General features: G+C 34.2%; 2 protein-coding genes and 1 long non-coding RNA gene across 6 annotated transcripts; 1 reads left to right on the top strand and 2 right to left on the bottom strand.

The window, feature by feature from the left end:
• Positions 1–32,808: 32,808 nt before the first annotated feature.
• Positions 32,809–107,296, bottom strand: LOC724281 (probable serine/threonine-protein kinase mps1). Of its 3 annotated transcripts, none has more exons than XR_001706460.2 (3): positions 105,177–107,296; positions 33,642–34,631; positions 32,809–33,597 (listed from the first exon to the last, which is right to left on the bottom strand). XR_001706460.2 is itself a non-coding variant. In XM_016917914.2 (2 exons), the coding sequence occupies exons 1-2, from the start codon at positions 106,438–106,440 to the stop codon at positions 34,267–34,269; spliced, it is 1,629 nt and encodes a 542-aa protein (XP_016773403.2). In that variant the 5' UTR covers positions 106,441–107,296; the 3' UTR covers positions 32,809–34,266. The 3 variants fall into 3 exon arrangements, 1 of the variants encoding a protein (XP_016773403.2); XR_001706459.2 differs by having other exon boundaries at positions 32,809–33,577; XM_016917914.2 differs by having other exon boundaries at positions 32,809–34,631.
• On the bottom strand, positions 36,326–38,964 carry LOC100576257. Of its 2 annotated transcripts, none has more exons than XR_411947.3 (4): positions 37,858–38,964; positions 37,623–37,782; positions 37,384–37,515; positions 36,326–37,180 (listed from the first exon to the last, which is right to left on the bottom strand). It is a non-coding gene; the product is annotated as an uncharacterized LOC100576257 (long non-coding RNA). The 2 variants fall into 2 exon arrangements; XR_120579.4 differs by having other exon boundaries at positions 36,329–37,180; positions 37,329–37,515; positions 37,858–38,963.
• Positions 67,358–68,680, top strand: LOC724236 (chymotrypsin-like protease CTRL-1). Its single transcript, XM_001120029.5, has 4 exons — positions 67,358–67,686; positions 67,750–68,100; positions 68,163–68,392; positions 68,467–68,680. Exons 1-4 carry the CDS (start codon positions 67,530–67,532, stop codon positions 68,629–68,631), a joined length of 903 nt encoding a protein of 300 aa, XP_001120029.4. The 5' UTR covers positions 67,358–67,529; the 3' UTR covers positions 68,632–68,680.
• Positions 107,297–144,179: the final 36,883 nt, after the last annotated feature.

Here is a 144,179-nt window from a genome sequence, read left to right as displayed (position 1 = left end):
CAAATGTAGAAGTTTGTTTATCTGAACATCAATCAATCAAGAATCGTTTATCAAAATGAATTTATTCCTCAATTAATTCGAATATATATTCTATGTAACGTATAATTATACAGTTTTACTTTTTAATTACAATTTTTAAAAATTTTATGAAATTCACAATGCGAAAATCACCCTATTATCAAATTAATAATCAAACTGATTCGTAAGTGTTAATATTGATTTACGAAATCAATTCGTAAAGATACGTTCACAAACTGGAAAAAATTTATTTATTTATTTTGAATTATAGAAGATTCTATAAGTAAAAACAATTTATAAAAAAGAAAAATAAATTTTTTGAACACCCTGTAATTTCATCATCGTAAGAAAATTCACAATTTTTAATTATAATATCTCATTTATCCATAAACCTTTTCTCCAATTAATTGCACGAAAGAGAGAAAATCTTGTTTCTTTCTTAAACAATTCGGATTTCGATAATTTTTCAACTCGAAAATGAACAGAACGAAAATCGAGATTCGATTTTCGAAGAGTTTTACATGAGAAAAATGTGGGAAGAGAATTTATTTGGTTAGCTATCATCAATTTCGCACGAGCCATTTCATTGTGGGGAACAAAAAATTCCATTTTTTTTTTTTTTTGCAGAGACGAGAACATCACCTCTTACAATAGCCACGAAACGGGAATTTAAAAGTATAATCGGACTCTGCGATATACTTTTCATTCAATCCCGCTCGACCCCTTTTTGTTCAAATATGTATCTTTCCGTCAATCAAAATGGCCAAAAGACTAAAAAGACTAAAAAAAAAAAAAAATTTTACGGAAAATTGAATGGAAATTTAACCCTTTGGGATGCTAGTTGTAAATAACCAGTTGGCATGGCATGTTATAGATTTATTTTTATAGATCTTTTTTTTTGGGATGAGTTTGAAAAAATTCATCATGAATATTTATGTGTTGTATAGGAATATGTGTTGTATAAGAATATAATAATAAAAAAATTATATATAAGAAGGTTATAGGATTGAAGATTATGAATAACAAAGTTAAACTTATAATCTGATGACAAAAATGTATAATGTTTTAATAGTCTGTTTTTTTTTTTAATTTAAGATTTTAAGGTAAACAAATCTTATCTAATTGTGATTAAATATTTAGATTTCATCCAGATAAAAACACATTAAAACATAAAATATAAACGTATAATAGGTAATTGATGAAATTTCATATTTCTTATTATTTTTATTATTATTCTTTATAAAAAGTTTTTGATCGAACGATTTGATCAACAATATACTAAATTCATTAAAAATAATGATAATTTTCGAAACAATAAAATATAAATATAGATATTAAACAGGAGAATACTAAATCGATGTGATAAGAATCTCGATTAAGATTGATTTAAATTTAAAAAATTTTTTTTAATATACAAAAAAAATTAAATAAATAATTAAATATACATATAGTTAAAAATTTTAACACGAATACATATAAAAACAATTATAAATAACAAAAAAATAATTTCTTTTAATCATGATTTTGTTTTCATATTAATTTAACATTCCTATGTACTTGATACTCATATTATCAGGAGTAAATACATATTATACAAAAAATTCAGATACTTTACTTGACAGACAGAGAATCATATTAATGCAATTCATATATAAAATATTTTATAAAATTCATATCTAAAAGTTAAAAAAAAAATTTCCTTTTTATATTTTTATATCCTATGATTTTAATATTGTATGATAGTACATATCAAATTACAAAATTACTTCCACTTTCAATTAGTAAACCACTATTGCATAATTCTCATCCCTTCGATCACTCTTTCAAAAATTCGTAAAAATGAGACGTTAAAGCGTTCCTTCCCTAAGCGTTCCACGAAGGATTAAATAAGAATCTCTCTTTAACGAGAACAATTAAAAGAATCCGGAGATTTAAGGAATCTCTATTTCCCGTTCATACTTCATAGAAGAATAGGTTAACTTGTCACTGCTCGTTCCTGTCGTTTCAAAAAGGAATCGCAGTCCCCTTTAACCTCTTCAATAGTCCGTGTGACACTCCGGTTCCTAGGTTTCCTTGGCAACCATCCCGATTGGAACGCGTGTCAGAAGACTGCGCGTAAGAGAGATGAAAAAAAGGAAGAAGGCAGAAAGAGAGAGAGGGAGGCCGCGGCCGGAGAGACGAGAAGTGGCGGCAGAAAATCTCAAACTTCGAACCGGCAATTCCGTCCGCCTTATGAGCACGCCGCGTGCCTGAATAAAAATCAGCCTGACCTCCGTTCAACTTCAACTCTCGTGTCAAGAGATTGCACGGACGCGTTACCTTGTTATCGTGCCTTGGAATACGAACGCAATTTTCATAACTGCACTTCGATTTTTCTTTTTTCCCTTTTTTTTTTTTTTTCACGTTGTTAAAGTGAATCATAGTAACGTCGAAGTGGTAACGAGAAATATCGAAATTAATTTAAAATTAATTTTTGATCAATTATTTTTAGAATAATTTATAACAATTTTGTGATAACATTTCATTAAATTGAATATTAATAATTGTCTTTCCTTGTTATTTATTAATTTTACGAGATAAAATATTCGTTTCAAAAAAATTTACTTTTTCAGGATTTTTGTCTCATTTTTTTAAGAATAATTGTTTAAAATTATATATAAATATAAAGGAATATTGCATATGAAATTCTTAATTGAGTAATTTTAGATTAAAATATGTAGAAATGATACTGGCTACAAGAATTTTAAATATTTATATTTCTTTTTCTTAAATATTTTTTTGAATATATTCTTTTATTTTTATTTTTATGCTATTATCAATTATAATATTTTTTTCCTTATTTTGTACAAATATTCTAAATATTAAAAAACATTTACTGAAAAACGGAAATTAAATTATTGTTTTATCAAAGAAGATAATATTTAACTTTCAAATAATTTTTCTCATCTTGAAAAATCTCTTGACCAAATTCAAATTTAATAAATACATGTTTAAAAAAGAATTTCATTCCTACATTTCACCTTATATCCATCTTATTAAATATCCAATAAACACTTGATTTATAAATAATATAGAAAAATATAAAATACTATATTAAATAACATTACGAGATAAAAATACAATTAAACTTCTCAATCATCCTCAATCATTATTTACCGGGAAAATGACAAAATAATCATCTTCAAACGTCAGAGAATGGAGAGAAAGAGAGAAAGAGAGAGAGAGAGAATTTCACGTAACGAGACATTCTAAATTCGCGGTCGAATCGAGGATGGGAGAGGAAGAATCGGTCAAAGAGTGCACGGATCATCGAGCGTGGAACGATGCTTCTCGCTCCGGTTGCACGGAGCGAAGGAGCCGGGTGAGGAACTACGGAGGAAACTACGTTCCCTCCGGCTTTTCCGGCATTTCAAAGAAGCAATTTACCGATTTTTCGTGGCGAAGCGACGTCGAGGAAAATTGGCGCACGACCGGCCAATCAACAGCGTTTCATGCAGCTCCGCGGCTCACGAGTTTCAGAAAATTCTTTCGCTCGATTTTTCGCCCTCCTCTCCCCCACCTCTTCCTCTCCCCCTGACACAGCAGCCTCGAAAGCGTCCACTTCGTTGGAATTAAGTCATGATTTCGAAGAGGAAATAATATTATAAATTTAAACTTTACGAGTTTCGTGTGCTTTTTTTTTTTCTTTTTACATTGCTTCGCGTAACTTTGATTTTTCTTTTTATCGTAAGGACAAAGATATACCCGTTACAAAAAGAATATCTTTCTTTTACGATTCTTTGGAGCTATAAATTGAAATTAATCACAATTTTTATTTCCCGTGTTAATATAAGGAATATATAGAAATGTTATTATCGTCGTATTAGCGTCTTTCTCGAAGAGAGTTATATGAAATTGTACTATTTTATTCTTGAGATTTTCAAGATGACTTGAATTTGTTTCAAGACAATATTGCCACACGATAACCTTCAAACTCATATATAAGGAATGAGACAAATGAGATTAAATTGATTAAGACCAAATTAATGTAAACAGATGAAATTCAGAGGTCAATCATTCATCATCTTTTTGCTAATATATATATATACACCTATTACATGTAATTTTATATAAATCCGTAAACTTGTTGAACATGATCAATCCTTTCCATTACACGTTATTACGACTACATATATATATATATAGGAAGAGCAGCGAAAGAACGGGGTCAGAGGTATCAATCGGCCATTGGCGGAGTGGCGGGGCAACCTCGATCACGGCTACTTTATAAAAACCGTTCGCCAATAGGTCTGGGTTAGGTGGCCGCCTATAAATAAGTTTCAAATTACTCTCGCGAGGGCTCGCGTTAAACGGGTGCCGGTGTTTTAGCAGCCATTTTGGAAAAATAAACGACACGGCCGCGTAGGAAACAGATGACTCGGGTTGCGGATGCCAGCCTCGCCGTTGGAGTGACAGCCGCCGCTCACTCGATTGTTTTTCAGTTTACGTTAACGTTTCGTTTTCCTTTCGATACGGTCGTTGAACGAGAGCCACCGCCGTGCTCGCCCTTTTATTGCCTGCGGGTTATATCGGGCTCCTCCACGCCCCGCTTTCGGCCGAATTATTTGATTTTATGAGAGATTCCCCGCTCATACGTGCGCGTACAACTCGGTCAAGAGAGCGAAAGGAGCGAAAGGCTGGTGGATGGTTTGAGTTTCTTTTTTTTTTTGCCGACCTTTACCCGCCTCGGCCACGGCGACAAAGAGGAATTAAGCGGGAAACGAGAGAGTCGCTGACAGCCAACTTAATTTCTCCTCGAAACGTTCGTTCGCGTTTATTTTGGACGTTTGTTGGCCTGATTGAAGCAAATTAAATCCGTTGGAATCGGGGAGAAGTTTTTTTTGGGGAGGGAAGTGTGATAATTGTAACGTTATTTTTGTTTATAACGTTATGATTTTGCTGGTTATAATTTCATTGATGGATTAAACGAGGATAATTTAAAATGAGTCGATAAGCTTTCGTTTAAAACTGCGATTAATTTATATATATATTAATGATTTTATAATAAATTTATATTTTGTTTTGTTAAATTAATTATAATAAATTAATTTTAATCGTGGAAAATAAAAGGAGTGAATATGATCTGAGTATATAATAATGGATTAAAAATAAGAATTCACAGGATTAATAATTTTAAATATTAAATGTTATTTATGCAGTTAGATGAAAAATTATAAAAGAATTAAGAAATAAAGATTAGAAAATTAAGAAAAGAATATTAAAGAAATGCGTATTATATGAAATGATATTTAATGTTGCAATTTTATTCCACAAATATTATTAATGTAAAACGTTTCATAAATATTGAAAATAATAATAAAGATGCCTTAGATGAAAATGAAAAAAATATGTATCGACTGTGAATAACATGTGTTGGAAAATCATAGACACAAACGAGCTACAAAATAAACTTACCATCTAATGGAATTCCGCGTCCTGAAATACCGATCGTGGTAAGAAATCAAGATAAGAAATACCAAATTTCATAAAAAATTAAAGTGTTCTGGCATAAATATATAAATATAACATAAAACTATATTGCATAATATAAGCTTCTTCCATTGATTTTTTAGTTTAATCGTAAAACAAAACTTTAAAAAAAAAAATCAAATGATCAAAATTAAAAGAATTCAATTGTTTTTTTACTGTACAATCTACGAATATAATATAATTTCTATTATACACCAAAGAAAATACAAGTTAAATAATAAAATCATTCAAGCCATTATTAATTAAAAAAAAAAAATCATTAAAATAGCAAAAATAAATTATTGATATAGCAATATTAATTCTAAACGCGAGATTTAAATTACTTCGCAAACTTTAATTCAAACCATAATTTATTTGTCCCAACACTAATAAAAAAACTGTAATTTGCTCATGATGACTGGACGATAAACCGACAAGTTCATCGGCAAACAAATAAACTAGTATTAGCATTAGTACACAAGTACTAACCGTAGTGATAAAGCAACAACAAGAATGATTTCCTATTCTTTGAATCTAAAAAAAAAAAAAAAAATCCAAGAAAAACTATTAAGTAAATACTCTATAAATTTCTATAATAATTTACCGGATTTCTTCAATTTATAAGTTTTTTTTTTCTTCTTTGAATGCAATGCCTATTAAAATTTAAATTTATCGATCGATTTAAAATTCGCAAAAAAAGTAATAAAAAAAAAAAAAAAAGACTAAATCACATAGCTAAATAACCAATAAAATGCACATCTTCGATATTTTTGATCGATCATCGTTTCGATTACAGAATCAGAGCGATAAATTCTGTTTGTTTTCGAGATCCATTTCGCAATCATGATCACAAAAAAAAAAAATGAAAAATCGATGAATAAAGTCAAAACGAATAGCATTTTGCCAACATTATTCTTGATTTTTAAAATTATATTTCTAGTAAGAGGTTGTCATATGAAAACACGCCTATCTGACTAGAAATTATGACAACCTGCCCGTCCAGTTCTACCTACTTATGATTAACAGATATAACATAAAATATATTACCTAATTCTAAAACTAAGGAATAGTAAAAGAGAAACACACCAATATACTCATTCCACGATTCTTATACATAATATACGAGTACATAGTGAATACGTTTTGTGATAGAAATCGTATAAATAATTATACATGTATTCAGATGTTCTATATATTCACGTTACAAACATTTCGAACTTTTATCAAAACATTAATTCGAATGAAAATATATGTTTTATTTTTTTAAAATCGACTAACGATAACTTGCGATTATTATATGAAATGTGAAAAAATTTATATCTTAATTTTAATCGTGAATATTCATATGAGATAACATTATTCGGATACATAATAAGATTAATAATACTGTTATTTATAATTTGTAATATTTTACAGCGAATATAATATCGTGAATTATAAATTGTAATATAATATTGAATGAAATAATAATCGCGATTCAATTTCATAGCTAAATCACGTACATGTGAACAGTATGTACAAATAAAAAATTATTGTAACAATTTATGAATCTTATAATATGATACATAAATAATAAATCGAAATAAGATCAATCGAAATAAATAAATATATATTCTATAACTTAATCCATGGTTTTATTATATTTTAAAGTGAATTTAGGTTAGTTATGATGAAAAATTTGACGTTAAAAATGTCGATAAGGTAGGAAATTTAAATAACCAACAGTCGTTACAGGCGTACATTCACAGAATAGCCGGTAGATGTCGAAATAATTCCTATAACCTATTTTACCCTTTCACCCTACTACTAGAACGAATCGTAATGGCCCATAAATCCTGGCTTTTTTTCGTAGGCACCGCGCCTTTTTTCTTATTTTCGACGAAGCGAGTGTGAATAATCGAAGAATTATCTCTCCAACTCGCAATTAGGCCACCACGGAAGAATTCTTTTTCTCGGAGATATCGTCTCGGAACCGTTTCTCCCTTTCGAGTCGATCATTCGCGTAATAACTCGTGTACACTTATGAATTATTCACCGTCCTTTTTTTTCGTCTATTTACCTACCATGACCGACCGTATATATAATAAAATATAGACGTTAAATTTAAGATTAAATCTCTTCGATAATTATTCGTTTTCGTTACATATCATTTTTCTCTTTCACCTCCTCAATTTCCAACTTTTTTTAAAAAAAAAAAAGCAAATATATATTCAAGAACAATATATTCGGGAAGGGCGAAATATAATTTCACGCAATTACAATTACGTTACGTGATTATCAATGATGCATGAAATAATCGATCATCAAGATCGATCTCGTCACAGCGTTCAAGAAAAAAGAGGAAAGAAGAAGCTGGCAGATTCCTCGAGCAATTACTCGGTTTCGTTAAGCGGTCACGAGATGTAAAATCTGGTGAGGCTTAATCCGAGGCCCAGAATAGGAAGTGGTTCATCGATAGCTCGCACCTTCGGTCGCACAACCCGCTAATTTTCCTAATAGATTAAGCATCGGAAGAGGTTGTCATTTGGCTGGCACGCTAAGTGAGCCGAGGCAGCGTGCACCATTGTTTCACAAACAAAAGACGGCCGCTTTGCGAGTCATGGCGGCGTTCTTTGAACGCCCCTCGACCAATCGCCGGCCGCTTTTAGCGGGCGCCAAGTACAAAAGAAACCGGCCGGGGATGATTGAGATTTTCTATGTGAACCAAGTCGGTGATTTCTATGCGAGAAGCACCGTGTTCGCCGCTTCACGCGATAGAATCGGCTGGGAAATACCGCGACAGATTGGAAATAATTGCGGGGGAATAAAAGAGAGAAATGGCACGGAGATTGATGAACTGTTGGAAAAGTGATGAAAAAGGACCACCTGAAGGATCGTCCATGTTGTCGCGAAAAAGAGATAAATACAATTGAAACACCTCACTTCGTGCCGAAGAAATACAAAATTATCGCGTTCAAAGCGTGAACGCGACTTTTTCGAAGAATTAATTAAATATGAACCGATCGACGACTCTATTCACTTATAACTGCAATAATATAAAACAACTAGAGCCACGAAATGGAGTTGGAGAAAAAAATCAATCGAATAAAATTTGGTTTTGTTCAAAGAAAAATGTAAAAATATAATATAAAAATAAAAATTATAATTTATAAAATTCTGAAAAAAAAAAAATTTAGAAAGATAGATCGTTGGTAATCTTTTAAAAAAGTTTCAGGATTCAGCCGCGTCATCGACGGTTCCTTTGGTTTTGCCAGTTTTTCTAACTCGCCCACCATCGACCTTAAAGGAGGTCCTGGAGATCGCTAATTGATTAATCATCCTCCTCCTTCTCTCTCCATCCTCCACCTATTTCCATCCCTCCTTCCCTTTCTTTCCCTTTTTCTTCATCTCGCTCCGCACCCGACTCGTCTTGTCCTTGAACAAAGATCGAGGACGATCGAGCAAAAAGATATTCTTGAAGGGATTCGCTCGAATTCGGTCACCGATATTTCCACGAGGAAAAAAAAATATCCACCTTTTCTCGCCCATATCTCACAGAAATGAATATCTCTCGATCGATGACCAAGACATACGTTGAAGAATTGAATTTTCATCATCGAAACTTATTACGGCCATCGGCAACGAAGACCGATTTGCATTTAAAATCGACGCGAAATGAGGGCTGCTCTGCAATTAACTCGATAAGATTTACAACTTCATGTGGTGTCTCTCTTTATGGATCTACCTCCAACCCAGAAATCTCACCGATCTCGTCGAAACGAATCACGTGCGGCCACTTGTTCTCGAGAAATTGGACCACCGAATTCGAGAATTTCCCCGAAGAGTCGTGATTTATCCTTAACGAATACAGATCGAAAGAAGGGAGAAAAGGGGAGGAAAGGATATTTCGAAAGTGCGGAAACAGCGCCGGCTCGAGATATTAAGAGGCTTCGAATTTACGCGCGCATAAATTTCACTCCACCTTCCAGTTGGAGAAGAACCATTCCGCGTAACTTTCTGTGTGTGTGCGTGTGGCTACCGTAAGTTCTTTTTTTGAAATTCAGTTATCTTCTGGCGATGGATTTAACATTTTTGAATATTTGTTTACGAAAATAAAAAAATAAAAGTACTGTTATTACTTTTTGCTATTTCCGTTATCCTCGCATTTTCTAGAACTTTTAGAGATTCTTTTCTGTAATATTCGCGAATAATCGATGGATTGAGAGAGAAAAATTTCCTTTGTCCCCGAGAAACGATCGTTGACACGCTTGATCCCTGTTCAATGGTTTTGAGGTAACATGGCGGTAACAGCTTCAAGAGCTAATTAAATCAAAGGTTGCCGCCGCTGCCCGGTAATAAAAGTAAGAACACGTCTAGGGATATGCATTATAGATGGACGCAGCAATCAAATAAAAAGCTTTCAGAACGGAGATAGACACAATGGGCTGTTCGATGTTTCTCGTGGCAGCCGGCTCTGCCGAGCTGTCGTAAAAACACGGATTCTTTTTAATTAACGTTAAAAGGGAAATCTTGAAGTCGTGAGTGGGGAAATTTTTAAAATTCAATGTTGAATTCGTCGCATTGTACTTATTGTTTTTATCTTTTTTAAAAAAAGGAGACAACTTGGCGCTTTCGAAACTTGATACAACACGATTCTAAGGATAACTCGAATAACTCAATTTCACAAAATATGCAGAAACAATGTCGCTGAAAGGAAGGTTTAACAGAGATTCTCGGTTTATTGCATCAAAGATTATCACGATATTCTTCATTTTGCTGTTATTCGTCTTCTTAAGATATCTTTTCGTTATCCGTTTCGTTCTTTTTCCTAAGGCTAAGATAAGGTTTTGCGATTAATTTTATTCGACTGGGTTAGTTTTATTCTTATTTTAGCCAACCTTAGAGAAGGATTGAAAAACAAAGTTGATGAAACAAAAGGAAGATGGACGAGGTGTAACAATTTGTCACGATATGTGTCACAGGCGACAAGGGTGCGATATTCAGCAAGGCAAAAACGAAAGAATCTGCTAACGACTTTGGAGAACGAGCTCTAATGGTGAAACATTCGTAAGCTTTAAACTTCTGATAAGTACAAAAAACAGACTAATTTTGTGGCGGATAAAACATCCTTAAAACTAACATCTTTAACTCGTCTTAAACTCGTCTAAAATTTTTCGTTTACTGTTTTTATTTTAATTTGTTTCAAAATAAGAAATAAAACAACTGTCATGAAATATCGTGACCTTTTTTTTTTTCCTGAAAGGAAAGATCATATACGTGAGAAAAAAGAAGACACAATTTGTCCCCCGTATTTTTTTCCTGGGAAAAAAGAAGGCATCGAAAAATCCATCAAGCAAAAAGATTTTCTCTCTCTATGTAATTTTAAATTGTTGTGTTATATTTTGAAATAATTAAAGATAATAAAATTTCTTTTTTCTCAATGTATTGCTGATTAAACTTAAAATTCATATTGGACAATTTACGAGTCAAATTATTTAAATTGAAATTTAGTTTAAATCACAGACGATTTTGATTAATCAATTTGCTTCGATCAAAAAATTATTTGATGTAAATTGTCGTTAGACTAGAAAATATGTTTATAAATTGTATAATATTATTTTCAAAATTTCCAGATAACGATTCAAAGAATTTAATAATTTTTGGCCACGTTGGCCGTTCATCCCGAATATAATCATACAGAAGATCGTACCTGGAGAGCTATGAGTTTGGCTTTTCGCAGAAACAGCCTGTGCACAACTTCCAGAATTCCTGTCTCGACAATTTCCGCAGAACGTCGCATGGGGAGCCGCCGTTGCCAGTCACACGAGTCGTTCTTCCTCCCTAAACGACAGATAAAACCGTAATCCTGAATGCAAAACATTTAAATATCCGTCTTTGAAGGATTTTATCAAAAAAAATAATAATAATAATAATAAAAAGATTTCGGAAAATTATAGGATTTTAAAGCGAAAGAAGAATAGGATAATAAGAGGATGAAATGAACGGTGATTTCGTAAAATTTCGAAGGCTCCATTCAAAAAGTTCAGAAATCGGCGTGTTCATGCAAAATAGCGGTGTAGACCGGTGCGAAAGTATCGATGAGGAGAGGGCCGGGTCAATAGACGATAATTAACCGAGCTACCGAAAAGAAGCTGATTACACAAATGTTGTTCGTCCGTTCGTTGTTTCTGAAGAAAAAGGACGCCACCGAGGGATATTTCGACGAAATTATTGTACGACGCCTTTCTTATCGATGCCGACAGAGAACGTCAAATTTTTTTTTTTGCGCCTTCTATTCGCTAAATGTGTAAATAATACCTCAGTTGTTGGATCTATGTCAATATATATATATATATATATATTTCTTTTCGTTTGGATAATAAAAGACGTTAGTACGAACCTAAATTTAGAATTTTGAAAATGGAATATTCCAACTACGAATATTTTTTTTTCCTGTCTAATCTAATCTTTATTCCGAGGAAATATTTTTTTGCTAGTCGAAAAATAAAAGCATCGGAATTTATGGAAGCGTGTAAGCAGAAGAGAAGAGAAAGAGCACGATGTCAAAGGTCAATGTGGACGCGGAAAAGGGCGAGACGAGAGGGCGAGGGAAAAAAGAATAGGAGAGGAGGCGAATAAAGACACACGAAGGCGAGGAGAGGAGATAAGGAGGAAAAAGAGGATGCCACTCGCGGACTTACGAGCCCTCAACTGGCTGCGGCCCCGGATTAATGATCGAAGAAAGGAGCCGCCTAAACGATCCGTGTCCTCGGGTGTTAGGCTCTCCTTTTGAGCCAGGATTCATCGGGGGGGTTCCCTCGTTACCGACTGCCAAATTCAAACTGCGTTCCCATCATTGATGAAATTAACTCTCGTATCCTCGCGAATTTGAATTAATTTTTACGATCGAAAATTAAATATTAAATATCGTTAGTTAAATATAATAGTGTTCTTTGTAATATTTCTCTGCTAATTTTTGTTTTGCAAAAATTATTCTTTTCGGCTTGATTATCTTTCAAATTCAATGCATTATATTATTTCTCAAATTAAGAAGATTTAAGAATATCCTGTAATTAAACAAAGCCAACTCTCTTGATTCGATCCTGTGAGGGGATAAATTATTCGTTTTTCACAATTTGAGCGGCCATAAATTTCTTTCTTGCTGCAATTAACCAACAAATGTGAAATAATAAGACGTATAATCTTTCATCAAATCAATTCTAATTCTCATTGCAAGTCGAATAATAAATTATTCAACTTATCGATAGAAATGAAAAATAAAAAAAAAAGAAAATTCAGAATTTTTAAAATCGTGATATTTAACTTTATATCCGTCTCGAAACGCATAAATCATCAATCGTTACGACACATAGAATCGAAGGGATACGTACGAACGATGCGAGCAAGCATAAAAGTGGCCACTTTCGAACGGTACAGGTGTATTTACACGCATACATTCGACGATTAACCAAACGAGACAAGAGTCTCCCGTATCGAACACTATCTACCTAATATCGAAACATCGCCGAGCGATTTCGTCCGTCGTGTTCGTCTCTCACCTTCATTCATCTCCCTTATCCATATACTCCACTTCAGCTCGCCATCTTTGTCTCGATACCAACAAGACAGCCCGGTGTCATCTCTATCCTGCCAATTCCTCGCCCGTATCTATCCATCCTCGTTCCACCAATAATCCAAGCGCATGCGTATTACGTCCAACTCGTTCTCTTCCCCCACTCTAATCATCCCCCACCATCAACAGTCCGACACTCTCCGTCCTGTGCGCACTCGCGTCTCGCGCATGGCGCGTGTAATTTTCACGTAGCTCCCTCTTCGTCTTTCATTTCCGTCTCTCTCCGCATCGAACCGTCCCGTATATATCCGTTCTCGTTCAACAGCAACGGCAGCCGGACGAGTGAGTCGGCGCGATCATTTGCACTCTCTCGCGCTCGTGTCGGCGCGGATGAAGGAGAGCGGCATCCTTTGAAGTCCAGTTGGGAGCCAATTACACGAGTCACACAGGGCCGCACGCACCGCGTCTCTACCGCACCGAAAATATTATTGCGCCCGCGCCTCATAGATCGATTAAAACCGAAAATTATGATTGTAGCCGCGCGGAACGAAAGCTGGAAAAAGGGGGCCGACGGGCGGCTCTCTACGCGCCTGTGGAGGGGATTAAGCGCTTAAATTAATTAACGATCGAGCTGCTCCGGGACCGGCCACGGAAGCAGATGGACGTCGGAATCGATTCGTGGATTATTATTCGTCCGAACATTCTTCGACATGGCACAACGTCCGGTTGTTTTCTACTGTGTTTTATCGGTTCATAATGAGATCCTACCAAATATCCTACAATAATGTAGAATAAGAACGACGGAACGAAGCACTGTTGTACTTCATTGGTTAATTGCACTTCGTGATATTTTTATTCTGGCAACGGGTTTCAACCGGTACCGATTAATTTTCCGCCGATTCTCCAGTGAAAAGAACCACTTGCTTTGTCATGCGGCTAATAACATCGCAGTTAATCGATTATCAAGTTACGTCAACTTTACACGTTTTATCGACGAGTAAACGAATTAACTACGCATAACAATAACTTTTTGATCGGTTAATACCATTGATACCACCTTTTGTCCGACGATCGATTAATCTTTCTCTCAACGAGAGAATTGAAATTGAAGAAATGCCTATCTCCTCTTATGCGAACAATAACGATAAGTCGATTAATAATACGATATTGTTCTCGAAACCGCGATCCTTTAATCGTTAAAAATTATAAGAAGTTTCTCTAATTCTAAGAGAAAGCTTGAGATATCGTATTGTGTTGAATCAATTAACAATCACATTCCATTCCTTTCGTTTCGTTCAAAGAACCATTTGCTTCGCATTACAAATTTAATTGCCTATCTCGATTAATAAATCCAATTAATTATCAATCCAATCTTAAACAAAGAACGCAGTTTTCTCGACTAATTAGGCCATGTAATCTATACGCTATATTTCCGATTACACGAAAAATCGACGCAACGATCGAGTTAAAATTTCTTTTACACTCGGAAGAAGAAACCGAAGATTTGCATTTTACGACATGCATTTTCACGCAAACGTTTTTTTTTTTTTTTTTTTTCATCCTCCGATGAATAATGATGATTTTAGCTAGGCGAGAATTCTCTGAGGAAAACACGATCGACGACGATGTAAACACGAATTAATTATACGATATATAACGCGAACGGAAATAAAATCAGAGATCAAGAAGGGTGCACCCTCCCGCGTCGGTTTGCGCACTCTCCCTGATTCATTTGCCCGCGTCATGCAATTTTGTGATTCGTCCTTCGAGCGCATTCTTGCGTTCCTCCTGCTACCGCTTTCCTGCGAAAAGAACATTCAATGTTTACGCGCTTCAACCTCTCGATTTCATAAATACGACGATTAAAAATTTTTTTTTCCTTTTAAAGAGCAACGATCTTTGACCCTTAGCTTTTTTCGATACACGAATCGTGACGTTTACAGTCGTTAATTATTATATGCAAGAAATTGTAATACTTTTTTATTGTTAGTGTAATGCAAGAATTTTCTGATATCTTATTTGTTCTTCTTATTTCAAAATAAAATGAAAATAAAAATTATCGCTTTTCATTCGTTGGAATAATGATAAAACTTAAATTTTGTAGTTTTTCAATTATTGTAGAATTTTATAATTGAATTTTCAAATGTTTCTTGTAAAAATTTTATTTTTTTTAAAATTGAGATTTTTTTATGTCATATTGTAAACAAATAAACAATATACGTTATATGCTTGGCGTTTAAGTATCTATTTATTTGTATAGCAATTCTATAATATTAAAATAAATTAAATAAAATTAAATTTGAAAATCTATCAATCTATCTTCCTTCATATTTTATTGGATAAATGGTTTACTTGACATTTAGTGATAATTTGAAAATATATAATATATTTTTTAATTTCACTCGTGTTAAGATTTTTAAAAAATTGATTGTCAACTATTTTTCAAATTGTTAAAGAATGGAAAGAAAAATTAATCAAAATATAATGAAATTTTTGTCGGATTTATCGAACACTATAAACTTTCGGTAATAAATTTTTATTTTACTATCTATTTCTAATTTTTCATAATAAAAACTTAATATTTTTTTATCTTTAACACTTTGGAAATATAATAAAATCTTTTATTAATTTCCGATTAACCACTATTTCTTAACCATTTTTAATATATATCTATTTAACTTCAACAAATTCAATAAGTTGTTATAATTATATATATATACAGAACCTAATTTATAGGATGATCCGTTCACTCTAATCAATGATTCATATATTTTCATATTTCTCTTTCAAGATTTTTTCAAAAACTTGTACCTCTCGCAATTACCAAATTACAAAAAACTCTCGTTTGAAAATTTTTCCCTCAAAGGGTGAATATTATTAATTAAGTTTTACTGTCCCACAGATTTGACAACCAAATTCCATCACCTTTGACGAGTACAGATTAACGAAGCTTCCGTAGCAAAAGGCCATCGTTTATGTTTCTCCGCTCGCGAAACCATTGACGACGCTGCGTTCACACATCCGATGGCACGCTCTAATTTTGAATTATATACGTTCGTGGAAGGGATGTTTCACGGTAAGCCAGCGTTTGGCACGGATAGACCGCCAACCAGACACATAACCGCGATGATCGCAATGAACGACAAATATTCATCGGGCTCGTATTTCAATTAGCTTTTATATAGCGAATAGCAGCCGCGTTTCGCGGTCCAATCTATAATTGCTTGCTTGTTCCCCGATCTAGAAAGTAGCTCGTGTCACGAAACCAATAATTCAGAAACTAACTTGCTTTAACTACAATCATGAGATTTTATTTATACTTGCTCCAATGTATTCCACGACTCGTTCCATTAATTACTTTTGTTTTTATTATCAAATTTAATATACGTATATTGTTTATATTACTCGTACTATACTAAATTATTATCCCTATTAAATCAGAAAATTTAATATCGACAATTATTTCGTATCTATATCAAAGAAAATTGATAAGAGATATGGAAAGAAATTTCCAATCATTCTCCTTCCTCGTTAATAATTATTATAAAACAGCTTAACTGTGATACAACGAACGATACAATATTTCGATTCTTGATAAATAATCTCTGCATCTCGCGAAAAATTGTAGACTTCAAGCTTTGACAGCAACACCCTTCGAACCAGGACCACGCAAAGGGGGTTGCGTGGGACCAAATGTCAAATAAATCCACAAATACGGTGGGTGGCACGGATGTGATCTCGCAGCCACGGTTCATCGATATACGACGTAAACTCTTTCTTCCCCCCATTTCACTACCTCTCACCCCTCTCATTCTCTGTCTATCGTGGGTCAGCTCCGCTCCTTTTCCTCTCATGGGCCTCGTGGTCCCGGCAAGGACCACCCACCCAACCTATACTTAGCGAGGTGTCGGCAAATTGAGCTATAGATGCCGAGGGTAATGCAACAGAGGGGTGTCCGGTTAGGTTGGGGTGGGGGGTGTACAGCGTGGGCCCCGAGCATCATCGATACCATCCGGCGTGAGGTTATTAGGACCTTGACGGCTTGGTCTCGGGGCCTACACGCTGCCACCACTAATTTCTTACGGCACCTGGCCCGTTCTTCTTTTACCGCAAAAGCCCCGCTCGTTCTTTTCACGGGATTTTTCGATGCGATTGGTAGACCCTTCAACACCGACACTTGTCCTTACCGCCGATGGAAAGCTTTTCTTCCCTGTAATCGATCCGCCTTACTTTCTTTTTTTTCTTTTCAAAGAGGGAAAAAATCTCGTACGATTCGTGTTGAATATATTCACCGATAAGTGAACAGGTTTTTAAATGGTAAATCGAAGATTGATGATAGAAGGATTCTAAAAGATAGTTCGATTTACGTAATCGATAATGTTTTTAAAAATAAATTTGCACATTGATCAAGCATTGTGAAAAATCATTTATGGTTTTGAAAATTAGAAGGGATCCTTTTACTTTTTTAAGTATTTTATCACGATAAAAAGAATAAATCTAAACTTTAGATTTATTAAGATTAATTATAAACTCATTCTTCAAAAAAGAAAAAAAACTCGAAGAACGACACGCGATTAGCGATCTCTTAGCTTTTCCAGCATCGTCGAGTGGTTTGTCGATGCTGTTTGTATGATAATAGCGAAGGTGTGGAGAGATGACAGGCACTCGGGGTGATATCGAGAAACAACCTGGTGTCTTCTTCGCACGGCGCATGGTAACTCAAGCAAGGAGGCTGGACTTAAAAGTACCAACATCTCGAGAAAGGGAATGCACACGATACCGTGCACGGACGAGCACTGGAGGGGGAAGGGTGAAGAGGACGAAGGAGGGAGAAAGAGAGACATAAAGCTACGAGTGGAAGGAGTGGGCGAAGGAAGAGAGAGAGAGAGAAAGAGAGGAGGGAGGGAGGGAGGGAGGGGAGAAAAGCGGTCCTTTTGATGGAGCCTTTGTCGGGTCTCGCGGCGCTCGGCGATTTGCAACTAAAATCGCCCCGTTCGCTTCGCAATCCTCACCCGTGATTTGCTGCGAATTTATTAATGCGACCGTCGGTGTGTGGCACTGCTCTTTCGTTACACCACAGTATAGGGGGTCGAAGTTGCTGGACAATTCTCCGGAAATATTAGAAGTACGAGCATCCAAATAATTTTTCCACGCATCTCATCCACGCGAGAAAGATCGATAATCGGACGGAAGTTAATCGTTGAGGCTGAGTCACGCGACAAGTGTAAAGCGATCTAGTAATCACAAACGTACGTAATTCCTGTCTACTACTACTTGTCACTCGCGAATTTCCACGGGGTCCGTTGAAAGAAAAGTTAAGCAGAAGGACTATTCCCCGCTCCCGAGACACGATGTTGCCGGCATATCTCTCGCGGACCCCGCAGAGATTGCATGTCCCGAGCGTTACACGCGCGTCCCAACGCGCACACAGAGGCAGGAAAGAACGTGTACATGAGCGTCGAACCACATTGCCGAACACGAGCGTGGAAATATGAATAATATAGTGGCGAGGGACACGAGAGAAGGAGCGAGAGGCAGAACGAGAAGGAGAGGGAGGAGGAGAAGAAGGCGAAAGAAGAAGAAGAAGAAGAAGAAGGACGAGGGAAAAGGTGGAGGCTGGTAGGCAGAGGCGAAGAGAAGGAAGAGAAGAGCGGCAAAGGAGCGCGGGTAGAGACCACCCCGTGGCTTGTCGGCTCGTTTGATCTTCTCCCACCCCGGCCATCCTCCTCTACTCCCTTCCATTCCCTGCTCCACACCTTCCTCTACCTCTCGCCAACCCCTATCGTTCCTTCTCTCTTTCCTTCCCGGTTTGCTCGTGCTCCAAGTTGGCCGCTACGATTTCGATATCGTGGCCTCTCTCTCTATCTCTCTCTCTCTCTCTCCCTCCCTCCCTCCCTCCTCACGGTCTCTTCTTCACCGCGGTGATTTCTCCCTCCGACAACAGGCCTCTTCTGTCCTTCCTCGCTCCGTGGTCTCTCACCTGCGGAGAAGAGGCGTCCGGCACGTCAGAATCACACCTTCTACGACTACCCGCTCACTAATAATCCGAACCCCCGTGTGCCGTGATGCCGTGTTCCCGTGGAATCCTCCAAGCCAGCCACCTTTTGTCTCCTCCGTCGATCCCAAAAACTCCCGACCATCCATCCATTTGTAGAAAGAATTTCGCGTAAAAGAATACGATTGAAACGTTTCAATTGACCAGAGACATTCTACTACACGTTCTCTGCTAATTACTTCCTCGTTTATTGCGCGCGGGGAAGAAGCGAGGAGAGGAGGGGAGGAAAAAAGGAATGGAGGAAGGAAGGGAAGGAGGGAATCGAATCCGCTTTGCCATTAGGTATCATTTTTCAATGCTAATTGGGCTGACCGTTGGAATACCACCAACCACGCTTCAAGATATCGGAATACGATAGAGGAAAGGAGGAAAGGAGCGAGGCGAAATCCTCTTGGAGGGAAATCCGTGGCACGAATATCGGATATCGTTCTGCGGAGCGTTGTAGCCTGGGCGTTAGTCGAACGCGCTACTTAATTATCCCGCGGCCTCTAATCTACCTGCGCCGACACACACGCCACGCTATGCAACCTAGTGTAGACGTAGCCACGGCCGAACCTAGTGTACCACTAGGAACTAAATCTCCGGTTAACCGTTTCAACGAATCCACGTTCGAACTGTCGTTTAGATTATGACATTTTCTGACGATATAGCCGTGTCGTCGACCTCCACCAATTTTTATCCCCCTTTAAATATCATGGAAGAATTCATTTAGACGGGAATATTTATATTTTTAGATTTTTAGATTAGTCTTATCAATTGGCAATGACCTGGACACTTCATTCAGGAGAGCGAAGAAGAGTTAAGCGATCTACGAATTAAATTATGTTCTTCTCAGATGAATTTAAAATATATCGTTTAAAGATTCTTTTTCTTGTGTCATCGATGGTCTTTGAGATATTGGCAAGAAACCAATAGTTATCAGTGTTTAGGAGATACTGTAATATTTCTGCAAATCGATTATATTTAAAATTTTGGTTAATAATTAATATATTATTATTTAGGAAAAAATATATTTGTAAAAATTTAGATTCGTTGAATTTGCTTGAAAAAAGTAAGAAGAGTAAATTGTGAAATCAATTTATTTTAATTTCACTAAAATATCAATGATAAATATTCAATATTAATGTATTATTTTTGTATTTATTTATGAAATAAAATATTCATTTTATTAAAAAATATTATTGATCTTTGTCTTGTTTTGTGAAAATGAAAATTAAAGAATATTTTTTTTGCACAACAATTGTTTAAAATTATATATATATAATGAAGACATTCCATTTGTAAGCGATCAATAATCTAAGAACGACATTATTCCATTAAATTCTATTCATGACTCCTATTTACAATCTCTTTTTATCATACTGCACATTTTTTATGCCGTTTTATGCTTTTATACATAAGTATAAAAGAAAAATGAAATCCCTTATTTTCAATAGTCGCTTGAATAATTTTTCAAAATAACAACAGGCAGTAAGAAACGTAAAAATTACTAGTATTATCTCATTATTATAAAGTTAATATGAAATTAATAAAAATCTTTATGAATTTTTAAATATTATACACGGTCATTATAAACAAGTTATTTTAAGTAGATTTCTTGATTTGATTCTTATATAAACGCATTTTTATCTAACTAAAACTAATTTATAGAAAGATAAAATAAATGATTTCATCATAAATCTTAGGTTGATAGATGTTTTATTAACTTTATCTATTAATAAAAAGTCGATTAAGATGCAGCTATCTGTCTACTAAAACAAAAAAATGTATTCTGTATTGTCTAAAGATTCAGAATCTTTCAATTATCTTATACTCATCTTTTTATTTTATGCATGTAATCTATTTAAGTATATGATACTTTATGTAAATGAATGTACACATATGAATGGAATATAGTACATACACATATACATATTATATAATCAATCTCAATTATCCAAAAATCCAGACTAATATCCAAATATAGAGAAATTTTTACTTTACTTTATGAAATTAAAGAAATTAATAAAGAGAGCATTTGTCAAAATATAGAAAAATCTATTACAATAGAAGAGAATGTAGTTTCAATTCTAGATTAAAATTATAATGACAAAAATATTGTTATTAATATTTAAAAGTTTAATACTAAAGTAGTAGAAAAATGCAAGAAAATAATATTAAAGATGTATCTTTTCACTAATTCTAGTCAATTTCATATATTAAAAATTTGTGCAATTTGACAGTTAGAAAACCATTATCTAAATTTTATCGAATATTCATCAAAATTCCTCAAAAGAATTCATCAGACAAAAGTCCAACATGTTTCATCCAAAATGTTTCATCATCTAACACTTTCATTATCCTAACCCTATCTTATCTATTAATTCAAATAATCAAAGTTTCCCTGCACAAAAAAAAATTGATTAAAAATTCCATAATAAAATACACATTTCAAGATCATTGAAATCGGTCAAAATCCAATCTATCGACAAATTCACAGGCTAAGCGAGTCAATAGGATCGAGGAAAGAGACACATTAGGAGGCCGCGAAACGCCACCGATAAATTTCTCTGGAAACTGGAATGCTCGGGACCACCTCCACGCTTACGAGTTGCAACACTTCTGGCCGCGCTGATCGGACAAACTGCCGGCCGCATGGTGATCTATAGTGATGTCCCGGCCTCGCTCGGTACAATAACCGAGGTGAGAGCGAGAGTATAGGGGATCCAGAGGTCTGTAATCAGCAGCCAAGCCGCTGGCAGACCCTGCCGCCTGGTCCTGGGCCTCCTTACCATTAACCTATCCGGTACCCGTTCCGTTCCGTCAACCTGACGTCATCGTGATCCCTGATCATTCTATACGCGCGTATGCTCGTTGCGTGAAACTATAGATCACTGCCTTACTGGTTTTTATACATTTAAGTTTATAATGGTGTCAAACTGGAGCGATATGCGAGCAATATTCTTTGTATTAAAAATAATCAAATAAAAGAATTTTGGATATTGGAATAGAAGTTTAAAATAGATTTTACGCATTAGGAAAATTACAAATTGTAAAAGATAATGAAAATTTTTCAAAATAGATCTCCTTCTTATATTTTATTTATTATTAATATTTCATTGATCATTTGAATTTGAAGAAATTTTCTAATATAGATTTGATTTGAAATTTGTTATAATAGATTGATTTAAATCATTAATATCATATTGCAAAAAAAGAAATATATAAATTCAAGAAGTAATAATAAGTAATTTAATAATAATTCTGGAAAGTATATTGTTTTTTAAAAAATTGATATTGCTAGATGATCTTGCTAGCACATTATATTTTAATAGCATGCTTAATTGATGATGCATGTATAAATCTGTTAAATCTGAATTGAGTTAGATTCGTCATTTTGTGAATAAAAAATATATAATGAATCTGATATATCAAATTATAGCCAAATTGATTGATTTCATTATACTTGATATCCAAAAATATGTTATTGATATTAAACAAATAGATTTTGCAGAACGTATTTTTCATTTCGATTTATTTAATTTTAAATTTTTTACTTATATATAAACATCTGAATGATAAACTTACATAAAAATAACACAAAACATTAAAGACAATATTTCATATATTAATATTAACACAGAGAATTATTCTAACAATATTTGAAAACTCAAATTATAACATATAGATTGATAAGTTTTTGAGTTAATTAATAACATTTAATAATTTCGGTTCATATGTATTTCTTAATACACAATAACGAATCTAACTTATTATTAAATATTGTCTATATAAGTAAATATTGCCTTAATTCAATTAAATTTAAAGTTGCAACAGACAAAATATCAAATTATTCGTGAGATCTTTGCAAGAAAGAAATGTTAGAAACCAAAAATGTTTTCTGCAAATAGCATACTTACCTCGTTATCGTACGCTTCATTTTGAGGACAATGGAAAATAGGTTGTCGAATCAAGCTGTATAAACAAAAAAATATTGATTTAGTACTTGACTTAGTATTAGGTTATAAATAGTTTATATAAATTAGATGAAACGAGACAGTGTGATAATGTAAAACTATCTAAAAATAATAAATATTTTTCAAAATATAAATTGTTTAAATTAGTAAATTAATAAATTATTTATTGTCATGTTTATTCCTTGAATTTGTATTTTTTTTGCAATATATGTAAATATAATTTACATAATATATAAATATATATAATATATATATATTTCAATATCTGAATTTTAATACTATGTCACTAATTTCTCAGAAATAAATGAATTTTTACATGAAATCTTTTGATTTATTTTTTAAATATATATTAGCATGCACGAATAAAATTAAATTGGAACAATTTAGAAAATTAAACTGAAAAATATTACTATATTATTATGAGATTAAGTAAATGAAATAAAATTCATGGAATCAATGCCTCTCTCCTCGATAGAAAGTATAGGAAAAGTAGCCGTTGATTCGCCTCGTCTGTTTTTCTGCAAGTAGCGTACTTACCGCGTTATCGTACGCTTCATTTTGAGGACAATGGAAAATAGGTTGTCGAACCAAGCTATATTTTACCTTATATTCAGTATATGTCTCATTTATCCTACGTTGCCGTAATTAACGGTCATTGAAAACTCGTTCGGACAGACTGGTTACCTGGAATGATCGAACGGGTAATCAAAATGGTTGATTGACAGGTCTGATTTTGACGTTTACAAGCTGTCAAGCGAATGAAATCGACGTCAGAGTTCCGTCAAACTAACTTTGTCATTTATTATGGCTACCGGTTTTCTCTGTCATTATCTTGTGGCATGAACTGTCGACGATTTCGAGTATTGATACACATTTTCTAATATCGATATGCACGGAATCGCACGGTTAACCGGTGAGCGTAACGAACGAGAAACCGTTGGACAGATCTAGTTAGCATTCACAGAGTATCGAAGCTGACTCTAACGGTGTCCAATGCATGCATTAAATGGTTTAATTTGCAAGCAGCCGAGCTACGAGTTCCAATATTAATGATACACAGGAAATTGCACGGTACACGACTAACCGGCGGCGACTCACAGGTTAGAAAACAAACGTGGCCGTTTCGACACCATAGCGCGGCGCTGCGATCGCCAATCTCGAAGGCGGACACTGTCGACTAGAACCGTATACCGAATATCGAGACTAATCCTCGCGAACCGTTCATTTAACTGTCAAACGATGATTAATCGATTGTATGAATATGGTTGACCCTGCGAAACTAGTCGACCTGTTAAATCATTCGCTCCATTAACGATACACAACCGATACCATGTTATCATTCATATCCGTTTCGACTTCACATTTCCAATGTTTTCTTACTTTTCCATGTAATTATGGAGGTATTTTAGAAGGTATTTTACTTTATTTTTTTCTCTCGAGGAAATTGATCTCTATATCTATAATCGATTTACATTGGAAATAAAAGTAACACGAAATGAAAAATAATTCGAAATAATACAATAAATATAATATAATAAAATTAATATAAAGTTTAGATTATATCATGAGAAATGATATTTGGAATATATATGTCATGTTCTAATATAACCTATATTCTACAGATATAGATATACAATATATATCTATTTTATGCTATCGTTTAAACATTTTTTATTTATTTATTTTTTTTTGCACAAAATTAAAATCAAATCTTTTATAAATTTTGTAACGAACGTTTATTGATATAGATATAGAGAAATTAATTTATTTAAAAATAATAAAAATAATTATTTGACAAATCAAATAATTGATTATGATTTATATCTTTTTAAAATCTTGTCGCTATTTTTTATATATATTATTATTATATTATAATTATAAATAAATTTAACATTTATTTATTATCGATTTTTTAGAGTTTTATTTGAAACTACTTATTGTTTTTAACTTTTGAATAATAATGAAGAAAATAACTTTATTTTAAAGTAATTTTAAAATAACTTTTCGTTAATTTCGTCGAAAATTGTCATATAAATAGTCTCTACGTTTAAATATATGCATTTTTTTCTAATTTTTTATTATCAATTTGAATATTTATCACATAGTTTCGAGTGAGATGATCTTGAAGATAAAATAGCTCTATTTTACAGAGGCTCTGAAATGTTTTGATTTTCAAATCTTTTTAATAATATATATACCATACTATACCATACTATATACCATACTATACTACTGTACTATATTGTTTTGTATTATATTGTATTACAGAGATACATTAACCATATTTCTGTTTATTTTTAATAGAGATGAATTAGAGATGGAGCTTAAATATAGAAATTTGCTTACTCTTCAAATATAATGCGTATTATATTTTGGACATTTTATATTTTTTTCATATACATTTTACAAATTTTCATATTCAAATCTTCCCTAAATACCCGAGTATCTGCAATTTATACATCATTGTTTTAAACAATTCTTCGAAATATATTTCCACGATTCTTCGAACATTCGGATCATGATACTTCACGCAACGATTGTCGATTTCTCAGGCATCCTTCCTCTCGAAAGACTTTCCAAGAATACATCATGTATTACGTATCTTCTCTGTTGTCGAGCAATTATGTGATTTTCTTTGGAAAAAAAACTTTTGCGAGGTGTTGCTCGCAATTGACTGTTATGTTTCAACCGAATCTTGCAGATCGCGCGTTACTTTTCGCGTGGATCACACGCAGTACCGAGAGTTCGTTAGCGGACTGTTGAATATCATGGCTTTTTAGCCTGCAGGTGTCATTAGGGCGAGGACGGACGGACGAACGGACGAACGCTGATTGGTCTCGGCCAATCGCCTTCGGGGACACCGGCTCATCAGCTGTCCCATTCGCGCCAAACACGAACCGTTCGTGTTACTTACATCTATAACCAACTTCGTGTCCGTGTCGAGAGTCCTCCACTTCTCTTCCTTCGCATTTTTTTCATCTTGTTTCGCGATATTCCGCGGCAGAAGAAAAAATTTATCGTTAAGATTATCGTTTAATAGCATCAATGTAACAATTTTTCACACATGCATATAACAATACATGAGATATAATTATTATTCGTTTTGCAAAAATATCGAAATTTATAATTTTAATTCATATACTTTCTTTCTTTATTTTTTATATTACATTTATATCGTAGGAAAGTGAATATTTGTGAATTAACGTAATATGATATTCAATAAATCCATTTATCACTAATGTAACATCGATAAAAATCTAGTAGTCAATGCAAATACAAAGAGCATGCAATCGTTGCATGATCAGGCAAAACGTTCAGATCAAAGAAGGTGTATCGATATTATTATTATCGTTATAAATAAATAATAAAGTACGTGTAATAATATAAATATGTTTGTCTTGGTTAAATACTTTGCTATTAAATGGACAAGTATTAACTATTAGATGATTTTCAATTTGTTTATCATAACAATGATTTTTAATTTAATTTTGGTTTTTTTGTTTTTTTAATTACGATGACATTAAATATTGCTTCTGTCTTATTGATTGTACCAATTGATATCTATTGTGTGACTGTTCATAAAAGACTTATAAAAGAACTGGAAAAAATATATTTTTGAATAAAAATTAAAATTTTTATTTTTTGAATGTTAAAGTTGAGAATTACTCAGAGAAAAAAATTATTATAACAATAATAATTCTACTAATAATAGTTTTTCTCATCGATTATGATTTCGTCGATATAATTTCTTTAATTTTTTTACCTCTAATTTTAAAATTTAACTTTTTCAATTTTCTTTTTTGCTTATATGTATGTATAGGATGATTTTCATTTTTCTACTATCTTTTTTCTTCCCTTTATCACCCTTCTAAGATTATATTAATTTTAAAGAACATTTTTAATTCATATTTCTAAAAGAAAAACTTGTGCAACTTTCTTATTAATTGAATAATATTTCTTGTTGTAACGACTAAAAAATTCGCTGAACAGATATATTATGTTCGAATTATTTCCATCAATATCCAAACTATTATTCCGAGAAGAAAACAGTGAAGTATTTAATCTTGCTATCATCCGCGCTCACAATCACCTGAATAACAACACCCGATCTTTATTTATCCTTTTGACAAATGGCAATAATTCTCTATATTCAGTAGCCATTTTGTATCATAAAATATCATCCCGTACATGAAAGTGTTAAGGAGCTAAGATTTTAACCTCATCCATCGTGAGTAGATTGAAAAAAAGGAACAACGACCGAATCGTAGTTCGCGAGTTCTCGTTAACGTGGCTAGTTTCGCTTTGAAAAGAAGTCCTCCTCCCGTGTAAATGAAACTCGTTGGTGAGGAGGAAGATCAAAGACCCCGGCAGGTAGAGAGGTTCTTCCTTCACGAGCAAAGAGCAGTCGGTCTACGAGGAATCTAAAAAACGGATGGAGGAAAGGAAGAAGAAGAAGGGTCGAGAAAACGAACGAAGAGAAAGAAAGAGAAGGGGAAAAAGAATTAAAAAAAAAAGAAAATAAAGAAATAAAAATAAAAACAATAAAAATAGAAAAATAGAAAAAAGAAAAGAGGGGGGGGAAGAGAAAGGAAAGATTTCGGTGGGCAAGCGAGCGACCATCCGGCGGATATCGTATTAACGAGGCCTGTTGATGGGTCCAGCCTAGATCCACGCTGTCTAATTACATTGTGGACCGAGGGAAACTCGTTCCTCGCGTGCTGAAGCGGATCGCGTCGAAATTATGGATCTGCACGGGCGCTGGGCCGCGCTGGGCTGATTGACGCATGACTGGCTGCGGGTTAAGCGAGTCAACGAGTAAATGAGTCCGAATTACGTGGGCGTGTCAATGCCGGAGAAATGATCTCTCTGGCCGGGCCGTGGCCAGGGAGGAATTCCCTTCGCTTCGAGGATTATGCAAAACAGCGATCGCTTTCTGCCGATTGCCCATTTTTTCTTTCGAACCTGTAGGATTAATAATATCTCGTATCGATACGATAATTGGAAATATTTGTATATCTGATTTTCTCCAGGGGGAGAGATTCGAGCTTAAACTTTGTCCTTCCATCCAAGAATTGTTCGAGAAAAAAGAAAGAGAAGATTTTTTTTCAAAGACCAATTTGCATGATTCTCATGGCTAGCAGCGTGAATAAATCAGATAAACGAAGGACGAGGAGGAAAAAATGGGAGAGAAATGTTTGAAGATCCCGGGTATCGCGTGCAAGTCGTTGTTACTCGTAATTTTATAACGAGACGAACAAAGGGGTGGGGAGTAGTCGCGTGACGCGATTAATTAATTAATTGTTTATCCGAATTGTTTGTTCCTCTTATCCACGTTCCATTTATTCGTAAATAGAGAAATGTTATACTATTCGATAACACCGATCGACATCTCATCACGAAAATCGTTTTATTTCTTACCGATGTCATTCTCGTTTCGGCCTGGGTCCGAGGACAATAAGCAAAATTACGCTGATGTACCGGTTGGATATCGGTTGAGTTATTGGTGTATCGGCTATATCGAGAAAATTGGCGGTGGTCATCATCGCCATTATGAATTCTTTATTTGGATGTTGCGGCGTCTGAATTACAGGGCGGTGTGGGCTACCTTGCTTACTGCTTCATACATGGACTCGTCGATAGCAGCGACGGCTACGAACCAACCTTCCATTCGAACCAGCGCGCGATTCCTTTTAAATCGAATTCTCGATTCGCGAATGCTTATTATTCCAATCCAATACATTGGAGGACAGGCATGGTCGTTGATCTTTCGTCCAATCATAGATATATGTATATATCAATCTAATCCATAATCATCGGATATAACCTTGTTAATTAATTAAATAATAGTTAAGAGATTTTTTTGTAAATTATAAATTGTATAAAATTTGAGAAAAAGAAATGATTATATGGTATAATCATATAATTACATTTTTCTTTAAGTCGAGAAAATTTTTTTTTAAATTATTTAAGAGACTATTTAAATAATATATTTTTTTATGGTTAAATATATGAATTACTGTATTTACGATTTTCAACAACGTTGTTATGCGATGCTCAACGAATTAATATGGAAGAAAATTTTATGTATATAATAGTATTTATTCGTATGTTTAATCTATGTATCGAGTATCTGATAAGCTTTAAAAATACGATACTTAACAGGAATCCGTAAAAAGTTTAAATTTTGTAAGTTTTTTAAAATACTTTTGAATAATTCAAATATAAAATAAGTAAATACGATAATAATTTTATGAAAATGAAGCTTAATAATTTTTGGATATGTTGTAGAACACAAATATTTGCAAAAACGATTGTTAAATATATTATATAGAATTTTGTTTATATATATATATATGTGTAAAAGAATAAGCATGCGATCACCACTTATCTTTTGTTAATATAAACATATCAAATAACCGGTTAAAAAACTACTTTCTCATGAATTGTGATCTTTGAGATATTGACGCATAGGTATTGAAAGATGTGAAAACATTTTACAGAAAGATTTATTGCAATAAAAAAATTTGAATTTAACTGCGAATTTGATCGTTTTCGATTATTATTTCGATATCGCAATTCATCGCGACTGATTTTCATGAAATTTTACATCAAATCTACGAAAGGCATATTTAAAATCTCTTTTTAGAGATTATTAGATAAATAAGTTAAAAATCTTAATCTTTATTTTTTTCATTCTCACTAATAACAATTTTTTTATACAATAGTAAATTAATCCTTTTAATGTCTCAAAAAGATTCAAAATTATTCAATCTAATTTCTTCAAAAAAATTATTCTGTTTCAAATGTTGTCCTATTATTATTATTATTATTTCAATATCATTAAAATCAATGAAAAATCTTCTTTTCTAATTACCGTATATATTTATTAGACAGGATTTATTTTCGCATTTTCTTTCTCTCTTACCTTCCATTTTTTCTTTCTTTCTTTCTTTCTTTTTCTTTCTTTTTTTTTTTTTTTTTTCAATTTCTTTCTGCTTCCCAGTTTTGCCAGCGTTTTACGTAACCGTCATCGAGAAAGTTTATCTCGTCGAGGAGAACGTCTCGAAGTATATTGACGTTGCACACGAGGCAAGCCAAGCGAAACGTGTAATCAGCGTATATATGCTCATCGCGAGTAATCACACCTCTAATAGACATCCTAGATTCAGTCTCGATTAATCGATCAACAGCGGCGTAACGACGCGTGTTTTATATCGAGATAATGACGACAGGCTAATGACGGGCTCATTAACGAGACTCGATATAAAATGGTTCCGTTTAACATCAGATATTCCGCTAACAGGAAGTAGGTCGGTAATACGCGCTCTGGGTATCTTCTCGTATATCTCTCTTGTTTGGGCAGACAGAGAGGGACACCGAGTGGAAAGTGCAACAGAGACGGGAATAAAGAGCCGTTGCCAATGTCTGATTAGCTTTTCTATTTATGAGCCCGTGGCGAACAACGCGACGTGCGAAACGCCATTAAAACAGCATCGCGTATTAAAAACCCGATCGTTCGTTCACGGTTGTCGACGACGTTGCATTTCGTGCTCGATAACATGACAATTTTCACGATCTATTCATATTTTATTAATAGTTTCTGAATTTTTTTACAACCAAACTATTTCGAGTTTAGACCGTAGAAAAATGTATTAGTTGGCCAAAAAGCTATTTTAACGAATGGATGTACATATATATATATATATATATATATATATATATATATATTTTGAAATATAATTAACTTCATTTTAAATTGCATATTCATTATATAATCTAACTGCTTCCAAGCTTGTTTTAGAAAAAGAAAGAGCACGATTTCGTTAACAATAATTGCAAGATTGAGAATCATAATAATATAAAAGTCGATAGAAAATGGAACTATAATGGTGCTATAATTTCACATTACTTTAACTTAACGTGTATTTTAACTTAAAGTTATTTAAATATATATATATATTAGTTAGATATTGATTAAAGCCAACGCAATACTGAAAGCTAATTTTTTTTTCTTAAATAATTATTTTTAAATTTCTCAAAATAATTTTCATGTGATTTATGTCAATATAATTCTCAATCTCAATTATTCGTTTGACATCGATTTTAAAATCGAAAGGAATATTTTTCGTCATTTATTATATTATTTGTTAAATTACTTCCGAAAAATTATTCTGCAAGCTCATAAAAAATTTTCTGATACATAGATATCAAAAACTATGTTAAATTTAGTTTTACTAAATTTCAATCTAAAAATTTTGACGTTAAATATGATACTTTTGCAAAATATTTTGTAATTTAATTAATAAGAAATCAAATCGTTCTTGGAATCGTTTCTTTGCCGAAAAAGATAAGAATGATTCTTTTGAATCATGATGAAAATCGCAAAGATTGTTTAAAGGATAATCAAAAAAAAAAAAATAATCGAAACAAGTTTTTGTTTGTCACAAAAAATTCACTTTTTATTTACCACGAAAAAAGAAGCAGTTAGTTTTCGGCCGATAAATATAACCTATAAAAATGAATCTTCTTTCGACTTTAACCTAACCTAACGCAACGGATGAAAAATATAAATAACTTGGAAAGGCTCGAATCGAAGAGATAAATCTCTCGCGGAAAGATTTTGCGTTGCAAAATCGCAATATTGCTTTTGAGATCGAAATTATACTTTATTGGATGTCTTGCTTTGCAATTTTCCGAATCTTCTACGTGTGTATACCATACGAAGTTTGGTTCGGTTATGATGAGTGCCAGACTTCACGCGAACGAATTCGACTCGCGAAATGACTTCATCTTAATAAATTACGGCTTCGGGTAAACCTTACAAACGGCTTCAAAAAGGATTCCCAGAAAGGCCGCGTGTATCGCGCTATTTCCGGACAATTATTTCTCTGGCGGCCCTTTCGGGCCGAGGAATAACTCTTCTTTTTACTACTGTCTTATTCTATGTTTGCGCCATTAGACAATTCGAACATCTTTTGTATCTTTTCACTTTCTCCATGCAATTTCTTTTTTGCGTATGGCAATAAATGAATTGAAATAAATCATCGATTTAATAGTATATTATATGGGATAAACGATTACTGTGCCTCTCTCCCGTTACCGGACAGTCAATTACTTTTTTAAAAATTAGAAAGGAAATATGAAATTACTATTAAATTACTGCAATATCTATAAGATAAAATTTATAGCTTTTTTTTAAATATAGAAAATATTTCCGCAAAATATTATAAAAAATTTCATTGCATTATTACGATATAAAAAGTTAAAGAAATTTAATTTCTATATTATGAATAATTAAAAATAAATAAACAATTTATTGTTCTTATATGTCAAAACATTATTATCAGGAATTAAAAAGTTTATAGCATTGGATAAATGCGTAATAAATCGGATAAAGATTTTGTTTGTATATTTTGATTAATTATTTCTTTCATTTTTTTTTAACAATTTGTTCGGGAGGGGGGGAAAAAATAGCCAATAATTGACTCCTCACGTATCTCAATATAAAAAGGATTAAATTATTACTTTCAAATTATTAAAGAAAAATCATCGCTAAAAAACTCGTTCGTTAAAATGGACTGTTTACTCATTTATTTACCATAGTAATTTTATTTGACGTATAACCAATTTGACTTACCCTTTTCATTTTGTACTGTATTGAGAAAGGAAATGATTCGAATTTTATGGGATCAGGAACAGGATACAATTATTCTTCTATGTTTATTTTAAATGTCTCCATTTATTTCGACTCACTATACACGCTACTAAGATTCTGTTTCATACACACGCACTCTCGGCTCTCATTTCACGCGTCTATCACCTCGCAAATCATCAAGCGCGATACGGATTTACATCTTACGCGATCATAAAGCTCACTAATTAAAATGATGACCAGGTATATTGCAGTGTCCCATCTATGTATCACTTATATGTCTCTTTTCATTTATTTACTTAAGTATTTATTTTTCTTCTTTTGTCTCTCTTTCCGTTCATTTCAATCATACACGACGACTCTATCTCGTTTATGCGTAATATCGAAGGGGATGAACGATGTAATATATGTATATATATATATATAGCTTATGTACAATGACGAATGCCTCGCGATAGCACTCTATTATAATTTATATGCTATAATATTTACTTAATAACTTACATAAATCATCGATGCTTCTTCTGGATCACTTTTAGATTTTTATTCATCGCGATTCCCTTCATCTCGTCTTTCCGCAAATAAATACAATATGATACAGGTGTCCGAGGAATAGTCGTCCTACGTATTCGTTAAAGGAAACGTAAAATCCGTTTAACATTTTGGTCAGAACACGTATTTCTCTTCCTTTCTTTCGTGTAACGTAGAATTTATATCTTCCGTCTGACATCGCCTCGCCTGATAAAAATTTTTGTGTAAAATGGCTGAGAACACGGGGTGATCCGATCCTGATTTCGAAAATGTCATTCGATGGACCGGAGGTCGACGAGGGCCAGCTGTGAATATATTTGGCAGTCTTTAATTTACAAACAATTAAAAGATTCATTTTAATATTCTCACCTCGCCATGCCACGATCACTTTCAATCGCCTCATCAACGTCGCCTTATCATCCGTCAGACTTTTGCAGACTCTCTCAGTCTTTGTACATCTTCTCGACGTATCGACATCACGGATAACCGACAGAAATCAATGCGTAATTTCTATGAACGAATTCCGCCTATTTCATTGTTTCGTCGAAACAATTGTTTCTCCTTTCGTTTCCCGCGATATATTGTCGAAGAAGACGCTTTCTTTGTACTATGCCTAGTCGTATCCTCCATCTCTATCCACAATTTTCTATAATGTATCAAATATTTCCAAAAAAAGAAAAAAAAAAACACGCTGTCACAACGATCACAATTCCTATTTTCCCCCAATATTATACTCGTAATATCGTATACTACGGAAAACAGAACTACGAAAATCCTAACCTCAAAATCTTTCGTTCGAGTCGATTCACGTAGAAAAAAAAGAACAAGTATGACTTCACTTTTGCGTAATTTTACGATTGCATTATAGAAAACGCTTGCTACAATCGACAAACGATCACTCTAGATCAATAGAGTTTTTTTTTTCCTGTGTAAGCCTCTAGTTTTAAGAAATCACGATTTTCCCTCAACGACGAGCATCGAGGCGTCTCGTTCCCTACGACTTCTCGTCCATGCTCGGCAAGGGTCGTTTCTTCAGGATTCCAAGATCTTGAACGTTCTCTAAAAACGTCTTGTGATGTTGAGCGACTAACAGAGGATTCACTGTCTGCACGTCCTTTTTCAACTCCTCCATGTCTCTTTTTAGCTTCGCTCGCCTATTCTGGAACCACGTGATCACCTGAGCGTTGCTCAGTCCCAATTGCGCAGCAATCTCGTCCCTATCGGCCGGGCTCAAATACTTCTGGTATAGGAATCGTTTCTCCAATTCGAAGATCTGTTGATTCGTAAATGCTGTTCGACTCTTGCGCTTCTTCTTCGGTTGCTGCCGGTTGTTGAACAAGTTCAGGTGATTTGCTTGCTCTGCAACAGAGATAATTGAACACGATTAAATGAGATTATTTGTTGAACAGGTTTGACGTGTTTGCCAAGCTAATAAAATTGATTTCTATTGCAGTTTTTATTGGGTATACAAACATCTATTTGAATTTGAATATAATTAAATTCTGTTTGCATGAAGGTATTTATCTCTCAATGTATATGTGTTTAATCTAATCTAATCTAATCAAATTTTTTTATATATGTATATGTATATATATTTAATATTATTTAACATTAATATTTGATTTAGTAGTATTTAAACTTCGTTTCTTTAAACTTTTTGTTTATAAAAATTAATAAAAATTTGATTTTGCATAAAAATCCATATTTAAATCGTTTATCTTATCCCCAAGATAAAGAAACATGGATTATGGAAACATGCGAGCGAAGAAATAAGATAGAACCAATCGATTCGATGGGTAACTTTTTATCGACGATTCCTATCCCTGGTAGGATGATAATGATTTTTGTTTTATAACAATAAATGTGAATAATAACCGTAATAATGATAACAAATTTTTCAAATACGAAATGCTGACGTGACAATTTGTGTTACGAAATGATCTGATCATTGTTTTCTACGTTCTAAAATAATTTCAAACTCTCTATTGTCGCGTTAAATCGAATCAGAGAATCTATGAATCAGTCCAACGCCTGAGAGACCATAAATAGGAACTAGAAGGTCGTTTCTTTTCACTTTTTTTTTTCCATGTTCTTTCTAATATCGAAATTTCTTAATCTCTGAACGAGAGAGCTAAAGGAGAAATGCAAAACGAATCGGACATCCTCGGCGTGTTTGAATGCCTAGATCCTAGAACAGGGTCCGCCATGGCATTGCTCCACTCCACGGCCACAAATCAGATGCATTTTCGTGGGTAAGGGTCTCTCCATAAAAATCGTATTACCTATTCGTTACGGTATTCAGACGACGGAATTCCAACGAAGCTTCTCATCCACCGGATGTTGAAATTTTTGTCGCTTTTTAGTGGTTGTATAACTCGTAACGAGTTGAATTTAATAGATACTTTATCGAATCTTATAAGATAATTATTTTAATACATATTCGAATTGTAAAGGAAATTTCAGAAATATGAAACACTATAGTTTTAGAATAGATAGTGATTTTAAATAATGATTGAAACTTGAACTAATGACATGATAAATTTTAATTACTTATTTATTTATTTCATATATTAATAATAAATTTGAAAAAAAAGGAAACTGGAACTTATTATGCTTATTAAAATGAATTTACATATTAATTATATAATATTACTTATTAATTTATGTGATTATTACCATTATGATTATTTTATTTGTTTGATGCTGTTAAAAATGCTTGTTTCTTAATATTTAACGCAATTTTATAATTGATCTTATTAAAACATCAGATATTTATTACTTCAATTTAATACTTTTTTGCTTGATTCTTAACAAAATTAAAATCTTAAAATTTAATTAATTTCATTTTTATATTTATGCAGCACATTTTATCCAAAATTTCTTATAACTCAATTAAGATAAATTTGTATAAATAAATTTAATTATAGATAAATTTGAATTTTTTACTTTTTCTAAATTATGAGAAAATTTTAGTCTTAATTTAGAAAAAATCAATAATAAATATGTATATATTTATACAGCTCTTTTGATATAAAATTACAATATATTTGAGATTCTTTATATTAAAGAGCGAAAAAGATATCTCTTACTCTCTACCTACAATGTCATAATTCTTTTGAATTATGGAACTAAAAGGAAATTACAAAAATCAAAAAAAATGAGCAATGTCTTAATTTAAATACAACTATCATTTATATATCCTACTATCTTATTATCGATTAAAATCATGTCACCCATTTTGAAACAACCTGTACTTAAACGATAAAGTCGTTTGAACAGTTGATCGTGCGCTCGTTTTCAGCGACACACTCGCAATCCTTTTTTTTGCCCATCTCGATCAATTCCTCGAGCTTGGCAGAGGAAGCCGAACGCGGCGGGAAACAGTGGCGAAATTAGCGACGGCCGTTTTCGCGATGGCGTTAGCCATTAGGAAATAATCGAACCGAGTGACGAAAAAGAGAGGCGGCCGATGAGTCGTGGACAAGGTAGCCGTGGAGTCCCTGCAGGATCAAAGAATGCCGCCATCGGTCACACCTGCGCAACCCGAGTGTACAGTCCAGGTTAAAAACTACAACGTTGATCGATCTTGCCTTCGTGCACGTTCACCTCAAGGATGCAACGCTTTCTGTCATTCTTTGGCACACGTTTAAACGCTCGATCGCGATATCTTTTGCCTTCATTCTTCAATTCTTCTTATCTTCGTATTGCTCTTATTCACCAAAAATCACTAGTCATAAGCGGACAGAACACAGCTTTTGTGAACGTTGATTTATCGACGTGATGTAATAAATCGGTGATTAATTGGTGAGAAATCGGGAATTTTAATAGAATGATCTTTTAATCCTTTATCCCCGGAAAATTGATCTCCGGATAAATCACCAAGTAACCTCAAACAATATGCGATTCGTCTGTAAAAGAAGAATAATGATACAATCGTAACTCAAATCTCTATATATAATTCGGAAGTCTTTATATCTAAGATTAATTTTATTTATTACACTTTTGCTCTATTGCGAAAATTTCTTTAAAATTGAAATAAAATAAATTTACGTTAACCTAAATTATTTGCTACACGTTTAGACGCGTTATTTTATCTCGTATTCAACTTAACCTCTTCAAGACGAAATTAACCTCTACAGATAAACTTCCATCGTCGTTTCTGTCTTTATAATTCGAACTAATATCTATCAATAATTAATCATTCAATACCGTCTTCTTTCTTTCAACTTTTAGAATTTATTATCTGGAAACAAAATGATTTTTTTTATTCAAATCCTTTTCCAATTGGAAAAGTATATAACCCTTATACAAAGTTGTATAATATATAATCCTTATGTATATTAGACTTACTTGAAAACATCCAAGTGGATAATGATGGAAAAAACAAAATCTCCATAAGATATTCAAATTCTTCCTTTCAAGATTCAAATTACTACTAGGGCTCGCTCGATTCCACTTAAGAACCCGGAAATATGGGTACGATCTCAAGGAAGACACCATGATTTCGATCCTTTAATTATAAATTACCGAGGTAATGACTTTCGGTGTTCATCGATGCTGGTTATTTATTCGAATATCTACTTACTTTCGCCGCCACGATATCGACACCTATCAAGCAAGATAATATCTATTACAACGCCTATTACCCACTTTCGTAACGGTTTCTCTCAAGTACGGAAGGAGATGGCGGATTTACGCGCAAACTTGCACCTCGTTCGGATTTTTTCGGTTGAATCGACGCTTGTTTTTCCTTCCAGTGAAATAGACACGTTCAACCACTTTTCTAAACCATGCCCGGAAACGACTTAATTACCGCGGATAGCAAACTGTTTAGCGGTTACCGAAAGTGTTATTACATTGCCGTAAACTATACAGATCCACCGTTTTAATGCCTTCAATGATCGAGCCCGTTTTTCTTATCTTACAATCTTCTCCATACCATTTTTCTCTTCGTTCGAGAACACTCTTCCCAATAACCAATCCCAAGCAATTGTCTAATTGTACGCGTCCAACACGCCACCTCGCTACGAGTGTTGGAACTAATTATGCTCGTACCAGCTCGTTTACCTCGATAATTACCATCGTATCGTTGCTACTTTATCATTTGATGGCCGTTTAAGGTGAAGCTGCCGCAAAAATAGTCCTGTAACCATCGTGAAGAGGTGAACGTTTTGCCTCGGTTTATGAGCTCGCTTCTTGTGTCGTGCTTGTCGTTTCCCATTTGCTCAATCCTCTTTTTCATTTTGCTCTCATCGTTCGAACGAAACGTTTACAGGCCCCGGTTTTCTTTCTTTTTGAGAAACGCGTTTTCAACCGGGAAAAGTGGACGATAATTTTGTCATCGTCCACTTTGTCTCGCAGGCGCAGGCACGAATCTCTTTCGAAGCGGAATCCAGAAATACGATGGCGGGCGGCGCGGTGGTCGAGGAAAGAGAAGCGGAGGCTGAAACGGCTACGTAGAAGTGACGAGGAACGGAAGAAACGAGAGAGCTCGCCGAGATATTAGTTTCTGCGGTCGACTCGCCGCGGAGATTTAATTCGTTTGATGTTCACGAATCCGCCGCTTCGGCTGTCCTTTCGCAATCCTTCTCTTTCTCGGCGTCTTGCTGCTGATTTTGCGATCCCTCTTCCTCGCGAATTTTCTCACCTTTCTTCGCGATTATGCAGTACTTTACATTTCGCCACTATCCTCTTCTCGCTCTGCCCCTTCACGGAATCTTGTGCAGCATCGCACTTTGCTTTTTTTCAAGATAATTGTTTATGTCCATCAATTTTCTTGATATTTTTAACAGCGGAAATTAAAATTTCATAATATATATATGTATATATAAAGGTGAAAAATGTGTACAGAATATTAATACATAAGTAAAAGGTAGAATACCTTTTGAAAGTCAATTTTAAAGACCGAAATGAATATAAAAATATAGATTAATGTTACATGTTAATAAAATAAATCTTGACTGACGTTATTCTATTTTAGAATCCAATTCTCCAAAAATGTATTTTTTTTTCACGAATATATCGCATTCCTTTTTTGAATTAATTTAAAAAGATCTTACCCTCGATCGATAATTTTTCTTTCGTCGTATTAAAATATTCGCAAGATAAGGTCTTTACTATTAAATTTACTGTTTTTCATGTCTTCCAATCTTTCCAACGTTTTTTTTTTTTTTAAAAAATACATTCTTATGATTATTAGTAAAATTAATAACATTCATATTATATTTCGAAAATTATTGCCAGTCATTTTCGTTTGACACAGAAAATACATAAACTGATACCAGTAGACTTATTATAACATTTACATACTTATTAATTAGGTTCAATATATTAAATTTTATATCATTTAATATTTTAATATGATTTTAAAAACTTGGCATTGATGAAAATGAAGTTAACGTTAAAAAAACGCTTTTAAGGATGTGTAGAATATAAATACTTTTTGCATTAATCATAGGTAATAACTTGTGTTTATACGTACGGCGTAAAAGTAGCATACGATTATATCTCGAATGAGTATTTGTAAATTAATGCAATATTTTTGTTTAAAGATTATTCTTAAGATACACATGAACGAAAAATTTGAAGAAACAAATTACAAGAACTTAACTTAAGATCATTTAATCTTACTGTTATTGATATACATAACAGGACGAGAAGATTTTGTTTCATTATATTTTCAGTGCTGTTATTTTACGTTCTAAATATTCTAAGTTTCGTACCTAGAAATATTCTTGAACCAAAATTTTAAACGTATCCATCTTCTTACGCAATCTGAAGAAAGAAAAATCGAAGGAAGCACGTTTCACCGATAAGAAAAAAGATCGAATCTCCATCATTTCCGATATCGTCGATCACGAAGAAAGAGGAATTACGATTGGACCACCTGCCGTACACTTTGGCTAGAGGATGGACCACAGGTGGCCAGGTCGTTCGATTAATACAATGACTCTGCCGAAAATGCAGTGCTTCATTACGAGGCCCTGTTATCCCTGTCCATCCACCACCCTTGTTTTCTTCAAAATGGACGAAACGAAACGAAACGAAACGAAACGAAGGATCTTTCGTTTTTAAAAAAAAAGGATAACGGGAAGAAAAAAGGGGGAAAACTATTCGAAAAGGATTCGTGAAGGATGTTGTTACAGGCACAGATTACAAAGTTCCAAAGCGGTCGTGCGTCATTAACTTGGAAGTTTCCTCCTTGGTCGGCATCTCTTGGCCGATTACAGCCGCGAATATATTAAAAGCACCGACGTCATTCGTCTCGCGTCCGCCATTAATAAGCTATCAACGTAAATTTTCTTTTAACGCGTTAATCCGCAGACATACGGCGGCCCTTCAAGCGGAAGTCATCGCTCGAACCACCGGCCAGGCCGAGTTTCCGCACGCCAATTGGCGTGTCCATCCGTTGTTGATACTGTTGCGATAGAGTACACGTGACAGAGACACGGCCTACCCTTTCACCATTTCGAATTTCGTCTTTTCTCTTTTTCTTTCGAAAATATCGATCTTTGTTGAGTTTGAGTTTTAATCTCGCGTTCCGATGGGGATCGATAGGTGGTCTTCTGTGTCAGAGGTTGATCCACGCGTGTTGTCGTAAATTTCGACCTTTTACGGGTCGAAGTGAACAAGTCGCGAAATGAAACGACGATGTACCGTTGCCTGCTGTGTATTTCCTTTTTGTGCGTAAAAATTCAAATTTCGAAAGGGAAAAAATAAGATCTTCGAATTGTTGTGGATAGAAGAAAATTTATTGTTTTGGTATTTTGATGGAAAACAAAATTCGTTACTTATATTATTTCGTATACGTTTTATATAAGTATCTATTAAATTATATTTTTATATAGTATAGATAATAGTTGGATTTAGAACAGTCGAGTTACTCTGATAAAAATAATGTGAATAATGAGTAAAATTACAAATTCTTTTTTTCGAATTACAAAGATTGAATTGTATTATAAGGTAAATAATATGTTTTAAAAATTAATAAACTTTAGAATATGTATACACGAATTAATAAGTGGTATGTAAATTACTATATCTATATAAAACTCTTTTTAATGAAATACTCGTGTAGAATAATTGGATAATAAAAGTTGCGATGATAATGATAAATCAGGATAATTCAAATGAACATGACTTCGTGAAAATGCGCCTGCTCAAGTACGATCGTGAGGTAGCCATTTTGATTTTGCTCAAAAATCATCCAAATACTTGATTATACGTAACATATATTTTATAATCAGTTTTAAAATTAGAATACTTTCTTTACTTCATCTAATGGCCTCCATTAGATTACTTGATTTCTGAGATTTCGTTAGAATTTGAAATTTATTACATATGCAACAAAAAATAAGGATTTCGAAGCACATGGCGGGAATTTCGAATATTTTCTTTAATCTTCTATTACTTGAAAACTAATCATAAGTTATATTTTTTATTTTTTTAGATTCTGCCATTAAAGTATGGACAAGGATTTAACGAATCGTGTTGTATAAAACAGAATAGACGAAATTAAAAGCAATCGATCTTGAAACGATCATCCAACGGTTTAATAAATTATTCGTTAAGTATTTCTTGTTAATTTCAAACTGTCGAACCGTGAATACAATTTTCTTGCTTAGAACAATGATCGATCTTTGCTGACTGACTCATTGGATAAGATAATTTTTTTTAAAGTTTCGATTCAATCGTATTTAACGACTATACCGTTTTCTGGAAAGTATATACAGAATAGAATAATGAAAAGAGAAAGGTTTCGATTTCTCAATAAAACGCGTATAAACATATATCTAAATGAAATTGAAAGTAGATGTATTGATAAAAGTATCTTTTATTTTTTTTTTTTTTTTTTTTTTTAGAAAAGAAAAGATTTCGATAACGAGAAAGAAATCTGCAACAAATCAAGGAACGTGTATTGTTCGTACGAATAACGCATGAAATGTTGCATTTTCTTCTCTCAGTCATTCACAAAAGATCCTTGCGTCATTCGACCGCGCAAAAATCATTACGTTCTTCAGATGCATGCGGAAGAATTTGAAATAACCATGTTTTTCCGTTCTCCAGTTGATCGTTACTCGGTAATTGCTTTTTTTGCATAATCGTTTCTCAATTCCAACAATAAGTTAAGTGTTACTTTATAAAGTACTAATCTTTACAAATTCTAAAACGTTTAATTCGTAATAATTGAGGATCTTGCAGAAAGAGGGGAACAAATCCATTTGTAACAAAGAAATCAAGAAAAATTGCTCAATAAAATTATTCCTTTGGATTTATGTTGTATATATAAAAAAAAAAAAAAAAAAACATAGAAAAAAATTAAAAAAAAAATATTATTTTCACACTAATAATCTAAACGATAAATCTTCGTCTCGATTTTTCGTCATCAAATTTAAATAATATACCAAAATATCAGAAACATCATAATTTTCTGTTAATGGATTACAAAATCGTAATCATAATATCTTTTAATATCTCTCAAAGTATAAGAGTATTTTTCTTTTTTTTTTATTCACAAAATAATTTCACGTGTAAAATAATTCATAAATTCCCAAGAATATTTCAAATATCCATCATCACTGTTACGAATTTTATTAAAAAAACAGGAGAATAATGCGTACAGCAACCACTTCGGATATCAAGGTGTATGCACGAACAAAGGGGATAAGAGCGATCGGAAAGAAAGTAGGAGCGTGTATAATACGGAATTATCGAGTAGCGGACAGGTATATACTGGATGAACGGGGCCTGCAAAGCCCCATCGGCGTGATTTTTGGAGCGAGACGAAAAACTAGCCGACCGGTTAGCGGTATGAATCGCGAAAGAAGAGAGAGAAATGGAGGGGAGAGGGAAAAGAAAGGACAGTGTAAACGGATCGAATAAAAGTTTGTTGCTCGATTGAACGAGGCTACTTCAATCGATAAATAAATTATCTCATAAATTTATTGTATCGCGATAAGTGGAAAATTCGGTGAAGGTATTTTAATCGACTGTTAATCGATTTATTCATTCCATGTTATTAAGATAAGATATATATATATATGTTCTAGTTATTTGTATGCACAGCATACACGTTGCTAATAATTGGTGCTTGAGAAGAATTGAAATGGAATACATCGATGGGATATAGAAGGAAAATGGTGAAATAACGGTAATATGAAATACTGCACAGAGTCTATACTTATATACACGTATTACCTGTTAATAGAAAGGGAGATAAATTTCTGGGATAAAGAAATTTTTGATGATGAAAGAAGAATTATTTTTCTTTATGTGAAATTTTATTTATTTAAAAAAAAGCATTCGACGATATTAAAAATTTGTCTATATATATAAAGATTATTTTATTTGATTGGTAAATAAAATATAAATCGAATCGAATAATCGAATAGTTATTTGAAAGTTTTTTTTTTATAAATATTTAATGATAATGATGATGAATTTTTGTTAATCGACCATTTCCTTGAATTTAATTTATTTTCTTTAATCAATTCTAGAGTTAACACTTTTACTTTTTACATTTTCAAGCTTCTATTATCATTTGAACAATCTTCTATCACATTTTCTATCATATTATTATTCTATTGTATACGTAGGTGAATGTATATCGTACATTGCACTAATTTTTAATAATGTCTGATAATTATCTTTGATCATAGATTTCACAATATATTCTCATTAATTATATTATACTTTCATTATTTTTATGTTTTTTAATTATTTTTCCAATAAAAATAATTGGAATCACATAGATGAATCATTTAATTGTTATTATCATAATGATATCTTTAATTTCGTGTATAAATTATGATCGGGATATTAGAATATAAAGTGGAATATTTATATATTAAGAATTTCAATTCACGAAAGTATACTTAATAATGAAAATGAAAAATCAAAGAAGAATTTAAATTTGGAATTTTAATATAGCAAAAATTCGAAAATAAAATGATCAATTTAAGTTTTTAAGCAGAAAGCTATTTGGAAAAAAGCAATTTCATTTTCTACAAAATTATCTCGATTTTATGTTGCTCTGACTAAAAATCGGATGAAATGGAAATAAAAAATCCAAGAAACGAATTATTATCATATTAATCATTTACAAATAAATAATTCGTCGAAAACTTATTCGAATATAAGGAGAATTCAAGTTTCCAATTTAGAGAAAAAAAACAATCACTCTCTTAAAAGTATTCCAAATTTAGAAATAGAAAATAATGCCAATTCTTTCTATCATTTCTTAATATCATTTTCATATCAATTTCTTCATCGAGAATCTAAATTCAAAACTAAATAACAAAATGACCGATTTTAATTATGTTAAATCAAAGATTATTTAAATATCTAATATCATCAATATCACCAATTAAACGTCGTCCATAATCTACTCAAAAACAGAACGGACTGAAGAAACTAAATGACAAAGAATTACTCAATCAAAAAAACACTCAAATTGATCCATCCACCGTTAAATTTAAAAATCTAAAATGGCACAGAATTTCCCCGACATCTTTCGATGCACCATCAATTTTATCACATTTTCCGACGAAGCTCGTGGAGAAAAAAGAATCTATCAGAAAAATCGTTTCAAAAAGTCAAAGATACTACTCGGATACTTGGAAAGGAGCGACCCACCCCCTCGTGGAAGATACCTCAATTACCCCCTCCACTCGTAGCAGAGGGAAGTTCGAACGAGCGTATACCTATAAATAAGGCGGAGGCTGACCGGTGACGGGCCAACATCCGAGGCATCGCCTGTATCAAAATACTCGTTAGAAAAGCTCGCGCTTCGGTGGCACGCGTCGCCGCTTCCCCGAATATTTTGCTAATAGGTCGTTCGCTCGTGACCAAGCCACGTGAAGAACGTATACGCGAGGGAGAGAGAGAGGGAGGGAGGGAGACGTACGTAAAAAGAGGCGGGACAGCGACACCGTGGAGCAATTTGGATGTGTCTTCCGTCGGTCGGCGGTCATTTGTCTCCCAGCGGCAACCATGCGCGTCGTCCTTTTTCTCTCTTCTCGCTCTTTCCCTCCCCTTCCCCTCGCGTTTCTCCGTCTGTCCGTGCCCCCCTCCCCCCGTCTTTTTCCATCTCGCGCCTCCAACTTCCTCCACCCCCACCCCCGGCTAACCCGAGGGGCTTTGCCCACATGTCAACGATATATTTTCTGCCGGCCCACAAATCGTTTAGCGGGTAATTTTGAAATTGGAACACTTATTTAGTCGTTTAGGCCCAAGGGCAGGAACCGCCGCAGCAACCCCTGCACGTGGAGATTTATCGTTTGATTTTTCGCCGGTTTATAAATGCGATTTTCTTACTCTTCGCGGCTCGTCTCGTCCCGATTTCGCGTTCACGAATACGCGTATGTCCCGTGGCAAGCACGTGCTTCTTCGTTCTCTCGCGCCTTTGATGTTCGGGGAAACGGTCAACGGAACGAAGCCGCGGGAAGTCTGTTCGATTGAACTCGATCTCGGGGGGTAAGTTGGAAATCCTTGGCGAGCGAGAAATATATCGGTTGGATTATTATTCAAAAGATGTTTCTCTGTCGATTTCGATTTATCGTTTCGTCTTGGAATTATTTTTCTATGCATAGTTTTAATCTTCAAAATTTTGATAAATTTGGATTTCATTACGTATATATGTTTCGTCGATAATTCGCGATTGTTTGAATCATTAAGTAAATTATATAAATTTAATGTAAATTTCATGATGAATTGTGTGAAAATTATTACTAATCTATAGTTGATTTTTTCTTTTTTTTATTGTTTAGATTCTATGAGGTGGTCATTAAAGCTCAATCTAATCTGATTTAATTCATTTGGATTGTGTTCTTATAATAGATTGTGTATTTGGATATTTGTATTCTTTTCGAATAATATGTAGAAAGCTGTAATCATAAGGAAATTATATAATTTAATTCATCCCATGATGAATTTTGTAAAAATCTGTAACTAATGAAACCTAACTTATAATCCATTAATTTTTCTTTTGAATTATGTTGTATAGGGATTAAACGATTATTTAGATACGCTAGAATTCATGATGAATACATTTTATTTATACAATATATGTTATATATTATAAGTTCAATAAAAGTTTTTTTATAAATATTTTAAAAATCAAATGCAATATATGCTGTAAAGAAAAGTTATTCAGAATAATGATCTTAATATTTTAAGAATATGGTAAGAATTTTGTAAATAATTATTAAAATATTTTTCTGACGTGATTAGGAAATTATCACGTCAATTTGACGTGCCAGCTGATTCGATTTATCGATCTCACCTATACGAGTTCATTAATATTCATCGTTTCCTCTCATGTCAGAGAAAGAATTCTTTGTAATTTACGGTGACACGTTTGCTTTTTAAAAAACTCAAGTTTTAAACAACTTTTCACTAAATATATATATGTTATAATCTCTTGATTTTAATTTTTAAAATATTTATATAATATCGATAGTTTTATAATGAATTCCTATAATTGTATATTATAAATATAAATATAAATATAAATATTAAAATATAATATTAGCATATTTTATAAAAAGAAATTAAAACCAAATAGAGAAAATTTGTTCAGAATGATATCTCTGATAACATATTTCAAGATGAGAAAGATCTTCTTTTAAATAATCATCAACATCACATTCGATCAATTTTTATTATATTTAAAAAATCTGTAGAAAATTTGTAGAAAACGTAATTTTTTAAATAAATATCTATTAACTGATTAGAATTATTCTTATTAAATTTTTCAAAAGTTGTGCTTCATTCTCTCGTTGTGATCGTTTATAAATCCGATATTTTCAAGATTTTGTTTTATTTTTATACATCTTTTTGAGAAAAGTTTCAATTTAACAAAGAAGTAACAATATTTCTTCTTTTAGTAAGAAATTTATTCTTACAGACGATCAAAGATATTAAGGAAGAAAATCGTTCGTGACGGATTCTCTTTACGTTTTTTTATACAATCGAGAGTATCATTTACCTCACGTGTATATACCGAAAATATATACAGTCGTCCTTTATTACTTGACAAAAAGAATCGTTGGTTTCCACGATATAATTATGGGAAATTCATCGAAATATTCGCCGTGAGTGGGAAGAGATGGAGAGTGGCGAACGACGAATTAATTACGCTCGATAAAAGGCGGAGGAACAAAAGGAGCGGAGGAAGAATGGGGGAAGAAAGGGAAAGGCGGAGCAGGAAATAAGTATGGACGCCATTTTGGGTAAGATTTGTCTTCATTAGGGCTTCCTGCGGCGCCGTTAACGTCCCACCTGGCGTTACAAGGTGTTGAACCACTCGAAGCAGTGATATTAGCGACTGATGAAACGATATTGCTCCTGATGGGTGGTCCCTCTTCACCGGGGCCGTTGATGAAGACGCGAAACAGTTGGCTTCGTCCCTCTTCCTCCTCGTGGCCGGGCTTATGACCTGTCTGAACCGACTTATTTGCCCCCTTGCACTGCCCTTCCACCCGTCCTCCAGAGTAGATATATTTTCTCAGAGCGCGTGCCTCCCGCTCGCCCTTAAATCGCGGATCATTGTTCAAACTCGATTCCCTAGTAGCAGCAGTTTCACGCGAAAACGTCGATGATTGTGAGAATCTGTCTTACCATGTGTCAATTGTCAAAATTGTTAGTTGAAGTTATTGTTTATGATAAGTTTATTTTTCAATAGGCAAATGGGATATCTATGTATGTCAATGGATAAAAATAAAAATTTGAGAAATTTGTCTTTACTTGTTGTATATATGCAATGAGAAATCAATATAGATCAAAGAGTATTGTATATTTTTTAGAAAAATATAATAAAAAAAATCTTTCTATTATTAAATAATAATTAAGAAGCATTTTTTTTATAATCTCTAAAAACAAACAGAAAGCAAATAATTTGAATAACTTTAAAATTGGATAAATGTATAAATTGATTTACTTTCACGTTGTTTATTTATACTTTCTCACTCAATTAGATTTGTCTAGTAAAATTCGGAAGGATTATCACCACGTATCTAATTAATTACTAATTAATTTTGATCCATTGAGAATGACGCTTATTTATCGCGTAGCTCCTTAATTAAACTTAACCTAACTTAAATCTATGAATGAATAACAACTACGTAAACGTCTGTTCTCCGATGTGTTTCGAGAGGGTTGCGTCGCGAAAGCGCACGATTCCTCGAACGTGTCGCGCGCGATGCAAGCAAGAATGTAACGTTGCCGACAAGACATCTCTTTCTCGTCTCTTGAAATAACAGGCGTTTCAAGAGCTGTTTGACCGCGTTGCCATCTTATTAAAACCGACTTCTTTCTCAGATTTCCATCTTGCTCCATCCTCGCGACGAGAACGTTTCACCCTCTCATCACCCGGTTTCTATTTCCGGCGACTTTCGCCCGCCTTTCGCCGTCCTTCGTATCGTCGAAAGACGGCGCAGTCGACCGATTCACGTGCCGCCGATTAGCGTAATTATCGCCAACATTCTTCCTTATACCATTATATAATTTATCGATATAAAGATTTAATAATTAAATCCAACGTATTTATCGTAACAATGCATTAAGATAAATAAAAAGTATTGAACATATATAAGATTTAATAATTAAATTTAACGTATTTATCGTATGCATTAAGATAAATAAAGAATATTGAATACGAACATATATAATTTATCGATATAAGATTTAATAATTAAATCCAACGTATTTATCGTAACAATGCATTAAGATAAATAAAGAGTATTGAATACGAACATATAAGATTTAATAATTAAATTCAACGTATTTATCGTAACAATGCATTAAGATAAATAAAGAGTATTGAATACGAATATATATAATTTATCGATATAAAGATTTAATAATTAAATCCAATTTTTTAATCATAACAATGCATTAAAATAAATAAAAAGTATTGAATATCGCTCATCAAAATCGTAAGAGAAGAATTGTTTGAACTCATGAAAGCAAAGAAAATATAATTCATTCCATTACTCTTCAAACTTGACTACGAGTCCCCTAAAAAATATTCGTTTCAATATACGTTGAAGGAGACGTAAAAAACAGTATGACTTCATCGAAGTAAAATTAGATAGAAGAAAAGAAGTTCTCTCTTTTAAAAATCACCAAATTAAAATCCCTAGAGATCTAATCTCCACGCTGTCTAATTAAACGAATAAATATTATATGTATATATATATATATATATCTCGAGCTGCGGTAAATATGCCATAAAAAGAGGCTACCTGGTTTACGCAAAGAGAGAGGGATCGGGGTGCGCGATCGGCGGCGAACGATTTCTACGGAACGGTAAACACGGGATCGCCGGAAGCAGAAAGAGGAGCCACCACGCTTTTCATTCGAGTATTTAAAATGCGCGCTCGTCCGCACCTCGTCGAGGGGCGCCCCGTCTCGTCGCGGATACTGACAGGACGTCGTCTCCCGGTCATTAGTTACGGCGTCGTCACTTCTGCAATTAGAAGCCACTAACCATTTTTTCTCTCTCTCTCTTTCTCTCTCTCTCTCCCCTCCCTCGTTCGTGCGCGCATATTCGTATACTCCTGGCAAATGAGTCAACGTTCCCAAGAGGATTCTCTCGTGACAATGTAACGCGTTATGCGCCCCAATGCATTGAACGAACGAATCTTGGTCCGCTTCCTTTTCATTTTATTTTTTCTGTATTGTTCTGCGTTGTGTAAAGTTTGTGAATAGAGACGAAAGGTAAAGTTGAGCAAGAGTTATTAGTTCATTCGAAAATGATGAAATAATTGCTTTTTTTGTCCCGAATTAATCTAAATATGGAGTAATCTTCGTGTGTAAGTTGCAGTTGGTTGTGTCATAATTCTTTCGAGGACTTTTTTCGTTTCGTAAGAAAGATATTTATCGAAACGGAAATCTTTAAATAAAGGATACGAAAAAATGCGATTTTTAATAAAAGTAAAGATATATATGCCAAGTTGTAAAAAGTTGTAAATGCGTGTATTCACACAGCGGAAATATCGCGAGTATTAAAGTAGAACTGACGTTAATAATGTGTTAACACGTAAGATTGAGATTAGAACCGTTGGAATCTACGCATTTTTAATTGGAAAAATGTAAAACGAGCGAGAAATAAGTTTTGAAAAATATTTTAAAATATTTTATTCAATATATTCAGATTTGAATAAAATACACGTTTATTCTAATTAAATACACTTCTTATCTCTCATAGAAGATTATTCTCCATTTTACTTTTATCTCTTTCGTTGTCTAAAGTGTTTAATTTTAATATACATTTTACTCTTTTCAATATTTCTTCCGCCATAATTTTATCACTTTTAAAGATTATTCTTTCCTTTCTATTTTTTTTTTAAATAATATTATTTAAACTCATTATTATCCATTCGAACATATTGTCTCAAGGACAACTCGTCGTGTTAATTAAATACGTCGAAACGACGTTTTCATTGACGGACGGATGAACGATTTCCGGATCTCTCAGCGGTCGAAACAGCGTGGACGCGGTTGGGGAGAGTTGGTGGTCTCGTTTTCAACCCCGGAAACTCGGCCATCGCGATTCCCCAGGGTGCGATATTCAAGCGAGGGTTTATATATTGGTATATTGAGTAACACGGATCGTGGACCGATGCCTCTTCTTGGAAAATTACTTTTCTGTCGTCGGCCCCACCAGTTCTACGAACACCGCGCATTCGACTCGTCAGGATGGGCCGACGCTCTCGTATAAATCAGCGCTCGTCGAGGCCCGAGATTTCTCGGGAAACCTCGCTTCCTGGAGCGCTTGCTCGCTCGTGCCCAATACTAACCAGACGATTACGTCTCGAATAACGTGTAATCTTTGTCGGCGGTCGAAATTTCAATTCAACAAATTCCATTTCGTGATTCAATTTAACTTTTTTCTAATTCTAGTAATATTTAACCATCCTATTTAAATGATATATAATACTTTGTATAAATTCTTTTTCTCAACTGTCAGGAATCAAAACTAAATTTGAAATCATGTTTAAATTTCTCTATTATCATAGAACAATGCGTGTAAATTCTTTAATAAAAAAAATACTGATTTTTGAGAAATATTCTTTTTCTCAACTGTCAGGAATCAAAACGAGATCATACTAGAATTAGAAAAAAGTTAAATTTTTCTATTATCAATGCGTGTAAATTCTTTAATAAAAAAAATACTGATTTCTGAGAAATATTCTTTTTCTCAACTATCAGGAATCAAAACTAAATCTGAGATCCTCTTTAAATTTCTTTATTATCATAGAACAATGCGTGTAAGTTCTTTAATAAAAAAAATACTAATTTCTGAGAAATATTCTTTTTCTCAGGAATCAAAACTAAATTTGAGATCTTCTTTAAATTTCTCTATTATCAATGTAAGTGTAAATTCTTTAATAAAAAAAACACTGATTTTCAGGAATATTCTTTTTTTCAACTGGCAGGAGTCAAAGCGAGATCATCTTTAAATTTCTCTATCATCATAGAACAATGCGTGTAAGTTCTTTAATAAAAAAAATACTGATTTCTGAGAAATATTCTTTTTCTCAACTGTCAGGAATCAAAATTAAATTTGAGATTATGTTTAAATTTCTTTATTATCATAGAACAATGCGTGTAAGTTCTTTAATAAAAAGAATACTGATTTCTGAGAAATATTCTTTTTCTCAATTGTCAGGAATCAAAACTAAATTTGAGATCCTCTTTAAATTTCTCTATTATCATAGAACAATGCGTGTAAATTCTTTAATAAAAAAAATACTGATTTCTGAGAAATATTCTTTTTCTCAACTGTCAGGAGTCAAAATGAGATCACCTTTAAATTTCTCTATCATCAATGCGTGTATAAGTTCTTTAATAAAAAAACATTGATTTCTAGAAATATTCTTTCTCTCAACTGTCAGGAATCAAAACGAGCGTTTATTGTTGTCAGAGAGATCATCTTTAAATTATCATAAAACAATGTGTAAAATATACATTTTACAATATCGTTTTCCCTCCCTGTTACGAATCATAAAAGGAATTTTTCTAACTAAAAATATAATTGTGAATGCTTCAAAAGAGACATTAATTTAATCGATATAATAAATCGACAAGTGCTTCGTATATCTTCTTTTTTACTTTCTTTTCCTTCCAAAGTCGAGAAGTACTTAAAAAACAACGTCTCCATTCGAGATTCAAAAACTCGGGAATTGAATTATCACTTTACATTTGGGGTGGAAGAACAGTCAATCGTGTAATTCGTTTTATTATTTTTGATTTGATGTTTTCCAACACGTTGAAGCGAACAGCGCAGGGACAGGGGGATCGTGGTAGGGCAACTGGTGATCGGGAGAATAACTGAAAGGGCGGAAAGTGGCGTGACGCGTGGCAAAGGGCGGTGGCTATCGACTAGACAAATGATAGAGCGGCAGTTTTCGACAAACGACCAGAGCGACTAGAATAGTGTGTGCACGAAATAATTGCCTTCCCTAGATTGATATATTAATTACACGGCAACAATCGATGTAGAAAATTAATAGTTCGATTGTTGTACGCACAGTCTCCATATACTCCACCCTTTTCGAGTAGGTTTAGCATTAAGTGTTTGTCGATATTCTCTCGTAATAATAATAATTACCAAAGGCTTTTCTGATACAAATCGATCCATCTTTACCCATCTTTGTTTATCATTTGTAGCCTCGTGATGACAAGACATTCCCTGTTTCGAGGGAAGGAATAAAAGAAAATTTGAAATATCGGTGACGAAGGATGAATAAAGGTCTTTTAAATTAATTTTAAATTCCAAAGGAATTTTTAAAATATTTGGAAATTTGTTTTGATCACATTAAATTATAATAGAAAGGATTCCTTAGATTTGCATTTTAGTAGAAATTTAATTTCAAATTCTTAGAATCTCATTCGAGTATCACTACAAATTTCATACTCTTCTTTATGCTTTTACATTTTCATACCTATGATCTTCGATCTATGCTTTAAATTTCTTTTCCTAATATTACATATATTCCGCTACATCCTTAAAATCATTATAAAACTTTACGATTATTTTTAAATTTTTCTATCTTACTTCAATCATAATCATTCTTACTTACATTAAGCATAATATATTTTACACTAATAAGATTTTCCCGCCTATCGAATAAAATTGAAATTGAAGAAAAAGCGTTATTAATTGAAAAGAAAGTGAAAAGAATTTTACCAAAGGGAGAATGTATACTAAAGTTCAAGGATACATTCGGAATATCCTATAACCGATAATTGTTGATAATTTTCCAAGGAATGTTAATACAAAACCTACCATCGCCTTTTTCCCCGATTTATCATCCACCAGAGAAGCCGAAAACCGAAAAAAGAAGAGGAAAAAAATGTAAAAAGTACTCGGCTGACAGACGTATAATCATCATTTACAACATAGCCACGTTGGAAAACGGTGTGTTTGCCTAATGGAATGACGAATTAAAAGCGCGATCGAACTCGGCGTAATTAACAAGATCCTCTCTCTCTCTCTCTCTCGCTCTCATTAACGACGTCGCCTGCCCGTAAAATCGGCCAATTTTAATCTATCGAGGCTTCGACAAATCGTTTGCTAAATCGTGAAGTCGAAACGATTAAATCGAGGCGAGGCGATTGCAAACCGGTGCTCCTTCGCCCCCTTCTTCGATGAAAATAGAGGGAAAGTCGCGAGGAGAATCGGCGTTAAGGAAGAAAGAGCGGTCGGCGATTGTCGATTTTAATGGTTCTTTGCGACGAAGACGCCGCAACCGCGACGAATCCGACGACCAATCACCGTGAAACGATCGGCCGACACGGCTCGCGACCAGCAATATAATAAGCTCTCTCTCTCTCTCTCTCTCTCTCTCTCTCTCCCCCCGCGACGCGAGAGAAACATCGCCGATAATAGTTACGACAGCGGTTGAAAGTCGCGTTAGCGTGGCCGCAGCAAGAAAAACCAGATCGATTTCGCCGAGTTACGAGTTTACCGATACATATATATATATATATATTTATCGATCGATGCGATCTTTTCAATAGCAGAGATTCATTGAAACCGGCTCGTTCCGAATGCGACCAAGCTTGACGCCATTATTGATAATCTGGAAACAGGTAACGACGATTTAAGGATTCAGTAACGATCCGAAATGATCATTTTTAATTTTGATTCGTATTCTATTTAGAATTGTATGGAATGTCGTTCTTATCACGTAAAAAAATATAAGAGAAAGCTTTTACTTTGTGAAGAAATCAAGTTGAAGATGAAAATTGGAATAAAGTGGATTAATTGAATTAAAGATGTCACTTTGAAATATTTGAGGAAAAAGGAATTTGAAGCTATTGTGTGCTGTCTTTCTATTAGTTAAATTATAAAATGATTTATTATAGATTTTGATATATATATATCATACTTCATTATTATTTTATTAATCTGGATATTTCTATTCAAATTGGAATTGAAAATGGAATTGAAGAAAACTTATTTATTTAAAATGATAAATTTTTAAATTCTTATATATCTTAATAAATTTGGGAAAAGTCTATTGTTCTTTTTCTCTGCAGATCGAATGCAAATTGAACGATACCGCAATATAACAGGGAAAGCAATCGGGAGTGGCGGTGAAAGGCGTATCAAAGCATTACGGAGGAGACACGTAATACTATATAGGTTAAGCCACGATTATCGAGCAGTTCGATTTTGCAATTTTATTTAATAACGTCTCGCCGACACCTGTCGATCAAGCAAAAACCTGTAACCGGGCAACCGATTCCACGTATAATAATAATAATTTATTATTATTAATTATTACGCCTCGAGAAGGAATTAAATCCTCGAATAAAAACCTTTAGCTTTAGCTACGAAACGAAGTAGAAAAGGAATTTATCGCGATGAGAGATCGATATATCGATTATAAATTTGTATAAACCACTCTCGATAACCTTTCATCCATTGTGATCGGATGAAATTATCGATAAATAGTCGGATGATTAATCGACGATATTATTGTTAATTACCATTCTAATGAGTGATTGATCGAGGTAACGACATCTGCGATTAGTCACACGCCGGACAATTAATTACTTAAGGATGGAAGAGATTGAGAGATTGGAGAGGGAAAGTTGCGGCGCATTGCGGTGTTTCATCGGAACGAGACTTTTGTTTTCAGAGGGTACGATGCGATTATTCTTCTTCCCCGGTTTAAGTATCGCCTCTTCTTTCGCCTTTGTTTTCTGCCTATTCGAGGAGGCGCAGAAGAAAAAGTAGGACAATAACTAGGAGAATCGCAAAACGTGAAATGTCCGCGGAACAGGCGATGATCCGATTCTTGCCGATCGTTCGACACGGTTCGTTGGTCGAGGAAAGGAAAGGAAAACAAGATAATAGAAACGGTCGCCTTTTCGATCAGGCCTTCTTGCCTCCGTCTCTTTCGCACGCCGGGGGAAAAGAGATATCTATATCCGCCTCGTTTTCGAATTAATTAAGAATAATCGGTTGTTGTTTTCGCGCCGAAAAACGTATTTCGATTTTATTATTTGTAAGATAAGATTAAAAGAAATAGATATTTCTGAAGAATATATAATGTGGATGAATAAAAATATAGGGATATGAGATATTTTTTTTTTAATTTAGAAAGATATATATAGAATAAATATAGGAAATTTCATGTGAAAAATAATATATAATAAGTATTTTTAAAATTTAAGAAATTATCTTTTTGAAATTGAGACTGAGTCAGACATTTTAGAAATTTAATAAAAGATATGTAAAATCACAATTAGATTCAAATTAAGAAATTAACTTATTGAATCCATTCTTTCTTTCTTCAAATTTGTTTTCAGTATTAAAATCAAATTGACATTAAACACTGTTAAAATTACTCAGATTTTTTTAAAGTTGCACTATATTTTATTATAACAAATTATTATTTGATGTATATCTCATATCAAAGGAATAAAAGCAATTAATTTTTCTATATTCCAAGCTTTTTCTTCTTGCGACAAAAGATGATTGCAAAAAGTCATTTTACTTGAGCTATTTTATATATAAATAAGAATTATTGTTAATAATTCACATATTTCTCGTTCTCCTTTATCCTATTACGAGAACAAAATTGCGAGCATAATTCCAAATGAAGCAAACTTACTCTCAAGCTATGGCAATAAAGAGAAATATATATAATTGTCAAAGGAGAAAGGATAAATGGCGGAAGAAAGATGGAAGATCGAGATCCCTATAAGGCAACGATGCATCACGATCGACTAAGCCCAATTAACAACCATCTAATATCACCTCGTTTATACATAAATTCGTTGAACAAGCGACGAATACCTCTTCCACCTCGACAAACTTTTTGGACTTTGAGGCTCGATTAAGAATCGAGTTTTCACTGTTTTTTAATATCTCAGACATTAAAAAAAAAAAATAATCTTATTTCATCGTGTTATGATTTTGTGCAATAAGAAACATGGACCTCGTTTCAAAATCATGACCATCGATTATGGATACATTTTTATCGACAGTTTTTGATATGTCGATAATATCGTTAACAATTTCTATTATTATTTGTTATGAATGGTAATATCGATATCGTATTGATTCTGATTAATAAAATAAGAAGATAAATAAACAATTTGTATTTATATGCATTATTAAAAAAGAACAATAAGCTAAAGACAAAAAATACTTTTGTGCAATAAGAAACGTGGACCTCGTTTCAAAATCATGACCATCGATTATGGATACATTTTTATCGACAGTTTTTGATATGTCGATAATATCGTTAACGATTTCTATTATTATTTGTTATAAGTGGCAATATCGATATTGATTCTGATTAATAAGATAAAAATAAATAAACAATTTTCTATTTATATGCATTATTAAAAAAGAAGAATAATAATTATTTCTCGTATAATTTTCAATTACAATACACAACCTCCTCCGGATTATTGAAAGCGCATTTGTGCCACGATTTACTCGAAGAAGCTGGCCAACCGTAAGGAAAAGCAGCTGTGTCAACGAAGTGTTAAACGGATACACCGTTCCCTACACGCGTTTATTCTTTCAATTTGAGAATAAAGGAGGCAAAGCACCTTCCAAACACGTCTAATCCTTTGCGATATCAAGATCGCATGTTTTCTTAATAAATATATCGTTTAATTAGATCCTTCGAGATGGCGATTAACAAATGGCGGCCAAATGGCGCGATTTTATTGGCCGATGGGGATTGCAATTAAGGGTTTTGTAAAATTCATGGGCGGGTTTTTTTTACGTAGAGGTTATCGCCTGTATCGATCTATCGTCGTCGTAGGTGGCGCGGTTATTGCCGCGGTGTCGCAAAGAATTATTAAATACGCCGTGTACGACAACCGATATTAAATCGTCAATGCGACGCGTGATTTATGGCGTCGCGTGAGAAGCAAGAAGAAAAATAGCGGGTGGGTGTCGGACGGATAAATCCGTCCCGAATGTCCCTCTTATTCTCTCGATTGAAATCGAGACGCAAATGTTGTAATTAATTATTCGTTGGCAAAACACATTGATTGCTATTCGATCAAATATCGAGAGGATAGAATATAGAAATAGAACGTGTTTAACTCTGAATTGAATTGAAAGAGAAACTCATTACAGAAGGATACTCGAAGGAATTGAATTGATGCCACGAAATTAGAAATTAAATTTTTCTGCGTGAATATTTATTAGATAAGAAAAGTAATAGTATTTAACTTTTATGGATATCTCGAGAGAAATGGATACCGTAAAATTTCTATCTAATTAAAATTTTTCTCTTCAATTATTTATTCTAATATCGATAATATTGTGATATATATTTTATTTTTGCAAGACCCTTTGCTTCTAAATTATGTACTTATTTTTATCCTTTTTTTTTAGATAAGAATAAAAATCAAGATATATAAAATTCGTATATTTGAAGAAAAATATAGAATATAATATCTCAAAATCTTATTCAAATGATAATTGATTGTTTGAATAAATAATGATAACAAAGTTTGAGTAAATATCTTCTGTCCATTGAGGAAAAAGAATCAAAATTATTACAATTACAGATTAAAAGGTAACAACATTTTATTAATTAAATTAACAATATTTTAAATGTAATAATTTTTAATCACTTTATATTTACATATATTTCCAAATTAACAATCTTTTTTATAAATTGATTTTAAAAATTCGAATATTAAACAATATTTCATAATTCGTGATAAAAAAAATTGTTAAGACATTGTTCAAGTTTAACTTGAGTTTCAAACTGTAAAAATATCCAATACAATTTCTAATTTTCATTATATTCTAATATATGATTATTCTATTATCTCGATTGCTTTACAGGCAAAAGTGTAATCGCACGGAGAAAATTTCATTCCATGAAATTGAAGGAATCAATGAACAGAACGGAACATATTTCGAAACATTTATTGCGATAGAATCAAAAAATACGGTAATATCGACGTTACATAATCGAGAAATGGTAGAGGAATACATTGGAAAGGAAGATATATACATCTTCTTGAATTTTAAAATATTTTCGAAGAAAAATTGGACGAACTTCTCTGTTATTCCAATTTTGTCATAAATAAATCAAACTCCTCAAGAAGAATTAAATTGTCCCCCGGATAATTAATCCGGATAACGGAGAACGTGTAAGATAAATTTAATAATAAAGTGTAATAAAACGTGTATTTTATATTGTTTGTTGTCGACTACAAAATAATTGCTTCCATGAAATTTTCACAAGCCGGGAATACTTCCGTGAAAAATTGAAATAAAGATTTATCGTCTCGATATAACTCGATATAAAAATATATTTTTAATTATCGTTTCGAAGTTTTAAGTTAAGAGAAGCAATAATTTTATACAAAAAAAAAAATATATATATATATATTTTTCCTAATCTCTAAAATTTCTATATATAATCATTAAATTACGTTAAATCGTTAAACTTTATACTTTACAATTGTGAAATCGATCATAATTCAATTTCACAATCGGATAACAACGTCCCGAAACAACAACACGTAAACCAATAACAATTAAACTCGAGTACTACGACATCGGTCGTAAAAAAAAAAATATCCTCACCATCTCTCTCTCTCTCTCTTAATAATTTCCAAAGCAAGCGATTATCAATCGTCGATACATTGCTAACCCGTTCGTTTTCACAAATCTAGGACCTCGAATCGCCGTTAAGCGTAATTGGAGGGATCGATCGATCGATTCCACGCGGATAACAGCTCTCGAAGTCAAGCGCGGTCGGTCCAACCGATGATATTACACGTCGATCCTCGCGAAACGAGCCCCCTCCCCTCCACCATACGATTCGTTCCAAAGGTCGAGACTGGTGGAAAATCGAGGCGAGACGATCGTGGCGCAACGGGCCGCGTAATTGGAAGCATCTCTTCTTGGACGATCGATCAGCGTAATCGCGAGAGGGAACGTGCCGGTGCATCGTGTCAAACGTCGCCACCTGTACGCGTAGCTAATGAACGAAACGCGCTTTCATCGATGCTTTCCCTATCCGCTCGCCCGTGAGAATCGGCCGCGACCAATCGCGCACATGTTTACAAAGGAATCGATACAATCGGCCCCGAGAAAGAATCGCACCGCATTGAAAATTAGGAGGGGCGGTACAGGTGTGGCGGATCGAATTTTTTAAAGGTAATTCTTCTTTAGGGCCTCCAAACAGGAGATTTTTGCCCCCTGATCTATCCTGAAGGGAGGAATTGAGATTGAAGTTAAAAATTTTGGTTTTAAGCGAAGAGAGTTAGAGTTTGGCGGAGTGAGTTTGTTCAAAAATTTTTTTTCAATTACCCGTTGTTACACGACGGTTTGTATAAATATTTAATGAATATTGAAACAAGTAGTAGTAAATTTATTCCCGCCACTCGGTTTCGATTAACAACGTGAATGAAGAAACGTGAAAGAAAGTAGAAAGTGATATTACTATGATCGGAAAAGTAAAAATGAAAAATAATTTCATTTTGATGAAATTTATTTTTTACGTAGTTTGTTCGATTTTCAAAATGTTTGATTGGCAATTTGAAGAATTTGTTTTGAATGAGAATTAAAAATCAGATTATTCGGATATTAAGATTAAGGTTAAAGAAATTTTAATACAAAATTTTTACTATTTGTATATTTAATTGTTTAAAAAATTTGAATAGAACTTATTTATCAATACTTATTTAAAAGCAGTTTTATAATGTTTTATAATTTTTCCAAAAATTTCCTTTCTAAGTTTCTTTTAATCCATAGTAATTAAAAGGTTTTTTAAAGGTTTGCAATATTTATATCCGTGTAATATTTGAGAAAAGTTTGATTTTATATTTCCAGATTTTTTTTTAAGAAAAACAAAATTTACTATATATTCTTATTTTTTTCTTTATCTAACAAATTTAATTTCTCACTTTTCATCGCATAAACTAATCATCTTCTGAATTATTTCATTCTACTTTATATATACAAATTTTTTTATTTTATTTCTTCATCAAACTAATAATAATAAACATCTAAGTATTAAATTCTGTACACAGAAATAAACAAAATTTATTAAGATCAATTTCTACTAAAACAAAAAAAATGTATTAATATACTGTGAAAAGCTAGATAGATAACTAATACGTTATCTAGTAACATAAGATAAACTAGGCATGTGAAAAGATGACAGTCCATATAATGTAAAGATGGATGACGCGCGAAGAAATGGCTATCAATACGAATGTGATTTTAAACAAAAAAAAGGAAACAAAAAATAAAAGAAATATTTCACAGAAATATTTTGCATAAAATCCTTCTATTCCAAGAAAATTCCAATTCGAATTTTTCTCGTTTGCATTAAAATTATAATTTTTACCAATAATGCTCAAAAAATATTACAGAGTGTTAAGATTAAGTGTAGAGAAGTTCCATCCTTGGTTTTTTCTTTGCAATGAATTATCATAAATGTGATTATATTTGCAATAGATTTAATAAATTGCATTATATATGAGCTACATTGTATTGATATTTACGAATTATGAGTGCTTTTGTCCAATAATGGAACAAGACGAAGGATAGACTTTTGGTGAAAAGAAGTAAATAAGAGCATGAAGATATTAATTGAACGTCATCTATTATTTCAAGTGATAAAAACAGCGAAATGATTGGATGTACTTCAGCTAAAATGACAGAACGTAGATAGACAAGTATATTATTGGTGAAAATCTTTCTAAATTTCAATGAAGAAATGACTAAATCATTTCGAAAAGGAAAGTAATCGATGTCAACATCGTCTAGTTTTGGTGAATTGGATTTTAATTGATAAATTATTGTTATTAAATCAATAGAAAGATTTTAAAAGTGAAAAATTTTTCTGTTTGATTTGATTTGTTTATTTTGAAGATGGAACAAACTCACTTTTAAAAAAGTGGTCCTTTTAGTTTTAATAATTTCATTTGCAATAACTTTTCAATCATTTATCTCGTCGATGGAAATTTTTGGGAACACGTTTAATTTGAAAATGGTACAAATTATATTAAAAAAACTTTAAAAAGATATGAATTTTACATGAGATACATTAAATTACTTCCACTAACGTTCATACTATTTATAAGAATTAACATAAATTAATATAAATTCGGAGCATCTTTTTACCAAAGAATTAATTTTTAAAAAATGGGAATTCGTTAACATCATCTGGAAAATTTATACACTGGGAAAAATATAAATAATAGTGCATAAATATATCTTACGCACATTGAAACACAAAAACATTTAATATCTTAAATCAGCATAAAAATAACTTATACCTGTGTCACTTTCAAAAATGACTCATGTGGATACGGTCATAAGATATGCAACATCTAATTTCATAGCAAGCTGTCCTTGTCCAATCTATCGGCGAATGAATGACTCGTGTATGCTGCCGTGTGCGAATGCTATCATTTGTTTCTATGTTGGCCTATGTTTTAATATGAAGAAAGTCGGTGGCGAGATATCTTATAGCATATAAGAAATTAATTGATTTTAAATTTCACGCAAAAAAAAAGAGAAAGAAAGAAAGAAAAAAAAAATTACACGTTTCTATTAATTCAATAAAACGGAGGATTAATTTTAAAAGTTAAACATGAAAGTAACCTTCAATTGTCATTTTTATGCTTACGTAAAACGTCAACGAATTGTTTTGACATCGTTCGATTCACGAATTATCATATGAAAAAATAAATCAATTTAACACAGTATTATTCTTTGAAATTATACTTCGATAATTTTATCTCTCGAATCGTAAATGATCAATGATTTGTTCGAAAATTGGAAATTCGATCAAGTATGATTTTTATATATATATAAAAAAAAAAACTATCTTAAGTCGCTTTAATTAATAATAGAAATAATAATTTCTCTCCTCAGGATTTTCAGATCAGTATTTCTGCAATATCAATTCATATACGCTTTTAAATAATGAAATGAAGCGATAAGTCAAACTCGTTTAGAGGAATGGAACAAAGAGAAACCGTGTTCATAACTGTTGTATATATCATAACAATGTTTTTTCTAATGAGCCATAAATGACAAAAAAAAAAAGGAAAGAAATACGTCGCAATTTTTCACTAACAATGCAATGCTTCATCGATACACTGCTCGATCGATACATGTCTACAGTTTCAAAAAGATCTCTCGAGACACATCACAACGTAGTTCGAAGAATCGATTGGTTCGCGCCAAGTTTTTTTACAAAAAGCTCCGGATCTTATTGTGCGTCGCAGTTTGCGATATACGCGAACTTTCGCGACGTACGTCACAATTATTGGCACGCAATATACCGGCAGGTATATATTTTTTCCATTAAGTATTGGAGAAAGATCGTATTTTAACGATATAATTCCTGCTCGGTGATTTAAAACCGTTCTTCTTCGATAAATCACGCCTTTCAGGTTCTGCGCGCTCGATCGATTCGAGTGTGTCCGCCGGCGAATATAACCAACACCGGTAGCGTTTTATTAATCCGCTCTCGTCTCGTTTCGGGAGAAAGCTCGGGGCGGCGAATAATCGGGAAAACGCGCGATCGATCGGCGTGTCGAACGCGATTTTGCCCCTACTCGTGTCGCACAGTATAAAAGTATAACGCTTATATTCCGTGTCATTAAACCGTGTCCATTCACACGAAAAAAATCTGTAGCCAAAAAGAATCGACTAATGGACATTAGCAGGTGTTTATTTCCAACGGAGCGAACGCTTCGTTCTGCTGCTCGTCATGCTGCAGGCGCGCGTGTCCAATTTACATGGAATGTGGCGGAGTCGAATGATCGAAGAATGATTCGAATTATTTTCTATTATTGGTTATTTCTTTTTTTTTTTCCGATGTGGTTCAAAGTTTCGTTTCCCTCGAGCTCCTCCGTGGAGGAGGACGAAAATATTTTCCCTGCATGGACCTACAAATCTCTCGTCGAACTCTTCATTCCTCCGGGCTTACGTGGAATGCGTGCGAGCGTTCGTTCCCGTTTCTGGCCGTTCGCGAAATCTATGAACGTGCATGCACTTTGAACTCTGGAGATTGCTCTGTGATAATCTGTAGCGAGCTAATTAGAATCTTGAAACAAGTTTTTCTAAAATGAATTAAGGACAATTTTAAATTTGCAATGGTTATATAAAATTATATTATTTTATTTAAGTTGGAAAATTTATTGATCTTACTTGAAGTCTGATACATTAAGTCCATCGAGAATATTTATTAATATATTTATTTTTCATTATTTGCGAATTGTTTGCAGATACGTAAAAAATGATAAATGAAATTATAAATAAATAATAAAAATTAGATACTATTAAAAGATTAAAAATCTAGTGTCTTAGAGTCTTCAAATTTTTTAAAAAGAAATGAAATAAAGGATATCAGTCCAATTTATACTTGCACATATTGTAATAATTAAAAAAATATATTTTTGTTAATATATTGTTATACTATAATAAATCCATAAGATATAGATGAATTATAATTATCTATATTTTTATTTCTGAAGAAGATTATTATATTATTATATTTCTTTTTCCAAAATTTATTAAATGTATAAAATGTATCAAATATCATTTAATTTACTCTATCTTTCATTGATTAAAAATCTACTGTCTTAGAGCTTCAAATTTTTTAAAAAGAAATGAAATAAAGGATATCAATCCAATTTATACTTGCACATATTGTAATAATTAAAAAAATATATTTTTGTTAATATATTGTTATACCATAATAAATCCATAAGATATAGATGAATTATAATTATCTATATTTTTATTTCTGAAGAAGAATTATTATATTTCTTTTTCCAAAATTTATTAAATGTATAAAATGTAACAAATATCATTTAATTTACTCCATCATTCATTGATTAAAAATCTAGTGTCTTAGAGCTTCAAATTTAAAAAAAAAATGAAATAAAGTTAATAATATTAGTTATAATATTAGTCTAATATATATTAGTATATATAAATATTATATATATTATATATATATATATAATATAAATATTAGTCCAATTTATACTTGCACATATTGTAATAATAAAAAAAATATATTTTTGTTAATATATTGTTATACCATAATAAATCCATAAGATATAGATGGATCACAATTATTTATATTTTTATTTGCCAAGAAGAAGAATTACAATATTTCTTTTTCTAAAATGTATACTGTACCAAATATATTTAATTTACCCCATCTTTCATTGATTATTAGAGGTTCAAATTTTTTAAAAAGAAATGAAAAGGATATTAATCCAATTTATACTTGCACATATTGTAATAATTAAAAAAATATATTTTTGTTAATATATTGTTATACCATAAGATATAGATGAATCAATGAACAATTATCTATATTTTTATTTGCCAAGAAAAAGAATTATTATATTTCTTTTTCCAAAAGGTATACTATATAAATATATTTAATTTACTCCATCATTTATTGATTAAAAATCTAGTGTCTTAGAGCTACAAATTTTTTAAAAAGAAATGAAATAAAGAATATTAGTTCAATTTATACTTGCACATAATGTAATAATTATAAAAATATATTTTTGTTAAATTGTTTCTTCATATATCATAATAAATCCATAAAATATAGATGGATCACAATTATCTATATTTTTATTTACCAAGAAGAAGAATTATTATATTTCTTTTTCCAAATATCATTTAATTTATTTCGTAGACGTAATTCGACTTTTCAAAAAAGAAAAAAAGTCATCCATCTCACCCGATCGATTTAATCGATCGAAATTTAAATTACCGCTTATTACGCCGATTCAAAGTGTCGAAAGATGCGATAACGAACGTGCCGCGGCAAACGTGAAACGCTTAATTTGAAAAACGTGGAAACGCGTGTGGTGAAACAGACATCTACCGATTCGTTCCGTTCCTTTTTTCTCTCTCTCTCTCTCTCTTTACTCGGCGCCTTTTGTTCCGCCTTTGGAACGTCGCTCTTTTCCATAATGTTCCCCGATGCAAACGAGCCCGGAGAGAGAGCCCTATCGAGCGGCGTACAACACTCGCGCACAAAGCGGGGGTTGTAGCAATTAGGTAACGACTTCTTACCTCCCCTCCTCCCCAACGCTGATGACACCGACGACTCAGCGGATAAAAAAATTTTCTTGCCCCCTTGCGAATGAATTACGGATCCTTCACCCGTTACTTTCCCCTGCCTCCTAATTGCCACGCCTCGACTAACGATACTCGCGTGCTCCGCGGCGTTACCCCCCTTTCACGTCCCTGTTTTTCCTCATGCCTGTCCCCCCATTCGCGCGGACGCTTGCGATCCACGCTTGGATTGTTGCCATGAGAACATTGCCACCTTGGAACAACGAACACCATGGGATCTGTCGCTTTTGTGACAATAGGAGAATAGAATATGGGGAGATAATTTTGGTAAAGAAGTCGAAACTATAATATTCTCTTTCTTTTTTTTTGGAGGCTAATTTATTCTCTTTTTTAGATTTCTATAAAAAGAATTTATTGAATTGACATTCAAACGATTTTGATTAATTCCAGACACTTTCAAACTTTATAAGATTTTATTTAACATTGATAGCTTTGATTTTCTCATTATTTACTGTAAATTTCATATTTTTTATATTCAAGTTGATGTCTTAATTTTACTAAATACAAAATTGTTATGTATTGTATCTCGATAAAAATTTCTGCATCCAAAATCATCCTTCCACAAAGTAACAACTTTTCTTTCCTTCGATCTTAAATCGATCTTAAATCGTTGGATATTGATAATCCAGTTTAAGAGGAGAGAAAAGGAGGGCGCGCTCGGGAAGGACGAACCAGTTTTGAAGTTTGGGATCTGTACAATGATCGATTAAGAGGGAGCCGATGCTTTATTTGCATCATTGACGTCTAAATTGGACGCATGAATGGAGGTCGCCCGCGGCGAGCGAGCGAGCGGCGCCCATGTTCAAGCTCGCAGGGAGGAACAGACCAGAGGCCGAGATAAGTCCTCAAACGAGCCGCTCGCGCCTATATCTGCCCATGATTCGAACCAGAGGCCCGGGACACTTCGCTTATCTCGGCCACGAAAATGGCCGCCTCTGGTGCTCGCGGCCCAGCGTTCGCTAATCTGTCATCGATACTCGGCCTCGGCAATTTTCCTCGACATTCCAAATTTTAATTTGGAAATTATGCGAATATGAGGAAAAAAGAAATTTTTGACTCAGAATCCTTCCAATTCGTCAAAATTATGATCTTATGCTTCATTTTGGAGAAATGTCAGATTTAAATCGAAAAATTGAAAAGTTTGTTTTCGTAAAAAATGTTTTTCTTCTAAAATCTGAAATGCAACTTATACTTGTTGTCAAAATATATTGCATTCTCGTTTTAAATTTTCGAATAACAGTTCTTCGTTATAAATTAAATAAATTAAAGTACTTAAAAGAGAATTTAAGAAAAATATGTATCATACTTTAAATAAATATGAATGTATTATATGATAAATAATTTCAATCAAATTCAATAAAATTTCAAGATAAAACTTTCTGCGTTTTCTTGGAAGAAAAATTTAATTTCCAATTATTTACGAACAGAGACGAATATTTTTCTGGAATATTACAAATAACATCTATCTGGTTTTTCTAAATGCCTGGAAGGGTCGATTTGGAAAGTTGCCGAGCCTCATTTTTTTAATTGCTTTTAAACTTCAGTATTTTTCCAAGATATCTGACATTCCCTTTACAAATACACAATCAGATAAAGAATAGGTATATATAGGAGAGCGAATGGACGGATTTTCACACCAGTTCGCCATGATCTTGACGAGCATCGAGTTCTCCCTCTTCGTTCTCGTTGCCCTCCATAGCAACGTTCTCTGCGTCCCACCGTGGAACCCAGAAATTAACGAATGGAATTCGAACACGAATCACACGTCGTACGATCGTGAGTATCGAGGACAAAGAATAAAAAAGATTGATCCTTAACGTATTTACTGTTAAAAAAAAGAAATAGACGAATTGGAGGAGGATAGAATCTTCGGCGGCGAATACGCGATGCAGAATCAATTTCCATTTATGGCCGTGGTCCATCAATTGAGGGGGAACGGGAGAATCTCGCAGTGCGGCGGAACCATAATTTCATCGAGATGGGTATTAACGGCGGGCCACTGCGTAGCGTCCGGCCCTCACCAATTCCTCGTCGTTTTCGGTACCCGCGACAAAACCGGTATAGCATATAATTTTTATCGAGGGCCGGGAGTGGCTATGTTAACGACCCAGGCCGTGCTCCATCCCGGCTACAGGACAACCATGAACGACATCGCGTTGCTGCACATGCCGCAAAATATCCCGTTCGGAAGTAAGACGATCGTTGGAATAGTTATATTTCAAATTTATTATCAATTTATTCTACACTTTCAGACAGCATTCGGCCCATTCAATTCGCCGGCAACAGATACGCGGACGAGACGCACGCCGATAAAAAGGGGATGGTGATCGGGTGGGGGAAAGACGGGCCAACCGGGACCGGAACAAAGAGGCTGAAGTACACCGCCGTGCCGATCATCTCGAATTACGAGTGCTCCATGTATTGGCCCATCACGGAGTCGCACGTGTGCACCTCGGCTGCGTACGAGCAAGACGCGTGTCAGGTAAAGGTGTTTTTATATTTCTGGGGAGGAAAGGGAAGAAAAATTGTACGATTTTGTTTGTTTGTCGTTATTAGGGAGACAGTGGCGGTCCATTGATCGTGATGAAAAATAGGAAGCCTCTTCAAATTGGAATAGTAAGCTACGGAGACGGAAATTGTCCAAGCAGTAAACCAGGGGTGTTCACTAGGGTCTCCAGTTTTATTGATTGGATCGAAGAAGTTACCAACATTCGTTTGTGAAGGATGATTAATAATGTATCCGTTTCATAATATCGTTTGTATTGTCAGCAATTGGAATAAAGGGGATTATTGGCTAATAATATTATTTTGTATATCTATTGTAATGTTATGATTAAATTGATTGATTGAAATAATCCTTCGATTATCTTTCAATTAAATTTCTTGGTATTAAGAAAATAAAAAGGATCGTATAGGATCAATTTTGTGAATGAAACTAAATAACGTATTACGTAAATACATATTTTTTTATAAAAATTCAATGAATATTCATGAAATATTTCTTTTAAATATATATAAATATATAAGATAATTCATTGTCAATCAAGAAAGAACAATCTGTTGGTCTAAGATCTCCTCAATTATCCCAAAAATATCAAAAATCTTTTGAATCGGATCGAAAAATTGTATAATGATTGAATTCAGCTTATTTTTTCTTTTTTTTTATTTTATCTATCATCATATTTGTTAATTTATCGAATTTTTATCACATATCCACATTTAAATGCGCTATTACATGTATTAAATACTAAAATTTAGAAATTTTCCCAAGAAAAATTCAGTATTTTTGCAAAATAATAAAAACATCTCCTTAATTTTATTAATATCACATAAGATTAATCTCTTTAATTATATTGAATTTTTGTTAAAATAAAATTACACAAATCTTGAATGACATTTAATGGGATATTTTCAACGTATAATAATTTCTCAAGCTTTTCTGAATGAAGAGAATAATCCAAAACATCCACAATTTTTAATATAAATAGAGAATCACGAAATGAATCTTACAATTAAAAATCTAGCGTTAATATTAAAAGTTTTCCATAAATTTTACTCTTATATTCCTAAAATCAACGCTTACTTTACTTATGCCAACTCGATGAAATTCTATATTTCATTTATATATATACGTGTATAATTAACGTGGATGAAAAACGCGTATGAAGAAAAATCGCCGAATCGAAAGTTGATCCCGCCTGTTATTATTTCACCTATCTATCCGTTAAACCTAAGCCGTTTCCCCGCCCGACCAACAAACAGATTGCGGGCTTAATCGGGCGTGAAAAGAGCAAATCGTTTCGCGCGATTATCCGCCACATTGTCTCCGTCTGATCCTCCCCTCCTCCCTTTCGGGGATCCGTTCCCTCCTTCGAGCATCTCCCCCCCCTCGATTCAACGTCGTACGCTGTTTATCCGTTACAACCCTCCCTCCAACCCTCCCGTCCAGGGATCCAGAAACACGAGCCACCGCGTTTCAACGGGGTTGGTGCGGCGTTAATCGCACGGCGCTGAAAGGTGTAACCGATTCGTGACGGTCGTAAGATTCACGAGAGCGGCAGTAAATTCGTGGAACAGGCGCTGCTCGGATGCTCGCTCGGAGCGGAGGGTGCGATGCATCACCCGGGGGCCTCCCGTTTAATTATTCCCGAAGAATCCGACAATTTTCCGTTTTACCAACCCCCCTCCTTGCAACACGGATAAAGTTTTAGAGGAGGGTGGCGACAGTGTGGATGTGTTTTTTCGAGGGATCTTTTTATTTTTTTTTTTTAATAGATTTGAAAATAGGACGATGGATTCTTAACGCGGAGGGATTAAAATCCGAAATTTTTAGTTTATGGAATAAAGTTGAATTTTTCTTTGTATGAATGCTTTCTATGAAAGTATTTTTTTGCTCCTGAAAGAGACTTTTTATAATTTATAAAATGAAGCATATTAATGATAGATATTGTATTTGTATTTGTACAAATAATAGTGAAAACGAGGATAATTTAAAAAATATGAAAACAAAATCTTTTTCCCTCGAGTTTCTAAGTCTATCTTTTGACGGAGGTAATATTGAAAATGAATCAAGTTCTTCTGGTTTCCAGCCGATAACCGTATAGGCTTCCACTATTCATCTATCATAATTTATGTATACTGGTTTAGCTGCGTGAAAAAATGTAATACTAGTTAATAAATAGTAATTCGGAATATCGTCGTTTTATTCGGTAAGTTGTACTCCTATCTTACGAGACGTATAAATCTAATCTATCCGAGTAAATCGTGTCATATATCTATCTGTAAAGACGAAAATGACAGGCAATAATTTTCGAAATGTAATAAAATGTGTAACTTATATACCGATTATCAAAACATCGTAAGAAGTATTGTTTTTAGAAACAATGAAAAATAAAATTAGTGTTTCGAAATCTGTCTTGTCAATTTATCAATTGTATATTATATATCTAATATAAACTGTCTAATTAATGATTATCTCTAATGCAAGAATAATTTAAATGAATAAAGTTTATCAACTTATCAAATTATCAATTCATTTTCAATAACTATAAACTTTGGAAAAATTAAAATATTTACATTTATCATATGAATATCATAAATGTTGGTATAGTGAAATATTAATTGAATTTAAAAGAATTTTTTCTTACTTTTCAGTGCTTTTACAAAATACGTTCATAAACAAATATAATAATTAATAACTACAATTTGGAAAAATTAAAATATTTACATTTATCATATGAATGTTGGTATAGTGAAAATATTAATTGAATTTAAAATTATTTTTTCCAACTTTTCAATGTTTTTACAAAGAGAATACGTTCATAAACAAATATAATAACTACAAACTTTGGAAAAATTAAAATATTTACATTATCTGAATATCATAAATATTGGTATAGTAAAATATATTTTAATTAAATCTAAAGCTATTTTTTCCAACTTTTCAGTGCTTTTACAAAGAGAATACGTTCATAAACAAATATAATAATAAATTTATCTTTAATAACTACAATTTGGAAAAATTAAAATATTTACATATGAGTACATAATTACATAATTACATATAATTTACACATTACATATATCATATGAATATCATAAATGTTGATATAGTGAAATATTAATTAAATCTAAAGCTATTTTTTCCAACTTTTCAGTGTCATCTTTTTAATGAAAAAGGATATGTTATTCGATTATTTAACGATCATCTAGATATACATATACTTTTTTTTAAACACGAAAAACCGTCTCGGTCTACGCCCAAATCGGCAAAGATGCAAAGATCGAAGGAGGAGGGCGTCCCGGGTCCGGCGCGAAGTTTAATTATCCTGCAGGAATTTAGTAATTTTCCGTTTTAACGTGAGCTTCCAACCGCTCACTTGTTCATATATATTGCCCGACCCGTCGTCGCCTCTCTCGTTGTCCTCCCGCGTTGTATCACGATTTTCAACCCCTCTGATATTTTCACACATTTCTATCCTTGTATCCTAACGACACAAACCTCTTTCAAGGACGAGGGGGAAAAAAAAAAGGAAAAGGAGAAAGAAAGAAAAAAAAGGAAAAACTTCCTCCCTGGAAGATTCGAGATAACAGTGTTTTCGAGCAAACAAGTGTTTTTAAACGCTCAAGGGCGCCATTTAATTATTCCACAGGAATTCAGCAATTTCCCGTTTTATCGCCGTCGCGGTATCGTTCTCAACCTTCAGCTCACGGAGGGCTTCTTCGAGAAAACAGGAAACGGTATTTTCCCTCCCTAACCTAACCATCGAGACGGAGGAGGGGGGGACGTAGGAGGTTATTCGTTTCGACAGAGAGCGGGGAAAAGTAGTTTTTCGAGAGGCGAGTAACACAATGGAGGGACATCTTGGCCGTGGAAAATAAATGGGCCGATTTACGACCCCTCCTCCCCCTCCCAGTGTGTGTACGGTTAATAAAATCTCAGCTATGCCGATATACATTTTCCTCGGGACGTTCAACCGTCCTCTGCTACAAAGAAGGTTATCACTCGAGATGGCTGTTGAGAAGATTGGTCGAGATCGAGTGTTCTCAGCCTTTTTAATTCTATTTTCTTTACCGTATCGTTTAACCATTCGCACTTGAAATACCAACTGTATTCTTAGATTAATTTTGATAGAAAGGTTTTATAGAGAGGTGGTATATAAGGTATTTATAGAGAAAATATTTCGATATCATTTCAACCCGAAAATTTGTAATAGAAGATAGAACGAATAGAGATTACAGAGTTTTTTTTTAAATCTGAATATTTTATCTCAAGTTTCACTCTGCAACGTCTATTATAATATTTCAAAAATTCGCATAAAAATATATACTCTGTATATTGTGTAGTAACAGTATTACGTAGTAACAGCAGTATTTTCGAAATTTAGATTTATCGTGTATAACAGTTTTATTCAAATATTTTTTGAAGAATTTAGAATAAATATCCATCGTGAATATTCAGGTATTTCGTGTAAAGAATATGTGCAACGAAAAATAATCAGAAAAATTACGACTGATGCAAGATATTTTGTTAAAAAGAAAAATGTAACAGTAGATAGCGAATAATGAATACGGAGAAAGAGAAAAAAAAAAGGGAAATAAGTTATGTTTCTGCGATACTTGAGATAGAAAAGCCGAGTTTCATCTAGAAAATTGTTTTAAATGGTATATTACATCGTAAAACACCGATGAAATATAAATGAACGGTAATAAACTGATAAAAATCTCGTGTCTCGCAATAACCTATTAATATGTTGGTCATTCGTGTCATTTTTAAAATGATAGAGTCGATATGCTCGTGGGACACTTTTGGAGAATTATTTCTATAGATGTTCTATAGGTAAAAATATAGATTGGGATTGATTTATCAAGTTACAAGCAATTTAAATTTAAATCGAAACGGGACGAAAATAAAACTGTTCTATCTTTGTCACACTGTCGCAGCGCGTCTGTTTCTGTCTTGCTTCATCTAACGCAATTGGTTATAACTCAACCGATATTTTAATATATTAATTTTTGTATATTTGTATATTTTTATTAGAATCGATTTTTTAAAGGTATTTTGTTGCAAATATATTATTGTTTTTAATAGCATTAAAAAATGTTAAAATACAGTAAAAAAAATATCTTCTATACATCAAGTTTCTTTCAAAAGTATTGAATTTTTATTTTAAAATTTATTTTTTAATATTATTAAAAATTAGCGAAATATTTTATTTATTATTTTAATTACATATTTGCATTAATATATATATTTAAAAAGATTTTTTTAATAAATTAAGAAATTATCGTTTAAATTTTTTATTCCAAATTTAATTCAACGATATATATTTTTACACGGTATATGTATAAACTCTTTTCAAAAACTCTTATCTGCTAAAAAACATGTCGAACAAACAAACGATCATTGTTGTTTACCTGAGATAATTGTAAAAATATTTACACGGCAAAGAATGTATTTGTAAGTTGATAATTGATTTTTGTTCTAAATTTAAATTTCAATTAAAATTTTAATAATTTCAAAAATCGGTGATGAATGAAACGCTCTAAAATGTGATGGTAATGGTAGAAATGTTATTTAAATTTTGTTGGACGAGATAAAGAATAAATGAAAATAAACGTAAAAGTTCTCAACGTGGAGAAGAAGCATTGTACAAGCGACTTATAAAGTGGAACAATTACTTCTAATATCACAATCTTCTTTTGAATCGAGAACCTTGAACTTTTCACATTGTTATTGGAATATGTCACAAGTGATGTTCGAGGATATTTAAAAGCTTGAATAAATAGTATATAAAAGAGAGGAATATATACATGGCACTATTTCTGAGATTTTTACGCCGTGTGTAGAGAAAAGTATATACATATACATATATGCCATCTTTGATGTATTCTCTTTTATTCGATGGAAAGTGTGAGGATATAACACAACCTTCGTTTCCACTGAATACATAACACCAATCGACCTCGTTCTGTCCGTGCAATTTCAGGTTACGTATTACAATGTATGAAAAGCGAAATTGATCGAAATAACTATGCCCCGTTTTTAATATTCCATAATGTTATTAAGCGTTACTACTAGTCGTAACCAATCACGTTATTCATTTCTTCAAACGATGGCCTTTTTTTTATTTAAACGATCATCGTCTCGAAAACATCAAAAATGTAACATTTAACTTTTCATTTACGATTTAATTCTCGAAATAAAGAATAATTTGTGTAATAATAAACTTAATTGAATATACTCAATTAATACTATTTCACATTAATTATTAAAAATAAAAATTTTGCAAACTAAAATCACGAATATAAGTTTGATGTAAAATTTCTTTAGAAAAAGAAAATACACTTTCCTAGAAAAAAAAGAAAAAGAGAATAAACATTTCGATTTCAAGGAGTGAGAGGCAAATAAAACGCATGCTCTTAATATAAATTTATAAAAATTCCGAAGAAAAAACTTTCTCGTTCGCAATGACCGTGGTATATTCACCCCTGAGAGAAGGTCGTTCCTTCCCCTCTCCCTTCCCAATTCTAACACACCGGTTGGAAGCCAAGCTTCACCCCACCGTTGATCAACCATTTGTCACCAGGTCGCTGGATTTCCCATTTTCCGCCCGATTTCACCGCGACGACACTGATATCCCCGCCCTCCCCTTCCTTTCCCCTTCCCCTTCGTCACGCCCCCGCCCCCTTTTCATGCGTCGCGGGTTTCCAGGGAGGATCATCAGACCAGGTCCTCCGAAGGAGAGAGAGAGAGAGAGATAGAACGAGAGTCCTATTTTCGACAAGAGTTTCGATACTGACACGGCGTTAGCTCAGGCGTTGTTCATTCGGGGCGAGGGCTCATTTTCGCGGTACGCCTCCGCAATCCTCGGCCAGGGAGGCCGCCGTAGGGAGGCCGTGTGTAGGTCGTTCGTTTTCCACGCGAGCGCCATTGTCATTGTCACTCTCTGACGAATCGATACGAGGCGGTACCGATACGATACATCGCACGTCGAACGTTCGTAACGCTTCCGTCACATCACCGGGGTTATAAACCTTTAAACCTGTTACTTTACGATCGTTCTTTTTCTCTCTCTCTCTCTCTCTCTTTCTTTTTTTTTCGAGGTAAGAGCGGGCGAGAGACGGCTCTCGAAATCTTCAAGTGAAAGATCTGTTTGACTATCGAAAAGTAATGTTCTTCTGTATATTGTTTCTCTCTCTCTTGTTTGTTCCTTCTTTATTCAAAAGTTTTTGGATGAATATATAATATGTATTCTAAAAAATAAAATAATCTGAAAAATTGGAGTGCAATTTATTTGTTATGAAACGAGAGAGATATAGATTTTTTTCAATTGCTTGTGATTTAATGAACGAGGTTCAATATATTTGTTTTATATATATATATGTATAATTTAATGTTATATAATATTGTGTAATTTTAATCAATTTTTTACGTAATATCCAATTGTGCGACAAAATGTATAGATTAAAATAATGGGAATGTTTGTTCCACCTGTGGAGAAAGAAAATTATCTTTATTATCTATCTTCCTTCTATCTTCTTTTTTCTCTGTCTCGATTTTATAAAAAGAAACAATGTTAAAGTTATTAAACATCGTTAAATATAATATATTATTATGTAACGTCGAATGGAATAAAGTAAACGCAATTATATTAAAATACATAAATGTCATCATCGCTCGGGAAGTAAAAATATATACTATTAATACTTTTAGTTAAAAAACAATTTGTGAAAAGAGTTTTTTCAATTCAATCACTCGAATCGAACATTTTTCACGCATGATATTTACCTCGATCCTATTCTAATCTGCTTTCGTAAATATTTTATTCGAATTTATAATTTTTCTTTTTCTATTTTTATAAAAATCATCATTTGAAACCAATATTTCCAAACATCTCCTTTCCTCCTCGTAAAATCTCTTATATATGTTTATTAAAGTGATTTTATAATTTATATTACACGCATATGATTAATAAACAAAAATCTAGAAACAATCGAATTTATTAATAAAACTCTAAGAGAAATTCATTCTCTCGAAGATATCTCTCTTCAAATTCTCGCTCACAATTTTCCATGCATTAAAAAATTCTTTTTTCAATGTCAATAGAAAGTCTCCTTTTCAATTCCTTTTTCCTTTAACGCTCAAGGCGTTTTAGGAAATTCAGAGAATCGCCCTAAAGAGAAAAATTATTCGTTTACGAGATAATCCTAAAATTTCGAATCGATCTTCGAAATCGGTGAAATCGGACAACAGCCGAGACCATTTGACCGCGTTATCGCCGCTATTACCCGATATGAAAACATAATATCGCGGGGGGTAACGATCACGACACCGGCATATCGGCATAATGAGGATCGCGTGTGCACCCTGCCCCGTGCGCCTCGCCAATGCTCGTCGAGTGTCGGCCGCCGAAGGTTCGCTGCTTGCCAACCAACATTTTCCTTGTCTTCTGCTACCTTCTCTACTACCCCTTTCTCCCCTCGCCCTCTATCTCCTGCAATATCCGCTCTTTAAGGGTGAAACGCGATACCGCGCGCGCGGTTCGTTCGATATCTCGTTATAATGTGGCAACAGCTAACACTCGTTAACCCCCGCAGGGGAAATCTTGCTCTAGTTCAATCATGTAACAATATCCCCGTCCTAATGCGCGCTCGAATTTTACTCGAGAAAAAAAAAAAGGATAAGACGGATATTTTGAAGATCGTGACAATTAATCAAGAGGAAGAAGCGTTTTGGTGAAATTGACTAAGGATGATTTTTTTGTATATATATATATATTGTTCATGGTAATTGTAGAACGAAACGAGTTTTCTTCTGTACTTTTTTTAAACAGCTAATCTTGTTAATATTACTTTATTTCGATACCGTTGAATAACAGTATAAAAATAAGAGTAAAATTTACCTTATAATATTTTTAATATTTTTATTTAGTATTTGAAAGAAATATAATTACAGAATTATTCGCTATTATAATGTTATTCAAAAATTTGTATTCGAAATATATTATTAATCAATAAAAAAAATCAGTTTTACATTCAATTAAAGTAAGCAAAATAATTGAAAATATTCGCAAAAGAATTTCTCCTAAAATTAATCAACATTCCACTCCGTATATTCGACTCTGTCCAATAATCTAGAGATTCTAACGAGAAAGACGGATATTTTGAAGATCGTGACAATTAATCAAGAGGAAGAAGCGTTTTGGTGAAATTGACTAAGGATGATTTTTTTGTATATATATTGTTCATGGTAATTGTAGAACGAAACGAGTTTTCTTCTGTACTCTTTTTAAACAGCTAATCTTGTTAATATTACTTTATTTCGATACCGTTGAATAGCAGTATAAAAATAAGAGTAAAATTTACCTTATAATATTTTTAATATTTTTATTTAGTATTCGAAAGAGATATAATTACAGAATTATTCGCTATTATAATATCATTCAAAAATTTGTATTCGAAATATATTATTAACCAATAAAAAAAATCAGTTTTACATTCAATTAAAATTAGCAAGATAATTGAAAATATTCGCAAAAGAATTTCTCCTAAAATTAATCAACATTCCACTCCGTATATTCGACTCTGTCCAATAATCTAGAGATTCTAACGAGAGATTCATCCCGTCTCGTATCCTCTTCCATCATAATCCAGTTGACGTCCACGCACGATAACAGAAACGTCGATAGCGTTCTTCTCTCTCTCTCTCTCTCTCTCTCTCTTCTTTTTGCCCCCGATCGTTAAAAATTTTCACCGCTCTTAACGACCTGAAATTACAAGCCACGGGCACGGCGTTGGAGCGCACGCAGCAGCTCCGCTCTCCGGCCTCCTTCATTGTTCGAGAGCCGGGCGACACAAGCCGCGAGATTTGCCGCGGTTTAATTGCATTACGAATACATACGGCTGAATATATACCCGATATCATTCATTATTCGTATATAAATGGATAAATCATCCCGCGGATCGGGATCGTAAAACGACCGGCGCGCAATAATTACTCCGATTAATTTTAATCGCGATACACGCGATTATCGTTAATACGACGATTCATTACTGTTAATAGCGGGGCCGGTGGTCGAGCGTGCTTTCTTTCCCCCGCTTACCCCTTTCATTATTAATTGCAACATTATAAACCCGACCGGATGGAAAACTCGGCGTAACACGGCTCGCGCAAACGTTCGCTCGGAACTGCTATAGATTCGACTCTATGCCGAACGATCGCGTGTATGTTTATATATGTATATGTATATACGAGGCTCTCTGCACGAGATACACCTGGCTTACCGAGTATTTCTTATTTATTTCTTCGCCATTCTTCGGCTTGGTATATAAGAACGAGGTAAGTAGAGTGTACTTAATGTAACTGTAATGAACCGCATCTGTTACATAGCGGTGTTGCAACTATGAGAATAAGAGGATCGTCAATATGCTTGTTTGACTAGTTTAGAAAAATTTGAAATTAGTTCAGGATGGAGTTAAGAAATAAATTATATTATAGTTTTTATAAATTAAAGTATTATTTGAAAATAGTAGATAGGTTTATTTAATTGTATATATATATATATATATATATATATATATATATATATATAGATGTCACGATTATTAGTTTAATATTTATCCTAAAAAATGATTAAAATGTCTGATTTTAAATCAATGTTTGTTTCTAAATCATTAATTGTTAATTAAGAATTTGACGTGCAATCTTATCGTACTTATAGTTTTAAACAATTATCGTAGAAAAGAGATATTGAATTTTTATTTCCATAAAAATATGAAATATGATTACTTGCGACATCGTTACACGAATTCAATAAATATTACACGTGTTATTTTGATCCATGTATAAGCATAATTTATTTTTTCTATACGCGCTTATAGAATATCGTGTATAAAATCGATTCGATTGAAATTCTCGTTCGAAGATTGATATTCAAAAAAAAAAAAAATAACGATTGAGCGAAAATTTTATATATAATAAACGCCCATTGACTTCACAACCATTATAGAAATATCTATTGTGACGCCAGAGGGTGACACACATACACACACACGCCTCTATCTTACTTTCTAAATTTATTTAAAAATTAATAGAATTATAGAAATTAAGATATTTCGATATTTTCAAATAAAAGCTACGATAATAAAAATTAATTAGTTATGAAATTACTTCTTATCCCTCCAATACAATAAAATCAATGCTAAAAACTTAAATCAACAATGCCTTTTAAATATGTAACTTTCTAAAGATACGAAAATGGAACAAAATTTTAAATTAATATCCATTCCATTAAAATCAAGATTTAACCGAATTAATCACACAAGATAATTAATTTCTATCGATCCATATCGAACAATTTTTTCCATATTGAGACCAATCGAGCAATCGCAAAGAGAAAAAGTAACGAATCATTGGTGAAAGTCTAAGGTTAATCATTGATGAACGAAATCAATTGAAACGATCGCGAAGAAGCATTACTTGGTCTTAAAAATCGGGTGGCTAGATTTCAGGATTAGATTTCGCTCTTCCTCGACGAGAAACTACGTGACCAACGCCCCCGTATCCGAAAACTGTCTAATTAAAGAATGCGAAACGCCGGGCGTTCATGTCCCTGGGACATTAATCTAGAGCAAACATGGCCGTGGTATCGAGCAAGGCTATCATGTCCAACGCGTTAATGACTCTCGAATCGATTAACCACCATTCTCTTCGTTTCGCTTCCGTGGGATTTCGTGATAAGCGCGTTTGAATGAATTTGAACTGCTCGGTTCAAGCAAAGGAAAGGCTTCGACGAGGCGTATTATTTAAATTTTCCCGCCAAAATGTTCGATCACTTTGCCAAACGAAAATTGATTAATCTCGAAATGAAATCAAATTCTACATTTATATAGATATATAATAATTTATGTATATATTTATAATTTAACAATGTTATCAGAGACTGGAAAGAAATTATTATTTTTAATATACAATTTCTTTTTTAAAATTAAATAAAATATTAAGAATAATATTCTTTAATTTTTAACCTGCAAATCCTTCTCCTCTATTCGACACACTAAAAATTTATGTATATATTTATAATTTAACAATGTTATCAGAGAGAGATTGGAAAAAAATTATTATTTTTAACATACAATTCCTTTTTAAAATTAAATAAAATATTAAGAATATTTACTGTAATATTTTTTAATTTTTAATCTGCAAATCCTTCCCTTTTATTCGACACACTAAAAATTTATATATATATTTATAATTTAACAATGTTATCAGAGATTAGAAAGAAATTATTATTTTTAACATACAATTCCTTTTTAAAATTAAATAAAATATTAAGAATAATATTTTTTAATTTTTAAATCTGCAATAGAAATAATTTGCAGATAAAAAAATAATTTTTTAATCTGCAAATCTTTCCTATTTGACACACTAAAAAAAATTTATGTATATATTTATAATTTAACAATGTTATCAGAGAGAGACTGGAAAGAAATTATTATTTTTAACATACAATTCCTTTTTAAATATTAATTTATGTATATATTTATAATTTAACAATGTTATCAGAGACTGGAAAAAAATTATTATTTTTAACATACAATTCCTTTTTAAAATTAAATAAAATATTAAGAATAATATTTTTTAATTTTTAATCTGCAAATTCTTCCTATTCGACACACTAAAAATTTATATATATATTTATAATTTAACAATGTTATCAGAGAGATTGGAAAAAAATTATTATTTTTAAATATAATATTCCTTTTTAAAATTAAATAAAATATTAAGAATAATATTTTTTAATTTTTAATCCGCAAATCCTTCCTATTCGACACACTAAAAATTTATGTATATATTTATAATTTAACAATGTTATCAGAGACTGAAAAAAAATTATTATTATTTTTAATATATAATTCCTTTTTAAAATTAAATAAAATATTAAGAATAATATTTTTTAACTTTTAATCCGCAAATCCTTCCCCTCTATTCGACACACTATGCAAACGTGATTGCTATCACGATGGGCTGACCCCTTTCCTCGGACACCGGATACACACGTTGCTGGCCAATAACAACGTTCGTTAGCGCGAAAGTGACGGTAGACGGTGGTTGGCGTTCGTGCCAGGCGTGATGTCACATTTCGAAAAGACGATGCTCTGCTATTTCGTAATAATGGAATCATTTCTCTACGCTATATCCGTTTTGAAATATAAATTTATCGAATCGTTTAATGTCAAGTAGAGTTAGATATACGACTCGACTTGAACTTGGACTTTGATTAATAATTTGTACATCGTTCACAAACTGGTGTCCATTTTCTTAAATATTTGTCAAATATTATGACGTATAAATATTTTGCCAAAAATTGATACGCTTTGCTGAAAACTTTTAAATTATAAAGTTTCAAAATTATTATTTTATTTTTCAATTAATCGAAGAATATCAAAGGTGAAAAAAGAAGATGAGTTGTAATAATATACGATAAATTTATGCAAGCAAATGATTACGTAATATTCTAGTGGAAAAATAAATTTTCCCTAGCGAGCGAGTATTTATTTGGCAAATTGCAAATCGAGTACATTTCATAATATCTTTAATTAGAAATACGTGATTGATGAACTTTATATTATGAAAATTGGCCGAGCGAATACAGAATCTTCGACACATAGCATGTCATTCTATGAAATGAAATAGAATTGGAAAGCGTGAGCGGAGAAAGATAGACTATCGTCGACCAAGATTCGCTTGATTTAACGATACACCTGTTATCGATTACGCCAATACGAAAGTTTGAACACGCAACAAAGTTTGTCCTCTTATGTGTCATCGAGGATCTCTCGATGCCTATACGTTTCGACAATCGATCGATCCCATTCTTCCACCGTAGAGGGTAGAATCTCCGTCCACGATAAAAAAAAAAAACAATCAAACTTTCGATCGATTAATGTCGAAAGGCAGAAGATGCAAATAGAGAGAACGTGTGTCGTTGAAAAATTCAGGAGGGAAAACTTTATAGCAGAAAACGTAATATATGATACGGCTTGGGTGCAATTAATCGGTATGCCATCATAAATTATTCTGAACGTGTATGCAGCGTGTCTCGTCCAATTTTGACATCTCGATTTTTTTCAATACTCTGCTGAAAAATGTTTCGTATGAACGATATTAAATATTACAATATTATTAGAAAAATGGAACACGTGAAGATCAAGTTTGTTTTTTTTTTAAATAAAATGTAGTTTAATATTGTCTAAAAATTATTTGTTTAGATATTTCAATTTTAATATAATTTTCCCAAAATTAATAAATAAAGATCTAATAATCTTTATATATATATATATTTTTTTTTACAGTTGGATGGAAATAAAATGCAGTTTAATATTCTCTAAAAATTATTTGTTTAGCAGATATTTCAACTTTGTAACATAATTTTCCCAAAATTAATAAACATCTAATAATCTTTATATATACATATAATTTTTTATGGAATATAAATATAAAAATATAAATATACATTGAGTATATAAATCCCTTGACACCGTTCAAATTTTATTCGAATTTTATTTCTCATTGCGAACACTTTGAATATTTTTGAAAAAACCAAAGATATCAAAATATGGACGAAATATATTATCGTCGACGAACGATAATTGCGAAAAGGAAGGAAGTTCTGAACTCGAGCTCGAGCAAACTGTGTCGAATTTATTCGAGCACGTGAAAACATATACTATTCTCCTTACAGTGACAAGACAAGATTCTATTTACGCTATTTACAACGGCACACCTATCGCCCTTGCGGCGCCATTCTGACATCGTTTACCTCCGCGAATTGTAATTCCAAGTAAGTTGTTCGAGATTAAAAAGGTTAAACTTTGACATAAGCGTAAAAGAGCATACCTATGTACGTTATTCATGCTACAAGCTATTATATAGATACTCGCTTGACATTTTTATTACACGCGATTTTCCAGAAAAATGATAGATAATAGGAAATCCCAAATACCATGAATTCTTAATGAAAGAGCAGTTAGTCAGCTTAGCAATTTAATATTGAAAGTTTGTATACATGATTCGATTTTATATTTTTAAGTGAGAAATTGTTACGTTTAATTTGTATCAGAGTTTGTAAGATAATTTTTATTAAAATGTTGCGAGGGAAAAGATGGATAAATTTAAGAAATAATCGATAAATAATTTATCAATATTTTTCAAAACATTTAGACAAATATATAATATATCGATTAACAATATGATATAAATAAAATAAATACAAGAGAGAAAATAAAATTTTTGAATAATTAGAATAATAATTTCTATATTTCCAAAAGTTTTAAATTATTCCTTTTTACACTCTTTTCTTTATTCGACGTAAATTAAACTCCGTTATTCTTACACCGTGATATAAATCTGATGGACCATATCTGTCCGAGTAATCAGTTACAAAGAAAAAAGAATTGGAGAGATTGAAAAAAGAAACGATGTCTCTTCCCACCTTATCCTTCTTTAGAAAAAAAGCACACGAGATATAAACAATAGCCGCTAACACGTCGCAGATCTCGCAGCCGATCTGGTTGCCGGCCGACCGAAATTACGACAGGAAGTCGTTCGATCCGGGTCAAGATATGATCGTTTGCTTACGTGCGCGGTTGCGTCCGATACGGAGGCGAAAAGAAAAGGGGGGGGGGGGGAAAGAGAGCCGCGTTTCTTCGCCGATTCGAGGCGACCCTGGGCTTTTGTTTCACTTAGCACCTCCGCACCGAGAGGAATTAGCACGGCCGTAAACTTTCGTGGAAGTCCGTCCGCCGAGTGGCGTATGATTTGCATGCGAAATAAGAGTAAAGGGATAAGAGGAAGAAGAGAAAGAAGAGAGTGAGAGAGCATGAATTGCAGAATACAACGGAGAGAGCAAAAAGGAAAAAAAGGACGAGGAGAAGAAGAATGGAAGAAGAGAAAAAAAAAGAGGGAGGAGAAGAAAGAGTGGCAATTCACTGGGGGCCTAATTACATTAGAATAGGAGCGTATTTTTGAAAGGGATCGTTTCCCCGAAATCGATGCATTCGCAGGCCAATTTCACGACCGAAGTCTCACGTCTTCATTCATGTGACGCATCTCCCTCCCTTATTTCGGGCTCGTCTGCTCGGTTTTATTATCTAACAAGGATCGAGAAGATCGGCAGGGAGGGGTAGGGAGGGGCGTTCTCTCGAACGGAAGTCTCGAATTCGAAACAATGAAGGCGAAGCGCAAAGCGCGCGCGGTTTGACGCGCGGCGAGGCCCCCCGAAAAGGGCCTTTATGGCTCTATTCTACGTCACTCTTTTCTTTCTCTTCTCTTCTCTTCTCTTCCTCCTCCTCCGTTTCCTCTCCTCGACTCTTTTCTTTCTTCCGCCCTTTTCGTTTCACAACAACCTCGACAACGGGTGTGTTCGTCGCCCCGTTCTGCGGTGTTCCCCGTGGGCCTTTTTCGTGGCCGAGGGCCGGAGGAGCGGGCGCGCATCGGGGCCAGGGGGAGGGGGCATAAAGGAGCCGCGCTGCTGCGGGCATCTCGCCTCTGACAATCAGCTCTCTCGCCCCTGCCGAAAAATACGTGACACGCGAAAATCAATTTCAACGGTGGTTGCCCCGTCGTCCCGTCGGCCGTAAAACCTTATTATAGAAGCCTTAGGAAGATTCGCCCTTTCCCGACTCGAAAGTTGGCAAGTACTTGCTCACTTTTTTTTTTCTTTTCACAAGATGATCGAGACAGTCGATCGTTGGATCGATAATTGTATTGGACGATATTGGAAGAGTTATCGAGTTATTTGACGGGAGTGTGAATGTTTATTTGGAACTAATTGTTACATACTCGATGGATACATGTTTGTGAAATCGTATATTTTAAACGTGTATGACAGATAGGTCACGAAATTATTATTATTATACACGCGTGTTAAAATTGTTAAACGATATTTAAATTTTCTGTTTTTGCATTTTATTGATTAATAAAAATTATAATCACTATTTGATCTTTTGTTATTTATTTATTACAACTCGCTAATGTGAATCCCGTATCCCGTTTATTATTCAAACATGATTGCTGTTGTTCAATCCTAGGAATGTTGAGTTTTAATAACAATATTCGAATAGAAAGCAGCGTATCTTTATATCTGGAGATCGAAATGGAAAATTCTTTGCAAATTCTTTCATTCAGGGGGACGAGATTTCAAATGTATCAACAATGCACGTACTACTGTTTCTTTTTTTTACTAATTAATGCCTCGTATTATTAACGATATATTGTTTAGGTATTAATAAGGTATCAATAATGATGACATGTCTTATCTATAATTAATAATCTTAAAACCAGGAGACTGCGCCAGTACTTTTAATTCCGGAATTCAGCGTATTAAATTTGAATTTTTACATTCTCTCAGATTGACGTGTGCATACATATGCATGCGATACACACGCTTCGTTATGAGAAAACACAAGACGATAGAGAGATCTCACGCACCAAGGTATCTAAAGTACATATTTATACAGACTGTGAATATTACGAATATTCTACACATTGATATATTGTCTTTATAGAAGAATTTCTTCGAACGTTAGAGACAACGAATACGATACGATATAAAGAAAATTATCCACGAATTTTGACCAATGAAATGAAATTTTTTTTATTTATTTTTTTTTGTAACGATGTAGAATAAAGTAGAATATTTATTAAACAATAAAAATTATGAATTAATTAATGTTTAATCAAGATATACTTAATATCTATAGAATATATATACAAAATAAAATAAGAGATTATTTTATTGTACTTTAATGAACGTTCAAAAATAGAAAGAAAATATATAGTGAGAAACAGAATATAATATTTTTTAGAATCACAAACATGCTTCTGTATGGTTTAAAATTATATAAATTTAAACGTGTTTTTCCATCGAAATCAATTTGTTCCGAATTAGGTGCTTACGATATTTCAATAATAAATAAAGCAATCTCTTTGAAATTTAATTTTACATATTATCCAATGGAACAGATATCGTTTTATAATCCGTAATAAAATATTTTTTAATTTCCCTTTTTTTTTTCTTTTTTAATAAATATTAAATTTCACAACGTACGATAAATTTCGTAAAATTGATTTTTCTTCTCCAAAACGGCATTTCGTTAAAACATATTTCCTTTTAGTACGTGCAATATTCGCAATATCACATAGATTAAGATTATCGCTTATTTTTATGTTTTAGATAAACACAGCAATGTAAATCTTGGCAAATAAAACGAAATGTCATAATTAAAACGTAATAACTTTATTTAAAACAATTTCGGTATAAAAAAAATTACAATTGTTCTCGAAAATAACCATAAATAATCATAATAATAATATATTCCGATTAAACAAATATCTTCTTTTCAACATCTTTAAACAACTTTATTCTCTCCATCTAATTATTCCCATTCCCCCTTCCAATATTATATATACCTAACAAGCCACGTGCACAAAGATACAGATCAATACAAATAACAAATACAACTTTCGTCAAATCTCCCAATAAATAAATCTTCCCGGATAACCCAACAACAACCGCACTTCTCCCCACCCCTCTCCAAGCCCATTTTCCCTCGACACGTATCCTCCCCCCCTCAACCTCGGACTCGAATCGAATCGAGCCGAGGATCAACCGACGAAAACAACAGGCAATAAAAGGGCTGGAGGAAAGAGAAAGAGAGCTCAATAAAATTCGAGCGAATCGAAATACATATATATGTATATATATACACGCAACTCGTCGCGTGATCCGCGTGAAATTTATTTCTATTTGCCGTGGAGGGTCGCGGCGATCATCTACCTCCCCCTCCACCTCTCCTCCCCAGCCGGGGAGAGAGACGGAACGGATGGAAATTCCCCCCCACCCCCCGCGAGCCGGTCGCCACGGGACCGATTTTCCTCGGCCGCGCGTGTCCCTCCTCGTCTTCGTTTCGCGGCCAGGCCGTGTGCGCTTGCACACACAGAGGGGAAGGGGAAGTAGGGACGGGGGGCGAGGGGATTGGCCGGCGGACGGGTGGGGGAAACCGGGGAACGGAGTGATTATTGGACGCGGGGATCTCCTCGACCGAACCTCGAGCAAACTGAGACGGATCGATCGCATAAATCTCCCGCCACGGCGCAATATAGAAGGCGAGAAGGCGAGAGGCGGCGGTTGCGGCCTAACTCGGAGGCGTATTCGGCATAAATACGACTTAGCCGGGCCGCGATCGACTAATTGAGAATTATTCGGCCGCAATAGAGACGGCGAGCGGCCCGCTAATTTATCCGCCGAGTTATCGGTCGAAACGTCGAAACGTTCGGGGGGAGGAAGGAGCGGGAAGGCTTAGAGATTACAACTCGCCCCACCAATGGGATTTGCCGTACGACGCCGCGTAACGTGAGTCGTGACGCACCCGTCTTCCCCCCCCGCCGTGACACGTGACGAGGAGAGTTAGGAATGAGGAGAGGGGGGATCGACTCTCCCGATGACCGGTTCGATCTTCGAAAAATTTTCTTTTCTTCTTCGCGGTGTTAACTTCGTTCAAATTTAATTCAACTTGTTCCCTCTCTTTCTTTTCATTTCTTTAAACGTGGAAATTTTCGCTTCCAAGAATCTCGTTAATAAATAGAAACGTTGTACCATTTGTATCATTTTATTTGTGATAATTGTGAAATTAATGTATTGTTATAATTGTGAAATTAAATAATCAATTAAGCTATAGTTACCTTCTAATTGTAATTTCTTTTTATAAATATAATTATTTCATTTGGAATTAGAATCTTGCTTCAAATTTTCAATCTTTTATTAGTAACTTTGATATCGAGTCATAAAATTGTATGAAAATGTAACCAAATAATCGTAGTTTGAAATCAATGTCACTTTTGATTTTATTTTTCTCTATCATTTATTCAGATAATTTCTATATTAACTATATTTAAGATATATCAATGAAAATGTACTTTATAGTTAAATAAATAAATTTTATTTTAATGAAATAAAAATACGATATAAATGACAAATTTCCAAATTTCCTTCAGATTTATTAATTTAGCATTTGAATAAACAATTAAAATTTTTTTAATCAAAAACACTTGTTTCAAATGTTCACTGATACTATTGAAATTAATAATTGTACAATAACTTGTTTAATTCTCTAAAATGTCAGAGTAAAACAAAAACTTTCTGTAAAAGGAATAATATCCACAAAAAATTAATAAAATCATTAACCAACAATTATCGATTGAGATCTTGAAATCAATCTTCTCCAACGTTGATCCCAATAATATTTTCAAAGTCACAAATCTCGTTGTACGGATTCCATACCCATATTCCATCTTTCCATCTTCTCATCGATGTTGAATTGAACGTTAAACTACGACTAATATTTTTTTAACGCAATAATGACTTAATCACTTTGGGAGGAAGGAGTAATAGCGAGGATGTCGGCCTAATTACAGTTCCCTCTTAGGCCGGGAACGTCGCAGGATGCTGAAAGATCGTCCCTTCGTCGAACAATCGAGACGTTTTTAAGAAGCAAATTTCACAAGCGAACTCCCCTCGAAAGGAAATTCTTTTTAATTTTCAATGAAAAACGCAACCGGCCACGTTACGTTCACCCCTTTCCCCCCGGGTTAAAACGGTATCATTAACATCACTTTGCGTCCAATTTGACCGGCCGTGACGTTTTATTATAACTTCATACCCGGTGATTTCCCTGGCACGATAGCAACCCCGTAATACAAAGTATCACGAACCGCGACACTGTTCATAATTTCCAGACCCGATCGAGACACTCTCTCGCGTGCATTAATAGGCCCGCAATACACACCCCGTCCCCTCGATTAGAGTAGTGCGCGCAAAAGAATCGTCGAATCCTCCCACTTCTCGCGGCCCATCTGTCATCCGACAACATTTCACTCGATTTTGCTCGTTGGTCCCAAGATTTCCGCAGCATGTGTTCCTTTATTCGTTTCCACGGAACTTGGAGAAGGAAAGGAAAGAAAAAAATACTTTGGAATCCATTCTGGACGAAGCTCGAAAGTTTTGTAGACAGAATTTTTTAAATGTAACTTTTCATTTCGATTGAATTTTTTTCTTTTTCGCGTTCACGATATTTCCAATGCACGTTTTAAAAGGCTAAAAGTATTATCTTTGAATTTTTGGATAAATTGATAAATAATTTATTATTCTTGTAGAGAGATTTGGATTGATTCGATAAAAAAATTATATAATTTTCACTAAATTCCATGAATATATACTTTTACAACTAATTGTAAATTATACAATGAAGTATTAATAAAAGAACAAATTTAGTTTCTATTCTTGCTGAGTGTACCTCGATATTTAACACGTGTAAAAAACCTTAGAAATTAAGAATTTTAAAATAATGCATATGCGTAATAGAACTTTTAACATTTAAATATTTTTAACTCACACTCATCATTTGAATTAAAAAAAATGGAAGAACATTGTATCACGCACTTCTGATTTCACTCGAAGCAATATTTTCAACAGATATACCCCACAATCTTAAAATAAAATTACCACAATGATTTCTATCGGATAAATAAAAAATTTAACTCTTATAACAATTATCTCTTAATTTTTCCTTCGATCAAGGAGAGCACTTCCTCAAAGAAAAATCGTTAATCAGCTGATCTGATCTGACTCGAAAGAACTCGAGGAGTCGAAGGAGGCCTCGAACTCGAAAACTCGAAGATAAGGAACAGGGCTGTTAAGAATCGGAGGAATCGGGATACACGAGTAGAGAGAGAGTCGGGTGTCTAGTCGGAAAGGCAGCACACACTTGTTCGAAAACCGAATGGTCACTTAACGCAGCGGGGGTGCCTGGTTGCCGAGTAAAAAGTTCTGCCGGCATCCGGAGTCTCTCTCTCTCTCTCTCTCTTTCTCGACGAGGAGAGGGTGGGGCGACTGGTGTTTTGTTTGTTCGGCAAACTGTCACAACAACTTGAAACGAACGACCCACCCTCCTTTTTATCTTCCCTTCGTCTTTTCTTTTTTTTTTCCTTTTTTCTCCCTCTCCCCCCAGATCCTCTTTCCCTGTTACTTAAGTTGGAGGATCCGGAAATTCGAGTGGCCCTTTAACGTGACTAATACGCGTGTCTGTTCGAGGGAAAACGCGTCATGTTCGAGGACCAAATTGCACAAGAGTTGGATAACAGTTTGCCGATTTAAATCTTGTTTTATATTCAAATGACGATTGGTTTAACTGCGTCGATTGGATTGGAGAAGAATATTGCGTATTGAAAATGTGTAGAAAAGAAGTTATTTGCACTCGTTATTGATTCAACGGTAAAAATTATTAATTGGGATATTTTAGTTTATTTACTTAAGTTGTATTTATAAAATCTTGTCACGTATGATTTTTATTTAATCAAAATTGGAACATTTTTACGATATTGGTTGAAAATTATTTTCTATTGAAAGAAATAGAAATTATGATATTGGAATTTTTTATGTAAAATGAAGAATGTAAAGGATAATCAAGTTATTCAAAAAATAGATAATTATAAAATGATATATTATTGAACAATATATAATTGTTAATATTTAATATTAATATTATAAAGAAACTCTCTTCATCTTCCATTCTAACATTTTTTTCTTTTCAATATATTAAATTGATGAAGTAATAATATAATAACTTAAATATAATAATTTAATTTATAATGTGTTTATTTGAAATCATTTAAATTTTCTATAAATATTGTAAAATTATCGTGTATATTTATTATTAATCTTATATCAATAATTTGATTTCAATGATAATAACAGCCTGTTAGATTGAATTTTACATTGTAATTCCAATCCAATAAAGAATGTTCTACGTCCAATTGTTTAATCTACTAATTAATAACTAATTCAGAAAAAAATTAAATATTTAACAAAGCACAAGATAATAAGATTCGAGGTAAACGATATGTTTCATTTAAAATTCCAAACCTCAATTAAAAACAATAAAAATATTGTTAGGATTACACTTTTATCGAACAAAAACAATTATACATTAAACAATTCTAAGATATCTCTTAGTTCAAATTAATCCAAAAAAAATCAAAGATGCTGCCTTTTTGACGAATCCAGAAACTCCAGAATATCCATTTAAAATTGGTGGCAAATATTCTCAAAATATTCTCAATTTAATTATCCGCTTTAATCGAGATTCAAACATTTTATTTGGATAATTTTCGACGCTTCTATGAGTGACATTTAGTATCTATAACTCAAATATGGATTATTTTTCGAGGCTTAAAACTCACACTGAGTGATTATAACTCATTTCCAAAGATTAAAACGAGTATTTATAATTCATCTCAATTTTTGTGAAAGTGAATACTTAAATCAAACTCTTCGTCGACTTTTTTCTCATAAAATCGATCAACCTGTCGAATTGGAAGAATTATAAAATTAATGAATTAGATTTTAAGAATAAATAAAAGACCGATCGCTCGTAAGTGCTACGTTTAAATTATAAAAATAGATATTTAATTGTGGAATAATTTAGCATAAACATTGTTAATCACGAGATACGGCATCAACCTTGTCGTTATTATGACTGATAATTGCAACAGCAACTATGTTACGCGATGATATACGACATCGTGTTCAGCTTAATTACGGATCGTTTGTCGATGTAATGAACCAATCGAAATGGATAAATACGCAGAGGAAAAGAGAAGAAGGGGATAATTAATTGCTTAAAAAGATTCACAGATTTGCATTATCGTTTAATCGATATCGGAAATATATCGAAAAACTTTTAATTCATTGAAAAATAGAGAGACTTTAAAAATCAATAATAATTATTATTATGTAAGATAATTAAAGTGTTTCAATATTTCGAATGTTAAATTATTAAAAGATAAATTAGATTTGTTTCTAGATTCTTAATTAAACACATTGGTTTTGAAATAGAGAGAAAAAGAATGATAATTCAAATATTATAATAGATAGAATTAAATAATCATGGAATTTAATACAATTTAATAAATATATCTTATCCCGCATTTTTTGCAATTTTACAAACTTTTATATTTAAAGATATTAATGTAATATTGAAAGATAGAAAATTTCAAAAATTCAATCAGAAGTAAAAATTTTATACAGAAAGTAATTTTTAAAATTTTTCTTCCATATGAAGAATCATATTCAAATTCAATAAAAAATGGAACTAATCTCATATTTTAAATTAGCCAAGCTAAGTATAAATTCATCTCGACATAGATATACAAGAGACTTATCCTTAAGTATTCTAATTTCTAAATATAAACTTCTCAAAAATAACCATAATTTCTCTCTTTTCTCACAAATTGTTTGAATATCGCGAAAAGAGTACTGGACTTAAAATTTCGGAAAAAGTAGAGAAAAGACAGAAGAAGAGAAACGAATAAACTTTTATTATTCGCGATAATAATTTTAACGTTTTCTATCTCAACGAGTTTAGGTAATAGAGTCGTAACGTAATTTCTAATTTACATAATAAAATTATTACATTATTGCGAGTGAATTATTCGAGGGACCCACGTTTACATTTACCGCTATCTTTCCACTGTGCTGTGTTTCGCAATCTAGATATATATATATATATATATATATATATATATATATATATATATATATATATCCACGCTTCACGTGACTAATTTCATTAAATAACATCGGGGGGGGGAAACGATTAACCAAATACTCTCCTGAAGAAGAATCCGTTGTGCGAAAGCAAGCTGGAGCAATACGAGAGCTCATCGGGCTCGCAATTGCTTCCTCGTCCAACAAACCTGTTATACACTACTCCGATCGTTATCCGACAACGTGGTATCTTTTGTTCGGCGATACGCGCACTCTCGCACGCAGTTTAGAAACCCAGCCGCGGTCGTTACGCTCGATTGTCCCGCGAACTGGACCCTGCAGCAAAAACCAGGAAATCCCGGCATCGAGCTGTTTGCGATGCACGATCTAAAATCTACAGATCTAAAATCTGGTGAAATGGCTAATTCGATAATGCAGCGTTGGATTAAACTATGTATATTTTCTAAGATGTAATTATTTTTAATTATTCCTTTTTTTTTTAAAATAATTCTTCAAATTTGCAATTAATTTAGATGTTAATTAGATTTTTGTCTTATTGAAAAAGGGAAAGGAAAAACTAATAGAGGAATAATTAATTTATAATTATTATGATTTGTATCACGTTCATCAAATATATTCCAGTTGAATTGAATTAGAGAAGTGATTTTATTAATTGGTTTAATTTCACGATTAAAGTTTGTAATATTAATTTTAATAATGTATTGTTTATTTAGATTTATTTATTTATTTATATTTATTATATTCATGGAAAAGTTTTTTTAAGATTTAAAATTAATAATGGATTATTAGTTGAATATTTTGTATTAATTAATTAAATTTAATGTTTTTAAAATTTTATTTTGTTTAATAAAATAGTAGGGATGGATCTCTCAAATCGTTCAGGATTCGCTCTTTCTCAAGGAAGAAGGATATTACATCGAGTTTGAGTCTAAAAAGTTTGTTAAAGTAAATTTTTTCCTAAGGAACTATTATATCTATATAATGGACATTATTATCCTATTAAATAATTATATAAATAACTTTTTCCATTCTTTGTAAAAAATAATAAATAAAAGTAAACTTTTGAAAAGTATCTAATATAATCAATAAGAAAATATTACTTATTCTCTACATCTATTGAACAGGAAAACAGGTTAAAAACGAATTAGGGAAAAATATTTTGTGCAGTATATCGAAGCGCAATAATCAATAAGAAAATATTACTTACTCTTATAATATCTATTAAACAGAAAAACAGGTTGAATCGTATATTTCTCGTTAAAAAGTAGAATTAGAGAAAAATATTTGTTTCTCAAAAAATTCTTAAAGCGTTTCTTATTAAAGTTAACCGATACGAAGCTGGCTTATGCGTGTTCCGCGAAGGAACGCGGTTCTCGTTCGAGGAGGAGGACGATCTGAGCGCGCGCGAGAGAAAAAGGGGGGGGGGGGGAGGGAAAAAATCGGGGTGGAGCAGGTAATTTGAGGTAAACACGAAAATGTGAAACGATTGCGCGAGTTGAGGCAGGTAGCCGATAAAAACACGCAAGGCTAGCAAGGGGATCGTTGCACACCAAACGGACAGATACAATTTGCCGATCGATTCCTCGTTTGTGAGTTAAACCAGCCGAATCGGCGTTGGTTTAACACGGCTTATTAATGGAAGCGAGCCTGTTTCTCTTTGCCCCTGATTCTCGGAAAGAGGCGTAATTTGTCCAGGAAGGAAATCTTCTCTTTCCTTTTTTATTGCAACGAAAAAGAAGATATAAATATTTTTTTTTTAAAACATTTTTTTGGTGAATACAAAGATATTTGGGATTAAGATTGTAGAAAGACTCGATTGATTTTATTACAGATTGGATTTTGTAATTGCGGATTTTTTTTAGAAAATCAAAGACAATTTTTTCATGGAACTAAATAACTTTATTCTGTAATGTGTTGCCCATTTTGATCAATGATCACCTTTTGCCATGTGACGATAATGCTCCTTTTGATTTTCCATTTTTCAACGAACGCCAAACGAAAACTACGCAACCGATCAAAAAACTTTTTTTACTGATTGACAGCTGAATTGCCAACTATCAAATGTGTTTTACATTTGGACTACGCCAGCAAAAATTCAACTGAAGCCTATGAGTGAAATCCGCAATTACTTAATTGCCAACCCAATATATGAGAGAAGCTTTTATGCATTCGCTTTCTTTGTTCGAAAAAGAAGAAAGACGTTGAAGAAAAAGTATCTTACTTCGTTCAAGACGTTGCTTTTGATTGGAGAAACAAGGAGGGATATTCGATCGCAATAAATCACTTGTTTTGCATAAGGATGATAGAGAACAGATCGCAGTGGTTGCGTGGGTTAACTGACTAAATCAATTTGTTTTAATTTCAATGAGCTTGTAAATTAATCTAAATTTTCTCTCGCTCCTTTAATCACAAAATCGAAGGACATATGAAATTGTTTATTCTGTAACAAGTTATTTCTTATCGTTTTATTTTATTGTTTACGTTAATGTACAGTGTTTCGAGAAAAATATTTTTTATTTCAAGTATTTTAATTTTCGTTTTCTTTTAAATATAATTCCAATTTTGTAGAAGATACAAATAAAATGTTCAAAATACATTGTTCTATAATTTATAAAAAAATTCTTAGGAAAAATTGTATTCGAAAAATTGGTAATACTTTTGATTTCATTCTGTCAAAGAAACTTTTCGAATCTTTTTAAAAAATAATATGCAAATTTCACGAACATAAAGATTTTAATAAACGCACTGTTATTAAGGAGCTCGAAAAGAATGAAAATTTCGGGAAAAATTCAAAGGATGAGTGGATGGAAGATAATAACTTTTTTCGATTGTGCAATTTTCTGTAATTTGCGATGAACAACTGAGGAAAGGAAAGGAAACCCTTGTCGACACGTAATAAGACGCATCAAAAGTGTTATAAACTCAGAAACTCACGATCAGAGAACTCCGTCCCAATTTCCAGAAACCTGTACGGTAGTGTTTTCGATAATTGAAGAGTAACACTCTACTTGTATCGAACATACATTAACAAATGTATCCTTTTTTTTTGAGAACCAAAAATCACTTCTCGATCTTTCATCGTGAAAATCTTGCAAAAAAAGAAATTTGAAATATTTTTAAAAAATATTATCTGAAACGAGCATTGGAATTCGAAGCAAAAATCTCATCTCATTCAATTATTCGCTCAAACTTGAATACATTGGAAAATTTCAATTGAGATTTGAATATGACCTCTATTATTTCGAATTAATGAAGGAAGGCAAAGATAGTTTGGGTAAGGGAATTTTTAATGGAAGACGTTTCTTTAATGAATTATTTTATATTTCGAGGAAAATATTTACGACGAAATGATGATAATGGTTTTTTTAACTGCTAAAATTTTTTTTCACTTTCCTTTATTACTTCAATATTAGAATTTAAATTTACCTTTAACAAAAATATCCTTCTATGCAAAAGAATCGCGATAGATTTTTCTCCTTCTTATGAAAAATTCTCTACATTTTTCATTAACAAAAATATTCAATTCGAGCGTGTATATACGATTCAAATTCGTGTATAAAATTCCATTAATAAATATATATACACGATCTTTTTAATCCGAACTTAAACACGGATGAATGAGAAGAAGAAGAAGAAAAAAATTTCATATTCGCAAAAGAAAAAAAAACTATTCACATTCCTAAAAAGAAATTATATCCATCCCTTATCGAGAGCGTAGACGGAATAAAAGAAAAGGGTGGCTAGTTGAAAAGCCGGCAGATCGATCCGAGTGCGTCGATCGATAAAGAATCTAACGATCGGGTATCATCTTAAATCGATATTTGCCTCGATTCCCGCGGCGTGGAAGCCCGCGACAAATAGGGTAGAGGGGGAGAAGAGAAGGGTAGGCGAAAGAGATGAGGAGAGAGAGAGAGAGACGAGATAAGAATGCCGCGTAAGTATAGAGAGCATAATAATCAGAAGTAAATTGCGGATACGTGAGGCTACCGTGTTGTAGGGGGGCCTCGGGCTTAGCTGACCGCGTCTCTCTGTTCCTTCGTTCCTTCTTCTTATTCCCTCGACCCCGTAGTATACACGCACCAATTTCTCGCTCGTGCGCCTGCGCGCCAAAGTACGCGTACACGTGTACGGTATACGTATACGTATACTATATACACTGGGTGGTGAATTTATATAGATATCGATGGACGAGACGTAAGAAGACGAGACGTAGCGGGACACGAGGGATATATACGTATATGATACCTAACCTGACTGGTAATCTAATTTGAATCCCGAAGCCAAGGGTTGGCCGGTAATGGAACACGTATCGAATAATATTACGAGCGATTCGATTCGATATCATTCGTCGTAATTCCGCTCCCGAGACCGCAACCGAGCTTCTCTCCTCGGAGAAGCTGACCGCCTCCTCGCCCGGACCTTGATCGCTCCCGTGTGAACAACACATTTTATGCGTATTCCGGGTGGCACGGGGTAAAGAAGGGAACTATTATAGCAGAATAGCTACTAGGGATCCCTAGCGGAGTCTGAAAACTCACCAGTAATGGAAATGATCGAATTCTTCGTTCTCTTTTCTCGTTTTATTACGTTCAAATTTCGAGTAGATCTGGATTTTCGAGCAGTTTTTCTTTAATTTTTAATGCATATCGAATTTAATTTTCATCGTGCATATCACGATCATTCGTGATGTTTGTCGGTCTCTTTAAAAAAAAATATTCGAATCGTGGCAATTGTAAAATCCAAGTATAACGTTCTATGGAATAATGGAAATAATTAAAAAGTGAAGAATTGTGAGAGATGAGAAGTCAAGAAAATTCAATTTTTTTCAATTCAATGTGAGAAGAGAAAGAAAGACAAAATAAAAATTTAATCTGCCGATTCGAATAGAAAGCCAGTACTACTCTATGCCTTCCATTATGGCGTCTTTTTATTTTATTCTCTCATTGTTATTTATTCTTAGTGTTAAAATGAAAACTACGAATTTATATGTAATATTTTATTTTCACTATTCCTCGAACGTTCATTCTCTCCATTATTTTGGCCAAGTGATTAACATTTTTCCGATATTCCTCCACTTCGATGATCACCCAATCCTTGAAAAAAAAAAATTTAACTGTTCGAAAATTTATCTTAGAAAAATGTTCGACAAGTTTCGAAACAATCTCCTCGATCACTCGCTGTCCACCTAATTTTTATCATTGGCGAAAAGATTTTCGTTAATTTCGTACGTGTTTTCAATACGCGTGCGGCCAATCACGGAGCATCGTAATGGCCCGTGCAGTTGTTGCCTCTTTGCCTAATGTTAGCCCTTTTAAAGAACGTATCATAAATTGCGTAAAGCGAAGGCGCACCGGCTTTTATACCACGTTGCCCGAGGCGAGCCATTCCCCTTTTCCTCTCTTTTGCCTCCTTTCTCCTCACCACGGTGCCGCGAACGAACGAACGAACGAACGCCTTTACGCGCCGCTAAAAAGTAGCATTTCGGACGAAATATAAAATTGATAAAACACCTCCCTCTCCTTCCTCCTCCTCCTCGGGTGATATATAGGCGGATTCGTAACGAACAAACGGCCGTGATCCCTTCGTTATCGGATCGATCATTAGGTTACGAGGTGTTTGTGAATAAATTAACGTTCCCACGGACATCAATCATAATGGCTGATGCGAGATTTCTCACGTCTTCAGTTATTTCATTTAATTCATCTCGCGTTTTCAATTAAACGGGGGAAATTTCAAATTTCGAGAAAATATCAAAATTCGTGAATTTCTTTTTCTAAATAAAATATTCAAACGTGTAATAAAATATAGATCGTTGGAAAATTGTTATTTCTATAATTTTCGAAATAATGATTGATCGATACACATTAACGATATTCAAATTTTATATATCTACAGAGTGTCTTGGTATATTAGATTTTAGTTTTCTGGAAATTCCTGCTGTTTTATCCTTTCAAAATAATTTTTCCATTTATCGACTTTTTATGCAAATTTTTTTATAAAATATATACAAATATGCAAGAAGTATTTAAACGGTATGCCACGATAAAAATTATACTTGTATGTACGTATAATAGTTTTTTTGAAATATTTTATTGTAAAATGATATCACCTGTCATCTGAAAAAATAATTTGCCAGCAGAAAATATATTTATGCAAGATACGATTAAATTTCAATATTATATGTTGAAACATTTTCTTTGCAATTCTTTTATGGATATAGGTATCCACTACTTTTAAAATATTTGTAATTTTTATACATAAATTGTAGGTTTTCTGTATCCCTTTCTGTATTCCATTTCTGTGTAATTTTTCTCCAAAAATTTCGTTAGTTATTTTTAGCAATGAAATTAAAGGTATTATTTTTCTTTTAATTTTTTTCCATATTGTTCAAAAGGAAATTAAATTTCAGTATATGCCAAATCTTGATGTAAATTTTCCAACTTAAAAAAATTTCTTTTACAACTTTAATCAATGCTCTTTCTCATTAACTTTACTTGTTTTAGAAATAACACCGTGTAAATATAATATTAATAATATAAAATATATACATAAAATTAAATATATTGTTAAGATTAAACGAATACCTTTCTAACAGTTTCTAAATACTTTTTATAAAATAATATCGTTTTTAATCAAGTTTTCCATCTTGTTATGACTATCTGAGATAGGAATGGAATATTTAAGATTTTCTCTTCGTAAATTTCGACGTTATTTATAGACTTTCAAAAATACTCACTTCCTCTATAGAAATTAATGCGTTGATTCTTGAAAAATCGATTCGTCCTTCTTCTATTCCGATCTATTTATTTGATAAAAAAAATAATTTTAAAATTTCTCCCAATTTTTTCATACATTCTATCACCACGAATAAAACTTTTTCGTCTTTCCTGTTTGTATCTAAAAAATCTCGAGTTAAAAAAAATCGATAAATAATAGCGTTATTAGTTCGTTCCAGTTACAAACGAGCAAACGAGATTCAAATCATTCTCAAATTTTTCCAATAGCTAAATTACCAGCGTTTTCTGTAATTTCATCTAAACAAATCCAGTAGTATCGTGCTCTATTCCTTCCCCGAATATTTTCAACACGTATGATTCCTAACGATTTTGCATAATTTTTCCTAGAAGAATATTGGATTCATTTATCTTTATACTTTTCGAGAAAATTTTTTTCACGTTATATCACCAAAGTTATTAAGTTAAGTCTGACGTAAGTCGCTATAAAATTGATTTTTATTGATACTGATACTACGTTTACTTGCACTTGGTTCTGAATTATTATACCACACGAAACAAATCGACGTATTTTTCTCTGCATGAATCCGAATCTGGCTGTGAAAATTTCTTATCATTGCTTTAAATTTAGAAAATAAATAGATATAGTAGTATAAAATAATAATATTTGTTATATACTTTTTCAAATAATAAAATTAATTTTCGTTTAATATTTTTGTCTTTTTTTTTTTTTTATAGTATCTTCTTTGAAGTTGAATTTGATTTATCATTACAGGATATTTTTTGCCAAGATACGAATAAAAATATTCATTGAAAAGTATTTCGAATTTGATATTTGAAGAATATAAATACACATTTATTTGAAAAAAATAAAAATTAGAATCTTCATAAACTCCTTTGTTTTCGTTGATAGATTAAAAATGGAGTAACTTCATTTGTTTCGAGAAACACTGAAAATTATAAGATTTACTATCATTTTTCTCAAGAATATATTTTTTCTAGGAGCAATGTTTGCACATCGAATCAATTACAATTTTCTTTCATCTCATTTATTTATCGCATAATTTAATTACCGATATCTCTTTAGAGAAGAAGAATATTATCTGCCATTTCACTTTATCCTTAATGTTGACTTGTTTTTAGAATACTCTCAATAAAGCGACATCTCAACATATCAAAATTAAATATTAAAACAGTTGTATCTTTTTTAAGTAAAATGTGCAAAATATATGAAAGATATTACATAAATCCAATTAGAAATATCCACAGAATATTTATTTCCAAAATAGAATGTATTTATCTAATTGACTTAACTCATTTGTGATATTTATTTATCATTTCACATTTCTTTTGATAAATGAAAATATTGAACTTAACCTTTCGAAGACGATTCATAAATATAACACGAGTCAGTGATTTATGCAAACAAATAATAGATAAAGCCGATTTGATCTACTTACTTTCGATAAAGTTTTATTGTGATTGTAATTCTTCCTACACAATTTACACGAAATAATTAATTTATTGTTATTATAGCAAATGTTAGAAATAAAAGTATGGAACATCTTTGCAAAATTGTACGTCAAAATGAAGTGAGCGAATAAGGTTTATTGCAAGCATAAGATAAATTTGACGTTCAAAATTAATACAGATTGTAAAAATTAATTTTTGCCTTGAGAAAAAAATATTATAAACCGAGAATGTTTATGTAAGATAAGTTTCGTTATTAATAACGCATTAAAATATATTAAAATTGAGAAAAAAATCATTGATCGAAGAATGTTTCGGACAAGAGAAATATCGTTCGTGATATTCGTTAACTGTCTCAAATTCTGAATGAAAAATATGGATCAAAGAAATTTACGAATTTACTCATTTTTCACATGTAAATACATCAATATCTGTATCTATAATTTTATTATAAATTAAATGATGACATTTTAAGATCACTTTCATTTTCAATATTATAAATTATTTTTGAACTACTACACATTTAATATTTATTTTATCATCTCGTTAAATTTTTTAATCATATAAACTAGACTCTCAAAGATGAACAAAACCCAATTATTTAAAAAACCGAACCTTTTATTCTATTTCACGATTTCTACTTCAATCGCAAAGGAAAATCCAGAAAGTAAAATTCATAACAAAGATTTAACAGACATAGACAAAAAAAATCTAATAATATCCCAAACCTATCCTAACAACTTGGATATCGATAAACGATAAACGATCCAAGAAAACTATTATTTCTCTCCTCCAGATTCTGTAAACGGGGTGTCGGTCATCGTACAAGGGATGAAGTAAAAGAAGCGACAAGGACAACCCTTTGTCGAAATGTTTCACTGTATCGGCCGCCGCCGCCGCCGCCGTCGGAAGTGGTGGCTCGCGTTTTCTGTATCACGCTATATGCAAATGAGACATATGCTCTCGCCGCGCCACATAATAAATTACTCGTGTGGAGGATGTACGGTTGTATAGGTAGGGCCTAAAATTACCGCACTGGTCCCGCCAGGGACGCACACACACACAGCACACGGGCGGGAATGGCCGAGGCCAGTCGACGAAACCGTGTGCGCGGTTCCACGGCTTATACAAGGATAATACGCGCCTCTTACGCGCCCCTCGAACAAGTAATGCCAAACTGTCCTTTCGTCGGGGAACGACGAAGCGACGTTCCTCTTCGTGCCTCTCTTCTTCTTCTTCTTCTTCTCCTTCTTCTTTTTTTTCTTCTCCTCCTCCTCTTAAACGCTCTCTCGAGTTGTATCTCTCGTACACCACCGACAACGGTTCGTCGTGAAATTTTTTCTTCCTACGCTACCGCCACTGTACACAGATCAAGGGAGTAATTGGACGAGGAGGGGAGACGGAAGCGCGGTATGAAAATGATGAACGACGTTTTGATGCCCGAACAATCCTGCCGTCTAAGGACCCGCGGCACCGTTTTTCCTTGTTATTATCCGTGCCACCGGCGTGACAAAGATTATTGAAATCTCTCCAAGGATAGTTTCCTTCTTCTTTATTCTTCTGTATTTCTCTTATTCTTTGGTTTATCACGAAATACGTGTCCTTGCGGAGCGAAAGAAAACAAAAATACGCGAGTATCGTGTTACATCGACGTAAGAGCGTAACGTTACGTTTCAAGGGTACGGAGAGAGAGAGAGAGACACAATAACTCGGCATCTGTTCCGTGAGAGCAATAAGAACGAACGTTTGAAAATATTCCGAAATCCGCTTTGGGCGGCCCAGGAGGGAGGAGACTGCTCGTTGTTTACGCGGCCGGGCTTTAAAGGGAAGAAAAGGAAAAAAAAGGAATCGTTTCCTTTTTCCCGAGCAAACACGAAGGCAAACGCGCAGCATGAGCCACGTTGTTGTAAAACAATTTGCCCAGGCTCCATGGTAAACAATGGACGATCACGAGGAAGGTTCGAGGAGAGATGAGACGATGGGAAAAGGCTCCTGCAATTCTTCTTTTCATAAACCCTTAATTTTACGATGATTAGCGCAGCCTTCTGTCTCGTTTCCGCCACGTTTAATCCCGCCAACGATTCGATCCTCCAGATCTCTCTGTAACCCTCCTCCGGGTTACGAAAAACCCGGGCTTTTTACAATCCTCGATTCGAGACGAGACGAGACTTTCGGCGCAAAGAAAAGGGCAAAGTGTTTGTGTTTCCTAGCTTTTACTAGCGCCAGGTAATTGGATTAAAGAAACGATTCTAAGGGCTAAGATTAGAGACAGGCCTGCCTCTCTGGCCGGTTTGCGTTGCCGATTTCCAAGGATGTATCATCGGTAAATCCAATTTTTTTCTTAGAGTTAGTCCGTCCAGGGACGGGAATATTCTCGTGTTTACCTCGAGGAAATTATAATTCCATTAGGGGATCCCGAGGGACACGTTTCGATTATCGAGCGAAGATGGAAGAACTTTTGCACGATCGGCCTTTTCCATTTTTTATTCCTTGGAAAATAAAAGAGAAAAAACGAGAATTATTTAAATTCGCTTGATTAATATATCTGGGGGGGGGGGGGGGAAAGAAAGAAAAGAAGAAGGAAAATCATTCGATTTCTAAAGAAATTAATTGGCATTAACTTTTCGACATTACAGAATACAATTAAATTTTCAGAAAGTGGACATTTATCCGCGTTTGCGCGGGGTCAACGGCTTGAAAATTACTCGCCGTTCAATTTGTTTATCGCGAAACGTAATAAACAACGATCGATACGTTTTCATCGGCGACCCCCTTCGTGCTAATCAATCGTGGAAACAGATCTGATCTACACTACTACTACCAATACTACCATTGCTGGTGCAAGATTAATACTTTTGTTACGAGAAAACGAGAGGCTCGGTGGAATAAAACCGGACTCGATGAATATCGATGAATGCTGTCCGAGAAAACGAGCTGTCGCGCGCGGGGAGAACAAAGCCGCGATGAAAAATGTCATCGTCGTTCAATTACGATGCATCTTGGAACAGGCGGTAACAGCAGCTTCTAATATTATTAGCGTTCGTAGAAACGTGCTTCTGGAAAGTAGCACTTGTACGGAGAGGCTCCTCGGCGTGCCTTCTTGTGCACGCGTCCCCTGTTTCTAAATACTGTAACCGAGCCTATTTAACGAAGCGGCGCCTCGATGGCTTACCAGCATAAACTATTCGCTCGCTAATTGCTGAAACATCAAATAAAAAAAGACGACCAACTGTCTTACTCGTTAACGACCGTTTCGGTGAATGCGTAATTTTCGTTCGCGCGAAAATTAGCCGTTACTGCACACGCGTCTCATTGGTGAATATAAATTGTCGACGGTTAAAAAAAAATAAATCCTTTTGGTGCCGAACATCTCCGTGCAGCATCCGTGTGTTAAAAAATAAACAACTGATCTGATTATTATTGTTATTTCTCGATGATTCGAAAACATTCAAGATTAATTCGATTCAATGATTGAAAAGGTATACTGGATCGATCAAAATTTAAGGTCTCCGTTCATCGATGACGGGAGAGGAGGAGGAGAGGGACGAACGAAAGCAAAGTTGCGTCGTTTATTAATTAAAGAGGCCGTTCCATTATTATTCGATTCTATTAACGGCCGTTTCTCTCTTCAGGTTGAGGAGAGAATTTGCATGTATGAATGAAACCTTGCCAGGCATTGTTTCATCGGTTAACACGTATCGCGACTGTGTGTACACACACACATACACATATACAGCGCGGCTGAAATACGACACACGTAATCACTTGCCCCATCATGCTTCCGTAATAATTCCTATTTTCAACGCGTGCACGATACTCTTCGACGATTCTCTCCTCCAATGCAACAATCAAATAACGTTTTATCCTCCCTTCTCCCTTCTTCCTACGTCGAAGGAACACGCTAGAGAAAGAAAGAAAAAGAAAAAACGCTCACCTTGACTGTGCTCACCGGCGTCGAAAGTTTTGCTGGTCATCTGGAACAACGCGTCCAAAGGGCTCCCCTGTCCCGTGGTCCTCTTCCCGTGATGCCCGCTCTGGGACCCGTGTTGCTGCGACGTTTTCCTCTTGAACTGTTGCTGCTGCTGCTGCTGCTGCTGCTGCAGCACCGGGTGATGCAGGCCCGGATGCATACCGTGATGCATGCCGTGATGATGATGGCCCAACGGGTCCGGGCTTCCGGAATCGGACACGGAACTCCTCCCGGACGAGGACGAGCTGCTGAGGGGTGGCTCGCTGATCGAGCCGGCCGACATCGACGCCAGGGACATGCCCATCAAGGACAGATCCCTGGGCGGCGTGGAATGATTGGAATGATGGTGGTGATGGTGGAGGTGATGGTGATGGTGGTGCTGCTGCTGCTGCTGCTGTTGCTGTTGCTGGTGCAGGTGGTGGCGGTGGTTGAGATGGTGGTGATTCGACTCGACCGTGTCCCACGGGCGCACGATCTTCGCCTTCGGTCTGTGCGACAAGATGTCCAGTATGCTGAAAGACTTGACCCCGCGCTCGTTCGTGTCCCGATCCCTCTCGTCCTCCTCGTCCGAGTGCTGCATCTGCACCATCTTCAAACGTTTCAGAGGCTTGAAGTAATCGTCCGCGGCACCACCGTTACTGCTAGTCCTACTGTTCACTTCCTCCTCGTCCTCCTCCTCGTCCTCCTCCTCCTCGTCCTCCCTCAACGTGGTCACGGAGTCGCCGCCGCCGCTCCCCTCGTGACCTACCCCCCGTAGCCCTCTCCCGTTCGACATCCTGTAATCGCCGCCGCGCGAGTAACTGCTGTCCTCGTCGTCGATCACCGACTCCCTGGGATAACTCCTCCGCGGGCTCAGCCTGTCCACGTATTCGTTGTCCCTCGACTGGGACAACCGTTCCTCCTCGTCCGCGGCGGGCGCGACCACGACGAGGGGCAAAGGGCTGGGGCAGCCAACGGAGATCTCGTCCTCGTCGTCCTGGACGTCGCCCCGGCTGGGCGACCCTCTGCAAGGCGTCCGTCGGTGGACCGGCGACCCGCCCAAGCAGCCAGGCGTGGTCGCGCTCGAGGACACCGTGGACCTCGACGGCGACATCGTGTACGATTCCGTCATTTCCGTCGTGCACATTCCTTCCGCCGATCGATCGCCACCCCTCACCGACGGCGTGGAAACCGTGATCGGGCTCGACCGATCGAGACTCAAAGCGGGCGGGTGCGAACGGTGTTGCATCCGTGCGTCAATATCCGTGGTGCGCGCTGAAACTCGGTCGATCGACACTTAGCCGCATTTTCGCACCACCGTGTTTTCGATTCGAACGTGTATCATCGTCATTGTTATTAGCGCGGAAGAAACTGCTACACACTCGTCGACACGCAGCTCCTCTTCTCTTCAACGACGCACCGTCATCCTTCATTCCCGCCGATCGTCCCCAGTCATCCTTCAGAAACAGTTCCTCTTACATCGCGAAAACGACTCCTACGACTCGCACTCCGTACGTACGCGCGAATCCTTTCATCCTTGCGAATTCCTCTCCTCGAAACGATCTCTCTCTCCTCTTTGATCGATCTTATCTTATGTATCTATCGTCGCACAGGTTCAAGAGGAGAAAAATCACAACTTGTCCGACCGAGAAGCACAAAACTCAAGTCCACAACGGTCAAGGATCCTCCTTCGGATCGGATCGAAAATCTCAGTCCTCCTCTTCGAAAAAATAAACGTGACGCTTCGATCGGATTATTATCGTTAACCCCTCGTATCGAACGTTCGAACTGCACGCGCGAAACTGTCTCGACACTGTCACGAATCACACGACGCTCGAACCAGTCCGTGGATCCCGTGCACAGACGCGGGCATCGTATCGAGCGTGTCTGGTCGGAGCGAAACGTCAATACGGATGGATGGATAAACGAGGATTCGGTGGCTCGCTATCAGGCCAGGCCAAGCCGGTGACTCGAAATGGTACGGGGACGGGTGTCTCGGGCCGGTGTTCCTGCATGGGCAGGCACTTCACTCTCGACCGCCTCGAACGCGACCGCGGAGGAGGAGAACGGGAATCGTTCGAATCCCCTACCACGGTCCGCGCGCCACCTCTGCCGATGGGACGCGCCCGACTCGGTCGGCAGTGGGCGGTCCCGCGCCAAGTCCCGCCTACCGGCGCCCCCTCCCCCTCCCTGCCGCCCAGCCTTAACCGCGGCCCCTTAGACACGGCAAAATGACGCTGCCTCGATGGAATTTTTACGAGACGTACTTAACGTCCCCGGGTGGCGCTGCTCGGCCCTTTCGTCGTCGTCGTCCTCGTCGTCGTCCTTTCCTCTTCCATCTTCCTCCGCCTCGGCCCCCCCCTACCTTCCTCGACCGCGCACCACCTTCCTTCTCGTAATCCCTTCTTTCCTCGCCTCCTTCTTCCTCTCGCCTCGAAGAACGTGGGATTGACCCTCCACGACGAAAAGCTCGCCTAACGAGGGCCCACCGTGATTTCGTCCCACCCGGATTGACGATTTCTAAGTGCCGCTCGAAAAACTGGAATTTAGAGAGGAGAGGAGGGGGGATGCGTCGATTTTCTTTCTTCATCGAGTTTCTTTTAATTCCTTTTTAATTATATTATCGGTCCAATTTATTACGTATATCAACAATATATCTTACTTTATTTTCCAAGGTGAAAGAATTCCTTCGCTTCATCATTAGTTTTTACGCCACGAAACGCTCGTCACAAGCCGAGCGCGCTTTCGTATCTGTAAGAAACAACGGGAGGAAGAAATTCGTTTTCTATCGAAGACTTTCGTACGATCGATGTTTCCTTTTTCTTTCTACATCGATCGGTCGGGACAAGCGGAAGCCACCCGCAGAGCATGTTTCCGGAATCATGTTGGGAACAATCGTCGTGTAGGGTCGAAACTCGAAAGGGAGGGGGGAGGGAGAAATATCGCGGTTCCGAGGAGGATCGCTCGTCCGGAACGGGCCTAGAAAGTAGTATCTCGCGACCATTACATACAGACTATTATCCGCGATCCGAGAATCGATTCGCTCGCCGTGTAATTGTAGCAATCTGGTCGACAACTAGCGGCCGTCACGACACGAAAATATCCATCAAGCTTCTTGCAAGGGAAGATCGAATTTCGCCCTCCGCTACAGAGGCCCCGTTCTTTCTTTTTCTTTTTGTTTCTCCGATCACTATCTCAGACGTACTTACATCGAAGCTCGAGTTTTTTCGCGGAAAAATTAATCTCCATTTCAAAGCAGTTTATTTTCAAGTTACTCGAGAGTTAATATACATATATCCGTGTTTCTTTGCACAATTGTTTATTATTCGATCGAATCGAGTAATCTAAAACATATTCTAACATATTCTATTTTCTCCAAAATTGAATATAATAATCTCATATTAAGTAGAATCGCGCGAAATCGTATTCCATCGGCTTCGATTCGGCAGAGGCGAGGAGGAGACGAAGAAAAGGCTTGGAGGCGAGCAGAGGCGAACCGAAGGCAGCGGTCGAGCCCGGCCCTTTTTCTTCTCTGGCCTTCCCGTCGGCTTTTCTATCCCGATACAAAGAGGCGCGAGCGAGCCTAATTATTATGATAGCTCGCCACTGGATTCTGTCGGCCCCTTTGATCTACCGCCGTTTAGCATGATCCCCCGATATTTAGGTAGGGCCCATTGTGTCCTGGAAGGAGGAGAGGGGGAGAGATCCTCGTGCAGCGGATCCAGTTATGGTGGAGGACCACGAACCTACGAATGGACGTCTCTCTCTCTCTCTCTCGGGACGCGATAAACTATTCATCAATGAGCGGTTTTTTTCACCGAAATTTACACTTTCCTCCAAACTTCCTTCCCTCTCTCAATCGTCCTTCCGTGGACCACACGCGTAAACTCCTAACTCGATTCTATTCCAACTGAAAAGTTTCCTTTCTTTCTTTCTTTTTTTAGAAATTCTACGTTTTCGTAATATCGGATCGTTGTCGTTGTATGAATACTTGGGATAGATAATGTAAAAGTGTGATATGATTAATAAATGCCTTTTCGTAATGATTATGAATTCTTCTTAATTTAAGACTTTTCATGCTGGATTATTTCAATAGATGTTAAAGTGCGCTTCAAGTGAGTTCTTTTCTGACGCGTTATTCGAATTGAATTTTTGACATTTGGAAGAGAGAAATATCGAGAAACGTCAAGTTATATAGTTTTACTCACACCGATGCTTTCGAGAAGAAGAAAATTTTAAAATATTCCGAATATGGTTACATTAACTAATTTTTCCATTATACTACTTTTTGTATAAAAGTATAAATCTTCTCGAGCCGAAATAAACACTTGATTATATTCAAATGAATAAAATCGGAATAAATTGGCTGTAAATAACGTGATATCGCATATAAACGAATTCGATAATCGATTCCGCGCACCTTTCGTTCGTCTTCCCCCTACCGAATTACCAATAAACAACCCTCGCTTATTTATCCATCCGTTTTATCCCGACGCGAGTGTGAACAAATGTGAACAATACAATAAATATGTTAATAATTCTAGTAAGAAAATAAGAGTGGCGGCGGCGGCGAAAGGGATCGAAGGCAAAGAGAGTCGAGGGAAGGTTGGACGCGTACCAACCTCTTGATGAACGGTTATTTAATGCGTTAACAGTCCGCTGGCCGGCAATCGCGTTAGATACGCGTCTATGTCTGTCCGTGTTTTGCCAATTCGTCGGTATTGGTTGGATAAATAACACAGTCGTGAGTGAACACCTCCCCGTAAATGTATTAGAGCGTTTTGCTTTGGATGAACAGGTTGCCACGCCGTGCATTTTATGCGACGGATTATTTGGATCTCTTCCTTTCTTTAATTACGCGTTTCCATCAAAATCCTTATTTAATCAACAATAACATCTTGATTAAACGATTCGATCAACCATGGTTACATCTTCATTCTTCCTCCATCTTGAACGTTTTTTCTATCGAAATCTGCATCTGATTAACGCCTCGTGCGATTTAATAAGTCGTTAAGCACGCGAAACAAGGTTCGCAACTACCGATAAAATTGCCATCACGAACGAAAATCGAGTAGGTAGTGCATCATCGTCCAGGTAGCGCCCGCATGAGGAGGGGGAGGAAAAATGACTGTTCGCATCTCGGTCTACGTTTAACGAAATACCGCACACCGCGCCCCCCCAGTCGTATATATATATATACGACGTATATAAGCGACGTGACGAGCACTAATAACTATCCAGTGCGCCGTCATTCTTATCGAGCCGTTCCATCAAAACCGAGGTTCTCTCTTTCAGCTGATATAATGGACACCTATACTTAACAGTAATTGCCGCGTGCATCTCGTCGTAATAACGAACCAACCGGTGAACAACTCGAAGCGCGAGGATCGCTTGTTTGCTTGGCCTTCCCTCAAGGCCTTCCCTCAAATCAAACAGAATTTCAAAAGAACGTTACGTTCCGTCCGCGAAACGTTTCTCCTCTTCCACGAACGTTTTCCAATTTCTAATCCGTCCGTTACGTGACGTAAATATAAATAATTCTAATGAAACAAGTTTAAGATTAAACATCTCAATCGAGATCCGGTTAAAGCAACTGCTTTAATAATCTTTGTGTATATATATCTTGATTATGATACATTTAAAATTGAGAGTATTGTTGTTGCGTGGCTTGTTCGTGCACGGAAGAAACGATATTGAATATCATCCTCCTACGTAACGCGAAGATCTCGTACGAGAACAAAAGGAGAGGTCCATTGGGCGAATAACATCGATCGAAACATTGTTGGAGGCACGAGGCTTGGTCTTAATCAAAGGTATCGGTGACGACGCCCGCTAATAATGTGTGTACGACGTCTTCGCCGAGCTATCGACCTGTTCCATCACGTTCTGTGTCTCTCTCTCCGCGTTAGACGCGATACGTGTACTTAGCCATAATTGACGAGAGCCGGGGAGACGAGGAGTCACGCGAGCCCGCTCACCGGTTCAACGTGTCTTTGGCGCATGTGCGCGCTTCTTCCCTGGCTACGCCGCTGCCTCCACTCCCGCGCCAAGGGGTGGGGAGCCTATCTATTTTCCCCCACCGCGGGGCCACGGCCACGTACTCGCGAGCGCTGGAATCGACCCCACTCGTCGCTGTCCCCCTCCTCCCCGCCCGAGGTACAGCCCTCGCCACGCCCCCGTCCGCTTCGTCGTCTCTCTCGCTCCCGTTCAAGGTTATCCTGCCCGTTCCCGGCACCACCCCCCACCATCTCTCGCGCGACGCGGTGCCGCTCCGTTCGAGTCCACGCCCCTGCCGCGCTCTGATTGGCGGCCGAGTCTCGCCGCGGCGCGACGCCGACCCCGCTCGCCCGCCCCTCCCACTCCGATCCGGTCGACCGATTTATATCTGGCGCGATTCCCTCGCCGCTTCCACCATCACACCCTCCCCGGGCGAAATTTTTATGTCCAACGGGGGTTGCGCGGAAACCCTCGTCTCGCCACCTCCCCTACCCTATTTTTCCCGTCCACGGAGGAGGGGAGGCTCCCGCCTCCGGCGAAATTACGTGGCCGGGCGCTGATTTAACGAGCTTCCCTCCGAGACTGCTGATGGATCTGTCTCCGTGGACCGGAACTTTTCGCGGAGACTCGTGGCTGGGAGGGAAATGAAAATGAAAATTGATGGGAAACGCTGTTGTTCTCCTCCTTCGGAAAGGAAATCGAGATTAAAATTAAACGATCGAAGAATTTTCCGCCGATTTCTCGTCATCGATCGAAATCATGCATTATAGGACTCGATCGGTCAAGTGACTCGGAAGGAGAATGATGAATACACGATATTCGGTATCGATTATTGGATAGAGTTCGATCCTGTGTATTATTGCAAAGCTGGTACAACCGAACAGTACTTTCACCGAATAAATATATCTATGGATTACCAGAAATCATTCGGCGAGGGAACAATGCCGGCTGATGACCGTGACCAATCGAACAAACGACCGGCCGTTGTTAACCTCTGCAAAGGTGGTGGGTCTCCTCATCTCTCTCTCATTAGGCACGCGACCCCGTGCGAACGAAACATGATTTCCGGTCCTCGAAACAATCGGAGCAGATTTTTTTCCTTTTTTTTTCCCCGCATCACACTGGAATCAGAATTAGTGTTTTCAAGATGGAATCTGAAAATAACATTGCTCGAATTGGAAAAGAGTTTTCGAGTTTTACACTTGTACGTATAAACCCATTCTCTTTTATGAGCCCCATTTTATTTTTGTTTTATCGAGTCACGTTGTTGTCAAGTTCACAGAGTTTTTTAGATAACCGTATTATAAAAATTTATTTTTTTTTTTTGATAAACTATAAAGACACGTGAAAATTTTCGAAAAGGAAAAAATTAACGAAGCCTATTTCCAATTTTATTTAAACTGAAATATGATATTTTCTCGAAAAAAATGAAACAAACTCGATGAACGAAGTTAAAGATTCTTAATTACGGTTGTTTTTTAACGTTGCGATTGACACGAATTCAATCAATTCTTATACCTTTCCTTACAACGCTCCAAGCTATTTTCTAGACAATTCTAGAACCTCTCGCTTTGTCGATAGACTAATGACACCGTGGAGCGCGTTTAAACCGAAGTTGCTAGTCTTGCGAAGGTTCTACGCGCGCTCCTTACACGCCGGCAGAAAGGGGATTCGTGTTCTATCGCTCGGAAATGATTCGATATAGCTTGGTAGAACCGTGTGGCATGGCGAGGGTACTGACAAATCGAGTGTCGCCTCGGTCACCGTGGATGCTCGAGGATTCTTTTCGCTCGACCTTCGATCGATACGATCCTTCTCTCTCTCTTTCTCTCTCTCTCTGTCTCTCTCTCTCTTGTAAGATTTCACTTTAAAACCAATCACATATACCCGAGTTAAAAGCAAAGATTACTTTCCTGTTCCAACAGCCGCGAAAAATCCATTCATTCTCGATCTCTCTTTCGAATTCACGATGGATGGAGATGCTAAAGAGTATGAAATGTTTAACGGAGAAAATCGTGGAAAAATTTTCTCCGGATCGAGAATTTGGAAATTGGTATTGATAAAAATATTATTTCGATAATATTTAAGAGTAAATGTTCAATACTTGAGGAGGCTTTATTAATTTATTTGTAAATTTAATAAAATTATTTTTATATTGAGAATATAACGTTTCTTTTTTAAAAAGTTTCTATGTAAATGTTATAGATTTATAATTTAAAAATTTATAAATTTTGGTAAATTAAATCGATTTTATTTATGAATTAGTTTATTTAAAATTTAGAAATATAGATTTTTAAAGTTAGAAGCTTTATTGATGATATTTCTTTACAATGAATTTATTAAATGTAAAGAATTATATGAATTTGGTAATTGTTTTTTATAATTTTTGTTTTGTTTTAATAAGAACTCGAAAGTTTCGGGTATATATCGATTAATACTCTAACATCAGAGATTATTCGATTCGAATTAAATCGATTTTCGAAAGACATCTCGTGATAAATGTCGTAAGATTTCTAGAATCTAAATTGTGAATCTCTGTTAAATAGTTTCGATTCGTATATTCAACGAAACTCGTACTAAAAGAATTTTTTGAAATCTCTGAGATACTTTTGATTCAAATTGGAAAAAATTCGTAAATTATCTTCGATATTTTCGAATTTTCACCAAATCTGGATCCATTTTAGAATGACGGTTTAATTATACAAATATTATCTGTAGAGAGAGGAATCTTTATAAGAAGAATGTTCAAATAACATCAAATTATATCTGTTATCAAATATAAAATATCTGAATCGGTTTCATTGATATAAAAAAATAAAATCAATATATTCGTAACTTTTAAAAATGAAGAAAAATTGTGTCCCATAATATCTAAGATTTAAAATGGATAGATTAAAAAGATTTAAATTTGATAATCAATTTTTGACAAATAACAAATTATTATTTTTATTTTATAAATTTTTGCTCAATTTTTCTTATTTTTCTGATCCAAAAATATATCAAGAATTGAAAAATCTATAAAAGACATCTAACTTAACATAGAAATAATACAATATATATTTATATAAATTGATAAGTTTAAAAAAAAGCAGACAAGCATCACGATTTGTCACGGATCGTGAATAGAAGAAAGCAGTGCACAATTTATTTTGGACGGAAAAGCTTATGAACCAGATTATATTAAAAAAAATAATCTTCCTAATCTGTAAAAACTCTATTGTTATTCTAATAAATTTTAAAATTATTTATTTATATATATTAGAAATAATTATTTAATCCAATATGTCAAAAAGCTTTGAATTTATTTGGAAAAGTTTGATTCCTGAAATTGCATTATCCAATGTTCAAATATTAAGCCTACGAACTTCAACAAATATAAGGGAGGGAAATATGCTATAAGCACGATTTGTTAAAGTATGCAATGTTAACCAATAACTGGAAAATTATTCAGAAAATTATTCTCTCTCTTCTTGATCAAAAAGTCTTCGAAATCAAACTCGATTCCCTTAGAAATTAGCAACTATCAATTTACCAACTTTTCAATTTATAAGAGCCACTACTTCAGATCTATTGGAGGATATATGGATATTTTAACGTCAAAGAAACTTGATCAACTTGAAGATTTCCAATAGTATTATTAAGAGCATTAAACATTACGTTCGCCATTTTATACAATTTGATTTTTGTTTTCCATTATCTTAAGAAATTTGTTTTGTATCAGGATTTTCTTATGGTGGTTTCAACTGTTGCTAATGTAGCGATGGTTATATCATAAAAATCTCATAAAAATCTTTTCTCATGAAATAAGTATTCATACAAGTATTGTTATATAGCAACGAATATAACTCGAATACTTGGTCGAATTAAAATTCCAATCTTAAGAAAAGAAAATTGCTACATCAAGATAAGTTTAGAAAATTTGTAAAGAAAGATTTAACTCGAGTAAAATGAAATGCACATAAAGAAACTCGACGATAAAAAAAAAAACATCAACTTCTTAAATCTTCATTCTCTTTAGAAATATTCTAAAGGTCTTTTAAAAATTCATTCTTGATTAGAGAATTATTCAATTATTCCTGAAAGTTTTTCAATTCATTTAGAATAAAGAGGAAATACTTGATCATAAATAATATATAAATAGAAAAAAAATAAAAATCAATTATATTAATCAAAATTAATAAAATCTGGCACAATTGCAACTTATTATCTTCTCTCGAAAATCACATTCCTGGATCTAACACTTATATATCTATACCATATAAATATTTCACAATTTAAACATCAATACTTCATCCATCATTTGCACATATTTATATTAAGACGCCAAATAAGAGAAATGGATCGAGAGAAAAGAATAGAGTAATCAGCCGTACTTCCACTCCGTACTATTAATTCCCCCGCCACACGTTTCCCACGGTTCTGTCGTGGGCGCGACGAATCGGCCATCCAGCTTGCGACGTATGTAAATCCAAAATCGATGATGAACTCGAAAACACGCCTCGTCCCAGAGACCGCGATCCTCCTTGTCCCGTTCTCGCGCTCTATGCAACTTAGACACGCTTGCCTACTTCGGACTGTATCTATGGGTGGGCCCAACGATGGCGATTCGACGCCTACAGCCGCGTTTCACCGCGGTGAAAGAGGCCAGGTAGTGGCGTGAACACGGACGCAGGCTCGAGCCGCTCCGCGGGCGTTTATTTGCAAGCGTGACTCTGGGTCCGATCGATTCGCGATACTCTGAAACGTTCGCCGCTCTCTTCTCTCCGCTCTCCTGCTCTCCTACTGTAACACTCGCTCGCTTCGACTCAATTCTTTTCATCCCCCTTCGACTTATGAAATTAATTCGGCGACATTTATCCTTTCTCGAGATTGGTTCAGATCAGAGTTTGGTAAATCGAGCGATTTTGAAATATGGATGTAATATTTAAAAGGAAAAGTTTAAATTATTCTTTGCCCTATATTGTAAGAGAAATGAATTAATCGTTTTTATATATATATTGTTCCAAAATATTTTCAAATGTATTAATTTAAGTTAGTAAAGTTTTAGTACCTGCTAGGGACTTTAAAGTTATTCGGGAGTTAAATTAACCGTGTTGCTCGCTCGTCAGATCGTGTTTGATATCGAATTTCTCTGTTTGCGATAAATTTTAGAATATTTGAGACAAGTAGATAGGTTAGAGGAAGAAAATAAAATATTGTCCGATTTCGATAAAGTTTATTTACAATCTGGAATCCGTATCTGGGGATTGTTGCGAATTTAATGTTTGTTTTTAAAATTGTTAAATCGCATTCTTTTTGCTTTGATATTTATCGAATTCTTATAAAATTGAATCTATATTATATTTTCATCGAATTTTCATGTCTGTGTAAAAAAAAGAATCGAATTTTATTCATGTAGGAATATGACGTTATTTCAATTGTAGATTATAACTTAAAATATCAAGTATTTATTATAAATATCGATAACTTTAATTTAAATTCTATTTATTTCTACCATCTATTGTTTAAACATATTCCCAGATAAATTATAACAACAATTTGCAAAATCAATTCAACACATTTTTATTCGCGATTTAAAATGCCGATCTGACGACATCCTGCGGCAACATCGAGCCACATAAGTACATTTTCTCTACGAACGAGCGGGAATCGTGACGAAACTGGAAGCGGTCGGCCAATCATCGTTTCTCGGCAATTTTATTCCCCATTTCGCGAGGCCGTCGTCACTCCTCACAGCGGCGCATTTAAATAAGTTATTCGAGGATCGGCAGGGCGCCGTTTACCCGAGCCGTTTAGAAAGCGTTGGCCATCAACTTCGGCCAACGACTTCGAAACACGTTCGAATGCGCGCGGCATTTTAATTCCTGTCCTCCTCTCCTTTGCGTCAACGTTTGCCAACATTTTCTCGAATCTAACCGAAAACCGATCGACACAAAAAACTTGAACGTCCACCATTTTCGAACCGTTTAACTCCCCCCTCTCCCTGCTCGAAAGCTGTCGACGGGGGCACACCGTAACTAATACGCGTACTCGCGATATATATATATATATATATATATATATAAGTCATTCCCCGCAATTTGACGTGTCGTACGTTGGCCCCGAGGGAAGCCAAGGATACTTCATCATGCTGAGTTACATAAATCTCTTCATTGAATGACCCTAATAATTGGCCCGAGGGGATATATTCGATGCAATCGAGCTCTTCCGGGGCTCCGTGCGTTCTAGTTCCAGGTGGAAGGGAGGGAGCGTCCCATTGTGATCTCCCTTTCCCCCCTCTCCTCCTTCTCGCCGAATCGTGTCGAGAGGGTTGAGACGCGCGCAAACCTCCTTTTCATAATTGTGTTTAAAAGGTATCGAATGATGGAGAGAAAGGTAAACAATTTTTTTTTTCCTCTAAATCCAATGTTCACAGGTTACGTACACAGGCGCTTTATTGATCGAAAAATAACGGGATCATCTGTCGGGTTAGATGACCCTTGCGCTTTTTCGCGGAATGGCGATAATCATAAAAATATAATACGGTATATGGTACAACGTAGTAAACATTTTTTAGTAGAATCTTACGTGTTGGATATAAAAAGAGGGAATAATGTATGCAGAAGATGAAGGAGATGGTATGTAAATAGTTTAGACTTGATGGAACGAGTATCCTACGTTTAAAAAATTATGGTTTCTTTTGAAGAAAATGTCAAGGCGAAAGTATCAAGTTGTTTTTTATTAAAATTTAGCCTATTTCATCCTTTAACTATTACAATATTTCGAATATTCGTCGTTTGAACGATCTCGCGGGAAAATTATCCGATGGAGGATAAATCCATCGTCCCTCGAAATCTGGGGGACTTAAAAAACAATTCCTCGATATTAAGAATATTTTCGTCGTGGAAAGTAGCAGTTGAAAGTGCGCCTCGATATTAACCGCAGTTCACTGTGCGCTCACTGTTCGGTTGCCATACGACGTCGTAAATTCCTTGTGTATTTCCTGTTGCGGTTACCGGCGCATTTTCAGTCGGGGCCAGTTGCAGCCAAAGCAACATGGCGACGCGTCGAGCGATCCGGCTAATCGACACGATTTTCAAAATTACTCCTCCGACGAGAGGAATGATCCTCGCTCATTTTCTCTTCTCCTAACGATTCTATCTAAGAAACGCAAAGTAAAGTAAATATTGAAAGGCTCAGAGTGACTTAACTCTTGACTTAGAAGAAGGGAAAAAGGACGAGTTCGAAGGTGCGATTTAATAGCACGTGGCGGCTGGTGACACGATCTCATCCTCCCTCCTTTATTCAACCCGGGTAATTGTAAGGCGCGGGGTGGCCAAACATTCGAGACGTCCCTGCCGCACAAAAGCCGGCGGCGCGGTCAATTGCAGCTCCATTTAGGCCCCATTTAGCTCGAATCAGTTTCACTAACCACTTTTCGAGTGGGGGGCGGGACGAGGGATCGCCTCTTTTTTCCCATTCACGGATTGATACACGGTTGTGGATTTTCGTGAACCGTTCTCGAGAACCGCTTTTGTACAACGCGTACTCAACGTGACGTTCCATCAATTTCCCGTTCCGGCTCGCGCCTCGCACCGCCTCTCTCTCTCTCTCTCCCTCGTTTCGCACAACCACCATCAAGGGTTCGTCGTCGTTTTCGACAAGCCGATCCTTCGAAATTCGTAAAGCCAACAACGACATCGACGCGGATTGGATTCGTTACGCTCGGAGAGAGAAAGAGAGAGAGGGAGAGTGATTCGTTCTCGCCAGGTCTGTGAATAGTCGTTGATGACTTGATATTTTTCGTTGAACGTTGAACACGGGTCTAGGCGCCCGTATCGCGTTTTGTTCGCGCTCTTTTTCACCTCGTCAAGGGGGATGAAGACGCTGGAAGGGGAGCTGGAAGACTTTTAATGTGGATTAAAATGACACGTTCTCAAACGGGCAGATTTCAATTTAGCCGGAACACAGGCCGTGACGCTATAAACTTCCGTTCACCACCGCGATAAATCTCTGTGAGAACCGATTTCGGATTGGTTTAAGAGTTACCGGCCTCCATCTTTTCTCCGTTTCTCCCCGATTTTCTCCGTCATTTCTCGAGAATTAATTCCTTCAGAGACAGAGAAAAAGAATTACGCGAGATGTGTAATATTAAAATTATTCAAATAAGTGATATTCTATCGTAAAAATATTCATGTATTTGAGTGAACTTTATTCCGAGTTGTATAAATTCGAGGGAAAATATTACAATTTTTGTTTTTACAATTTTCGCAATTTTTTTGAGAAAAGTAAAGGAAAACTATTTTATTCAACAGGGACGTTGAAAGAATATTTTCAGTTTGATGCATAAAAAAAATATTCTTACACTTCTTTCAATTTTTCAAAAATCAATTTCTTCGAAGAAAAAGAAAGGAAAACTATTTTATGCAACAGGGACGTTGAAAAAACATTTTCAATTTGCCTGATGCAGCATGTAAAAAAAGTATTCTTACACTTCTTGTTCTAATTTTTCTCAATTTTTCAAAAATCAATTCCCTCGAAAAAAGAAAGGAAAACGAACACCAAAGTTCTTGAATTTCCATAGATCATGGCCATTTAACCGTTCTATATATCCGAAAAGATATTACAGTTTAGTGGTACAGAACTTGAAGTAAGTATATAAAAGCAATTCGTGTGTGGCCCGGAGATGGCCGGTTCTTCACCTCGCGAACGAGAAGTCGGTTCCCTTTGATGTTCTGCCTACCCGCGTCTGGTGGGAGTCACTTCTCCCGACTCTTGCCCCCACCCCTTCGTAAATCCCTTTACCCGCCACTCTAGCCTCTCTTCCTTCCTTCCTTCCTTCCTTCCTTCCTTATCTCGAATCCTTCTCATCGTTGTTCCTCTCTCTTTCTCTTCATCCACATTTTTACACTTGGAACGCACGCCTCGCTTATTTACATTTATACTCCAGCTACCGGAGATCGTGATGTTTCTTCCTACGAAAATCGATGAAAATCGATCTTGTGACAAGAGAGGAGCGTTCTCATCAATTTTTGAAAGATTAAAAGAAACTTTTTAAGGATTATTATTGATTTGATTGTTAAAAAGAAGTGATGATTGGTGAAGAATGTTGTTTGCAAGAAGTAAATAAGGGGAAAGTTGATTTAATTTGAAAGAGGAATGTTACAATGTTTTTTTTTTTAAATAAGAAAAATGAAGGAATATGGTACGAATGTGAAATATCGTAGATGCATTTTGTAATTACGTATGGAAATTTCGATGCAGCGATGATGTAGTAATTATTTTTTTTAAGTTGAATATTGAATAATCATTACGATAAGTAATGAGTTTGTTGTTTTAACTCTTATTTAAATGTACTTTGACGTATTTAATTGATCTTTTAATGTTAAAGTAAAGTGTGCATATTAAATTTTTTTTAAAATACACAGACGAGGTAAAATGGAACATTTTAAGTCGAAGTAAAATGTGAAGAAAAAAATGATAATTTATATATTTGTTTATTGTTCATAAAAAACTTCTTATCTTGAAATATTTTAACTTTAATATTTTTCGAAATCCATTTTTACTTACATGCATTATTCATTATTTATAGGTTTTTTTATGTATCATTTAATCACTAAATATTTTTTTTCACTATCATTTTGACAAGAACAAAATTTCAAATTCTGTTTTCTTATAGCCAAAATTCTATTTAAGACTTCTGTACAAAGCAATTCTGTTATTTTTGCCTTCCATTTTTTTATCAATGCAAGTCAAAAAGAATCTATGAATTTATTTATTTCAATTTTTGGCAAATTTTTTAAAGAAATGTCTTTATATGATGACAATGCACAACGTAAAATTTGTCAACTTATATTTTCACAAACACACTTTATAAATTTATACAAAAATAAATAAGAATAAAAATATATATACTTACAATTAAATATTTACTTTTATTTATTATATAAATATAATATTTATTAATTGAATTTTAATTATCTAAAAAATAATATAGTTAAATATATATTTATTTAAAAAGACTCAATAATTTTTTATACTTTGATTTTAATATTTTTGTTTAATAAAATTACGTCATTTTTTTAAAAATAATATATTAACAAATAGCTAATTAAAACAAAGAATGTCAAATCGCAAAACCTGCGTCAAAAGATGCAAAATAATTTTTTTCTTTTACATCGCGCGATCAATATCGCGTTTATTCAAGGATGACCGAAAATGGATCCGTCCACCATCTTTTATTTGCTGCAAGCTAATCAATCTCTCAATTCTCCTTCTTGCCGATACGCGCGGTTCGAGCCGAAGCGAACCGCAATTGACAACGGTCGATTTAATTAACGGTCATTATCACACGTTGTTAGATGGCTACGAACGAACACGTTCCATTACCGCTTTGACATTTAATAATGGCGCTCTCGCGGGACACGTGCGGGCATTGGCCAAGAAGCGGAGTTGTCGACGCTCTAATCGGTGCATTATATTTAGACGCGAGCCCACGCCAAATCAACGATGATTAATGGAACGTTACGAGCCTCTCGTCAACGATAACAAAACGATAAGGCCAAGCCAGGACCACGGAATCGATTCTACACACACGTTTCCTTTCAAAGTAACCGTGACTCGGGTGTAATTCCAATTGATTCGAGATAATGCGAATATCGTGAAAATATCGTGATGTCCAAAAATATAACGGAGGAATTTTCTGTAAGAAATTAAATAATTTTTAATTATTTAAAAATTTTAAAATTTTTAAATAATTTTTAATTATTTAAAAATTTTAAAATTTCGAACTTAGAATTGAAATTTTAAATTCTTTCATTCAATAATCATCGTGTACGTGAGAAATCTTTTATTGTACCACAGATTTATCTCAGTAAAAGTAAAGAATTAGATTATTTTAATAATAATAAAAATAAATCTTTTATCTAATCCAATATTAATTATTGATTAAAAATATTATAAAAAAAAATTAAACGAAACAGAGCATAAATGTAATATTTTTCTTTTGATTTTCATTGATTCAATTATTATCTTTTTCATTTTTATGTCATTCTGAAATATTTTTTCTATTTATATGTAATTAATGTAATACACGTGTTTATATATTTAATAATTTAATTTTCTAAATTTATAAATATATATTTTTATATATTACATAAAATAATATATACTTACAGCGAACGTACAATAAAACATACATTTCAAATTTTTCCAAATCTATATCAATAGTTCTTAATTTATTTCTCATTATCTAGCAAATATTTCAATCACCATCAAAATCCTGTTTCTTTATCCAAACATTTTTCTTAACAAAATTGTCTATTCTCTTGCAATATAAAATTTCTTTAAAACTTCCAATGAAATACATAACCTTTCTTTCTAACCTTTTTATCACAATCCAAATAAAATCTATCGAGACGAAAGAATAAAATAGAAACAGAATAAAAAAACGCAGGAAATCGCTAATAAGCCTGTCTACCGAGAAGGAATACGTTGGAAAAACTGGAGCCTCGACAGAAGGAAGATTGCGTTAACGGAATGAGAATCTCATGTTTGCAAAGTAAACTCCAACTAGGCGTAGTGTATCATCGTTCGTGTTGCACGTACTTAAATGGCGCGGTTGAATCGCGGTTTGAAATCTTGTCTTTTATCTGGCTTTGGATCTGGCTAATTGCGTGCGTGAGCCCGAACGTGGAATTAAAAATTATCCAGCGAATTAATCAGCGCGTAGCGAGGCCGAATGGTAACGAAGCATGTCAGCGTTTGTCTATCGCGCGTGCGCGAGAGATACGAGATCGTGAGATACACTGTGAGCCTGGACTGGCCTGGCGTGGCTTCTTTCGCGTAACGTCAAATTAAGAATTACACGAGCAATTACCCCGCTCGGTATCGAAAGCCTAACGCGGTGTATCATCTTCCAATTACCCTCTGAATCACGCCTGATGCTCCCTCGAACGTAGTTTAGTCACAATTTCGCGGGAAAACGGGGATCGTTAACTATCGAAAGATCGATTGATACGCGGCGGGAGAAAAATGCTTTCGAATCTTCGCTTCGTTCGAGTCGAGGCGCAGCGTTTACGGAGCGGGGGTTTCTCGGAACTCGATCATCGAACAAACAGCGCTCTATCAAACTTGATTCAACATTCGCGCGCGGCCAGGAATGTTTTATTCCAATAGTTGGCAACTTGGCTCGGAACGGTGCACCCACCCACGCAGTCCTCGACCGCTCGATCGATAATAAATCTCGTTTCTGGATTCTATAGTCGGTCGGTATCTTTTTTTTTTCTTCTCTAGCGATTGATCCATCCAGCTCAAGTTTCTTATTCTCTTTTTCTTTTTTTTTTTCTATGTAACGTCTCGTTACAACGGGTATAAAAAGTGTAAGAATGATACGAATATATAATACGTAGGTATAAAAATATAAAAGTTGATACGAAAATATCGGTTAAAATTTGCTTATTGAGTTATAATGTTAATTTAAGCAAATTTCTAACAGCAATTTCAGTTTATTTGTTTCGATTATTCTAATATAAATGTTCAAATGTTTATATAAGTAAATAAGCGCCGACAAGAAAATTCAGATAATACGAAATAAATTCCTAATAATCATCAAGAAGGCTCGAGGCAGTTATATAAAGTGGTAAATATGATTTTGCATATTGCATAGAGTATAATTATCGTTACAAGTGTGTTGAAATCTTTTCTTAAAATAAACTCGAAAATCACTGTTAATACTTGTATGCGTACAGTAGATTATAGAAACTAGAATTCTATAACACTGCAGAACAATATGCAAGAAAAATTTAGAAAGAGAGAAAATTAAGGCAGTTAATTCATAATAGCTCGAAAATTTCTAAATGACTCATTATACAAATAAAGTGAAGGAGATAGCATCGAAAGAAAACAGAAATCAAGAATAAGAAAATTTGAAACGTTGAATTACTTCAGAGAAAGATAGATTCAAAAGTGAATCATGCAAGTATACATGATTTAAGTTTAACTAGATAAATTGTACTATAAACAGGGAATATATACATTCGTATAGAAAATTGAATTAACGATTAAATTTTAAACTAATTTGAACTTTTTAATTACACACGACAATAAACTAGTTAATTTCAAAATTAATAAAGATAAGAAAAAAATGTATTGAGATATAAGAAGAAGCAAATATTATTATCGAAATATTAAAAAAGAGAAGAAAGATAATTTCATGAATTTCAAATGAAACTACATTTACAATTAAACCTATCCCTTACAATTCATCTAATAAAAAATTTCTCATTTCGATAGAATCTCTCTTATTACACACCATGAATATTACATTCTCATTCATTTTTCCTCATAACAATTTCTCCAAACAATAATAATTCCATCTCATTCTCAAAACCAGGAACAACAATCGATCCGTTCTAATAATCCCTTCCCCTCCCCCTGTTACGAGGTTGACGACGAGAAACTAATAAATGATCCCTTTCACAGCGGAATCGCAGCTCTCCTCCGCCCCCCTCCCTCGTCTTGACAAAACTTGGCGGCAATTATTCGCGCGGCAGCACGAAAAGTTTCCTCCGAGCGCGGATAATAACCGCGGCGGTCTGCTATCTGCATTCCCTCCCTCTCCCCCCCCTCCCCTCCTCCTCACGTCCATCAGGATCCTAGCGTGGCATCCACCGGCGCGCACGGAACATTTCCAACAATTTAGTCTCGGATGAGGCGAGACTAAATCGTCCTTTCCTCCAACCTTCCAACCACCGGCCACCTCTAATGTGTCTTCTAATGACATTTTCTAATCTCGATCCCTCGCGCGCCAAGTGTCCAGCCGAGCGCAATCGAGATCGTGTCTCGAACTGGAAACTGGATGGATTGGCGAGGGAGGGATATTATAATCGACGGTATATCTGATTTTTTCCTAGGATTAATTGAAGCCACCGACTCGGCTTTTTCGTCATTAAAATGATATTATACCTGGAAATACGCGGACAATTTGCATGCGATAATAGAGAGAGAGAGAGAGGGGGAAGGGATTGCCTTGGATCGCAGATTCGTTCGTTCGTTCATCAAAGTTGGATTGCTACTGTTGGAGATCATCTTGAGATCGTTTTAATTATAATTACTCGTTTTATTCAGAGAGACGAGCTTTCGTCGAGGGAAAGAGAAAGTTCTTCTCCATCGATCGAATTGAATTCGTTTATGGAATGGCCTCCCTTATTGATTCAACCGCGCGGAATTGTGGTTAAACACGAAATCTATATAGAGGGCATGTATTTCCCGTTCCGTCTATCGGATCATTTAGATTATCGCCAACGTTTCACTTATAGTTTATCGTTCTGGGTTTCTGTATCGAGTGTATAATAGATTACTTAGAAGGATTAGGATCGAATAATTGTTCTTCTGTAAGATTCTTGCACTTTTAAAATATCGTAGCAGTAATTTAAAATTGGATTATCAATTCATTTGAATGTTGCATGTTGAAATAGAATGGAAAAGAAATTAAATAAAATTGAATGTTTCGCAATTTTTATGAAAAGGCACGTAGCAAACACAATCTCTATTCTATGAATCCTGGAAAAAAGTAACGAAGAAACACATCGTCCATTGCAGAAAATATTCTTGGAAATATGATCCAATATAAAATCCTATTCTAAAGATAATCTAAAGAATAAAAAATCAATGTTACTTACACATCACACTATGCAGTTCACTGTGAATCTCCTCTGCTAATAACCTATACAAATGATTGAAATATTGAAATACAGAAAAAAGAAGGAAAGTCTTTTGTTCTTGTTCTGTTACAAATTAACAAATAACTATTGTACAGGAGATAAAAAAATGTTGAGACTCAATTTTGATAAATTTAGTTCACATGAAAAGAAGAATCCAAAGATGTATTAATTTATTTCAATAAAAAAATTTTAACTTTGGTTCGATATTATACACATTTAAAAGTTTCATTTATAAATTATCATAAGTTAATTCATTTTAATTATATTTCTACACAAATTCTTTTTTTAGATAAATGTTGATTATATTTGCTCGAATAAATGAAGAAAACGATAAATACGATCCAACGTAAGTTTCTTTAAACCGAAATAAAAGTTTGTCGGGAAAGAAGAGGAGATATAAATAGGTACAAGACTGCAACGTGTACTGGTTCGTGTCAGAAACAAATTCTGCCGATGCAGATGAGTTCCAGTAGCAATCTAGCTTAGACCTCTTTCTCGATTCGGCCTAACAACGGTAATCTAGCCGCAGCCAATTTCCACCACCTACAGACGCCATTTGCTCCGCGCATTTTACTGATTCCCGTCACGAGACCCCATCGCGTCCCCGTTCTCCATCCTTCTGTATGTATGTGTCGTTCAAATTTCATGCGTGGACATGTCCTATCAAAAATTATTTTACATCTACTATTTACAACTCATTTTATTATTTTTTTCTTCTTCTTCTTTATCACGAGATGATATTAATCCGGCCTTCGAATACAATCGAATACATTAATTAATACATTGATCGAATACAAATAAGCGAGTTTTATATATACGTACGATAAACGCTGCGTTTATTGAGAATCGATCCATCTATCGAAAGAGAAAGCAGGAAGAAGAATAATAGACTTGAGGACAGATATCTACGACGCGCACGTGTATTTCCTGCTAACTACGAATTACTGTAATGCAATCGTCGGCTGGAAACCATAATTTCATCGTAACGTGGGTGTATTCTCATAAATACATGCTCCGCAAGTCATCGATAAAGTACACAAGAGCGGCGTACGTATCGTGTTCGCCGTTTCCTACCTCTGAATATTGTTTGCCACAATTGCTAAATATAAATTATCCGCTCGTGATATGCACGGCTTCCTGTAAGTCACTGCATTGCTGCGTTATCCGCGTGTACAGATTCGTCTTGTTCTTCTTTTAAATAATAAAAGTACGAAATGAAAATGAAGATCTGTCGGAAGATCTGTTTTAAGTAAGTAAGAATCGGAATTTTGGAATTTTAAAAAATTGAAGCTTGAGAAGTTTCGAGTTTTCAAACTTTATTATTTTTATGAAACTGTTGAAAAGTCATCGTATATATATATATATATGTACAGGAAAATTTTCATTTTAATGAAAGTTTCGAGTGTGAATTTTGTGAGTTTTCACAAGAAGAATTTAAAATTTTCTCTATAAATAATTCATTATATTTTAACAATCTTCGTTAAAAAAGATAATTTTCATGATATGTGCTGTTAGAGCTCACATAAAATGAGATGATTTCCTTAATTAGTTATATACAGATATATAATAATTTGGATAAAAAAAATGGTGTACATGAAACATGTAAAATGATTTACATGAAAATAAAGAAAATAAAAATTTATTTAATTAATTATGTCATTGTTACATTTGTTTATTCTAGTAATTAGTACTTAGATACAATATTACACATCTAAGTTTTACTAAATAAAATAGTTATATCATTCAAATATGATTTCGCCTTATATTTTCCACGAATATAAAATTTCTTTCCATCTATTTTCATCCAAACTTATGAATTTAATGTAATTCTTTAATTTTTTACAAGCCGAAAAGAACTTGAGTTTAAAGAATTTCAAAATTTCCAAAATTATAATTAATGATAAAATTTTTAACTAAAAAAAAAATAAATATTTTCTTCGAGATCTTATCTTATATTTCAAATTCCAACGTTTCCATATATCTAAAAATCGAATCATTTCAAAATATTTTCGTTTAAAAATCAAAAGGCTAAAATTCCATAGTTTATCGATCCACACTTTTGATGAAACCCAATCGCAAGTTGTCGATGTTCAAAATGGCGACTCGATTAGAGACATTGGCCCCCAATGTGCCGGTCAAGAACACACGAATCAATGTTACGAACCGTCGTCATATCTCGATATATCTGCGGCAACAACTTACACGAAGAGTGTACGAAGAGTAAGACTATAGATGAAGAGGCTAACAACCCTTGTTGTTTAACGCTGTACGACATGGCATGCAAGATGGCCGGCGTCGTGGATCCATTAAATATTCAAGAAATAGCGAGCCCTGTCCCGTTTACCATCCTTATTTACCACAATTCCTCCGATTGTTTTTATTGAAATAATCGTCCCTCCCCCTTCCTCCTTTCTTCCAATTCACGTACGATACCATCGAACGATATTAAGAAATTTTAACAATCCACGAAAGTATCGAAAATGAATGAAACAAAAACAATTACTGAAATTTGTCAAAGTTTAAACTAGGAACTTGAGAATAGGTATAAAAGGAATACAATAGGAATCTTCCGAAATTTTACAAATAAAAATAATTTTTATTATATTTGTATATCTTAATTACAAAAATATATAAAAATATTTTGCAAATAATGTAATGATGTATTTATATATTCGATATAAAAAAAAGGAATCAAATGATATTTGTATACTTTGTGAGAAATCTTTGGATTTAGGTTAAGTGATTTATTTATACATTTCAAATTATATTATTTAATTAACCATAGATAATTTATTAATTCTGAAACTAATGCAAATTCTCAGACTTTTCTAGAGAGACGTTAAATAGAAATAAAAATATTCACAAGTTTCCTTGAAAAAGTATCAATGAAATAGATCTATTATTACCAAATCATCAAATAACAATACTTTCTCATATAAATCTAATTGAAACATATAATAAAAACTCCTTTTTCTCCTTCTTCTTCTTTAATAAAAAATATCCAATGACCGTGTATTTCCACAATTTCGTTTCAATTAATGTTTACATAAATACATCGAACACGTGTCATTTATTTAAATTTTATTTCCACCTCTGTGAACGCGAGAAGACACATACTACTTGTCGGATATAGAAACAAAGTGTGCGTGTATATATATATATATACATATACACGGAATAAGAGAAGAAGTAGAAACGTTTAGATATTAAGGATAATGGAAGTTCTACTGGTGGACGAATAGGCGAGTGGAATCCGTTATGAAAGCGGAAATTAAACGGCATCGGAAATAATAAGCGAGGAGGCAGGTTGTAGGGTTACGACGCGACGGGGGTTGCGCCGCCATCTCGCAAGTTAATGCACAACGCTGTTATTTTCACCGTAATTGCCTTCCGGTTACACACTTGCCGTTCCACCTTCGATTCTGACACTTTGTTGCCGATGGTCTCGAAAACTCTGGCGCAAACAGACGGCGCCCAACAATTACCACCTTTGCCACCATTGTGTCGCGTGGAACTGTTCCGAGAACTTTAAATAATAAACCGTTTTCAATGGCCGATTCTTTCGGCTGAATGGCGCACCAATATCGTCCGACCGATATTGACATGTATTGCGGAACGATCGGTTGAAAGGTTGGTCGGATTGGAGAAAATTGCTCCTTATTTAACCACGATTCAGTTTCAGTTTTAGCCTCGTTCATCTACGAACGAAGCTTTTCCGCCTTATCTCCCGTCCGCGAATGAGCCAGCCTGTTTACAAGCACACTGTTTACGAGTGCTTCGCGTGTACGCTGGTAATCGGTCTGCTATCATTAACACCGCGACGTCAGTCACGTAGGTTTGCGGAGCTACGTGAACGATCGTCGCTTTCTGTATGGTAATTGTCGCACATTGGCGAATACGATCGACGTAATTTAATTCAAAGTTTGATTGTATTTCCGATTCTCGATTACGTATTGGCAATATTTATTATAGGACACCGAAATGGCGGACGAACTATAAATTTCGCTGTCAGCAACATTGATTACGATCAAGATCCGCCTCTATTATTTATCTCTTTCGTAACACCTGGTTAATCGTTAAATCATGAAAAGTGTAACAGATTTGAAATATTCAGAAACAGAAATAGGTGACACTTGTTCAATTTTGAATCTAGGAAATCTTTAAATTCTGTTACTTAATTTATAGTAATCGATGAAGTATAGTATTTAACGACAAATTTTGTTTTTATTTCGATCTTATTCTATAATACATGAGATAATTTGTTTAACTTAATTGGAATCTTGTCAATATGGTACAATAGAAGAAGAAAGAATTTAGCTTTAATAAATATTCGTTGTGAATATTGTATGCACCAGATCGGAGCCAGAAATCGATTGCAAGTTTTCGAGTTTTGCAATCGCGTGCCCCGTGTATCGAACAATTCGAGATTCGCGTCTTCCTCAGAACTTTTCAAATTAACAGACACATTATCGACCAGCAGCTTTTTCCTTCGTGTCACACTGTCGCGCTGTCGGATGAACTTACTTGCAGTTAAATATGCAAGCTGCCGTACGTATGCATACGGTCGCAACTGACATTTCGAAGTAAAGTGTTGCATATTAAAAGAATCATTAAATTTCGAACTGTTGTCTCGATTCGTCCCGTATGTCGCGTATTAGACAGACGATACTTACACGCTAGTAATAATAACTTTCTACAAATCAAATTCTTCTATAAATTTAAATTGCCTATTTTTTCGATATACGTTAGAAGAATTATTAATTCTCGTACCAAAAATTTTGTACATTACGTTTCGAAAGTTACAATACAAGTTTCTGAATCAAAATATTTTTTTTCCTCTAGTTATATTGATAAAAATATTACATTTGAAGGAAGTTTATTAGTCTTGATAGTTGTAGTTTTAATTAGTGGAGCATTTTATTAGAACGAAAAATTTTAGGTTATGTTCAAGATCGAAAAGGACCTAATAAAATTATATTGTTTGGGATGTTTCAACCTTTTAGTGAGGCATTGAAATTATTATCTAAGGAATGATTTTTTTTAATTATTCAAATTTATCTATTTATAGTCCAATAATAATATTCTTTTTTATCATTAGTTATATGAATTTTACATCCTTGAATTAGATTGATAATATTTTATAGAGTTTAGTATTTTATTTATATTATTAAGATTAAGAGTTTATCCAGTTTTATTTGTTGGATGAATTTCTAATTGTAATTATGCAATTTTAAGTTCTATATTATTCAACTACAATTTCTCTTGAAATTAATTTATTTTTTCAGTTTTTAGATAAATAATATTAGTTGAAAGACTTTCATTTGATGAATTTATTTACTATCTATCTACGAAATTAAACGGATTGTTATACGATTCGATTTTCTCAAAAAAAAAGAAAAAGAAAAAGAAAAAGAAACGAGATTTTTAACCGATACACGGTTCCTTAAGCCGAAGATCTAGCACGTCGAAAATCACCAGTTAATGCATTTCCCTCCATTAGCCAGACGGTGGAACGATGTTGCCTCGAAAATGGCGCTTAATGTCCTTAAAGACCCGTCCCCACGATTCTTTTGTTGTCGTGGGTACGTACGTCTTAATACGTGCCAATTTGTACATTATTCGCCGGTACGCACAGCCGGCTAAATGGTCTCAGAAATGTCGCTCGTTCGTGACGAAGGAACCCCTCTTCCTCTGTTTGCAATAAACGAAAGAAAACGAATGTATATACGGACAAAAGAAGCTTATAACCATCCTCCACCACTTCTTCTCCCCCCCCCCCGGTGGAAAAAAGTCTCACGACTTTTATATACTTTTGCGCTCCATTTTGTGCCACGGGTAATGATAGCCGGCGCTCCGCGTCCAAGTGCGTGCAAACAACGTTACGTGGAAAATCGGTGAGTCATCGTGTGTGCGTGACAACACGCGCGCATACACCGCGCGCGCACCGAATTTTTCTGTGTCAACGAGACGAGAGAAACGAATGCGAGAGCCTTTAGTCTCCTCTCTCTCTCTCTCTCTCCCTCTCTCTCGCTCTCGCTCGAACACTCGTTACCTCGAGGAAGTACGGGCCCCCAACGTAACCCTCCTCTGCAATTTTAATAACCACATCCTTCGGTCTTCTCGTATAAGATGGCGGATGACGAGGATCCTCCTCGTTGCGTTCACCGCTTTGGTGTGCCGCGTTACGTCACCGGCTATTGCCGAGGAAAATCGAGCCGAGTTATTGGCTCTGACCGCACGAAAGAAAGGCCGTCACACACAAAAGATCCGGGGATCCTTCCATAATGAACTCGTCGACACTCCATTTGCATTCGGTACGGGACGAAAATTGCCTTCTACGTTGTTTCCGTGACCGCTTTCAATCTCTCGATCAATGCTTGCATTCGATATTCATGTATTATAATGCGTTCGACAAATTGAAACTTAGCGAGCAAACGTTTCTCGAAACTATTGCCAATAGGACAATCAGAGGGAAATGGAAGGTTAATCTCGCGATTCGTTGAATTATAAACGAGATCGAGTTGCGAAACAATCGTTCGTAAGAGGCTGCCGGATCGTTGGATAGATGGATGGATGGATACGATCCATCATGGTCATGGGGCAAATGGTCGAATGAACGATGATTTTCCGACGAGCAACGCTCGAGTTCGAGCGGAAAGACCTCGAAATCATATAGCACGACCGCTCGCGCGATAAACCAGCGATCAGGCCTGGCTGAAACCTGATATTACTTTACTACCTCGTATTTCGTAACTATTATAAAACAATTATTAGAATGGCTAAACTAAACCGAAGAGACGCGGAAACGTAGCCAGGGTACGTGAACATTCGAATCACATGCTTGCTTTATTACACGTATTACTCGTCGATATTGCTCGGTTCATTACACGATAATGATTATGCGTGTAACCGATACGTTGGAATCCGGATATCGAGTTTGTCGGTTTTTTTTTCTTTTTTTTTTTCCTCGAAACTCGTATATAAATTTGCAACGAGCGAAGGAAACTTTTTTTTTTTTTTCCTTCTTAAACTCGAACAAAGTTTAAAAGAAAAAAGAGATTCGTGAAACGAGTTAGTAGGAGTTTGATAAACGTTATGATATTTTAAAATTTAGAATAATCTTATTTATTATTTCAGAATTAATATTTCTTATTTCATTTTTTCGAACATTCTTTCATTCTTCAATTTCTCCAAATATTGAAATTGATGTAACATAACCTCCAAAAGATATTAAATTCTTTAATCCAATTTATTAAATTCATTTATCTTAGTTTCTTCAGGATTTACAGTTACATTAAGTCACTACTTACTTAATTACTAATAATCTTAAATTTAGAAAATCATATTTATTATTAACAATTTTTCAGGAACTTATTTTACAATCTTTCAAACAATTGAATATTTAAACTCATTTTTTTGTTTTAATTTATAGAATTTATGGATCAATCTTCTTTATAGCAACAGGATTTCATGGTTTACACGTATTAATTGGATCAATTTTTTAATTTATTTCTTATTATCGAATATTAAATATTCATTTTTCAAATATACACAATATATTTGATTCAATGTAAGTGAAATATTCTCTTATTTCTTATTGAAAATAAATTGAACTTTTCATGTTATATATACAATAATATAATTTTATAATATTGTGAAAAATTCATAATCGATATCCGCCAGTCTACGTACAACGTTCGTGAGAAACGAGCAATAATAACCGCTCTCCGTCCCCTTTTTCTATTTTTCATATCCACCGATGAAGACATTATCGCGTTCCAGTTAAGACATTATTCTCTTAAAAACGGAATAATTTGCGGCAAAAACGGATATAAAGAGCAAGTAACAATTACGTGGCGAAAGCAAAAATAAAAAGGCATTGTTCCGGTCGAGGAATGAGAAAAAAGGAGAATTGGTTGAACTTGGCGCTTTGGTTCTCACTTTCAGAACATCGTTCAGAGGCATGCTAGTAGGTTACGCTGGTGCATCCGGAAATCAGGTTGATACCTACTGTTGGGGGAAGAGCCTCGAGACCACCGTGATTCGCAAAAATTTGAATAGCCCGAGCAGAGAGGATTCTCGACTCGCTATGCGATCGGACCGTGAAATGGATTAGCCGTGTCAGACTCAAGAAAGGTTCCCTGTTACGCGTGTCTGGGAGAAAGATCGTGTATATATTGCCATTCTTCTTTCAACGGAATGAATTTCTCACCAATTAACGATTCGAAAGGATTACAGTTATCCGAATACAAAATATAAGAACCTCGTCCCAATTCGATCTCCATTTTCTCCCCAGATTTCCATAACTTTTGACACAATTTGGGGAAAAATGGATAAGAATTGTGAAAAAAAGTCGGATAAAAGTCGTTGCACAACGAAGGAATGGGACGTTAATCGGTTGTTTGGTATCTATCGGAACAGGCAGGTTTTACACAGGACACGGGATGATGGTATAGGAAGTTGCTCGTTCATCAGCAAGGTTTGTCGGATGATCAATTGGATATTGCCGGCCTCGCTCGAGAACTTCTCTGTCCCTTTTCCCCGGCCCATTAGCCTGAAGACGCGGGGATCGGATAATTAGCGAAGCATTCGCCCTATTCTTGCCTTCCTTCTCCTCTTTCTCAATCTCCCCGAGTCTCTCTCTCCGCGGAGAGATCCTTAATAATTGTAACTGGACACGGAGCCAACAGCCTCACCACTCGAGGATGCCTCCTCCTCGCTCTTTCCGGTCTCTCGCCTCCTCTATCACCTCTACCCTCTCTCTCTCTCTCTCTCTCCATCCCTCGTGATCTATCCTCCCGTGGCGTTTCGCTCGCACCCTCTTCCTCGCTGACTGTCTTCTCGGGCTTGCTGCCCACTTTACAATACACTTTGTCCATCTGCCTTTTAAGGAGTGAAAAAATGAAAAAAGGGGGCGTGGCCAGGGAGATCAAAGGGTGCCGCCGCTGATACCTTCGCGAAGGTTGGAGCGAGAGGGACGAGGCTGCGGGGGAGAGAGGCGAGATCGGACGAGACATACAACCACGGTGGTATGCGCGCCACACGCTACGCCCGCCGCTACGCGTTACTAAACCGCACACTGCGCGCTCCTCTAAACTGCAATACGCTATTCTCTATATCGTCGCCGCATCCTCTTTGACGTCTTCTTTCTTTTTCGACGTTCTTCTTCTTCGTCTTCTTCTTCTTCTTCATCTCTCACGGCTCATCTCTCGCACAATGTAGCGCACGCTCGCTCTCACGAAATCACGCTTTCGAAAACGGCATCGTGTTTTGCATAGAACTTCCTTCCTTCCTTGCTTTCTTTTCGTTTCTTTGCCTGAGTTTACATGAGACTGGTCCATTTTTGAAATAAGAAACAGATTCCATCCTCGATCGCCGATTTTATTATTTCGTTTGTGCATTCTGAGTTATATTGTTCGTCTTCCTCCTCGTTGCATGTCGAGTATGAAGTAATTTTTTCTTTTTAAACACAAGATTTCTATTTTTAGTATTATTAAATTGAGCGTTTTCTATTGTTAAAATATATTGTTGAAGAAGATGTACAATATCCTTTTTATTTTTTGATTTTCTATCTTAAAGCAGAGTCTCAAAAAACAACACATAAACAGTTGACTAATCAATTTTGTACAATCTTGTTTAATCTTAATTTTAATCAAAATGTTAGAGGATGGCAGTGATAGTAATACAAGAGTTGCAAGAATGATAGTAATTATCAACAGATAATTATTTTAAAAAATTTTTCCAATTAATTGTCATAATATTTATTACAAGCATTGGGGAATCACAATTATAAAATTCAAACTTTTAAAACTTCTTCTTTTTTCAAGTTTATTTATTTATTTATCTGGATAAATGTTATCAATAAAAATCATTTTATTATATATTAATAATTGTCTAAATCTCATATCAATTAACAACTCGTCATTTTACTCCATTATAGTTAAAAAAAATTTTAAACAACTTAGAAAATGTAAGAATAGGATATCTTTTTTATTTTTTGATCTCCTATGTCTCAAAGATGTAAAAATAAAAATATTGAAAATATTGAAAAAACAACACATAAACAGTTGACTAATCAATTTTGTACAATCTTGTTTAATCTTAATTTTAATCAAAATGTTAGAGGATGACAGTGATGGTAATGCAAGAATTGCAAGAATGATGATAGTTATCAACAGATTATTCTTTTAAAAAAATTTTCCAATTAATATGTAAACGGAATAACAAGTTTCACTGTTGCAAGTTTGTAGTTGACAAATTTTAAAATGTAATAATATGATTTATTTTGTTTTGTATTATGTAATAATCCAATTGTCATAATATTTATTACAAGCATTGGGGAATCACAATTATAAAATTCAAACTTTTAAAACTTCTTCTTTTTTCAAGTTTATTTATTTATTTATCTGGATGAATGTTGTCAATAAAAATCATTTTATTATATATTAATAATTGTCAGCATATCATATCAATTAACAACTCCATTATATTTAAAAGAAATTTAAAAAAACTTAGAAAACAATTTTAAGATTGATTTTCGAAACTATATATATAAAAAAAACCATGATTATTATAATATATTCTCCGATTTTTTAAAAATCATGAAATAATATGTAAAAATCTCTTGTTGCAGAAACAAATAACAATACCTTCTGTAAATTGATCGAAATTTTAACCATTGTTAAACATCTCGTTATAAAAAATAAAATCTTAAAATTCCATCCTATCCCCCTCCCCGAGTGACTGCTTAGGTCGTTATTAAACAAGTATACTTTGAAAATTTATGGACATTTCAAGTTTTCGGTATCAAACGAACGGCAAAAGGGAATGATAAAGTTGGCCACGCTGACCCAATGATCCCCTAATGAATTCGCCGGCGCTGTTTGCCGGCTATTTATTCGGAGCATCAAATATACCGCGTCCCGGGTAATTGGTTAATAAAACCCCGGAAGGCAATTCTCTTTTCGCCGTGATTAATTGCACCCTCGAGCGAATCTGCTCTTATTTTGAAAGTTGGACAACCGGCCCACCTATCCACCTATCCCTGCGCTACTCTCGCAATTAGTCCCTCTTTATCGCGTTGCGTCATTTGCCCACTGCCAGGGAAAATATTTCTGGCGAAAAAGAAAGGAAAAGAAAGGAAAGACGTTTATCGTTTAATAACACCGCCCCGGAGAAATTCTTTGGAAAAAAAAAATGATATCGGATATACGTCAGTTTGATTTTGATGTACAGATTACAGAATCATGTAAGCATTTATATTCGAAACTTATTTATTTTAATTATGTGAAATTTCCTTTCCTATCCGGAGAATATTTTTTTTTTTCATATAAACATAATGATAAAAGTATTTATGTTGAACTTACATTAACAAAGCTCGATATAAAAAGAATTGTAATATTTTTGTTAAAAATTTAAACAATTGATTCAATTAAATCATACTATATGTATGTATAGGTTAAAAAAAAGTTTTTATATATTGTTTCTTTATACAAATCCATGTATGATAAACTAAGTTTGAAATTTGAATTGTATAAAATTGTACATATAACAAATTATTATTATTAGAAATGCTATAAATTGAAGTTACAATTAAAATAATAGTAATAGTTGTAAATAAAAGTAAATTTATTATAGTTTATAATAAAGAAGTTAATTTCAAAAATTGTTCAAGTAATCCATCTCGCTCATAGAATCCATTTCTCTTCTGGATTTAGCCTTAATTATGGAGTTATATCCAAATTGAACGGCATATCTTTAAATTGAGATAAAAGACAAGCTGTTTGAAATATTTCAAGCTTTTTTTATTTTAATACAAACTTCGCTTTATGCCATTTATTACGGAATATACATCATTTAAATGACTTCTTCAATTTTTTTTCTTTTCTTTTTTTTTAACCACTCATTACCTAATTATTCTATTTTCGCATAATAGTAGCTTCGTTAACGATTAATTTTTTCAGCTCAATTATTCTTAGATTGATAAATTTTATTTTATAATCTTGACGATCGATTAATATCTCCTCCTCGCAAAATTTCTCCTTTATTAATTCGATTGTTTATTTTGATTCGCGATTCGACACCGACTTTCAGATTTATGTCAAACATAACCTAAAAACGATTGATAAACTCGAAGGAAATCATTGAAAAGTAAAAATATTACAAAAATTAAACATATATTGTAAACTGTAAATAAAATGAATTTTACATAAAGAAACCTGAAATATCTCGAATAACTCGATATTCAATTTGAACAAGCTTGCACACGAAACAGCGTGTAATTAATTTCTGATTATTCGAGCAAATGCGACGCGTGGAAAAAAAAACGGATCGATCGACACGAATGGAACGACTTCGTTGACTACGTTCTTTTGTTTCAGAAGGGAGAACCGCACAAAGACGAGAAAGAAGACAGGCGAAGTTTAGTTGGAAATGATCGGTGGACTGCTACCTACGCGACTCTGTGTGTCTAATAAATAATGATACACCGGTTCCATGATCCCACAATTCCTAACCTAACCTCGACCTACACTCCTGCCCAACGTAATAAATAAATCGTTGGAGTAAATCATCCAGGTGGCAGGGATTCTAAAAGGAGTTCGAAAATGAGTTCGAGCCAATGTCACCGGGCCGATGAATTTCGAAACGGCGCGAGCCAAATCCTCGAAATCGATTATTCACAGCTGGATCGCATGCCGTCCTCCTTCGTTTGCATCGAGATAAAGAAACAAGGAGAGGAAAGAGGGGGGAGGGGTAAAGATAATTTGCAGATGATTCGTAGATGTCCGTAGGGACGTTGGGTGGGTGTACGCAAAACGGGAGGGAGGTTGGGGCGGTTATAAGCGTTCAAATTGCAAAATTGCGGCGCCATTGTGCGGTGATCGCACGGTCCGAACTGTCTCGAAGCTTTTCGACGTTTATGACGCCGGTTGATTTACGATTTATTTATGCCACGAACTCGTCTTTGTAATAATAATAATACCAGCTACCCAGCGCCACGGAAAAGGGCGAGAGGAGGGAAGGTGGTGGAGCTGCCTCTCTTACGAACAAACGACAGCCATTCCAAGAGCCCTTTAACTCTTTAGTGTTCTCGGGAACAACGGCAATCTCCATATAAAATTCGATTCCCGCCAGGTTGGTATAGTTGGCAATGGGAGAGAGCTGGATCAGGAAGCGGGGGCGTGTCCCCTTTTTGAATGCGTAAAAGTTATACTAAGTAGAGTTTTAACAATGTGTTTAAAACCCTTCGTGTTATGTCTTTGCCTTGACGATACAATCAATCGTTCCCCCCGAAGGAAGGCCGTCGCTCGCCAAATTCCAACGCTTTTTGTTTTAAAAACTCTGATAATCGTCCCATATTGTTATCGTTTAGAGGATTTTATTTTTTTTTTCTTCTTTTTTTTTATGGCAATTCTTTTATTACCGGCATTTCTATTATTATCAGGGAAACTAAAACTCTTTCAAGTTATATTTCTCGAATAAGCTGTGATGTAAATACGAAAATATAGATAAGCAAAGAGTTATCGTGCAAAGCGTAAAGACAAGAAGAGGAACGTGTATGCATATTTGTATGCATTTATAAACTGTTACGTATTTAGATCGTAATAAGTTTATATCGTGTAAAATAATGATTCGATCAATCTCATAGAGATTTAAAAAAGTTAATCAAGTTTATAAACATATGTGTTGAAATAATAATATCGATATTTTGTGAATGCAAATATAGTCTTTGCTGAATATTTCTCGAGAATTTATACAGTTATACAAATATAAATGCCATAAGTGCCCATGCAAGTTTTATTGTTCGTGGTTAAATGATATTATCTAATTCAGAACGATTAAGTTTGGCAAACCATTTATTGACTCTCTATATTTATTACAACGATATAGCAAGTGTCTTTTTTTTTCAGAAATAATTCTTTATCTTTTTTTAAGTAAAAACGTAAATCGTCTTATCTTACGTCAAAATATTATTACTACTTACTTAATCTGTTTACAATTGATTTCTAAGCTTAGAGTAGAATATTTTGCGAACATGGAATACCGATGAATAGATCAAAACTCGAAATTTAAAAAAAATGTGATCCATTCGAAAGCTGGAAAATATCTATAAAATTGACAATTTTTATTTTTGAAAATATAACTTTTTACGAAACAAAATCGGCATTTAAAATTTTCAGGATCGAGAGTTTCAAAATCTTATGAAATTTTGTATTCGAATTCGGTTTTGTAAAATATTCTCATGAAATAAAAATATGTTTTACAATTATTTATCTTATCAGAATCAAAAAAAATATTACAAATCGTTCAAAATCCATCATAACTATTATTTCGAATTCAGAATTAAATGCTAAATAATAAATAAAATAAATTTTTGATACCTTAATAAAAAGCAAATGTTTTATCTTTTTTAATCTTTAATATAAACATTACATTTTAAACAAGATATTAATTGTAATGAAAAATAATCTAAGATGATAGAAGAAAATTATAAAAAATAGTAATATTATATTAATCTCTAGAAACAATATTATTGTAATGTGATGAAAATTATATTAATAAATTTGAGTTTTTCTTTACAATCATTTTACCTCTTTTCACTTATCTTAAAAAACATTTTAAGAAAAATTGTGTCTCTATCGATTCCATACCTTATTACAACGCCCTCATATTACCTATCTTTTATTAATAATATGTATACACATTTATTTAATCAGTCTACAATTCTGTAAAATAATATCAAATAGCTACATAAAATTTCCGTATAAAAAATTTTCATCTTCGAACTAATAATAAATTTACTAAATCCCCCCTTCATTTAAACAGAAATTCTTATTTTTCGACCTAAATGCCCCTCTAAAATCGTAGAGGATGGTCGATCGAAGAAAAATATTTTTCATCGATGAAACAGTTTTTCGGCCGCAACGATGGGGCATAGGAGATGTGACGCGTTAATCCTTTTACCGCACAATAAACATGCGCATATGGATGAACGAAGGAGAAAAAGAACGAACGTTTGCCGGTTCAGCATACGTACGGCCCCCCCATACACGACGGGGACGACTCAACAAACTATAAAGTGAACTGCCGTTTGTATACGATTATTACTGCTCAGGTGTCACTACCGTTTGCACGCCGCCCGGTAATGTGCCATTCACGTACGCCTAAGTGAAGAATGATATTGCCAGCATGCGTTGCACGCAGTTTCGCGAAACCATACAACTGCCGCGGACAAGCGCTAAGCAATTGCAAATGAGCGGCGCGGCCGTTCGATAACCGGTGAACACGTTTTCAACGATACATTTCATCAACCCGAACCGCAACTATCCGCGGAAAGTTTTAACGTTGATGTTCGATTTGAAGGAAAAAAATTTGGAAAGGAAATCCAAAAAATCGAAACGGATTTGTTTTTTTCAAAAAAAAAATCCGAGAAATCTGTGTAAATCATTGTAAAGAAGGATATTAAATTTGAAACTCTAGAAATTCAATATTTTCTTTTTTTAAAGAGATTGAAAGACGATGATATCTTTATAAGTGGAAGATTGTGCGATTCTATAATTCAGTATCAATTCAATGTGTTTTATAATTGTTATATTTTTGCTTTTTCTTTTATAAAAATATGTACGTCATATTCGTATAATTTTAGTGAGAATCAGACCAAATATGATATAATTAAAATAATTTTAAATTTATAATAATATTATGAATCTAAATATATATATATATCTCCTTCTTATTTTTCACTCATTATCACTTATTCTCAGTCGTACATTTTATTTTCTTGTTAGTAAGAATAGAATTGTTAATAGAAGTTATGTAAATTATCGCTTTTATTTTATCGATTAATCATGAATTCTCTATAATTAATAAAAGTCAGTCTCGAATTGATGTTATTTATAAATTACTGTATTTCGAGAAATATGAAATTTTAATAAATCTCGGTGTTTTTAAAATTCTTCAAATACAACTTTCTATTTGTTATATAATATTATCTAATAAATCTAATAATTTTTTTAATATGTAAAAAGTCAAATGTTTATATTTTATTTTTTCTCAATATAAATTATTGTTATTTATAGCGAAATGGAGCAAAGTGAACGATAAATAAATGGATAATTTCGTGGAACTTTATTAAAAAAAAAATTCTAACTGAATTATGATTAGAAATATTATCTCGAAAAATGCATATATTCTTTAAGCACAACATATATAAAACAAATATTCAATAAATTCTATTTTTTATAACTTGTAAAAACAAAGTTAAGTTTGAATATAATTAAAATAAGTTTAAAATCTAAATATAAAGCAAATTATTTATATTGTTTATCCAAGTTTCAATTTTTTGAATCGAGAAAGTTAAAAAAAAAAAGATTCGAGATTCTAGAAATCTCGGTTAAAATTATATCGAGTTTTTTAATTTAAAAAAAGAAACATTAAAGAAAATGTTAGCGTTACATCATTAAGAGAAAAAGATACTTTTTTACTCAAAATGGTAGCCACGATGGAAGAAATATGGGGTTCTTCGGGAAAAGCAGTCATTATGAAAGAAACGATGCGATAGATTTGAACCGTAAAAATGAAATTTCACGTGTTGGAATCACCCACCATTAATTATCCGTAAGGAAGAACCTGAAAATGGAGAGTGAGATTAAAAACGGTTAGAATTTGTTAGAGTTCGAAGAAATAATAGTATCGATTTATTGGAAGAAAAAGGAAGAATCCGTTTCTTTCTTGGGTATCCGTTTCTTTACCGAAACACCTGACAGACGCAGCTGATCATATATCTATAGCTGATAAAAAAAAATAATCGAAAAAGGAAAGAAACGCGTAACCGCAAAGAGTTGGATGTTCCCCTGAGACAATGCCATTGGGCTTCACGTGGAAACGCCATCCCACCGCTGGGGGGGGGACGGGTTTGAATGCACATGACTCGAAAGAAATACATCGATTTGTTTTTTAAATTCGTTCTGCGCGCAAAATCATCGATATTGCAAAATTTTTTTTACTTGAATGAAATCTACTTTAAACCTACGTTATCGTTTATATTTTATGTCTCGAAATCTAAATAAAAAATAATTCGCATAAATAAATTAAAATGTTGATACAAATTTATTTTTATTAAATTGATAATAATTTAATTTGCATTTAAACTTGTTACATAGAAATTAATTAAAAAATAAAAATTTTAGAATTCAAAATTTGAAATTGTATTTCTTGACATCTACTTATACCAAAAAAAATAATAATAATAATAAAAGAATTAATTATTTTGTTTCGAGAATTTCTAAAACTTTAAGGCGAAATTTTGAGTTCGAGTTTAAAAATCTAAAATTCGAACTTCAACTCATCTCTAATTAAAAGCAAGTGAAATTTTCATTTTTTCAACGATTCTTTTCGTTTACCCTCATTTTTATAACCTCTATGAAAATATCATTCATCAACGTTTCACGCTCCAAAATTAATTCAAAGTACCCGAACTTGCAGCGACCAATTAAACTCATTGCATATCTCGCGATTCAAGCCTCGTTACAAAACTCGTGGCTCGATGTCTGGGATAGATAATGCGACGAAGACACTTTTCACACGCGTGCACTGTAAATTTAAACGTTTTGCATAAAGTTAATGGCTAACGAACCCCTCGTGTGTGGCCTGGAACAATGATTCATTAATGTTTTCGATAATCACAAAAGATTAATTGTCTGTATCACTGTTTTCCAATCTTTTTTTGAATTGGAACTTTCTAATATTAACCTATGATTCGATTTCCATATAAAGAAAATTAAAAAAATTAGCAAAATTCTTTCTTTGAAAAATGATTAATATTACCGATCATTTTTGATGTTTGAATTCATTGCTGATTTTTTATATTTAAATTGTTATAAATATGTTTACAATTAAAAATATTTTGCATCTTTTCGTACATTGTATGCATTTTGAAAATTTGGAATATAGAAAGAGAAATCGCTAAAAATGACAGCAGTGATCAGCCTAAAAAAATATTTTAACTCACTCTGTTTAATAAATAAATAAGTGTTAAAAATATCGATAACGATTTCTTAGAAAATACTTTCTGATCTTCTTTCTTACGTGCGTTACGAGTTGAGAACCGCTGGTTCATATCTATATCCATCATTTTCAAAGAGGAATAGAAAGGACAGTGTCGTCCGTTTGGTCGAAAAGGATTCCCATAATTTTAGGCAGGGTAAGAATTATTTATTCCCCTGCAAACTTATTGGCTACGAAATAACGACGATCACGATGGCAAGAATGAACATGGTGAGGAACCAAA

Source organism: Apis mellifera, linkage group LG1 (genome assembly GCF_003254395.2).
Source record: "Apis mellifera strain DH4 linkage group LG1, Amel_HAv3.1, whole genome shotgun sequence".
Taxonomy (NCBI): domain Eukaryota; kingdom Metazoa; phylum Arthropoda; class Insecta; order Hymenoptera; family Apidae; genus Apis; species Apis mellifera.
The sequence above is the reverse complement of the archived record's forward strand: the minus strand, read 5'-3'. Positions and strand labels throughout refer to the sequence as shown.

Excerpts from the sequence above, each read along its gene's own strand:
- LOC724281 (XM_016917914.2), bottom strand. The coding sequence starts at position 106,440 with ATGCAACACCGTTCGCACCCGCCCGCTTTGAGTCTCGATCGGTCGAGC. Across the intron at positions 34,632-105,176 it reads CGCCGGTGAGCACAGTCAAG|AGCAAGCAAATCACCTGAAC; the intron begins GTGAGCGTTTTT and ends TCTCTGTTGCAG.
- LOC724236 (XM_001120029.5), top strand. The coding sequence starts at position 67,530 with ATGGACGGATTTTCACACCAGTTCGCCATGATCTTGACGAGCATCGAG. Across the intron at positions 67,687-67,749 it reads GAATCACACGTCGTACGATC|AAATAGACGAATTGGAGGAG; the intron begins GTGAGTATCGAG and ends GTTAAAAAAAAG. Across the intron at positions 68,393-68,466 it reads ACGAGCAAGACGCGTGTCAG|GGAGACAGTGGCGGTCCATT; the intron begins GTAAAGGTGTTT and ends TGTCGTTATTAG.